This window comes from Sminthopsis crassicaudata, chromosome 3 (genome assembly GCF_048593235.1).
Source record: "Sminthopsis crassicaudata isolate SCR6 chromosome 3, ASM4859323v1, whole genome shotgun sequence".
NCBI classification, from domain to species: Eukaryota; Metazoa; Chordata; class Mammalia; order Dasyuromorphia; family Dasyuridae; genus Sminthopsis; species Sminthopsis crassicaudata.
The window spans coordinates 36,773,634-36,917,812 of NC_133619.1; the positions used below are offsets into that span (position 1 = coordinate 36,773,634).

The window sequence follows — 144,179 nt, forward strand, 5'->3', positions numbered from 1 at the left end:
CATGGTGCCTGGCACTGGCCTAAGTTTGAGAATTGTATGTGTGCAGGTTTCAAGGTAGAACCGTATTCCCCTTTCTACCCAGTGCTCCTATGTTAGCTTTGGGACAGGATTTGGAAAAGGAACACACACACTTTAGCTCTGGGCTTTGTTTTAGCTTTTGGATTTTGGCTTGGTTGAGGGGGAAGTCAGCAGGAAGCCCATCCCAGTTTTCTCTAGGCAGGCAGCGGATGCTACTGAAACACCTCCTATGGGGACAGTCTCCTAAGTATTCTTAGGAGGCACTTAGGAAACTCCATTAACCAATGTCTTCAAAGGCAGTTGGCTAACAGCTGAGGAATTTTCTTCCGGAAACAGGCCTCCTTCAAGCTGAGATGCAGGAGATAGGGCTGGCCCAAAGCAAGATTGTGAAGTTGTTAAAATTTTTCTTTGAAGACATTTCCCTTCTTGTGGATGCCCCCCTCTGAAGCCAGGTTGCCACTATTCTGACACTGCCTCCGCCTTTCTCTTCTTAGCATCCGTCCTCCAGTCCAGCCCGTGGTACTCATCCTCCCGAGCATGCCCCAGAGGGCACCTGAGAGGCCCAGGTAATTGAAGACCAAAGTCACTTAAATAATAAGTGGCAGATCCAGGATTCAAGCCCAAGCCCAAAGAGGATGGCCCTTTCTAGAACATGCTGCCCTTCAATGGAAAAACCTGGAAGGATTTTCCCCCATCATTTCAACATTTTATTGTATGCATTTTAATTAATATTGATATGTTTTAACATTACATTTATTTCCAAATACCCTCCCCAGAGAGCTATCTCACAAAGAATAAAAAAGAATAGATAAGAAAGAAGTTCAGGAAAAGAAATCAACACATAAATGAAGTCTACCAGAAATATACTATTTCGCCATTCATAGATCTGTCACCTCTGCAAAGGAGGGAAGAAGGTACCTTTCTCATATCTTTAGGCTCAGTTTGACTACCCTATAGATATAGTATTCGACTCAGAATTTCTTCTCAAAGATGCAGTCATCCCTGAATGTATTTATTTATTTTTTTTTGCTAAGTTTAAGTGACTTGCCTAGGGTTACACAGGAGGAAGTGTTAAGTGTCTATAGCCAAATTTGAACTCAGATCCTCCTGACTTCAGGTCTGGTGCTCTAGCCACTACTACACCTAGCTACCCATATCCCTGAATTTTTTACTCAGAATTATTGTTATCTAGACATTTGGTAAATCCAGCACTTAAGACTTCAGACAGTTTACAACACAACCTAGTACACAAGATTTTTCACCCTAACTAACAATATGGGGGAAACAAAGTCATAGACACACAGAAAAGGCTACTTCAGAGAACCAGGCTATTCAACCATATTGGATCAGTTCAAAGAACTCTAATTTGAATCTTTTGCTTTCCCTTTTCCCAAAGCAATTAGCACTACAGTAACAGTATAAGGACAATGGCTCACAGTCTCCCCATTCTCATATGCCACTTCCACCCCTCCTCTAGGACTATTTGACAGATTTGATTCCTTTTTTGCTCCTATAATTCACTTGACTTAATCCTTTAATTGTGCTAGCAATGGAGGTCAAGAACTGGACTCTGGACCTTGGAAAGATTAGTAAGGGTAAGGGTCCATAACTGAGGGAGCCAGGATATTAAAAGAGTGTGGAATAGAGTGTGATTCAAGTCACAGGACCTAAGTTTGAATCCCGACTCTGTCACTTACTAATTATATAATTTTGGCCAAGTCACTTAGTTTCCTCATCTGTGTGCTAACAGAGTTGGACTATATGGCTTCCAGTTCCATATCTGTAATAGTTTGACCCAGGCAGAGACTTGGGCATAGGAGAATCAGGCAGAGATCTGGTTACTGCAATAAGAACACAAGATAAGAGATGGACCACAATATGACAATTCAAGAAGCATCGATTGCCTACCATATTCTAGGCGTTCCATAAAAAACAAAATAGTTTTTGCCCTCAAAGAGCCTCATTCTGATGAAGAAGCTGCAACTGTCATGGTTGTCAGACGTCAATTGTTTGGATCTTTGGCATACAATCTTGAAGAATGGTAGAAATTTTCTTTTTTCCTCCTATCACAAATGTGTGTGTGTATGTGTGGATGTGTAAAGCACATTTCTCCACGTTCCAAACTTCACTCTAAGTCTATCAGTTCTTTATCATCATAAGTTCTGTGGTTTGTCTTGGGTGATTGTGTTGATCAGAGTAAAGACAGAGATATTCAAACAGGGCCAGGACTTGCCACCACTTGTCTCTTCCTCTGAGGTATATTTCTCTTAAGAGGATGAAGAGGTTGGTCTATTTCTGGGCTCTAATGGATGGAGAGGTAGGGAGTTTCAAAAACAAATTATTTTTACTTGCCTCTAATAAAGCCATCAGGTTCTAGATTCTAGTTTTCTGGTATAGTTGAAAAATATTTCTTTCACAAGAAGAGGTACAAATTTAAAAATAAATCCTGACTTTGCCACTATTAGTCTCTTCCTCTGTACATCAAAGAAAAGGACAAGAGCAAATGGAATAATTCTTTTATATTATCAATAGAAAGAGATGACTAAGTGGTATAGTGGATAGAATACTGAACTTGAGTTTGAATCCTGTTTAAGACACTTACTATGCGACTTTAGATAAGTCATTTCAATTCTCTTGGGTTTATTTTTGTCACCTATAAATTTAATGAGTAAACATTTATCAAGCACCTTCTATGTGCTAAGTACTGTGCTAAGTTCTGGGGACTCACAAAAAAGACAAAAAGTCCTTGACCTTAAGGGACGTAAAGCATAATGGGAGTGACAACACATAAATAAATATGTACAAAGCAATCTAGATACAGGATAATTAGGAAATAAGTAACAGAGAGAAGATACTGAATTAAGAGGGTTTGGAGAAGGCGGGATTTTAGTTGGGACTTAAAGGAAGCCAGGGAAGTCAAAAGTCAGAGCAGAGAATGAGCATTCCAGGTGGGGGACAACTTATAAACAAGAGATGGAGTGCCTTGCACATGGAACAGCCAGGAGGAGCCTGGACTCAGTAGTCTCTAAGTCCCTTTTAGCTCTATACCAATAATCTGTAATCTATAAAATAATTGATAATAAAAATAAAATAACCTATAATTTCTAAAAGAAGGCATCTTGATGTCAGGTGTATGTCAGAAGAGCAGCCTCACCAATGTTGGAGCTGGGATGATGCTCTTGTAAGCCATTGCCCCCATTGTAGCTACTTAGCTAGTTGCTAATATCAGGGATTCCTCTACTGCTGATTATCTGATCTGGCTGGTTTTCTCATTTTAGCTAAGGGAGGTCCAGACCATCTACATTCATTTTTATACCTAGGTTGAGCATATCAAGAGTGGTTGCTCTAAGGAATTTCTACAGTGTCTGGGATCCCTACCTGAATTGAATTTTTACATGCATTTGTATAACTCCTTTTGAAACAGACATTCAGGACTGGTTAAAAAAAGAAAAGAAAAAAGGAAAAAAAAAGAGAAAGAGATATGGCCTTTCTATGTTCCTGGTAGAATAAAGACTCAGATAGAGACTTACTCATCTATGTTTTTCTCTGAGTATTAGGGAACTATGATTATGATTTTCTGTTCTCTTCCCTCTAATATATCACTACCTGTTCTCCCTGACCTTAGCACATAGTAAGCACTTAATAAATGTTTATTGATTATTGATTGATTTGGAAATATCTAAAACAAAAATATCCCCTCATTGGGGAGGCTAGGTGGTGCAGTGGATAGAGCACCAGCCCTGAAATCAGTAGGACCTGAGTTCAAATTTGACCTCAGACACTTAACACTTCCTAGCTGTGTGACCCTGGGCAAGTCACTTAACCCCAATTGTCTCAGAAAAAAAAAGGCAAAAAAAAAAAAAAAACATTCATTTTGTCATGCAAATGACTGGTATTAGGTTAACATGTATGTTCCTACATGTAACATTCCTATTCCTGCAATTATGGGCAGAAAGCTGGGCCAGGAAATAGGGAACTTTGTTGGAGACCTTCAAGTTATACATTGTATACAGCCACCTATTCATAAGGCCAACACTGATGGCAATCAGTACCCAGGGAACAACTAATGTCCTGTTTGTTACTCACCATCCTCTAAAATAATCACAATCATTAGAAGCATGGTGCAGTGGGCAGAGCTAGCCTAGTGGTCAAGTAGATATGAGTTCAAATTCTACCTCTAATCCTTAGTGATTGATAACCCTTGACAAGCCCTTTCATTCCTGAGTAATCTGACGACTTCTAAAGACCCCTAGTCTTTAAAAGCAGCTGCTTGGGTAAGAGGTTTAAATGCTGTGGTCTACCAAGGGAACTTCTGATTGTCCCTCATGCATGGTACACCATCCCCAGATTCTGCCTTTGCAAAGCTATCATTCCACCTGGAATATTTGTCTCTTCACACACACATCACTTCCCTTTTGTTTTTACTGGTTTCCTTCAAGACTCAGCTTAAAGCTAATGTTCCAGAGGAGGCCTTTCTTTGTTTCTAGCTACTAATGCCTTTTCAGATGACTTCTATCTTTTCTGTATATATCTTGTATGTACCTCGTTATTTGTAAGTTGAATCTTCTGTAGAATGTAAGGGGGCATTTTCCTTTTTCTTTCTATTTCCAGTGGTTACACGTTGCCTGGCACATCATAAGTGCTGAATTACTATCAATAGATAACTGATTAGTTGACTAAAACATTTAATCAGAACAAAAATGAATTTATGCACATTTTGAATGACTATAGCCTCATTTCTCCTTTCCCCCAGAGAAATGGGGAAAACGATCTTCTTTAAGGATGGTGCTGAGTGTGGGACAGTCTTGCTTTTGCTTAAAAACTGATACCTGTGGGCATCTCCTGTTTGTTTTTATTTTTTACCCTAATTGCCAGCCTGGCTGCAGTTATCTTAGTGATCTCTTGCTTATCTCTCTACTCTTGTAGTCTTGAAAGTCAGGAGGGACTACTGTGCTTCCTCATTTTCATCATCCTCATGGTGGAGTCATAGGAACTGAAGTCCTTGAAAACCTACTGAGGTCCTGGGAGTGAGCATACTGTGACAAAGGCATGATGGGAAATGTAGTCCTTTCCTGGACAAATATGTCACATTTAATTCAAATCTATAACCACTTAAGAGAAGTCAACATTGATACCTCAATGAAAGTCCTTTCCCAATGGACTTAGAAGCACAGGAGTCATTTTGATTTGTGAGGGAAGATGATGAGATGAATCAAAGGGGAGATTTATAAATGATCTTCTTGGTTTTCTCTCCAAATACTACTGTCATAGCTGTGAAATATCCTTATTTGAATTTGGTGTGTCACTGTTGATACAAATAGTAGTGCTCAATCCTGACAGCAAAGAACAAAAGTAAGTTACTTTGCAACAGAATAAAATGATTGTTTCTATAACTTACAATGCAAGTCTGTATCCAAGGGGGCTGAGCAACTACACAACAATAATAACAGTATATGTGTTATTTTGGATATATTAGAGTAGAAAGTGACTGGGAATCAGAAGATCTGGTTTTAAATCTTAACTCTGATATTGATTGGCTATTAGAATCTGGACAAGTCACTTCCCCTCTATAAAATGAGACATTCTGGCTCTAAAGACTAGGAATTGGCCTTTGAGTCCAAATAGCTAATGATGATTCACATTCTTGAGATCCACAGATGTCTTTGATTTTTTCTTTGTGGTTGATATGGAATAATGGACATTATTAGAAATGCTTTAATGAAAAAATCACCAGACAGAGTGGTAGTCATAGATATGAGCTTCCTTATGCTCTATTTAGCTGGAATCTGAAGCTGATAAGAATCTCAATTAGATTTAGCAAACATTTAGTAAATACCCCCGATGTAGACAAGGTGGTGAGGTCATCTGATGGATAGAGACCTGGACCTAGAGTTAATAAATCTGGGATCAAATCCAACCTCAGATACTTACTAGTTGCATGATCCTGAGTAATTCACTAAAATTTTGTCTGCTTCCTTTTCCCCAAGTATAAAATAAAGAAAATAATATCTACTTTCCATAAATAAATGTTTCAAAAATGCTTTGCAAACCTTAAAGCAATATAGAAATATTAGCTGTCATTATTATTATTATTATACTAGTTTTGGGGATATAAAGTTCTTTTATAAACAGTTATTGCTTGATTTACACAGTGACTTAATAAAATATTTCATCTAGTAATTAAACTTGTGCTTACAAAGGAAGAGATTAGTAGTGGAATATTAGAGCCTTAGACTTAGTCTGAAGGATGGGGGAGGGGGGAGATGAGGTATCCCCAGGACCCTAGATCTAGAGCTGGAAGGGACCTTTTAAGTAATTAAGTATGACATTCTAATTTTATAGATTAAGAAACTGAGATCCAGGAAAATTAAGTGACTTGGCCAGGAAAGTCAGATTACATGTGGGAAATAGTTTATAGACAAGTTTGAGACCAACAGGAATTGTTTGAAAGGAAGTAATGTAAAATCAGATTGGGGAGGTCAAAGGGCACAAGATAATTTTTACCTGACTAGTTTTTCATGAAGTTGATCATGAACGCCTCTGTTTAGCAATTCTTCCTTTTAAAGTTCTGGTGCTTACAATAAATATAATGTTTTCTGACCCTCCACATTCTTCTTCCAAATGAATATTTCTTATTAAAGAGATTTTCTATATGTTGTTATTGTAACATGACTACCATACTCAGAGTGAGTTTGAGTCACACATTTATTTATTTATTTAGTAAATATTTTTAAAGAACTTACTTTGCTGTGTTGGGTACTGAAAGAAACACAAAGTTTAGATAACACTGCTTCTCTTAGAGTTTATTGTCTAGAAGAAAAATAAGTGTCAAATTATTTTGGAAATATTCTGTTTTCCAGAGCTGAAGCCTAGCAATGCCCTGGGTTTAGCATAACAACAATCCTTTGCGCTCTGGATGATATCACCCTTTAGCAATATGTATTGCTTGGACCAGCACCAGGGGTTCACTGAGAGATTTAATTCCCCTTATTTCCCAGGGCTGTCTCTGTTCCTTATCACTGACAGGCACTGCACTTTTGTTCCCATCATAGCGCTCTGGTTTTGAGTTCCACAGGGTGACCATGACTCCCAAGACTTGAGACAATATTGTTCCCCTCAGAGCCCAAGGGGACAGTAATTTAAGACCTAAACATTATTATGTTATAATCCAGCCCAAATTCTGTTACAGAACTGCCTTTGATTCAACATGTTAAGCCTTCTTTCTACAGGGTAAACAGCTGCCTTCAGGTATCATTTTCCTCACTCTGAAATTTATTAAATTTCTGTTTCTGTCTGACTCTCCTGTTTCTAGCTGGTTTTGTGCAGCTCTGGTCACCCACATGTTAGAGCCCAGTTCTGGTCCGGTTGATATAAGACACTGACATAGGTAATATAACATGCCATGCTACATGACAAGTAGATTCATTTTTAAAAATCTAGGTGAGGGGGTACCTAGGTGGCAGCTAGGCAGCTCAGTGGAGAGAGCACCAGCCCTGAAATCAGGAGGACCTGAGTTCAAATCTTATTTCAGATACTTAACACTTCCTAGCTGTGTAACCCTGGATAAGTCACTTGACCCTAATTGCCTCATAAAAAAAAAAAAAAAATCTAGGTGAGGCCTTCTAAAAAGATTTTCCTTTTTGTTATGAATGTGACAATATCAACAAACATGAGTATTTCCATATACAAAGAGGAACCAAAAAAGGGGATCACATATGAAACTACAAGCGTCTACTACATGCACAGCTTGGGCTTTTGAAATATTTTAAACATTAACGTGGTGGTTCCCATTCTTAAGTCAGCAAACATTTATTAGGCATTTACCATGTGTCAGGCATTGTGCCAAACTCTGGAATAACAACAAAGACTCAAAAACAGTCTCCGTTGTCAAGGACCTCACAGACTAATGGGGGAAGACAGCATGTAAATCAAGACAGCATACAATCAAGATTCAAATGAGATAAATTGGAGATGAAATTGGAAGGCAGGCAACAAGATTAAGGATGACTGGGAAAGGCTTTTTGAAAGAAGCCAGAGACTCCAGAGAAGCCAGGGAAAGGAGAGTTCCAGGAAGGGGTGATACCCAGTGAAAATGCTTGGAGTCTGCTTGTGGGATATCATGTAGGAGAAACAGGCAGGAGGGAATGACTATTCTAATTCTTTGAGATCCTTCCCAATGATTGAGGGCAAACTTTATATTTCTATGGGCTCTGAACTTGTAGAAGTGGGATGGAGGTTATACATTTGAACTGTTATCTCAAAAGGCAACAGATGATGAAAGTGACTGAAAGACAGAGAGAAGGAAGAAGAGCACAATCATAGATATTATGGATACTGGCTGACAGAACCATGACCTACCTCTTTTAAGCCTCCTTTAAAGCAGCTGAATTAGTAGAAATTTTGGGCTGTACTAAGGGTACTATTGGGTATGGGCCCGATAGCTTATTTAGCTGACCTTACTAGGATATGGTATAATGGGAGCACAAAGGGTTTTGAGTTCTTTAATATAGGTTCGAGTCCTATTATCCTAGAAATAAGGGGGCTTGCACCCCTATTTTTCATCCTATCAAGATAATTCTTTTGTCAGACATATTTCTATATTTGTGAGGGAATACATGAGAGGGTAATGAATGGGTAAAATTTTAATAACTGGCTTTTGGGGCTGGGGGAATATAGGCATTATACACTTTTAAGTTTCATATACATTATTACATTTTCCCCATTATTTTCTTAATTTTAGACAATCAACAAGATAATAAATCAAACCCTGTTTTGCAGTGCTTGCTGACTTCAGAGGTATAAATACTCACACTGAAAATTGAATGATCATCTCTTGTGATCTCATTCAAACTGGCTCCAGTTCATGCCTGGTTGTACTCCAAGAAGCAACCAAATCATATAGGTAGCCATTTCCGCATTGCGTAGGGATAATCACAGCCTGAGGACTGATGTGATAGAAACATCTTGATCTTTTGAAAGAGTATTCTAGTTCACAATTTATTTTTAAAAAATTATTATTATGTATAAGAAAATGAAATTGATGTTATTTCATAATTATTCCAAAGGTAGCCAGCATCCAGGCAGGTCTCTGACTTCTGGCTCCTTATTCCTCCATTTAAATACTTCTCCCTTGGGTTGGTGCAGAGATCTAGATTAGTGTTGATAGTTCAAGCTGTGGCTGTCATTTCCAGGATAAAGGGCAACAATTCATCTACTAATGACACCGTCCCGGAACCTGGGCCTGTGGTTGCCCAATGACTCTCCCTGTATTTGCAAGGGATCATGACACAGATCCCTGCTTGAATATTAGAGATTCTTTAGCACCTCATAGGTATGGCTTCACATAGACTAGAAAGCTAAGGACTTGGATTTGAGTGAGGGAGAATTGTGCAAAGTCATTGGTCTCACATTCTCTAGAACCATCTAGGTCCAGTGGCCAGATATAGATAAGGATAATGGGAGATGGTCCCCAAGGCAGTGGATAAGAAAAGAGGCAAAGAATGGTCTATTTTATCTAAAAAAATCAATCTGGGAGGATAAGATCCTCTGGGTTTTTGGTCAAACAGAAATAATAGCTGTTTATATTCACTCTGAGTTAATCAGGGCTCAAACAAAAATGGATGGGTCTGGGCTGCGATTTGTTGTTGAACAATCAATGAAAACTAAAGTGATTTGAGTTTAAGGCATGGTCCCTAAGAAAGAAATCCAAGAGGTAAACCCCAAGATATCTTTTGAGGTTTCTGTGATCAAAATTTACATTCTTTTGGACAGAATACTATCAAAATTGTTTTAGGGTTGATGAGTTCACACTATAGATCTGCCAGATACATGCAGCTTATCTTAGAAGGCTGAAAAACTTCAATTATTTGTTTATTTTTTAACATTCTTTTAAAAAACAAAACAAAACAAAAAAAACCCCCTTCAAAACCTTTTGATTTTCAAATCTTCTCCATCCCTCTCTTACCCTTTGAGAAAGAAATCAATCTGGTGTAAATTATACACAAGAAATCATGTAACACATATTAGCCATGTTGAAAAAAGAAAAAAAAAGCAAGAAACATAAAGAAAATGAAAAGCATATGCTTCAGTCTGGACTCAGAGTTTATCAGTTCTTTTTCTAGAGATGGATAACATTTGACATCATGGATCTTTTGGAATTTTCTTGGATCATTGTGTTAATCAGAGTAGCTAAGGCTTTCACAGTTTCACCTTTGTTAACAATATTTCTATTATTGTGTACAATGTTCTTCTAATTATGCTCAATTCATTCTGTATCAGTTCATATAAATGTTCCTAGGTCTTTTTGAAACCATTGTTTGTCATTCCTTATCTATCACATCCATAAGCCATAACTCATTCAGCCATTCCCCAATTGATGGGGATCCCAATATCCCATTCTTTGCCACTATAAAAAGAGCTGCTGCTATAAATATTCTTATACATAGAGGTCCTTTTCCTTTTTCTTTGATCTTTTTGAGAGGGAGACATTTTTTCAAGGTTGAAAAAAATTAATTTTATTTAAAAAATTTAAACCAAGAATTGACATCAGGGATAGAAAAAGAAAGTGCAGCCCATAAGTCATATAAGGCCTGGGAAATCATTTGGTCTGGCCCTGCCGAGGCAACCACAGGCAATGATGAGCTGAAAGCTAACTTCCCACTGCTTGATATTAGTTGATAATTTTGAATGACTTGCAAATGATGTTATAAATATCCAAATAGCCTTTAGCAGAAAAAATTATGTTTAGTAAAAATAACTTTAAATAATAATGATTATAATAATGATTAGCGGGCCTAGCTAGCCTTGGAGTCAGGAGGACCTAAATTCAAGGCTGGTCCCTGATTCATACTAGCTTTATGATGATGGGCACACCACTTCCATTCTCCAAACAATTCACAAAGACGATGATGTTACAGATGAGTTGCTGTCTTGTAACAGAGTGGAAATTTCCATAGCTGGAGTTCCCCATACCAGAGAAGATACATTTTTTACTTTACTTTCCTACGTGGCACATCTCACTCACATGACTGTGACAGAGAAAGCTATTCCCGGTATATGAATGCTTCACCACTGTCCTAGTTATTATTATTATTTTTATTATAGCTTTTTATTGACAAAACATATGTATGAGTAATTTTTCAGCCTTGACTCTTGAAAAAACTTCTGTTCCAACTTTTCCCCTCTTTCCCTCCATCCCCTCCCCTAGATGGCAGGTAGTCCCATACATGTTAAATATGTTAGAGTATATGCTAAATATAATATATGTATGCATATTTATTTATTTTTTTTTGTTAATTTTTAAAATAGTTTTTATTTACCAGATATATGCATGGATAATTTTACATTGACAATTAACAAACCTTTTGTTCTAATTTTTCCCCTCCTTCCCCCCCGCCCAGATGGCAGGTTGACCAATACATGTTACATATATTAAAGTATAAATTAAATACAACATATGTATGTATACATATTTATACAGTTATCTTGCTGCACAAGAAAAATCGGATTTAGAAAGAAGGTAAAAATAACCTGGGAAGAAAAACAAAAATGCAAGCAAACAATAACAGAAAAAGTGTAAATGCTATGTTACCACTGTCCTATTTTAATGAAAAGAAGGGTTGTAGAGCTCTACCTCATTATAACTGATCCAAATAAATCAATGGAAAACCTTAGTTTTCAGATAAGAAAGAAACATCTAGTGCTAGTATTCTGTTTGTGATTATTTTGTTTGCTTCTATCTCTGTGGTTCTTTTAAACTGATCAATCTTCAGGAAAATGGGGCACATGCATATTAACTCATGGTCTTTCATAGTGTGACTCTCATATTCTTCCCCACCCCTCCTCTTCACTGTATCACCATCCTTGTTTAGACCCTCTTCATCAGGAGTACTTCAGTTGCCTCCTAATTGTTCTTTCAGTCTCAAGTCTCTCCCCATTTCGGTCCTTTCCCCATACAGCTGCCAAAGTGGCTTATCTAAAGCATAGAACTGACCACAGCACTTCTCTGCTCAGGTTACTTCAGTGACTTCCTATTTCACTCTAACTGATCTTTATGAACTGATTTCACATGACCACTTCTGTCTCAACTCACTTGCTACCTTTTCACCAGAAGCTGTGCCCACCTAGTGACATCCCCAATCTGAGGTCTGCTCTTTTGATTGCCTAGTCCCCCTCACTTGACTGCCAGGTAGACTCACTCTAATGCTGCTCCACCTTCTCACAGTAGCACCCTGTGCCTTTCTACTCCCCTCATCACTTTCTAGCTTTCCTTAATGTTTGGTCTTCCCCTAATAGAATCTAATTTTCTTGCTAAGATGGACCATTTTGTTTCCTTATTTTTGTGTCCCCATTGTTTAGTGCTTGGCACACAGTAAATGCTTTCTCTGTCTCTGTTTTTTTCTTTATCTTTCCTTTTTTTCTGTCTCTCTTTCCTGCACTCTCTTCTCTTTCCCTTTCCTTCTCTCTCTCTCTGTCTACCTCCCTCCAGTTTTCCACTAGCTTACTTCCTGTTCCCAGTACATGACATTCCACTCATCTCCTACTTCTATACCTTTGCATAGGCTATCTCCCATGCTTGATATGCTTTTCCTCCATGTCTTAGAACCTTTATTTCCTTTCAAGGCTCAATTCAAGTGTCACTTCTTACAAGGAGCTTTTCTTGATCATTTTTGTTGTAAGTGGCCCCATGGCTTCAAATTACTTTGAATCTATTTTGTGTAATTGTGTATTTACCTACCTTGGTACATAGTGTGGTTTTCCCCCCAGTAGACTAAATGCTGTCTGAAGTCAGGGACTACCTTGTTTATGTCTTTGTAACTCCAGCACCAAGGATAGTGCCTAGTGCACAATAAGCCCTAAGTGAAGATTTACTGAAGCCTTCCCATCCCCCCCAAATAGTTCTATTCAAATGGATCTATTTGGTAAAGCATAAAGCCATTTACATGATTTTTCTTGATAATGCTCAATGCTGTATTCTTCCCAGCAAGAAATCCAATCTCTCTAAGTGTAACCGGATGAGTTCTGTGTCTTTTCCTCTTGGCTCCAGCTGGCTGCCAGCTCAGTGTGATGATTGATTACCCTTGGCATTTGGACCTTGTTTACATTAATGGCAGTTTCCAAATTGAATCACAGAAAAGCTTTCCTTATTTCAACTATGAACTTGTTGGAACTGTCAGAGGGAGCCAGACAGTGAAGTCAGTGGTCCATTATTGAGACTGATCTGGTCTCCTAGTTGAAATGCTGCATAGCTTGCTAGAAGGATAGTGATGGTGCTGGTACTCAGGCAGATCCCAAGTGTTGGAACCTAGCAACTCAGTGAGGCAGTTAAAAAAAAAAGACTATACATATATATATATATATAGTGTGTGTGTGTGTGCGTGCGTGTGTAAAAGCAACTTTCATTGCTTGAATTTGCAGGGGATTTTTGGAAAGGCAAAATCTTATTATAATTATTCATTTTTATAAATTTGACTATTTCTCACTTTTCTATTTAGACTGAAATATGTAATAGAAACCCAAAAACCACATCCCCCCAACAACCTTAAAGTCAGTAATTAGAACAAGATTTGGGACTACAAACTGAAATAAAATCCAATACTCTGACATTTCCTGGGGTTTCTATCTGGGATAGAGAGACTGTGTGATATGGTTGATGAGGTACTGAACTTGTCAGGGAGGCCAGATACTAGATGTGTGGTTCTGGGTGAATGAATTGAATTGTGAAAGTTGTCTCACAAGATGGAGACAGTATTCTAAAGACTGAGTGAAGGTCAGCTGTGCCCCAGCATTGTGTCCTGCTTTCTAGAGCCCCCACACTGGGGTGATTAAATTATCCCTTCCTAGTGGAGAAGTGATGAGATAGAACTCCTGAGGATGGTAGAAAAATGGAGTGAGTTTATTTCAAGGCTTTCCATTTTTGATAATGTAACAAAAACAACATTGCTCACGTGGGACCACATAAACAACTTGCGTAGTTTGTACGTAGTTTGCCACCTGGTATCACTTTTCCACCTGCTATCACTCTGCTTCAATATCAACATAGGTTGTCACTGGCTCCTGGCTTCTCAGAAAAGCAGAGAACCCTTGGGGAGATGGGTAGACGAACCAGACGTTGTTAGCAGGTTCCCTCTGGGCTGAAGGGTCTTATACCTTACTCAGAGTTTTCCCACTGACTGTGACCCTATACACCCCAGGGGCCAGGTTTCTTTCTCCAAAAATCATGTAGTTTACAAGGAGTAGGACCTTTTTTTTGGTGAGACTAAGATGGGGCCACCTTGGCATTGAAACTCCCATATAAGGTATAAGGTAATTTAGTAATGCTAAAGATGTGGTTGGGTTGACAGTTTTTCCTCATTTATGACTTACCATGTGAGGTCATTTGTCCTGGCTAATCAGGGCAAAGATCCAACCTATAAGGAGTGTTAGCTCAGACCCCTATATAATTCTTGTCTGTTAACTGGACCTTGCTTCTCCTTGCCTGACTGCTTGTGGGAAAGGGAAACGCCCTTTCTTGAGATCTTAATAAAACTCCTTTCTGATTTTGCCTTGAGAAATCTTAATTTATTTGATTTATTTGCCACACATGGGCAGGTTCAACTGGTAGTTCTCTCATCTGTCAAATCAAGGGGTTGGGCTCCATGGCCTCAAAGTCACATTCAGGCTCTAAATCTCTGACTCATGATACATTAGGAAGTTAGAAAATGAAATGTTGAGAACTATCTATCAAGAGGAAATCACCATGAACATCAACTATTTTCTTTGGATAGAATAAACTTTATAGGTTTGTATTACTTTGTCTTACTCAATCCTTCCCATTCATAATATTCCAGTTCCTGCTTTTACACAAACCTGGAACGCCCTTCCTTTTCACTTAAAACTCAGAATTCCTGACTTCCTTTTAAGTCCAACTCAGGTATTCCCTCCCATAACAAGAACTTTTATGACCCTTCTTCTACCATCAGTTTTTAGTGCTATCTCTTTTGTGAATATATTTTGCATTTACTAATTTTTGAACTTATTGTATCTCCCTCAGTAGCATATAAGCTTCTTGAAGGTAGAAAATATTTTGGGGTTTTCTCTGTGCTCCCAATGTCCCAAAGGCACAGTGCCTACTGTATAACTGTTTGTTTAATTGAATTGAATTTATCATGTCATTTTATAGAGAAATAGAAGGAAATAAATATCAGATCAATAAGAAGTTAAAATAAATGAATATTTCACAGGTCACCATTAATGACAAGCTTTAGGGTCATTAGTTAGTTATTCCCCATTACTGTTGAACAAATTCCTTCTTACCAAACCTCTCTAGCAAGTCTACTATTCCATTGCAAATAATCTCATTAGAGTCAAACATTTTATATAGTAAATGTAGGAAAGCCCTAAGAGTGCACTTTTATACAGGCTGACATGTTACAAATCACAGCAAGCTGAATTTCTTGGTTGTAATTTAATTACTTTTGCTGTTTTTTAATGGCATAATACACCTCGCTCAGTCAGAGTATTTAAGCTCCATAATGCGTCAAAAAGCAAGCTGACCAGAAATTATAGGCAAATTTTCCAAATAAGAATAGCATGCCAATCAGAAGATTATGTATATATTTATCAAATGATCCAGAGAAAGCTCTTACCTTAGAAGCAAATCTCTCCTAGGATGGATTTACTGCAATTGCAATTTATGGCTATCTTTTTCTTTCTTTTTTATTTTTGGTTGTCAGATCGTAGTTTTCTCTGGGCGAACCAGCCTCGCTCTGAAGGGAGAAGGCTCAACCCAAGCTTCTCCCTATACTTGCTTGTCTGCAGTGGTACAGCTGGCTGGAGATGAAGTCTGAAACACGCCCTCTAAACCAACTTTTCCTTCCAGATAAAAAACTGCTAGGGGAACCTGAAATAATTGAAATATTTAGGACTTTTTTCCCTTTCAAATTCCTGCAAGGCAGACCTTCTCATTTTAATTTGCATTTGCCTCAGTTTCCTTAGCAGTAAAATGGGGATAAAAATAAAATCTCCCAAAATAGCAACCTCCTAAGGTTTTGTAAGGATGAAATGAGATAATATTTGTAAAGTGTTTAGAACAGTAGCTGGCATATACAAGGCAGTATATAAATGTCAGTTATTATCACCATCACTACCACCACCACCACCACCACCATCATCATCATCATCATCATCATCATCATCATCATCATCATCATCATCATCATCTGTTCCTGAGTTATATTTTTTCCCATACATTTTGATTAGAAAAAAAAAAAGGGCAAATGATCAGGAAACATGGTAGATCTCAATAATCATACAATCTCTGATCTGTACCATTAGTATGACGAATATTCTAACATTCCCTACTCCTGGAAAGCTCTTTCTCTTTATATCTGATTTCTTAGAATTCCTCCCTTCAAATCTTAGTTTAAATAGTGCTTCTCAGAAGGGTCGTCTTTCCTAATTCTCCTAGTCTCTCCTTTTCCCACTTATTTGTATTTATATTGTATATATTTTATATTTATGAATTTATGTACAAGTTGTTTCCCCCAAGTGAAATATAAGTTCCTTCAGGTCAAGAATCTTTTTTTTTTTTTTTTTTTTAATATCACCAGCACCTGGCTTAAAACAGAGTATAAGAATAGGTCTTTAAATGTTTGTGGTAGCCCTCTTTGTAGTGGCCAGAAACTGGAAACTACATGGATGTCCATCAATTGGAGATTGGTTGGGTAAATTATGGTGTATGAATGTTATGGAATATTATTGTTCTGTAAGAAATGACCAGCAGGATGATTTCAGAAAGGCCTGGAGAGACTTACATGGACTGGTGCTGAGTGAAATGAGCAGGACCAGGAGATCATTATACACTTCAACAACGATACTATATGATGATCAATTCTGATGGATGAGGCCCTCTTCAACAATGAGATGAACCAAATCAGTTCCATCCAGAGAAAAGAACCAGCTACACTCAGAGAAAGAACTCTGGGAGATGACTATGAACCACTACATAGAATTCCCAATCTCTCTATTTTTGTCTGCCTACATTTTTTTATTTCCTTCACAGGCTGGTTGTATACTATTTCAAAGACTGATTCATTTTGTACAGCAAAATAACAGTTTGGATATGTATACATATATTTTATTTAACTTTTATTTTAACATATTTAACATGTACTGGTCTACCTGCCATCTGGGGGAGGGAGTGGGAGGAGGGAAAAGTTGGAACAAAAGATTTTGCAGTTTTCAACGGTGGAAAATTACCTGTGCATAAAATTTTTGTAAAAATTAATTAATTAATTAAAAGGATAGGTCTTTAATAAATGCTTTTTAAATTGAATAAATAAAATCAGAAAGTAGGTTTTGTCAGTGTGATCTGCACATCCAAAGTCATCATTTAGATGTTCTATGACCATAGATAAGTATGTGTCAGATAAGGTTTCCTGCTTTCTTAAACTTGGGGTTGGATCACTAGTGGGTCTGGTATAGAACTTCCCTCTGAAGCTCTAACTTCTGCAAAGTACTCTCTGGATAATTAAACTTGAGTCCTTGAGGGCCACGCCCTCATTTCTTCGATTAAATCATTACTTTAAAATTTGTATCATGCATTTGCTTTTACCAAGTCATCTAAAGACAATCAAGGCAAGAAAAAATTAATTCTACATAAAATTCTTGTCAGCTGAGGATCCAGTGACTGGTCAAAGTACTAAACTTTCAGCTACAAGTCCACGTGCTAGTGACCCAGCAACCTGTGTGTTAATTACCTATCACCTTTATCTTTTTTGTAGGGTATCGTTATGGCTGTTGACAAACATAAACCTAGGTTATTATAAGTCTGCAGAGAGATCTCTTTATCTTAGATCTCTTTCCAATCCAGTCCATCCTCAGCTCAGCCAGAATGATTTTCCAAAAGCAAGGTCTCACTCTGCCACACACACCCTCCCTTTCCTCCCTTCAACAAACCCCCATGACTCCCTAGCCCCAAAATCCAATATAAAGTCTTCTAGTTGGTTCTCAAAGTTCTACATGAACTTGGTCCCTTCTTACTTTCAAAGTCTTCTTAGACCTTACTTCCCTTCTATATTCTCCATTCCTCAGTAACACTTCCCGTTCTAGGACATGATTCTCCTCTTCCAACTCTGAGCATTGTGAGGGGCCGTATTTCATATCTGGAACTCTCTCCCTCCTCATCTCTTCCCCCGGCTTCCACCAAATCTCAGCTAACGTCCCATTTTTTGGAACAATGTCCTTGATCTTCCTCTCTGTTGCCTGTTCTCAAGCATGCTATCTATAGGTTGTTTGTTCAGGATTGAACAAACTCTCTTCCTCTTCAGACTGTGGGCAGCTCAGATCAGTCTTTTGTCTTTGTATCCCGGAGCTTAACACAGTGTTTCGTAAACAGTGGGTGTTTAATAACTGACTTGAGTTTTCCCTGGAAAGTGGAGCATTCTTGGCACCTGACGGCCATCTCTGCTGGTAGCATTCATGTAGAACTGGACTGTTGACTGCCCATATTTGAAAATGAGCTCCATCTCAGGCTCAAAAACCTTGCTAGAGCATTCTGTTTCAAAACCAAGAATTCCAATGAATGCATAGAATAAGTCCTATTACGAGTCAGCCCTCTGCTGGCAAATGCAATGATTTCAGGATGCTATTGCTTTCCTGATATAGAACTGCTCCCAGGCTTTGGGGGGGGGGGGTCAGTTCTGCAGGTAGCACTCCTGGTGCTGGGAGAGGCACGTGGCCATCTCCGGGAAGCTGCTCAGAGCTCTTGTCTTTTTCTCTGCCTTTTCCCATTCCTCCCTCATGGATTTGTCTGTAGACGGCCTCTTGGTACATGTCATATTTAACATAGACGTTGCGTCCCTTCTAATGATTTAAATTTCCGTAATTCAGGGATTTCCTTTTTGTCTCAGCGCTTGATGCATAGTCGGTGTTTGGTAAATATTCCCTGCTGTTAGAATAAGGATCCCTCATTTTTTGTGACGTTGCCGCGTTTCTCTCTGCACCCATAAAGTCGCCTCTCTTTCTATAGTTGGCCACCTGCCCCAAACGGAGGGGCTTCAGAATTTTCTAGTCCCCAGCCCGGGCGGCAGCTCGGGAAGCCAGGCTAACTTCCCCAGAAGCACGCCGGCACGTGCCGTGGCAGTAGCTTCGGTTCTAGGAGCATCCAGCAAGTGCCCCATAGGTGCCGTCCAGTGTGATGCGTACTGGAAGGACGGGAACAGGCCCCGAGTGCCGGAGCTGACTTTGGAGAGCCCCAAGGCTACCCTCTGTTTACCGGGAGTGCCCCTGCTCAGTGCCCACTTGAGGTGGGTGCAGACGAAGTGGGGACTGGGGTAGCGGGAGCAGGGGAAGATGCCCTCGCCACCGGCTCGGGCGTGCTCTCTAAGATCACAGCGCCGGCACAGGAAGGGATCTTAGTGAGTCCTGGGTGCAACCGGCTCATTTTACAGATGGGGAAACTGAGGCCCTCGGACAGAGGGAGCACATATCTGAAGTGGGTGACGGTGGCCAGGCCAGGAGCGGCATTGCCTGCGAGCTGCACAGGTGCAGAATGAATCTAGAAGCAAATAATAGGGAGGAAGCTCCGGAAGCTGCAGGATTCAAGAGGCTCCCTCCTGGGGCCCGGTGCAGACCGTCTGTGTGACGTCAGGAGAATCCCTTATTCTTTAGGCTTCAGAAGGAAGGGGGTGGGGCCTGCTGACTTGGGCGGTCTCTGGAGCTCCCGCTGCCGGCAAGCCCCTCCTCTCCCCTTCAGGTCCCGCCCCGGTCTCGTATGCCCCGCCCCATCACGCTGCAACCCAACTCGGCCTCTCCTCCGCCCCCTTCCGCCGCTTGGCTTTCTTCCCGCCTCCCGGGGAAGTTCTATTGGTCGGCGGCTGCGGGCGGGGGCAAGGTCTCTCTCGGATTGGCGAGCGTGGAGGCCTGGCCGCTCCACATTGGTTCGCGGCGCGGCGGCAGCATTCTTGGATGCGCTCCAGGCCGGACGGCGCTTTGTTGCCTCAGGGGGCAGCCGGGGGGCGGGCGGCGGTTGTTAGAGCCCAGGAGTCGCCGGGGCCGGGCAGGCCGGGGCGGGGAGCCGCTTAAGTGCGGCAACGGCGGTGGCGGCGGCGGCGGCAGTAGAAGCAGCAGCAGTAGTAACAGCAGCAGCAGCAGCAGCAGCAGCCGCCGCAGCAGCCGCCGCAGCCGCAGTAGCCTCCGCAGCAGCCTCAGCAGCAGCAGCAGCCATGAGCGGCGGCGTCTATGGAGGAGGTGAGCGCGGGCGCGGGCCGCGCGGGCCCGGGACAGAGCCGGGCCCGAGAGCCCCGCGTGGGGGGCCCAGAGCGGGCATCCCGCGCTCGGGAGCCGCACTGGGAAGCGAGAAAGGGGGAGCCCCGAAGCTCCCGCCGGAAGGCCTGCAGAGAAGGCGCCGGAGCCCAGGGTGCGACCGTCCGCGTCCCCGCACCCAGCGCGGGTCCCCAGGTTGCTGGGACTGCGAGAGGGGAGCCCGGCGGCACTCTGCGGCGGACTTGGGAGAGGGTGGCGACCCCCCTGGCCGGAGAGCCCCTCTCCCCCCCCCACCCCCGCCGAAGGCTGCAGTGGTTTGTGCTTAGAGAGGGCACTTCGGCCGGGGTGGGGACCGAGTGGCCCCGAGGAGTCCCATCCCACTCCTCACCCCCGCGGGGCAGCTCTGGAAAGAACTCCGAGCCTTCTCTCTGCTTTCGCTGCAACCCTATCCCCGAGGGAGGCCGGCTGGGGAAGGGTCTTCGAGGGTCGTGGCGCCCAGCCTCGCTCCCGGCTTGGCCCGGAGCTGACCTTTCTGTCTGATGGGCTCCGCCGCCTTTTGTCAGAGTCTGGGAGCGCTGCCGCGGCGCTCGGGGACTAATGAGCCCGGGGCTGAGCTCCCCGATCCTCGTCCTCTCCGTCCCAGGAGCAGGCAGAGTCCCGGCATTTCGGGAAGTTTCGGGGGCACCCTCCAGAACTCGGTCTACGGGTCTATCTCATGACCTTGAGCAAAACCCCCAAAATAACAAACCCCCCACAAACGACCTCTTTTTAACCGACCTCTCCTTGAAATGTAGCATTTTCTTGATTGTAATTTATAACCACCAGCAGCCTTCTGGGAAAGGGTCTGCAATACTCTGCCACGAAAGGGCTGAGACCCAGCAGTGGAACCTCTTGCTAAGTCTGGAGAGCTCCAAGGCTGCTTCTAGCATCTTGCCCAGATTACAGCCCCTGAGCTTGCGGGCGAGGGGAGTTGCTTCTTGAGGACTGACTGGTCCCTCTCAGAAATTGTTTGTGTTTGGGGTACAGTGGCACCAGCTGGGGAGGCAGTGGATTCGGGAGATTTGGAATAAGGTCACAAGTTTGTATAAGGATGGTATTTAAGGTGTTTCTTGAGGGAAATGGGGCTGCAAGAGAAGACTTTTTTTTTTTTTAAGTATATTTAAATGGATAGACACTGACACTTCCTAACTGTGGCAAGTCATTTAATCCCAATTGCCTCAGCAAAAAAAAAAAAAAAAAAAAAAAAGTGTATTGAGTGTTTACTAATTAAAATTTTTTTGGATTAAAAGATAAATTTCTATATGTGATTATTTCAAAATCACTGTTACTTTGAAGTAATTAGAGGAAGCTATCTAGCGGGAACATATGCAAGGCATTATTTTAATTAAAGAAACATGAATTACATGTATCTGGCTATTTTTCAAATCTTTAAGCACTTTACATAGGTCTAGTATATCCAGTGAAAAACATTTTCCCAGAGTACCCATTGCTACTGTGTCAGTAACAACCTCTCCACTCCCTACTCCCCACCCCAAACACTTCTTTGTGTATTTTTAGATAATCTACTAAAGATATTTTAGAGGAGATTATCATCATGGGGGCATAGTGGATAGAGTGCCAGGCCTGGGGTCAGGAAGATGGGAGTTTAAAATCTAACTTCAGACACTAACTAGCTGTGTGATCTTGAGCAAGTCACTTAACCCTTAGTTTCCTTATCTGTAAAATGAGCTAGAGAAGGAAATGGCAAGCCACTTCTGCCAAGAAAACCCTGAAAAGGGTCATGATGAATTGGACATGACTAAACAGCAACAACAAACCATATTCTGAATACAGTCTGATAGCTAAGAGCCCAAATATCCAGTCAGATTCCAAATTTTGTCATCTTGCATCTGTCCCCTTCTTTCTACTCACTTGACCAACATTCTGTTTTGGGTTCTTTTAAACCTTGGTATATACTCCTTCTTATAAACCTCTAACTAGCCTCCTAAGTGAGCTCCCTGCGGTGGGTTTCTTCTCACTCCCATCACCACAGCTGCCAAAATGATTTTCCTGAAGTACAGATCACTATAAATTACACTATACTACTTGGTAAATTACAGTGGTTCTCTATTACCTCCAGGATCAGATATAATGTTCTTTTTGGCTTTCAATTCCTGTACAACCTGGCCTTTTCAACTGATGCATCTTCCCCCTTCCTGCATACTATACATTTCAGCCTAAGTAACATTCCTGTTCCTCACACAGGCTACTTCATCTGCCGTCTCCAAGCCTTAGTACTGGTAGTCCCCTATGTCTGGAATGCAGTCCCTTCAGCACCACTTTCTGCATAGAGTCATAATTCACTTGCAGCTACTAATAGTGCCTTTTCTCTCCATATTTATTTCTTAAATAAACTTAGGAAGCTACATGTCTCCTCCAATAGAATTTAAAGTTCCTTTCAGAGTAGCGACTGTTTTGTCTTTGTAACCTTGGAACTGGGAAAATATTTGACAATTTTATTTTGGTGTAGACCTATTATTTTATTGTGTAGTGAATTCCTAATAAGGATATTCTTTCTCCCCAGCCAGATCTACCTTCTGTGTAGTAACTCCTCTTGGTGAGTTGCTTGAGGTTCTGAGGGGTTAATAAAGTTCCCCTGACAGTTATATGCCAGTGCATATTTGAAGGCAGAGGTGGATCAGGTCTTCCTCACTTCAAGACTGGCCTAGCCACTGTTGTCACAAGCACTGCCTTTTATTTGGTGATTTAAAAAAAAAAAAAAAGTATTGGTAATTGTTAGGCTAAGCTAGTTTATACAAAACTGGTTTATATGAAATCTGAATTTGACTTGTAATCAGCATAAAAGCACTTTGTATATTTTTTTCTTACAATGAGATTTCATTTTAATGATGTAGCCTCTATTTGGGGTCAGCCTTAATAGTTGGATCATTAAAGCAAATTGACTTTTCTGGTGTATATTCTAGATAGTATTTTACTCTGTTATTTATTTCTAAAATTTTAGTCACAAATAAGTTTGTACATAACTGGTTTCAATTTATGTGTCACTCATCAGGATTCTCATATCACTTCTAATGGTGAAAAGATTTGATGTTCAGGTTCTGTTCTTAGAGCTGTATCATCAAATTGGAAAATTAATTTGTACAAAAATCTTCATTTTCATTATTGCTAAATCTGTAAAAATTGGATATAGATTTTCTTTTTAAAGCTATTAGTCCTCATGAAGCCAAAGTCATTATAACTGATTGTCAGAAGACAGTTGAATTACAAGGAAACAATCTGGTACCCAGGATTTAAATGACTTGGCAAGAGTTAGTACCCATTCAAGTTAATCCTCTTTTACCGTCCAGATCTAGAGCCTGAAAAAAATAAGATCACTATTTAAGATGACCTACAGGCATTAAAGATCTTAATGATAGCTATTATTGGTATTAGTTTGTATCACACTATGGTCACAAAACACTTGAATATAAATAATAATAATAGCATTTATGTAGCACTTTAAAATTTGCTTTGCAAACCTTATGAAAATTTTTACATGTTAACCTTACTACAGTGGAGGGAAGTTGATGCTTGTCTCCATTTTACTGATTAGGAAATTGAGACCCAGACAAAGGCTTAGGTGACTTGCCCAGTGTTTCACCTAGTAAATGTTTTAGGCAGACTGAAATTAGGCCTTATTGATTCCACATCCACCACTCTTTTACTATGCTACTAAGTGATAACACATTCTCCTAACAATGAATGAATTTATATTTTATCTGAGAAGCAATGAGAATCACTGAAACTGATATAGAATGTTGTGGTCAAATCTCTGCATAAGGAAATCGCTTGCATGTAGGGGGAAATTTGAAGGAAGGAAACTAATTAGGTGATGTGATGATCATAGAGGAGAAAGCTAATTAGGGCCTGAACTAAAGTAGTGTGTGTATATATATATATATATATATATATATATATATATATATATATATATATATGTGAGAGTGTATTGAGTCTGGGAAGCTAGATAAATATACACTTCCCTCATTTTTAGGATTGTTAAGACTTAAAGTGTCAAAAAGGGGAAGGTGGATCTTGGCTGTAATGTACACATGGGGCAGGAATGAAAATTATTAGGAATTTTTTTTTTAAATTTTCAAAATGCAAAGATAGTTTTCAACATTCATCCTTGAAAAACCTTGTCTTCCAAATTTTTCCCCCCTTTCTTCTCTCACCCCTTCCCCTAAACAGCAAGTAATCCAATGTATGTTAAATGTGTGCAGTTCTTCTATATGCATTTCCACATTTATCATGCTGCACAAGAAAAATTAGATCAAAAAGGAAAAAAATGAGAAAAAAAAACAAAAAGCAAACAAACAACAATACAAAAGTGAAAATATTATGTTGTGATCCACATTCAGTTCTCAAGTCCTCTCAGGGTGCAGATGGCTCTCTCCATCACAAGTCTATTGGAATTGGCCTGAATCACTTCATTGTTGAAAAAAGCCAAATACATCAGTTGATCTTGTTGCTGTGTACAATGTTCCTTTGGTTCTACTCACTTCACTTAGCATCAGTTCATGTAAGTCTTATCAGGTCTTTCTGAAATAATCCTGCTGATTGTTTCTTATGGAACAATAATAAAGAATGAAAATTATGTTTGTAGGGATAAGATAAAAACTAACTAGAATATATAATAGATGTCCATGAAGGAGTGATAGAAGAGAAATCTAAGGAGATAAAATGGGCCAGAATGAGGAAGCCTTGAATGTAATGTGAACTTAACTCCATGGGTCATTAATCATTGCAGGTTTCCCATCCAAAGAGGAAAATGTTGAAGATGACTTTGTAAGGCTAGTAATACCGGTGTTAGGAGATGAACTGGACTAAGGCTAAACAGGAAATATGAGACTAAATTAGGTGGAGTTAGGCCTGGACATTAGGTTTTTGGAAGTCAATTGATGTAATATTTATACAAAACACCTTGATCTTTCATTAAAATCCTGTTATAATGGTAGTCCTGGCTGATCACTCCTAAAGGGTTGGATTTTGTGTTTGGGCCTTTTTTCCACAAAGATCTATCAGTTCATTTTAAAGGGATACAGCACTAGGATGACCATATGATGACCAATACTTCAGTCATAGATCCTCCTGAAAAGCATCTAAATGGTAGAGAATTTGTGATCTGCGTTAGTGGAAGAAGACTTTTCTTAGGAAAATCACAGACTTTAAGATAAGAAGTTATCCCAGTATTGTAGTGTATCTGTTATCAGTAAGCATTATTTTCTTTTTTAAAAATGAGGAATTAGGCTCAGTAATTAATTGACTTGTGTGAAACCACACAGCTACATGGCAAAACTGAGTCACTTTACCTCAGCTTTTCTAATTCTGATCTCATGCTTTTTTCATTTGACTATGCAGTCTCTCTACCAAATAAACTGTGCCAGTGAACATTGATGTTTTAATGGGAACAAAGTGTTTTGACTTACTGAGTTTCCTGGTTAAACCCCCTCCTTCTCTTCTTCCCCTTCCCCCCCCCCCCCAAGCTAAAGATTAGCTGGAAATAGAAGGCTTCTAGAAGACTGATCCTTGGGAATTTTTAGAATTAGGGAATCGAAACATCTGCCTGTAAGGAGGACTTCCCCCCCCAAAAAAAAAAAAAAAAAAAAAAAAAAAGCTAAAGAGGCAAGAGGAAAACCAAGAAAAGGAAGCCAAAGGAAAAGTTTCAGGGGATTTGTCAGGATTATAAAGTAAGCAAATGAGTCAAGAGTATCAGTTGAGAAATTGTTTCTTAAGTGTAATAATATTGAGAAGATAAATATGAAGACTGATTGCTTTTGGCAGCTAGGTGGCACAGTGGAAATAGACAGTAGTTTTGGAGTCAGGGAGTTCATAATCAGCCTCATGACACTTAATAGACACTCAATCTTTAGTTGCCTTAGTTTCTTCTTTGGCAAAATGGTGATAATAATAGCATCTATCTCCCAGGGTTGTTCTGAGGATCAAATGAGATAATACTTGTTAAATATTTAACATAGTGCTATATAAATGTTTCTTCTTATTAGCTTTTATTGAATGACTAAATTAGTTACCAGTTAGCTACTTTTTGATTTAATTATAATTAGGATATGTTTTAAAATACAGTTGGAAGCTTTCACATATGGGCTTATATATAAAGTTTCCGAAACAAAATTCATGTATTGGTTCATATAATAGTTTCATTTAAATTATTCCATTTTCATTATTTTTCACAGGGTGGTGTGTATATCTGTGTATACACACACGCACATTCATAATTATATGGATTACTTTGATTCTGCTTTATATGGAATACTTTTGTTCTGGATACTTAGTAACTTTTTGTCAAATGTCTTTTCAGGACAGCCATTTTTTCTGATATTTCAAAGTAGGACCAAGGAGAGCTTAATTCTTTGATTTCAAGTGCTAAATTAAGTCTACTTTTCATGTAATTTAGAGTTCCACATGCATTCTACTATCAATGTAATTCAATACTTTGTATTTAATTCAAGTTTTTACTTAAAATGGATTTTTTTCTTTTAAACACAGGTTTAAACACTCTAATATTAAAATGATAGTATTCACTGGCTGCCTACTTATGATCTTTTTTTTTTTTTATCCTTCCAGATGAAGTTGGGGCTCTTGTTTTTGACATTGGCTCTTATACAGTGAGAGCTGGCTATGCTGGTGAGGACTGTCCAAAGGTAAGTATAACTAGTGTGGGTTGTAGATTGTGCAAAAAAAAAAAAAAAATCACTATAGTTTTAAATACATTCAGTAAGTTTTTTTTGTGTGTGTGTGTGTGTGTGTGTGTGTGTGTGTGTGTGTGTGTGTGTGTGTGTGTGTGTATGTGTGTGTATAGCAATATAGAAACAGGACTATGTAGTACAAAAGAAAACTTATTCATTCAGCAAGAATTTATTAATGTTCCTATATGCCCAGGCCTTTTTCAAGTGCTGAGGATCAAAAGACAAAGATGAAACAGTCCTTTTCCTTAAGAAACTTATATTCTACTGGGGGAAAATAGCATGTACACAATTTTTTTTTTTTTTTTTTTCCCTGAGGCTGGGATTAAGTGACTTGCCCAGGGTCACACAGCTAGGAAGTGTGTCTGAGCCAGATTTGAACTGGGGTCCTCCTGAATTCAAGGCTGGTGCTCTATCCACTGCGCCACCTAACTGCCCCCACAAATAATTTTCAAAAGTAACTTCTGGGGGAGAGCAGTTGAATTTGTGGGCATCAGGACAGGTAGAAGATGACAACTGGGCTGACCTTTGAATTGGGATTCCAAGAAGCCAGGTGACAAGTGGTAGGGTATTCCAGGTTTGGAGGACAGACTAGAAAGGTGTGGGGATGGGATAAAGAGGACTATTTACAAGGATCCTCAAGTAAGGCCAGTTTGGCCCAAAGCTCATGAGTATCTTATACATTTGCATAGTATTTGCTACATATTAGGTACTCAATAGATACTTGGCAATTGGCTACAATTAAATGATAGCTGGTTTTTAAACTCAGTGGTATAAAATTCAAATATAGAGGGATTCCCAAGGGCTATGTATTGATTTGAAAATGATACATTATAAAATTGCCTGTGTTTAGTCTTTTTTTAAATTTACTTTGTTAAGCATTTCCCATTGACATTTTGATTTGGTTCAGATAGCATTTGCAGTTTGACACCTCTGATTCAGCTAATCTTTTTTTTTGGTGGAGGCATTTGGGGTTAAGTGACTTGCCCAGGGTCACACAGCTGTGTAGTGTTAAGTCAGAGGCCAGATTTGAACTCAGGTCCTCCTGACTTCAAAACTCATGTTCTATCCACTGTGCTTCAGTGCCCCCTACTGCTTCAGCTAATCTTAATAATAGTTGACATTTATATATCAACTTAGGGTTTAAAGCATTTTGCTAGTGTGATCACTCAGTGATCACAGGGACCTTGTGAGGTAAGTACTGTAGGCATTATTCTAATTTTATGGATAAGGAAACAGGTTCAGAGTGGTTAAGAATTATTTGCCCATGATCTCATAACTCATAATCATTGGAGGAAAAATATAAAGCTGCATCTCTCTTGATTCTAAGTTTAGCACTCCTTCCCATTAAAGAAAGTAAATAAGCCTACACATGAGGCTGGAAGGCCTTTATATGTCAAGTAGAGTTTATATTTCATCCTAGAGGCAGCAATAAAAGGAATTGCTGGAGCTTCTTGAGCAGTGCATTGTCAAAGTTAGATAAATCAGTTTGGTATCTTTGTGAAGGTTGGATTAGAGAAAGGGAGAGCTTTGAGTCAGGGAGGCTAGAGAGGAGGCTATTACAATAGTATGAGAGAAAGGTGATGAAGTTCTGAACTAGGATAGCATGTGTATAGAAAGAAAGTGATGAATATGAGAAGCATTAAGGAAATGGAATTCATTTGTTTGTTTGGTTTTTTTGCCTGATTTTATATGGAGGAATAAGAGAGATGAAAGAATTGATGATGCCAGAAAGGTTGTGAACCTAAGGAGGATGGTTATAGCTTCAACAGAAATATGGATATTAGAAAGAAAGAAGAGTTTTGAACATGTGGAATTTTGAGATACTTTTGGTACCCTAAAATTGGTGATTGGTGATTGGCTCAGGAGTACCACTGGGGCTGGATATATATCTTTTGAGAGTAATATGTTTAGAATAGATCCTTGAAACCATGGGATCTAAAAGAGAATATGCATACAGAAGAAGGCAGGACAGAATCTGGGGGACGAGGGGAGATGGAATGGAGGGATAGACACCCATGGTTATGGTATGGGTGATGGGAAAAAAAAATATTGTTGTAACTTGTCTCCTTTTCTTGTTTCTCTATTTTGCAGGTTGATTTTCCCACCGCTATTGGTGTGGTACTTGAAAGGGATGATGGAAGCACATTGATGGAGGTAGATGGAGATAAAGGCAAACAAGGAGGTCCCACATACTACATAGATACCAATGCATTGCGTGTTCCAAGAGAAAATATGGAGGCAATATCACCTTTAAAAAATGGAATGAGTATGTTACTTTTTTTTTCTGGACTAATGACCAGTATACTATATGGCATATCTCTTGCATGTAAAATAATTTTTCTTCTTAATTAAAAAAAAAAAAATCTCTATTATGTTTTACTTTGCTGGTTAACTTGGATTTGTCAAGAAAGTTGCCAAATTTTTCCTTAAAAGATCCAGGTTTCTTTTTATTCACTGTGTGAAAATCTTCAAATCACATGAATTTTCCTTTGTTCAAAACAAAGCAAAACATAACATGTTAAATATGAAAAGAAGGAATTGCAGTGAGAGAGTTCACACAGAATATCCAGAATGTCTCTCCAGATTTTGTTTGGGATTTGGTTTAATATTTCTGCCTACATTTCACTGATGGGGAAACTGAGCAATGGAAATAAAATTATAAGGGTGTAAAGAAACCAAAACCATCTCTTGAAACTCTCATTCCCTGCTATTAGTGTATTTAAGATACTGAGACTGTCACATCTTCCAATATGTAGCTAGATGAAATTAAATGTCAGAAATGCTGTCTACTGTAATTGTCGTCTCCCCCAGGGCAAAACTAACTGCCTGAATTTACCTAATGAGCATCTTCTTGACTGTATGTGTCAGGTTCAACTATTCTTTTATTTAATACCTTCTTGGAAGATTCTGTTTCCTTTTCTTGGCTAGGAATAGGTACCAGGATTCTGGAAACTTTAAGGTTCCATAGCATTTTCATCTTTCCCACAGGTTTCCTTTTTAAAAAAAAGTTTCCTTTATATATTTTTTCTCCTATTATAGTAATAGTCCAGTTTACATATTTTCTTCTTTGTTCTTTCTATTAGACCAAGCGCAATAGTTCAACAAGTTATTGACAGAGAAGTCCCATCTTCTATAGCCTATATTTACAACCCCCAGCCTCTCTACTGAGAGGAGGGGAGAGTATGTTCTCTAGGACATTGGTCCTTCCAATGTAGCCTTTGAAGTTCTACTGTTTTGCTATTTTATGTCTGTGTGGTAATTGGGGGGGGGGGCGGGAAGAGAGAAAGAGAGGAGGGCATAGAGAGGAACGATTTCATCTTTCTAAGAGGTTTTAATGACCATACCAATATTTATAATAGTGAAGGGGTCGTGGGGATCAGGACATCTGGATTTAGGTACCAGTTTTGGCAGTTCATCCTGTGGCTGAGTGTGAGTCACTTTTACCCCTTGGATCTCAGTTTTCTTATTTGAAAAATATGGGGCTTCTAATATCCCTTCTAGCTGGAAACTCTTGGTTCTATGCAGTTCCCTAATTTTTGTTTGTTCTCTAATTCTTTCTTGGTTTATTTTGTCTTCTTAGCTTGATTGGAAGATCCTTGAGGGAATAGTCTTTATTCTTTTATTCATTGGAATAGTATTTGCTACAGATTTGACATTTGGTAGATATCTAGCATTTGATTAGCAATTAATGCTTAGCTTAGTGGTGTAAAACTCAAATAAAAAAGGACCCCGAGAACTACATGTTGATTTAAAAAGCTACAAATTTCACTCTCTATATTGTATTTTTGTTTAATTTCTTAAACATTTTCCAGTGATATTTTAATCTGGTTCAGGCAGCACTCAAGGTTTGACACCTCTGCTTAGCTCAGAATAAAAGCACTTTCCTAACATGTGATTTGATGATCACAGTTGTGAGCTTATAGCATTATTGATATAATTATTCTACAGATGAGGATAGTGAGCTTCAGAAAAGTTGTGTCTTTCTTTACCCAGAGTGATCTTTAGAGGAAGAATGTAAACCTGGAGTGCTGTCGATTCTGATGCTCTTCCCATTTTGCTGGATTGCTTCTTTAGAGCCACTTAGTATAAGATATCAGTAAAGACTTTTCGTTGTGGGAAACCACCCACATACCCTGTCAGGCATTTATTGAGCTATGTTCTGTTTTTCTATACTGCAAATGGAAGGACCAAAAAAGACTATGTCCGGAAAATGAAGTCTTTTAAAATGTTTTACTATGAAGTGAGAGTATCTGAATTGCTGTTGAAGTCTTCTGGGTTTGTGGTTTGGTGATAAATCATTGGAACGCATTTTAAAATATATGGCATATTTGTTTTTAAACTGTTAACTTTGTTATTTTAGTTGAAGACTGGGACAGCTTCCAAGCTATTTTGGATCACACTTACAAGATGCATATCAAATCAGAAGCTGGCTTACACCCTGTTCTAATGTCAGAAGCACCGGTGAGTTAAAGCAGATCTTATATTTCTGATTTCTCTTTAACAATTATTTTATCTATCTCAGAAACATTTGAGGAGTTATATTTTTCCCTGGTTCAGATTTGAGAGGGCATCTAAATTGGTACTTTAAAGGTAGGGAGTTAAAATACACATTCACATTCTTCCCCCTTTTCATTAGCAACTTAAAGTTTAATTGAACTTTCTGAAGGGGGAGAAGCACTTGACTTTTAAAGAAAGGATGATTTCATTTAAAATTTTCAGATGGCTCCTTTTTTTTTTTTTTAAAGCAAAATTCAACATGGGATTAACTAAATGATGAAATAACATAAATTGAGATTTACTTCTTTCCATCAGATCTAGATAAGAAATGGAAAGAAAACAACAAATGTACAATTGTAAAAAATCCAGTTATAATTTTGGACTTTTGTGTTATGTCTTATAGAAATTCATAGTCAATTTGATGCTGAATTTGAAAACAAAAAAGTTGAAGTTTAATCTGTTTTAATAGCTCTTTAAAATGTGATTAATTTGGAATAATTCAGTGAATTGACATGGAGTAATTCACATAGAGATGTTATTTGTGCAAATGATCATAAGTTATCCCACCTGTGTAGTTCACTGATTTCATTTGGTTGGAATCTCATGCTTATCATTTTTTTCTTCAAAGGTTCAATTAACATTTGTATTCATTTTTGGTACTTTTCATACTTCAGTATATTAATTTCTTTTATATATACCAAAGTCTGCTTACTGTTACTTTGATGAGAATCATATGTTGAACTAGAAATTGAGATTGTCTGCTGTTGAGAATATGATTCATTCAATGGAGGAATTAGAAAGAATAAAGATTATAAATTGTGAAAATAGTTTCGTGTGATTTTTTTTTTTTTTTCCATGACTGCTATACAATAAACGGAGAATTTGGAAATTTTTAATTGCATATTTTAGGGTTAATTATAGACTCTTTTGAAACACTTTTAATTCATTTAAAAATATCTACAAGAAGTCTGATTTTTTTTTTTAATTCAAACGATTTGTTTTTATTTTTAAGAATTCATAGCAAGAGATCAAGTAAATTGAAACCTAGTTTTATGATAAGCTTTAATTGTCAAACTAGCAATGGTATTTGATTATATAAATCTTGGGTATTGATTACTTTGCTTTTATGGTACTAAGTCTTGAGTTTATTATGTTTTTAAAATTATGAACTAGAGTCACATAAGTATTGTTTTTTCTCCTCCATTCCCTTTTTTCCTCCAATTTCCAAGTGGAATACCAGAGCAAAAAGAGAGAAACTGACAGAGTTGATGTTTGAACACTACAACATCCCTGCATTCTTCCTTTGTAAAACTGCAGTTCTTACAGCGTATCCTTAAAGTATTAGTACTTGATTTGGGTTTATTTTTTTTTTTTCATAAGCAATATATAAATTTGTGCTCATTAAAAGTATCACAACTGGAATTGAGGCATTGATTAGCTATTTCTTATTCATAGGTTCATTTTACAGTTTGCAGATTGTCTTGTTCTCTTTTTGCCTTTTTAATATTTTAGTTGTCATTAGCATTGCTGTCCTACAAGGTGAGAAGAGAAAAAGAAAGCTTACATTGAAATACTTAATTTGGCTGTCCATAGCATTCATATACCATAATTTATTCAGCTATTCTCCAATTGATGGGCATCCACTCAGTTTCCAGTTTCATGCTACTACAAAGAGGGCTGCCACAAATATTTTTGCACATGTACCACAGAAAATTTGACTATAAATGCCTTTAAGGAACTCAATGAAAATATTTACTGAATATTAATTGTACCCAAAGCATTCTGCTTGGCTCTGTGGAGGATGAAGATAAATGTAAAATTTCCCTGTTCTCACTAGTCTAGTTAAGAAGATATATGAATATGTAAAATATATGAAAAGTTAGGTATTAAATGATTTAAACAATAGTTTAAGATAATATAAGAAGTTTATGATTAATTTTTAATTGGATAGGCTTTAATTGCTTTAGAGTTTAGAGCAATAAGAGATGACTTTAGACTATAGAGAGGAGGGTGGTATAGCATTTTAGTTCTATCTTGAAGGATAGGTAGAGAGGATAAGTAGGTGGACCCATCATGAGTGAAAATAATGCAGTTTACACTCATAGCACTTCATAGTTTAGAAGGGACTTTATGTATATTGTCTTCATTGTTTTAAAGTAGCCTCATGGGATAGCAAAACAAGTATATAGTAAATGCCTACAGTGTACCAGTCATTATATTAAGTGCTGGTATTGCAAAGAAAGGCAGAAATACTCCCTGCCTTCAAGGAACTCACTTTTATGGTAGAGACATGTAATTACAAGAGACCTACAGAGTAGATGGAAAGTATATTAAAAATTAATATATTTTGATGCGAAAGCTTTTCAGATAATAAAAATTATTAAGATGACGGCTGTTAGGGAGATGAAGGAACATTTCATGCTGTGTAGGCGTCTGGGTATATCATTTGTCAAACAACAATAAAAAAAACTTGGCTCAGTTTCATTTAAAAAAAAACAACAACACTTCATAAATGTTGTTAAAGAAATTTTTGTCATATTGAACAGGATTATAGCTATCTTGAAATCATCTCCTTAACTCTTTAAACTAGATTTGCCAATGGTCGTTCCACAGGGCTAATTTTGGATAGTGGAGCCACTCATACTACTGCCATTCCAGTCCATGATGGATATGTTCTTCAACAAGGTAAATGTCCCACAATAACACATATGCACGTGAATTATTTAGAAACAAAAATCATTAGGAGTTATCTTAGACATTTTCAAGGGGAAAAATGCTTTTTGTTTAAATGTTTGATAAAAAACTGCTCTTTAGAATATTAAATAGTTAAAATTTATATGCTCAGAAATTGAGAGCTCGATAATATCATGCTTGTGACTTTATTATTGTGTTTCATTTGGAGTTGGGTGACCTATTTTCCTCCTGTCCCAGAGAACTTAATTAGGAATTAATGGCTTTTGGGCATTCCTTTTTTTTTCTGCAGGCATTGTGAAGTCACCTCTTGCTGGAGACTTCATTACCATGCAATGTAGAGAACTATTCCAAGAAATGAATGTAGAATTGATCCCTCCATACATGATTGCATCAAAGGTGAGGAATATTTGGATTGATCAGGGATTTGTCTTGCCAGTCTCCCATGACCATTCACCCAGGTATAAATCTTTGAATTAATTCCACTCTTTTGGTACCTCAGGAGGCAGTTCGTGAAGGATCCCCAGCAAATTGGAAGAGAAAAGAAAAGTTGCCACAAGTTACAAGGTCTTGGCACAATTATATGTGTAATGTAAGTAGCTCCTTTTCTCCTGTTCTCAAGGTCTGTAGTGTATTCTTTAGTGGGATATGGGAAATAAGATGTTAAAATGCCTAATGTTATAACTGTAACTGCTCTGAGATTGGAAGGGTACTTCTGACCCCCTGAACTTCTAGTGTCTCCCTTCCCCCTAAAAATGTCCTTGTTTATGTAAAATATAGACTTATAATAGGTACTTCTCTCCCCTACTAGACTGGAAGGTTCTTAAAGGCAGCAACTGTTTTTGTATCTCGAGTCGAGTGTCTAACGTATAGAATAAATATATAGATTAAATGCTGAATAAATGTTTGCTGATTGATTGTAAGATGGTAACATCTTCCTTCCTTAGGATTTAAAAGGTGTTCGTTATTTTAGTGAAATTTTATAAATAAAGTGGATTAGCTTGTTTGAGTGGATTTGATTCTTACCAAATAGTTTACAAAAGAGTAGCTGTTTGTTCTGAGATTATGACAGATTTTTCTTTTGGGAGGCAGGAACAAATGCTGAAAATGATTGTATTTCTGGGATATTTATCAAGCATAGTTACAGTCCCCTGTGAACTGCTTGGCTCCAGTGGCCATCGGCAGCATTTCCAAACCTGAGTGCTTAGTGCAAGTACAGGTGGAGCAATTCAAAGACGGTTCCTTACTGCTTCCATCAAAATCAAGGCCTGGAAGAGACCTTATTTATATGTAATACAGTCCTCACATTTCATAGATGGAAATCAGGCCCAAAGAATAGCGGCTTTTACTCAAGATGCCTTGGCCTAGCATGTGCCCAAATTGATTGGGTCACATACAAAGGACTTGAATAAGCTAGTATGAATTGTAAGCATGGAACTATTAAAAGTTTTGAGGATTAGAACTGATCATTCCAGAAATATGCCCTCTTTTTTTTTTTTTTTTTTTACATCTTAGAATTAAAGGTAAAGATATAAAAATTTCCTGGAGGGAGCAAAATGGTCAGAGAAAATGACAACACCAAAACTTCTTTTTAACAACCCCTTTTATTTGACATCTATAAAAAGTTTCACCTTTTATGCTGATGTGAAAAATTTAGTAAGTTGTGCGATTACATATATGTGTAAAATGTGTGGTATATATATATATATATATATATATATTCAAATAACCAAATCCAATTCTGGAGATATTCTTTATTATAAACATTTTATCATGTTTACTTCCTAGGTAAAAAAAAGGTTACCTTCTTAATTTTGTTTTGTGCCTGTATAATTTCATAGAAATGATTTGATTTGTGTTTGGTCTAGTGCTGCCAACCCTACCTACTCAATATATCAGTAAAAGTGGCTGGATTAGAACAGCTCTATATTCTCTTGATCTATGTAGGTAATGAACTGATACATATGAAGAAAGGAAAGAGCTTCTTAGAGAGAAAGATCTTATGAATACATATGAATTCCCCAATAATCCAACCCAGAAGAGACGACTTATTTTAAAAAGTAAACCTTAGGAGTGGGGTGAGGAGGGATAATTATTAATTGTTGTGGCAGATCTTTTTTCTTTAGGGGAAAAAAGAAAGTAAAATTAGGCCTTCTCTTTCCATTGTTCTTCTCATGCCTTTACTGTTTGTTTGCTTTCTGCTACTTTCCTACAAGGCTGAGGGTTTGGGTGGATGGCATGCTTAGTGTGAGCCACAGTGTGGCTTAGCAACCAAAAAAGCTAATGCTGCTTTGAGAGGTGCAGCAGCCAGAATGACGGAGGGCACAGTTGTCTGCATGCTACCCTACTCACATCATATCTAAATTATTTTGTTCAGACCTGGTTTGGAGAGGGCATTGTCCAGAGGGAGGCAGTCAAGGGCCCAGAAACAGTACAGTCAGAGAATGTGTGGAAGGATGTAAGCCAGGAGAAAAGGAAGGTTGCAAGAGATAGGATAGCTGTCTTCTACTCTGAAGGAGAGGTACTAGATTTGCTGTTTTGCTTTGTCTTAGGGGGCAGATCTATGAGCCAAACCCTTTATAAGGAAATATTTCCTGATAGGAGCTGTCAAACATGGAATGAGATGATTGGTGGGTTTCTTTTCTGGGAAGTAAGAGATTGGATGACTGTATTTGAAAAGGGTAAGAAGAGACTTCTGAATAGGTAGAAGTTGGATAGATGGCCTCTGCAGTTATGTCAATGTTGAGATTCTGAAAGTTCCATTGTTCCATAAGAATCTACTTAGCTAGCTTTTAGCTAAATAACTTTAAGGTTTCCTAAATTGTTTTTCATTATCTGGTACAACTATCTTGTGTATCGCAGGCACTTTGTGTTTGTTGAAATCTTGATTCTTTCAGAAGGAATTCTTTATTCAACAAGTATTTATCTAATAACTCCTCTGCAAGATCTATTATTAAAGATTTTATATTCATGGCATTTGGAGTGCTTAAAAATAATTTTATGCCTCGAAATTTATCCAACATATGCATTAGATTTTGTATCATTATGACAATTTCTTTCAAATAACATAAAATTAAATAAAAGTAAAAATTTGTTTTTAAAAAATCCTAATTGTTTTCAAAATTCTTTTTCCCTAGTGTGTGATCCAAGATTTTCAAGCTTCAGTGCTCCAAGTATCAGATTCAACTTATGATGAACAGTATGTTCTCTTTTTCTGTCTGTAAATCTTGTGATTTAACTTGAACTTTTATACTCACTTTTTGGAGACTATATTAGTCTGGTGATTCACTTGGCTATTTAAAAACAAATTTCTACTATAGAGATATTTAATGATTTTAGAAGTGGGTAGATTCATTCATTTATTTATTTATTTTGGCTGAGGCAGTTGTGGTTAAGTGACTTGCCCAGGGTCACACAGCTAGGAAGTGTTAAGTGTCTGAGATCCAGATTTGAATTCAGGCCCTCCTGACTTCAGGGCTCTATCCACTGCGCCACCTAGCCATCCTGATTTTGTTTTTGAAGTAAATTGTAGCTTATGTTTGAGTATAAATATGAATCAATGTACCAGTTTAAGGCCAGTGAATACATTGTTATCTAATATTGCTGAATATTCTATTTTCTTAAAGCACCAATAAATTTATTGCACTGCTAATTTTCTTTTTGTCCTTAAATATTTTCAGTAGTTTCTCTGTTGCTTTTCCTTTGTAAATCTTCCTGAATTTTTTTCCCTCAGAGTGGCTGCACAGATGCCAACAGTTCATTATGAATTTCCCAATGGTTACAACTGTGACTTTGGTGCTGAGCGACTCAAGATTCCTGAAGGATTATTTGATCCTTCTAATGTGAAGGTAATGATGGAGGTGGCAGGGAAAGTCTTGTATAACGATGGCAGTTTAATTCTTCTGCTTTAATGAGTTGTAAAGACTAAAAAGAAGCTTATTTTTAATGAGGCTTATTGTGTACTTAGTAAAGTATGAGGTGTTGACCAATGACTACTCATTTTATTGCAGGGTCTATCAGGCAACACAATGTTGGGAGTCAGTCATGTTGTTACCACAAGTGTTGGGATGTGTGACATTGACATCAGACCAGTAAGTGTTAACCTGTATGTACTAAATATTTTAAAGTATGTAACTGACACATGTACACTTTATAGTGATGATTTCTGTATTTGACAATTCTGCTTATAATTTTACCTGAGTACAAAACACAAATGTTTTTCAGGATCATTTTATGTTTTGATCTTTGTGTCTTAGATTTTGTATTGTTCATCCCAAATTATTATAGTCCTATGTTCAAATCATTCAATTCAACAAACATTTACTAAGTGCCTATAACATGGCAGGCACTCTGCTAAGCTTATGTTCTATCTCAGTCTTCACAAAGCCCTGGTCTGGTGCCTCATTATAATATGGAAGTGTGATCCTAGGTTCTTAAAAGCTGGCCCAGGAGAGTTGGAAGCATTGGCAAATTATACCATGCTATAAAAAAAAACCTTTGTTTATGGTCCTGGTAAAAGATAAAATCTGTTGCTTATGGCCAAACCCAGCTGAGTATAGAGATCCATAATGGGCGGGGGGGGGGGGGGGGGGGGGGCGGGGAGGGAGGGGGGAGTAGTATCAGTTCTAAGAGGAATCCTTCCTCTTATCAAGTGGTGAAGATGACAGAATGCCAAGAATATCACTATTTTTATACTGACTACATGATATTGTTTAGTCATTTCTCATTCTTTGTGACCCAATTTGGGGGTTTTCTTGACAAAGATATTGGAGTGGTTTGCTAATTTTTCCCTCAAGCTTATTTTACAGATGAGGAAACTGAGGCAAATAGGATCGGGTGACTTGAAATCACTTAACTGTTACCCTGCTAAATATTAGGCCTCTTCTTTGACCAGTAAACTGATATCCTTTTGGAAGAATCACCTAATTATGGTCATTCTTGTACTCAATAAATCAGTGAGGATTTATTAAGTACTTTCTTTGTGGTAAGCACTTGGGATACAAAGGTAAAATTAAATTATTTACATACAGTGAGCATTTTTTGCTGGGGAAAAAAAAACAGGAATAACTAAATAAGTACAAAATATACAAAGTAATTTTGAGGAGGGGAAGTCCATTGTTAGAAGGGGAGGGGGCAGAAAAGATATTGCAGAAGAGGTAGCACTTGATCTAAGTCAGGGAAGAAACTTGGTATTCTAAAAAGTGGAGGCAAAGATGGGGAGGGCATTCCCAGTATGGTAGGCAGCCTGTATGGAGATGGAGACAAAATATTGAACATAAATATTAGGATAGCAATAAGTCTTGACTGGAATTTAAAAGTTTGTTACCCTCCACCTAGTTTAGCTGGTTTACTGAGACAGTTTATAGTGTGGTCATTGTTTTACAGCTTCTTGGAGCTATCGGTGAGAAGTTACATCAGTGGTGGCTGAGCAGTTTCTCACCAGAGACACTAGTCCTCCTTCACTCCATAAATCCCCTTGAACAAAGCCATGGAAGCCAGGAGATGGTTATGAGGAAAGAGAATATTCTTTGAAAATGCCTGGAATCTGGAAATGGAGTGTCTTGTGAAAGGCATAGTAAGGAGGCCAGGATCCTTGAATCATCCAGTAGGGGGAGTAAGGTGGGGAAAAACTGGAAAGATAGGTGCCATGTTGGGAAGAGTGCTTTCTGTGATCACCACTTTGTTTTCATTAATCAACCAGGAATGAAAGCCAAGCTTATGAGTTTACTCATTTATTCTTCTCTGCCTTTTCTTTACCCTTTCCTCTTCTGTTTAAAGAAAAAAACATCAGAATGATTTACTTTGTCTAGTCCTGTGGCATCTGTCCATGATATTTCTAAGGTCATCTGTAATTAGTTGTAACGGCATCCGCCAATTCTTTCAGGAGCAGAGGTTGTAGTTAATTTGAGCCAAAGTATCTTCTATGCAGCTAAGGATTCTGCTGCTTAGCTTTATCCAATATCAATTACCTAACAGACATTTTTGATTTGGTCTTTTAAAATCCATTCTTGGTAGTGACAGAGCTAAGTAGCTGTCAAAACTATCTGATTTACCCTGCTTAGGTGAGACTTTTTTCAATTTTTTCTTTGATCTTCCTTCTGTCCCAGTGCACTTTAGTAGCCTCAGCTCAAAGTGAGCTTGTATCCTGTTCTTGTGGAACTTTTGTGTTCGTCCTGTGGCCTTTCTTGCTCTCACTTCCATACAAGTCTTACAATGTTAACTGACAGATGAGTTAGTTTAGAATGAATTGTTTTTGTGTTTTGCACTTTACCTCTTTTCTAAAATTGTCTTGATTTGTGGGAGTCTATCAATTCTTTTTGAAAGATATTGGATGTGTATTATGTGTATGTGTATTCTCATAAATTTCAAGTAGGATTGGTCAAAAGGCAAGGATTACAAAAGGCAAGCTTAAACAAATGATTTTTAGTACAGACATTTTCATAGATGGGATTAAAAAGGGCATCGAATACAAGTTCTGGTTTTTATTGATGACAGAAAAAATTAAGCCCAATTGAGCTAAAATAGCTTTAAATGTTCTCTTCCAATAGTATATTATGTTATATTTATGTGTATGTTAAGGATTCCCAGGGACTCCCCTTTGTTTTGCCCCAAATAATGGCAGACTTGTGCCTCCAGCAATTGGATTCTCTAGTGCAAGTATTTTATGGGCCCCCTTGGGGAAAAGTGGTACAGTGGAAGATAGATTAATTTGAACTCTGATCAATCTGATCAATCCTCCTCGCCCAGTTTTCTTGTTTGTAAGGTCCTTTCTAGCTCAATCTATGTGATCTAGCTGTGAATTCCCTGAAGGCAGCAACTGGTTTATGAATCTTATCCATAGTCTCTAATGAACAGTTCTTTGCACATGATATATATTTAACCATAGCTGTTAAATAAAGGTCTGAGTGAAAAAAGTATTCTTTTATCAAAGGTTGCTGAACATTTTTTTTCCCCTGAGGCAATTGGGGTTAAGTGACTTGCCCAGGATCACACAGCTAGGAAGTGTTGGAGGCTAGATTTGAACTTGGCTCCTTCTGACTTCTGACTTCAGGGCTGATGCTCGATACACTGCACCACCTAGCTGCCCTGTAATTTTTTCTTGGATTGTTCTCCTTATTTATTTGTTTATTTATTTATTTTTTTAGTTTTTTTCCTCAATTTTTCTCATTTGATTTTTTTTTAAAGTAATAGCTTTTCATTTTCAAAATTTAGATAGTTTTGCACATGTGAGCCCTTTTCCCTTTTTTATGATTTTTTTGGGATATAGGCCCAGTAGCTTCATTGCTGGGTCTAAAGTTATGCACATTTCCAAATTGCTCTCCAGAATGATTGGATAAATTCACAACTCCAATGTATTAGTGTCCCAGTTTTCCCACATCCTCACCAACAGCCATCATTATCTTTTCCTGGTCATCTTAACAGTTTGAGAGATGTGTAGTGTTGCCTTAATTTGCATTTCTCTGATTAATAGTGATTTAAAACATTTTTTCTTTTTCTTTTCCTTCCTTTCTCCTCCCCTCCCCCAAGGCATGTGGGGTTAAGTGACTTAACTTAAGGATCACACAGCTAGAAAGTGTAAGTGTTAGGAGGACTCAGGTCCTCCTGACTTCAGGGCTGTGCCATCTACCTTCCCCTAGAACATTTTTTCATATACTAGTGATGGTTTTAATTTCTTCATTTGAAAATCGTCTTCATATCCTTTGACTACTTATTAATTGGAGAATGACTTGAATTTTTAAAAATTTGAATCAGTTCTCCATATATTTTAGAAATGAGGCCTTTATCCAGAACCCTTCTGGATTTATCTCATTTGATTTTTAGGGCCTTTTTTGAATTACATAAATTCTTTTTGGGCAGAGAACCATTTAATCTTATTCTTTGGGGAAGTAAAAGTTGCTGTAGCTGGCTTGAAGGCTACTTCCCAATCAATCTAAGCCCAGGACTCCTCCTGGTTACTGTTTTTGCATTCTTAAGTTTGCCCTGAGGCTGCTTTGTCTTTTTTGGGGAGGGAAATCTGGAGAGATTGGAATTTTCTGATCAAGTACTCTGCCATCTTCAAAGAATCCTTTTCCAATTATTTGCATTTCATCTGTAAACTACTAGCTCATATCTATTGACCACTTGCCTATTGGGAATGAATCTTGTTTTTAAATTTTTTTTTTTTTTAAATATTTTTGTTCTTCATTTCTTGAATCACACAACTTTATTGGGGATATTTAAATCAAAATTGGTTTTTTTTCTCTGACTTGTTTTTAGTATCTTCATTTAAGTTCCTATTTAAATAAAATTTTAAAATTAAAAACATGTACAGTAGTAACTTGGTACTTCTCTGCTTCCAAAATAGTTGAATATGGTATTCATTTTGATGATGCTTCAGCACCAGACACTTGCTTGGCCCTTGTGGCACTTGATTGTTGTCTCAGTTGAACAGAAGGGAGATGAGGTTGGCCTAGCATAATACCACTTTTCCCCTTTCACCATTGCTGCTATTGCCTCCTCTCCAGTTAATGCAGCAGGGGGTGTACAGGAAGCTGGTGGTGGTTTGTTTCTGAAAGTGAGATAGAAGGTGTGGAGCTGTCACTGGCTTCTTTCTCTGCAGATAAAAGCCCCATTTGCCCCTTTGGGGAATTGGGTGGGGAAGCTGCAGACTAGAGATATACTCCTTATGGGAAAAATTCACTTTCACCATATGCCATACCTTTTGAAACCAATTAACAACTAATACTGAGGTAGCACTTCATTTTTGTGTGTGTGTGTGTGTATTCTCTTCTATTATTATAAGCATCTATCCCTTGTTTGGTTATGAGTTTTATCCTAAAAGATTAGAAAAATTATTTCCATATCTACATGTTTGAAGTTGATACACACATACAACACACACACACATATTGAACCAAGTGGTTTTAAAGTCAAATAGAAACAGATCCTTACAGCCAAGTATTGATTTTGAAGACTACACATTACCATTATCTTTGTTGTATTTTTAGTTTGTTAAACATTTTCCAATTACATTTTAATCTGGTTCAGGCTTTATTTGGAAGTAGGTCTTGAGTTTGATAGCTCTAGTGTAAATTTGTGATTTTAATCTAATTATATCTAATTACTTTTCTACTTTTCATAGTGGTTCTAGTTAAATTGGAAATATTTCCCCTCCTGGTTTGTATTTCTGATTTATTTATGCTATTTATTGTTCAGTTACTTCAGGGTCTTGCTTTATTCAGTTGATTTCTCTAATCTCGTTTGATTTTTGGCTGCATTCATTCTTTTTTCCATTGTGCCTACTCTTTTTTCAAGGTTCAGGTGCTTCAGGTTTTTAAGAACAATTTTTTGTTACCAATTTAGCTAATGTTTACTTTTACCTAAACTCTAGCCTATAAGAAATCACAGGTACCTCTTTTATTCATAGTTTATATTTAAATGCTTGGAAACGTTTTTGCTTATCTTTTTCTAGGGTCTTTATGGCAGTGTTATAGTGGCAGGAGGAAACACTCTGATACAGAGTTTCACTGATAGGTTGAATCGGGAACTATCTCAGAAGACGCCCCCGGTAAGTGGTTAGCTCTGAGCCACATGTTCAAAGTAAATTCTCATTCTTGGTTGATAAGTGTTGCAAAGTATATTCTCAAAATAGCTCAAAGTAGCTCTTAAACTCTTTGAGCTTTTCACTTGTTACACCAAGATAAAACAAATGGAAAATAGAAATAAAAGGGTGTGCTGAACATGAGTAACCTTACTATCATCATCATCATGTTTGACACACTATTGGCTTTCTGTAGAAACTATGTTTAGATGCACTACCTGTAACAATTAACCGTTCTATACAAGTTGATGAGGAAAAAAAAAAAAAAAAAGGCAGTGTGCATAATAAAGGGTTGGGTATGATTGCCCTCAACATTTACTAGCTGTGCGAATCCCAACTACTCTTTACCCTTATGTGCTTCAGGTTGCTGCTTTTGCAGGTATCACCTGCTAAATCCTTTCTGGATTGCAACTTACACACACACACACACACACACACATACTAAGGATCCTATATAGTTATACTGCATCAATAGAGAGGCTATTACTATATGCATTTAGAGTAGCCATATTTTTATCAGTTTTAGTTAAATGGTAGCAAGAGAGGGAAGGACAAGACAATGGATATGTAACATACTTGAATCCTTTTATATTCATTGGAACATAAAGAAACCTTAAAGATAAAAGCCTTTTATTCAACAACAGCTAAAGCCTATTGCCTCAAAAGAAAGATGAAGAAAATTAGAAAGTCCCAGAGACTTGCTCAGGTTAGCTTTAGTTAAGCAGTAGAGCCCAACAGTTGAGAGAAATTGTAATTTTGAGGTTGGCATAAGGAATGTGTTGGGACAGTATTTAATTCTTCAAATATATGAAAAAATCTTATCACATGTATGACTCATTCATCCCATGTATGCAATATTTAGAAGCCAGTGTTTGACTGACTATTAATCCTGTAAATTTTTGCTCCTCAAAAGTTTAGCCTATAGGCAATATTTGAACCATAAGGAAAATATACTGTTTAAAATATCTCAATAGACTAGAGATCTTTTCTATTTGAGGAGTTTAAATTCCCTGAGTTGTTTGTTTTAACTTATTGATGCTTCTTCTCTCTTCTTTCTTCCCCCAAAATCTTTTATTTTTAGAGCATGAGATTGAAGCTGATTGCAAATAACACAACGGTGGAACGGCGATTTAGTTCATGGATTGGTGGTTCAATTTTAGCCTCTCTGGTTGGTATATAAGATACTTTACATATTTAAAAGTACAATTAAATCTTAGTGATTAAAATGAATTTAAATAACTATAGAGTTTATAAATTCATTGATTATACCATTTTAGGCCCCAGAATAAGAACTCTATATTATGGAGCAAAATAGAAGGAAGGCCAGCCCCTCATTAGTGATTACTTAGATTGGCTCCTTTTCTTAAATAAGTCAACTTCTAGGTATTATCATGGAGCCTTATACATCTATTAAGTTTGAATGATTTCCCTTAGGAAATTTCTGAATGTGTACTCCTGGTCATGCTACCTATAAATGTCAGGCTAGTAGCTCATTGTAGCTTTATTTTCTTTTGATTTGATATTAATTCTGGCTGAGCCAAATCTTAAAAAAGGCTAAAATTAGTAAAAGGGTGATCTTAAAGATCTCTTTAAAAAGACAGTTTGTTAACATACTTAAATGTTTTGCTTGCTGAAGTTCTACTTTCTTAGAGGCTTAAACCCTTACCTTTAAAAAAAAGAAATCCTTCTTTAAACTCTTCTTGTTCATATTAATTATCTTTGGTTTCATTTAGAATCCTCCTTACATTTTAAACAATTCTCTTCCTATCTTTTATCAACTCCTTTGTATCCAACTTGTTAATGAGTGAGCAGGAAAATTGGATACACTAATAATCACCTAAACTTTTGCATATCACACTCTTGTTATAAAAGTAATTAGATTCCTTCTTTTTCTAGTTTTTGTATTACCACTATTCTTTAGGTCTCTGCCATTCATTGCTTTAGCTTTGTGCAGCAGTACATGGTAATAACATGTACTGCTATCTTGCTAGTGACTTGACTTTCTGACTGTTTGGGTAAAGGTATTAGCAATTTCACGTGTCATTACATCAAAAAGCCTACAGTAAAAGCAATGGGATAAGGTAGATGCATAGAAACTTGTCCTGCCCCATATTTTTCTTGCTAGTGCTTGGTCATTTCCAAGTTAGTTTAAAGTCAGTAGAAGGGACTAGATGAAATTTTAAAATTAGAATCTGATAAAAAGAAATTAGTAAATAATAGGTAATAGTTACTAATAGGTTTTTCTTTTTCTCCATTTCACAGGGTACCTTTCAACAGATGTGGATTTCCAAACAAGAATACGAAGAAGGAGGAAAACAATGTGTAGAAAGGAAATGCCCTTGAAGTCAGTTCTGGAAAAACTGTGGCCTTCCCTATGATCCCTTATGTTTCATAGCTTTAGTATACTCAGGAACAAAAATGAACGTCTTTTGTAGAATGTTTATACATTTTTGCATACTTCAATTTCCACTTAACAAATTTTAAAGCCTTCAAACTGGCCATATAACTTAAAATGAGTTTTTGCCTTCCTTGTAAAGCAATAACTCCTATAATAAGCATTTTATAATTTTTGTATAAATATCTATTTTCTCTAAACACTTTCGTTTAGCAAACTGTTTTCAGCCCTCTGATAAGCAAACTGATTAATATCTATTTTCTCTACTTTTCATTTAGTAAACTGTTTTCAACCCTTTGAGATAAACATACTGATTCCCAAATGACTGGTAGAGTTGATTTTTACTGACTAGTAAAACTTACTGCCTATATACCTTTACCTCATACTTGCAAAATTAAATAATAAAGATTTCTATCCACTCTAAGAAAGAACTTTTTGGTTATGTTAATCAACAAAACTGTGTTGACTTGTTGCTTTTAGACTATCCTTTAATCCTGGCTAGATTAAATCACCTTAAATTAAAATTCCATCCATCCTGCTGGCAATGTAAAAGTCTTTTAGAAATTAGAATAAAATTTAAGTTTTAGTTGTGAACACTGGGGCAGAATTGTGAACACTTGGCAGAATTGGGAAGAAAAAGTCAAACTTCATAAAATTGAAATAATTTTTAATAAACAAACACTTACCACGAGTTTACCAATATTTACCAGGCCAGTCTTAAATTACAACTTTAATGAAAACTTCAGTTTTACTGAGGTGAAATAGTACAAGAAAAATTTGAGTCCTTTGTGTTCTTGGTTAAAATTCAATTTGTCAAGTAGACATGTGTGGAAATTTTCTTTGAAGCATTTTCTGTTTCTTTCTCTGCAAACTTTTCTTCTTTGCTTCGGAACGTAAGTATTTCTCAAGCCTCAGTCTAGAATAAAAAGAGCAGCAATCGATGAAGCACAAGTAATGCCTTTTTTCTTCATAGCTAACACTCCTCATGACTTGATCCCACATATACCAATGTACAAGTGTTGCCCAATATCAGGAATATTTTAAGTGTAAATGAATTTGAGTTAGTAAAATGAGATACACTGATTTTTTTCATACACTTATTACTGTGACAACTGCCAAGTAGAAATGTGGTAAGTAAGTACTGGACTTTAAACCACAAATCCAGTCTTGACCTGGTCTGGAAAAATAATTCATTTTTGAATTTCCCACTAAGAATTCAATTTGGTGTATTTTTTAGATTTGATTTTTGGAGTTGGAATGGAGTGAGGGGGTTAAGGAGAATCTGCCATACTTATAGCTACTCTCCAAATCCACTTTTAAAGGATGAAGATGGAAAAAAAAAAAAAAAAATGAAGATGTCACCAATGAGTATTTTTTCAGGGTAGCATAGACTCCAAAAACAATTCCAAGAAAGCTCCAGAAGACCCGCAATCAATTTGGACAAATCAGCATGGACCATAAGTAGAGGAGCCATAAGCCTGATTTGAGATGTATTGCCACTGACATAAAATAGGGAAAACAAGGAGCTGGCTTGGTGGTGAAGACACTGGTAATGTTAACTGTACATAAAATATCTTCCCAAGGATGGCTAGGTGGTGGTGGTGTGCTAGACCTGGAGTCAGGAAGACTTTCAGAATTCAAACCCAGACTTGAGACTCTCATTGGCTGTGTGACCCTGGGCAAATGACTTTAATGTCTCAGTTTACATACATGCATGTATTTTTGCCAAGAAAACCTCAATGTGATCAAGAAGCGATGACTAAAAATGGGGAAGAGACAGACTTGTCATAGGCAGTGAGGAGGCTGGGTAGTGCTCGAGGGAAAATAAAAGATTCAAGTTAAGATTGAATGTTTGTCAGTTGTCCATTCATATGACTGATGTGGGAGGGTAAAGAATCCGGGATGTTTCCAAGACAAGCTGTAAACTTGAATGACTGCAATCTACCCTACCAAACTTCTTTGAACAAATCATTTCTTGTAACAGTTTTCCAGATTTATTTAACACAATTTCTCGAATCCTTGACTTGACTGCCTTTGCCCAAGCTGTACCACCTAAAATGCTTTTTCTTTTCCTCCTTAGAACATGTAGCTCCATGGAAGCTCAGCTCAAGTACCTTATATATGACATGTTTCCCATTTATCAGTCCCACCCCATTAAAATGTATTTTGTGATTACTCGTTTGTGCACATATTCTTTCTCTCCAACAGAAACGTAACCTGCATTTACAGGAATTATTTTCATCTAACAATGCCTGGCACACAGGAAGACCTTGATAAATGCTCTGAATTGAATCAGAATACCCAGGTTCATTGTAGACTCATTTCCCATGCCATTTCTGCTAGGAAGCCATGCTAGGTCCCTTCCCCCTCCCAGTGTTAGCACTCTCTCTTCCCTCCAAGTATGATACATACACTTATTTTTACATGCTTCAACCTCACAGTAGAATTTTGACTCCTTAGGGTGTTGGAATGCTCATTTGGCTTTTCTTTCTACATTCCTATCACCTTAGACAGTGCTTTGCATATAGGATTAAACTTATTTCTGATATTTCACAAGATACTTCCTAGGAAGTCTCAAAGTTAGATCCTTACCATTTTGTCCTATGGTTTACAGAAAGTGTTCATTCGAAAACCATTGTACTCTTACCTGACAAAGTGTTCTACGTAGGGCATTGTATAAAACTTCTTCTTGTTGTATCTTTTGTTTAGGTACCAAGGTATGGGCCACTGCTTGTACTTATACCTATGAATAAAACATAAATGGCATCATCTTTTGGAACATTTCCATTTGTTTACCCTTCTTTATGCTAAGTGTAAATTTACTTAAATGACATTCAGTTCTTGACTTGAAACTTTAGGATGTTAATTCTTTGCTTTTAAGATATGGTAAGGGATAATTGGTTACAAGGTATTGCTCTAAAATCCAAAGTGATTCAAGACAGGATGGTCCATGATTTCCTCTATGGAAGCCCTTTTCCCACCAATGTGGGTGTGTCATTATCTTTGGCCCCTATTGTGGTCTCAGGTAAAGGACCACTCTGAATTCAACATAATTCTCAGACTACCCACAAGGGATAACTTGCCAGAGTGTGTATCTAAAAGGTTCACCTCAATAGCACAATGAAAGATCAGAGCTTTAGGGAAGAAAATACCACTATAAAAGACTAATTTCTGATTCCACTCCAATTTCTGTTCTAAGAATCATCTGACAAACTGTAATGGAGGCTGTTAGAGATACAAAAGGGAGAGACAAGTCAACGTATATAAATTTGACCTACTTAAGTTGACAAGCTTTTGAGCGTAATTGTAGCAAACTGCAAACACTGTGTGGCTTTGGGTATATGAGCACCAAGAAATAGTCTGCAATCTCAAGTCAGCAGGGATCACGTGGAAGTGGCCATGAGGGCTCTAAAATGGGATGATTACATATATTGATCTTTTCTAGAGAAAGAATCTTGCAGAGACAAAGAATTATATTACAAACTGAAAAATTACATGACAAACTGATTTTTCAGCTCCTGTAGTACTAAAAAGCCTTAAGACTGGGATATTGCTACTTTTATTTTCTGAAAGTATGAGAGATTTGACATTTGTGAGTGAGTACAATAATAGCATAGTGCCCAGTACATATGGAAACATGAGGAACATCCTTACCCTTGCCTTAGGAGATGAGAATATAACCTATGTACCTACCAGATGATACGTCCAAAAATGTCTTTTCTCCAAGCACCTGGTCTTGCCTTTTCTTGACCTGTCTGAAGAAGTCTCAAAGCAGTATCTCTTTCCTCAATAACTTTATCCAAAGCATCCATGGACTCTGACACCTAATAAGAAAAGAGCAACAGGTAACAATTTTCTGCTACAGAATTCCAAATAATGAGTCAAGGCAATCCTACGGTGATACTTTGTGTCAACAAATACTCTAATCTGTTAAACATCTAGATTTTCATTATTAGGTCCATTTTAAAATAATGTTATGACAGTATGTGGTTATATTTGTAAGAAACTTCATTAACTCAGGCTATAATTCATTATTATGAGATACTATTATGTATTATAACTAAGTTTCTCTACCAACAGCATCAATGTAAACCTGTCATTATTCTGATCAATTAAAACTTCCTAATAAATGTAGCAGCATTTAATATACTTTTAAAGTTTCTGAACCTCTTGTTTTTACTTGTAAAATTAATTAAAGGATTGGATAAACTTTTTTAGCACCAATGATGTATTCTACTTTTTGTAAATATAAGTTGTTCATACACAATTTTTGGGAAATAAAAAATGGAAAAGTTGATAGATTTTATATTTAATAGAAATAAACGTAAGCTAAGGAAGTATCCAACAAGTATATACAGACCCATGCATCTTGTGGGCACATTTAATACACGCCTGCTGACCAACTTCAGTTACATTAATGCAACCTGACAATCAGAAGGAACAAGACCAGGTTCAAGACTTCTAATTTTGCAGTTTTCTGGTCTCAAATTCATGAAACTAGCTCTTGAATTTTCCATACCAATAACAGGAGGATTAAATGGGGAACTACAGAAAGGATACAATACAATTAAAAAAAAAAATTTCCTTCCTTTCAGGTCCTCTGTTTAGTTTCTTGGGAATAAAGAAAACTGGCAGAAAAACTAGCAAATGCTAGTTATGTTGCTTACTCTGGGTTATCAGGTAAGTCACTTAACTCTGCCTCAGCCTACTAGCCAATAAAAAAGAGAAGGTTGGACCTTTTAGGTCCTTTCCAGTTCTTGAAACCATGCACATATGTTTAATCTCTAGGCAACACATATTTTATAAAATAGGGATCAATTCCTAAGACATTTCAAAAAGGGAAAAATACCAAAAGGAGAAAGATTATATGTGTTGCTTTTACTTCTCCTTGTACACACACACAAAGACTAAAAAGACAAGAACAATGACAACTTTCTAATATTTATGAAATTCTCATGTACACTGAGAAAAACATGAAAAAGGATTAGGAATATTTTTAAAAATTATTTTTATTTTTAATACATATTGCTTTATGAATCATGTTGGGAGAGAAAAATCAGGGGAAAAACCATAGGGGGAGAAAAACAGAAAAAAGTAATATAGCATATGTTGACTTATATTTAATCTTCATAGTTCTCTCTCTGAATGCAGATGGCATTTTCTGTCCAAAGTCTATTGTGATTTCTTTGGATCACTAAATCATGAGGAGAACCAAGTCTTCATAGCTGATCATCGCACATCCTTGCAGTTATTGTGTACAAGGTATTCGTGGTTCTGCTTGTTTTGCTCAGCATCAGTTCATTAAATCTTTCCCAGGCCTTTCTACAATGAACAGCTTTTTCATCGTTTTTTATAGAACATTATTTCATCACCTTCACATACTGTAACTTATTCAGTCATTCCTGAATTGATGGGCATTTATTCATTTTGCGAATTCTATGCTGCCACAAACACTTCTAGACATGTGGGTCCTTTTCCCTCCTTTCTAATTTCCTTGGGATACAAACCCAGGAATGGCATTGTGGGGTCAAAGAGTATGTATGCACAGTGTTATAGCCCATTGGGCATAAGGAAAGATTTTTTTGGGAGGCAAACACAAAGATTCCTTTCTGATGGCAAAGTATCCTAAATGTTCTCATAGACAGATGATAATGTACTTATTGTATTAAGTCTCAGGACATGATGAACCCTTCCTCAGTGAAATGCATGCTATTATATAAACTTCATTTAGCTATTCACTGGAAAAACAAAACTGACCAAAATTCTTTTATAAGAAAACTTATAAATGTTAAAGAAGAATGACTGAAGATTACAGTGTCACTTTACAAAAAAGTAAAATGCATTTGAGGAAAAAACAAACCTATGGAAAATTTAGCCTGAAACCGAATTAAACTATCTTGTCTCCCAGAGTATCTGTAGATGCTTATATAAATCTGGAAGTCATCTGCAAAAAGGTGACATTTAATACCATGGAGTTCCCTCATCAGGTCACTAGGATAGACAACAGAGAGTGAAAAGAAAAGGACAAAAGTAAGGAATGAGGGCACATCTATAAGCAAGAAATGGGTTAAGGATAATGATCCTGTCAAGAATAAAGAGCTACCAAGAGAAATTGGAGAAGAATCAGGAAAAAATAAACCCAACAGAAAAAGGAGGAGAAAAGGCCATCCATTTGGGCATTTAAGAGATTAATAGAAATCTTGGGGAAAATATTTTCAATTAAATGATATGAGAAGGTAGACTACAAGGGGATAAGGGAATTATGGGAGGGAGGGAAATACATGAAGACTAATACTCTCCTCCTTTGGGTGTCCACTTTAATAGACATTTTTCATTTAAACATTAAGGTGGTATTTACAAAGAGTTCTTTAACTCACAAGATACTCTCAAATCAGTGCATTTCAATCTTGTTGGTCTTAGGAGCCTTTTATGAGCTTAAAAATTACAGAGGACTCCCTCAAAGAATTTTTGTTTATGGGGGTTATCTACTAATAACTTACCATGTTAGAAATTAAAATGTCTTAGTAATTTATATGAAAAACTTCATCCTGATGGATTTCTTGAGTTTTGAGGAAATGTATTTCAACTTGTCAGCAGGAGTTAGAATTTTCAAGCTTTAATGATTTAAATTTGCACTTAGACTTTTGGGACACCCTTTATTGAGAATTATAAAATTACATTTCTTGGAAAAATTCTCTGTAACTAAGAATTTTCACTGAGTGAAGATGACTTTTTCTAGAAGTAAGACCAATAATGCATAACTCTACCTTCTCTTAATTTCTTCCACAGACACCAGGTCCCCTTTTCATAGAGTAGGAAGAGAAAAAAGTAACTAAAAGAAGGAAGTAGCATCCGACCTAAAGTAAGAAGACTAAATGTAGCCTTGCTGACTGCTATGGCTATGAATAGGTCAATAAGCAATTGAGCCAAACAACCAAAAAACTGCCACTGGCTTCTTCAGTTTTCATGCCAACCCCATATGATTCCACTTCCCCAAAGTCCTACCTTGTCTAATCGATCTGGACTCGGCATTGGCAGTCTCTGTCTTTTGGCCTCCTGCTCTAAGGTGAGAAGCATATTTCTTTCTTTCAGTAGGATATACCTAAATCAAAGAATGTAATAGCTTGTAACTTACCGTGTTTATGAAAGCAGTGATATCTAACAACTGAATTATTGTTCTGCACACAAATATTTCTTAAGTCCTCTTAATGCTGACTACCAATGCAGGAAAGAAATTTAATTTCATTTAAAAAAAATTTATTACTGTATGCAGGATTTTGTGCTCTGTACAACAAAACTATGTTCTTATCTGCTCTTTCATTCAGCAAGAACTTATTTAGCTTCTATTACATAGAAAATTGTAGGGATTATAGATATGCAAGACAACACATTTATTTCCCAAATCCTGTACCTGATTGAAGAGAAAAAAGTATTACTATAAGTAACTATACTAGAAGTGTAACTATAAGTAACATAAGGCAGTGTTTGATAAATGATATAGCAGCAGTACAGATACTAAATGTTATAGGAATTTGAAAGAAGTGTTCATTTCTGACTGAGGTAAATAAAGGCTTCTTGGAGAAGGGATGATTCAATTTTGGATCTAAAGGATGGGGTAAAGATGGCAAAGCATGTGAAGTAGAGGAAACAGCATGAGCAAAGATACAGAAACTTTTTCAGAGAAATTTGAGCAGACCAATCTGCTTAGATAAAAGTCATGTAAAGAAAGTGTTTGGAGAAAGGGTTAGAAAATCCAATAGGGACTGAATTGTAGAAAGCCTCAAATAGCAGGTTAAGATGAGGAGGGAAAGCAAATGACTAATTTTAGGCTTGTTGAGTCTGAGTATGCCCCAAACTGAGAAAGAATGTATATAGTGACACTGCTTTGTTGATACGATAACTCTTTACAAAGAATAATCCTATATTCTGGGCCCTTCATAGTTCTTTTACCTGCCCAATAAATTATCTCTTAGTAGCTTTTACTTTCTCTATTTTCAAATTGTAGGTAAATATTGTGAATTAAATTCCACCTAAATTTTCAAACCACCAAGAAAAATACAGCCTATAAAAGAACTCAAAACCTATAGGTAAAAGGGTGGAAATGAAGTTGTGTTCATGAAACCAATTTTATTCCTATTTCTTTCAGTTTATTTATTATTCATGACCAAACTATAGTAAAACTTATGAAGCTCTACAATTTGCTGTTATGACCTCAAATCCATAATAAAAGATCATGGTTCATTCCCCATCCCCAGGAAATCTTTGTTTTATAAATCTGGAACTTCCACCCTAAGTATGTAATAACAGGGGAATTTACTAGATTGTCTTCATTAAAGAAACTCCAGCTGGAAAAAAGATCTCCATTATTCAATGATATCTAATAATTTTATATTGAGTAAGATGATATCAAAGGTCACTTCCAGCTCTAAGATTCCATTTGCTTCAAATAATTAGGTGTAAATATATGGCAGAAATCCTAAATACAAGGACATTACCAAGCATATTCATGAATGAAAAAGCAGGAATGGTCATGTGACAAGAACCAGGCCTACCCACTGGATAACTCATGTGTGCCACTGGTATTCACACAGAATCAAGAGAAATCAAGGACTACCTCCAGTATATGAATCCTGTATTATTATTAGGAAGATCTACATTAGTAACTCATACCTACTTGGACATATGGATTTTGATTATGTGATTGGTTCTACTTTTAGAGACCAGTCTGCCTGTCTAGACTCAATAGGGTTCATTACCAGAAGCTTGGTCACTACAGGATGAACTCTTTCAAAAACAGCCAACTTTGTTAAGGAATAAGGTGGCAAGGTTGCAATCCACATTAGTGGGAGAGTATTACAATGATGAAATCAAAGCACTTAAGTAAATATGCCTACCAAAGTTTATGTAAATCTTCATTACTCTTATTCCTTAATTGTTCACAGGTCCATGCAGCGCCTGTTAAAATGAAGATGAAATATGTATTTTTAGAAGCCAAAATATTTAAAGACTTTCTTTTATTTTCAACTTTCCATTATTTCTGCAATAACATGAGGACATTAACAGCTGGAGGTGGTCAGGAAAGGCAATGTGTAGAAGATACAGGATGAGAGAGAGGAAGGAGTCTTCTAAATCAGAGGTATCAAACACCTCATCACAAATTCAGTCCAAACCAAATTAAAATGTTATCTGGGAAATATCAAAATAAATAAAAACACAGTAAATCACATATAATATTGTATTTAAAAACTAGGTCAATATAAGGCTCTTTATCTTTTTTTTTTTTTTTTTTTCCTGAGGCTGGGGTTAAACATGACTTGCCCAGGGTCACACAGCTAGGAAGTGTTAAGTGTCTGAGACCACATTTGAACTCGGGTTCTCCTGAATTCAAGGCTGGTGCTCTATTCACTTCGCCACCTAGCCCAAGGCTCTTTATCTTTATGTACATTTAGTTATTCCCTCTTCCTATTTGAGTTCGACACCACAGAGGTTAATTTTTTGCCAGAGCTACCAACAAAGAGCAAAACTGACAGTTATATCTCTCTTTTAATTTATTCTGGGAGAAGACTCTAGTGACACTAAAACAGGAAAAAGGAAGCAAATCAGACACAAACTGGATCAAGAGCCTTGAATAATGAGAAATCATCTATTGGTATTTCTTTCTAACCAAGAAGTACTGAACCTTTTATTATGTGACATCTCTGTCATCTCCCTGGTGTTTGGGCTCCCTCCGCTGGCACCACAATCTATCCTGGATTTTTTATCCTCTAGGATTCTTGTCTCTATCCTTCCTACTTAGTGATATCTCAAATCCTATGTGCTGGAGGCCTTTTTCTGACTCTTAGAATTTCCACGAACGGTGTAAATGCTACTATTTAGTGCCCTTTCGGGCACTTATTTAGCTTCTATTACATAGAAAATTGTAGGGATTATAGATATGCAAGACAACACATTTATTTCCCAAATCCTGTATCTGATTGAAGAGAAAAAAGTATTACTATAAGTAACTATACTAGAAGTGTAACTATAAGTAACATAAGGCAGTGTTTGATAAATGATATAGCCTATCTGTTATCCTCTGATTTCCTTGACTAATATGACTTTTTGTTTATATCCTTGATATCTTTTATACTATTTCCCCCTTGACAAATCATTGCAGGCAACTGCTGCTCTTTAAATGACTTTACAGTAAGATCTGGGTCACCTGCCCTTCTGATTCTTTGAAGATATAGAACCCTATGATTTGCAATGATAGCAACAAAAGTACACTATCAGTGTTTAAAAGATAGAATTTCGTGCTAAGGAGCAGTTTGGGATTATCAAAAAGCACTGAGCAATTTTTCTGAAGTGTCCATTTTCCTCCTCTAATTCAATTTCAATCCTTATTTACTTGGTAGCTGAAGACTGATATTGAGGGAGTAACTTGATAGGCTATTCAATTGCACACCACATACTGGAGAAGATGCCATTCTACTACAGTCATTTGTCTCTATGTATGAATTATTAGCCCCAATCTTTTTAACTCATAAATTATCTAGGAGACCTATATAGTGCTCCAAGGCTTAATGTCATAATCAGCATGTAAAGTCTATATTCAAATATAAAAAACTTCAATTTCTACATATTTATTTAACACACATGATGAGCACGGCACTGTTCTAGGGATACAAAAACAAAATATATTGTTCCCGTTATCCACGGAGCTTATATTGCTGCCAGGGAAATACAACATGTACAAGTACACTGTAAGTTGAGAGGGCAAGAACTTAGAATGCAAATATCTTACCAGATTTGACTGTTTCTTCTCCCCAGTTTTTTGGGTCATCAAAAAATTCTTCTAGTCCTTTCCTTGACAAAGTAGTATGAATAAATCTATATTGGTGGTGGGGTGTGATGTTGGCTATACTCCTGTTTAACACACTGAAAGTTAACCTGCAAAGGAGCATCAAGAAAAGCAAAAGATATGCTCTCAAGGGAGTGACAGCAAACAAACAACTTTATATGACACATACATGGCAAATTATAGATAACCTCTGAGGGAATGCAATAGGATAAAGGAAGATTGGAAGAGTTTTTTGAACAAGGTATGATTTTAGCTAAGACTTGAAGAAGGCCAGAAAATCTTGAAGGCAGAGGTGAGGAAGGAGGAATTTCTAGATATGGAAGATCAAGTATGAAAATAAAACTACCTGAGGAGAAGTTCTGAATGTGAAGAATAGTAGGAAGGCTAGTGTTCTAGACTAGAATGCAGAGTACCTGGGAGGTTGGAAAACAGTACTAAGGTGTAAGAAAACTGGAAAAGTAGGAGGAGGCCAGGTCCTAAAGGGCTGTAAAAGCCCTTTAAATAATACATTAACATAATAACAATAATATAAAAAAGGTTTTATATTTGATCTTTATGTCAGATCTTACTGTATATTAGTTTGTTGAGTGGGGAGTTGGCTTAGTCTGCCCTGTACTTTAGGAAGATCAATTTGACAGCTGAATAAAGGAAGAAAATTGGGACCCTGGGATATTGCAATATTTTTGCACAGGCATGAGTAAACGGGGCCTTCACCAGAGTGTGGTAGCATTAAAGAAGGGGCTCCCTAGGAGAGATGTCTAAGACAGAAATAACAGGCCTTGGTGACTAATAGGATATGGGGGAAGAGACGTCAGGGTGACATCTAGGTTTTAAGCCTGGGTGATGAGGAACATGGTGGTACCTTTCTCAGGAACCAAGATGTTAAGGAAGAGGGGAGGGGAGAGAATTTCCATTAGGACATGCTCAAAGTTCTACAGGACATCCACTCGGAGATGTCTCCCGGAGTGGGAGGTGCAAGACTAAAGCTGGGAGAGCAGATCTCAGTAGAGAGAAAAGCCGAAACCATGGAAACTGATGCCACTGTGAGTGGCAGATTGCGAAGATCCACTCAAGTAGAAGGTCACTGAATGTCAAAGGCTGTAAGGCCCGGGAAAAAGCCACGTGATCCGGCAGTTCAGTCATTTTGGAGCGAGCAGTCAGGTTTGAACCACTTTCTCAGTGACTCCGCGCCAAGTACTGCTGCAGTGGCGGACATTGGAGTAGGGCCTGGGGCCCGGGGCATGTCCATGCTTAGCAAGGAGCAAGCCACCAACAGGCGCAACTGACGCAGGTGAGAAGCTCCTAATGGCAGAGCCCACCCCTCGCCCTGGAAGTGCTGGCCGGCTGCTTCCGGAGAGCCTCCTCGGAGCCGGGGGTCGGGCCCCCTCTTCCTAGGACACCGGGCCGAGACTGCTCCCGCGGGACTGTGGCCCCGGAGGACTGCCGGGATCCCCATCCTGCAGATGAAAAGGCTGCAGCCCGGAGGAGCCCACGGTCTCCCTAACCAGACCACCTACCCCGGTCTGGCGGTGGGAGCCAGCGAGGTCCTCAGCATTCCCGGGGTCTTCAGGGCGGCCGCAAAGCCCCGGCAGAGAGAAGCTAGCCCTCGGACAGCCATGTTCAGCCGCCGGGCCACACACCGCGCTTCCGCCGACTGGGCGCATCTCTTCCGGTTCCTGCGCCCCGCCCCCTTCAGAGCTGCGCAGGGCCACTGGGATTGTTGAGTCGGCCGCAGGCAGCAGTCTCTTATTGGCCAGGATCTCTTTCGGTGTCCGTAGCAGGCGCCCAGTGCACGCTGAAGTCGTTTGCCCGGTCTCGCTATGGCCGTCACCGGCCTCAGCCTCTCATTGGGCGGACGAACCGCAGGGACCTCTCATTGGTTGCAAGACGCGTCTCGGCCTCCGTACCTGTTCCTGGCCTCGGCGTCCTGAAAGAAAGCCGGGAGCAGCCATGGCGGCGATGAGCCTCTTGCTGCGGGCTTCAGCCTCTGCGGCGACGGGAGCCGCTCTGGCTCTGACCCGCCGTGGGCTGGGACCGCAGTTGCGCCTCGGCGGCTTGCTGACCCGGAGCGTCCCGGGCGCGGGCGCCGTCGGTAGGTGCCGGGCGGCGCGTGAAGGGCCCCGCGATGACCTTGGCCAGGCCCTGGGGAGGGAGAAAGGGAGGGAGGAGCGCGGAGAGGCCGGAGTCTCCTTGGGTCAGCCCGTTCCCCGTGCTGCCGCGGGACTCCGACCTGTAACCAATAATGAGAACAAGCAGCTAACTTTCTAGAGCCGTGCGAGCGGTGCAAAGCCTAATGGATCCGTCACACCCGTGGAGGCGGCTGCCACTCACCCCCATCTTACAAGTGGGGAAACGGAGGCCGGCGCCGCACAGCTGGGACGCCCCTTCTGACAACCCCGGCCCTGCCTTCCTTCCTCCTTGTTACGTTTTGTTTGCTTTGGCAGAACGTAGACAACAGTTTCTCTAAGGTGTCAGGAATTAGAACCCTTGGGGAGGCAATGATAGGGTTCTTGAGTCAAATCAAATCATCATCGAGCCAGAGTCGAACCTTCTCATTTTGTTGTTATGCAGTCGTTTCCAGCTCTTTGTGACCCCATTTGGGGTTTCCTTGACAACGCAGTGCAGCCAGCTGCCGATTCTGTCTGCTGCTCGTTTTACAGAAGAGGAAACTGAGGCAGCGGGGTGAGGGACTTGCTCAGGGTCACCTGGTTAGGGAATGTCCGAGGGGGATTCCTGGCTTCTCTGGGCCGCTCATAGCCGTAGCGTTCAAGAAGCCTGCGCACCATCACATAGGCAGTGAGCATTGGACCCGGATTGGCCCCTGACTGTGGCCGGAGCCAGGGAAGACCAGAGACGCTTGAGCTGGGAATTAAAGTGAAGCGCAATTGACAAACCCAGATCCTTCACTTGCAATTCCAGTGTTCCTGCGGGCTACCTCTTTATCAGTAATTTACTACGTTAAAAGTTTCTTGTAGATCTCTTCTTGTTCATATCACGTGTACCTTACTAAGAATTGGCAGGGAGTTACCAAATATATTTAAGCACTACAGTAAGAGTGATAAGCTGAGAACTTAATAGACAAGGCCAAAAGCAAGTGGACCAGAATTCTGATCAAGGTAAAAAAGCAAGTTAAAGTCAGACAAATAGATGTGTGGGCACTTATGTTATCTGCTGCCAGCTCGTTGCTGAAGGTCATCCTAACGCCTCTGAATGGGAAGTCGGTGTTTGTTTTTGTTTGGGGGGAGAAGAGATTCTAGATCTATATGGATGGATGTCAGATAATAATCTCCCTCCCAACAATGACCCTTTCTGCCCTCCTCCTCAGGTCCTTTGTTCACATGGTGACCCAGGACCATCCATAGTCGCAGTACTTACAGGAATGTGCAGATGCAAAAGATGTTATCAAAGAGAGTTGTGTATAACCAGAAAGGAGGGCATGTAGTAAAAACATGGAAGAGAGAACCAGGGTACAACCTCGTTGGCTCAGTGGTAGCTACAAAGTAGGAAGAAATCTAGAGAAAAGTTCCCACCTCATTGGGTGAACAGATACTAAAAGGTTATAGGTGAGATGAAGGAAAGGGTGGAGATGAGCTGTATTCTGTACCATGGAAGAGAATCCCTGAATTCACAGTGTCTCAAATGGCACAGACCCATAGAATGCTACCCGCAATTCCCTATTTGTCCCTTTCCCCCGCCCTGAGTCTTCCTGGAGGCCAGGAAATGGTGTATTATCATATTTGGGATTTGAGATTTGGGAAGGACACCCAGATTGCCAACATTTGGACATTAGAAATATCTGGAAATGGGGAGATCCGGTGAAAATAGTCTTTGGTTTCTGTGTTTTGGAATACAGGGAGGAGAGAAGAGCGGTATCAGACAAGTGGAGGTGGTTGGGGCAGATAGAGGAGCAAGAATCCAGGAGACTTCCAGATCAGGGCAGGGACTAGCTGTTCCTGGCAATGGGCTAACTATAGGAAAAGCAATCTCCAAAGAGAGTAGGTTCCCTCTCCCTCTCCACTTCCCCTTTCTCCCCCCTCAAAAAAAGAAAGAAAATATAGCTTTAAGGCCATTCCCAAAAGAAAGGCCAGAAGTGTCTAATGGGTGTTATAATATGTTCAACTAAGTAATTAGTTCACTAGCCTAAGTTCTCCAGCCCAAGGGTCAAAGCCTGAATGTCTAAGACTGGACTTGACCTTAGTCTTTCTGCCTTCCAGCAGGTCATCACTCCATTAACACATTTCATTAATGCTGATTGCTTATTTTCTTGTTTCTAGCCCCAGTCCGACATGGAAGCCATGGGAAGAGAATGTTCATCATCAAACCTTCTGAATTCTATGACAAAAGATTTTTGAAGTTGTTGGTAAGTTTATTTCTGCTAATTTTTTTCCCCACATGAATGTTAAAACTTAGTGCCTGATTTAAATAAATAAGTGCTTTATTTCTCTTAGAATATGAGTTTTTTTCTTGCCTTAAAAGATCCAGAAGCACTGAACTGAGACTCTGAGACTGTCCCTTCCCTCTCATGATTCAATAATTAGTACCTCCATTTAAAAAAGAACTCTTGTGAAACCCTCACTATGAAATAATATAAAATAAAATGTTATATTCATACCTGCCAGAATAACTCAGTGTATGACTGTTTATTTATTCAACTATCTTAGTGCATCTAAGGCAGGATGTTGTTTATAGAGATTTTATTCCCTTTTCAAGAATACACCTATTGTGAGAAGTGAAGTCACACCAATTATCAGTAAAACCAAAAAGAAATAGGCATTCCAATTGAGCATGGTCTAGTGTAAAGAGAGTTGGATTGGAAGTATGAAACCTAGATTGGAGCCATAGCTCCTTTCAGTGTAACCTTGAACCAATCTCTGTTGGTTTTCTCACACAGTATTGTAAGGAAAGTTTTGTACACCATAGAACATTATTTAGTTGTGAGCTTTTGCTAATCGAAATGAAAGATCACATTTAAATTTCAGTTAAACTTTCAAATGATCTCTTGTTTTCCAAGATTGTGGCATTTTAAAATATAGTATGTGTACTTCCTATTTTAAGAGAAACAATAGAAACAATATACTAAGAAATGGATTTAAAAGCTGATAAATTGGTCAGTGATGATTTGGATTATAAATATATCACTTGTTATAATGATCTTTATTATTATGTATAAGAAAGATTCTTGTCAGGTTTTTCTTAAATAAGGAAGCAACTTACTGCATGTGGCAGCAAGGGTGGTACAGTGGATAGAGCACAGGGTCTGGAGTCAGGAAGACCTGAATTCAGACATTAGCTATTTGGACAGAAACACTGAACCTTATTTGCCTCAGTTTCCTCATCTGTGAAGTGAGTAAGGGAAGGGAATGGCAAAACCTCTCCAGTATCTCTGCCAAGAAAACCCTAAATGAAGTGTCATAGTGTGTTGGATACAGTGAAATGAATGAACAACAAATTTAATGCATATGTGATAGGATTTGATTTCTGCAATTTTATTTACAAAACTTTATAACTAGTTCAGAGAATTTTATTATGAGACTTAATGCAAGATGATGAAAACTCTGTACATTATTGCTCTTGAGCATCTAGGAGGCCTGGATGGGCTGTCATAGGTAAATTGGAGGGAAGCCGAACCCTGAGGAATCACCAGATTATTGGAGTGTTCACTTTTCAAGTTTAGGAATGCAGTGATTTTATAGAGTGAGATAAACTGATTGTTACTCTTATCACTAACTCAGAAAAATATCATGCCAGTTGAAAGGGTGCTTCCTATGTGCTTAATTCAGGGTCATTTTCAAGGGATATTGTGGAGCCTTTGAGAGCTAATTGATGGTTAAGACCCTTGATCCTCTGCTATTGCTAAGAATCTAATAATTGACCATCTTTTCCCTTATGTCTTACCAAAAGCCTGATTGCCCTCAGTCATCTCTTATCAGGATTCAATTCTTTTTATTATCTTCTTGATAATCATAACTATAGTCATAGTAAGATTTATACATAGACTGCTTCCAGGCCCAATTGTAGACTGGTTGTTGGGGAACCAGCTTTGTTCAGTGGATAAGGGCTCTAATACAGAACTGAGACTGCCACAATCTGAATTCTTTTGACCCTAGCTGTCTCTGAAAGACCTTCTGAAGCATAGAGGATTAAATAAAAGATTGCTTAATCCTCCTCTGTACATTTTAAAAGTGAGTCTTAAAAACATATTTAATGTGCTTGTATAAAAGATTTTAATGAGAGTAAAAATAATGAACCTATCAAAAATATTAGCAATTTCAAACACTGTATATGGTTTGAAAAGATAGAGGAGTAAAGGGGACAAAAATTATTTGCTCAGTTTTTACATTGAGTCAACCTCATAACTTGCTCCCTGCTTCCATTGTCCTAGCAGCTTCCCTTGATCCTTGATTTTTGTTGTTATTGAAGGTCACTCTAAAGCCAGTGAATAGAAAGCTTAGTATTTGTTTTTGTGGGGGGAGAAGAGAGTCTAGATCTGTATGGATAGATGTCAGATAATAAATGTTGGTCTAGAAATTCATTATGTGATACATTTTCCTTTTTTATCTTGCAGAGATTTTATTTATTGTTAACTGGGATTCCAGTAGCAGTTGGTATAACATACGTGAATATATTTGTTGGTAAGCTTTAAAAATATTTATATGTGAATGTCACAGTAGTGTTTAGTATAATAGTTTGAGCTTACACTTGGGAATTAGATGTAAACAATTAACTCTCTGCTGCCTGTATTAATGTAAAGGCAGCAGTGGTATAATGCAAGAATTTGTAATCAGAACCTGGATTCAAATCCCATCTCTGCCATTCACTATCTAACTGGCCTTGGGCAAGTAAATAATTTAAACTTTTTGGGTTCTCTTTATTTATTTATTTTTTTAAAAAAAAGATAACTTGCATTATAAATAAATTGGGAGTAAATGAAAAGGAGATTGATCAGATTTACTGCTCATTGTTTCCTATTTAGTATCAAATGCTTTCTTAAATGAATAATTTTTGGGTGATTTAACAGCCATAGCTAGATAGGAAAAGGCAACCTAATCACAAAATTTCTCCAAACTTTTTTTTTTTTTCCGCTGAGGTTAAGTGACTTTTCCAGGGTCACACAGCCTAGGAAGTATTAAGTGTCTGAGACAAGATTTGAACTCGGGTCCTGAATTCAGGGCTGATGCTTTATCCACTGCGCCACCTAGCTGCCCCCTCTTCATCAAACTTAATGAGATCTATTGAAGGCTGTTGTTTCTGAACTTCTGAAATGTGGAGATAGGGAGGCTGTAGCCCACTGTGGTGGGTCTTTAGGTCTGCATTTCCAGTCCATAGGCAATAGTTCCCTAGCCAGCTGTTCACTCTGTTATATAAGCTCACTGGGAGGTAGCCCTTCAAATGATGTTGGGCATAAAAAAAGGTCCTGTTTCTGACCAAGGGGGTCAAGGTCTGTGCTTGATAAGGGAGGCAAAATGTGGTGCCTGTAACTTGTTGCCAGTTGTTTGCTTGGGGTCCTTAAGCATTGTAATTGAGGAGAAGAGGAGGTTGGAGGTGCAGGACCGGCAAAGTCCAGTGAGGAGAGTGGGAGGTGGGAGAGAAGACTCCCTGGCTCTGGAGCTTGTTCTGAAATTTTTTTAGTCCTTTTCTTGAAGAGCAGTGGTTCCCTATTGCACACAGATGGTCAAGAGCTCATAAGGGTTTCAGTGCAAAGAAGAGAACAGAGACTGTTAAGTTGTCCTCAGCCTAAATTTGTGGCCTCACTTCCAATTCTCGCTGAGCCATATCTGGACTAAAGCCCGATGTTGGTGCTGGGCCACGGTCCTGCAGGCTTTTCATTCGGCACTTTGCCTACTGAGATATCTGCAATCTGTGAGTTGGATCAGCCGACAGGCCCTGGGATGGCCCTTTCCAGTCCCAGATTCTTTTTTTTTTTTTCTTCTTCTTTTTTTTTTTTTGTAATAGCTTTTTATTTTCAAAATATATACAGATAGTTTTTTTACATCTACCCTTGCAAAAGCCTTGTGTTCCAAATTTTTCTCCCTCTTCCCACAACCCCTTACCCCAGATAGCAAGTAATCCAATATAGGTTAAACATGTACAGTTAAAAAAAAGAATCTTTTAAGTGCAGCAAGGTATAGAAGTCAACTGAATCCTGCCCTGCCTTGGGGAGGAAGGAGAGGAGAGATCCTAGTCAACTCTTTTTGATTTGCAGAAAAGTGTCAGATCTACATTGGCAGATGAAGGGCATTACCTCTCTACCTACAACACTCGAAGCAAAAGAAATTTAAAAAGAAAAAATTCTCGGAGTCTACACTGAGAAATTCTCACTTTGGAGGAGTTTTCTCATCTTCTATAACACTGGCACCCCTCCAGGGCTTTACATTTTCTTCTTCTTCTTCTTTTTTTTTTTAAATAGCCTTTTACTTTTCAAGATACATGCAAAGGTAGTTTTCAACATCTATTTGTGCAAAACTTTGTGTTCCAAAATTTTTCTCTCCTTTTCCCCCCACCCCCCCCAAACAGTAAGTAATCCAATACAGGTCAAACATGTGCAGTTCTTGTAAACATATTTCCCCATTTACCATGCTGCACAAGAAAAAAACATAAAAAGGAGGGGGGGAAAAGGATGAGAAAAAGTGTTTTACATTTTCTAAAGAATTTCATTCAGAACATGCTGGGGAAATAGGAAGTACAAATGTTAACTTCATTTTAAAACAGGGAAGTTAAGATTCATAAAAGTAAAATGACTAGTAGGATCATCAGCTAAAAAGTACCAAAGACAGAATTTGAACTCAGGTCTCTCAAACCTAACTCTGACCTTATTAGCACTACCAATCCTCCATAAATGTTGAAAAAAAGGTATTAGGATAAGCTCATAGATAGAAATAATAGCATGGGTAATTTTTCACCATTGACAACTGCAAAACCTTTTGTCCTAACTTTTCCCCTCCTTCCCCCCATCCCCTTCCCCAGATGGCAGGTAGACCAATACATGTTAAATATGTTAAAGTATAAGTTAAATACAATATATGTACACATGTCCAAACAGTTGTTTTGCTGTACAAAAAGAATCGGACTTTGATCCACAGTTAGCCTGTGAAGGAAATCAAAAATGTAGGCAGACAAAAATAGAGGGATTGGGAATTCTATGTAGTGGTTCATAGTCATCTCCCAGAGTTCGTTCTCTGGGTGTAGCTGGTTCAGTTCATTCCAGTCCCAGATTCTTAGGGGAGTCAGGAAGACTTAAGTTTGAATCTTATCTTCAAGACTTCCCTAGTTATGTAACCCTAAGCCAATCAGGTATTGGAACTCTGTTTGCCTCAGTTTCCTCACGTAAAATGAGGATAATAATGGCATCTGTCCCCCAGGAATGTTGAGGGTTAAAGCTATTATTTCTATATATACTTTAATATTACTACTATATGATGATCAATTCTGATGGACATGGCCTTCAGCAATGAGAAGATCCAAATCAGTTCCCAATGAACAGAGCCAGCTACACCCAGAGAAAGAACACTAGGAAATGAGTCTGGACCACAACATAGCATTTACATTCTTTCTGTTAGTTTGCTTGCATTTTTGTTTTTTCTTCTCAGGTTATTTTTACCTTCTTTCTAAATCTGATCTTTCTTGTGCAGCAAGATAACTGTATAAATATGTATACATACATTGTATTTAACACATGCTTTAATATATATAACATGTATTGGACTATCTGCCATCTAGGGGAGGGGTAGAAGGAAGGAGGGGAAAAGTTGAAACAGAAGTTTTTGCAAAGGTCAATACTGAAAAATTACCCATGCATATGTTTTGTATATAAAAATCTATAATTTTAAAAAGTGTAAAAAAATTTTTTTTAAAAGCTATTATTTCTATCTATGAGCTTATCCTAATACCTTTTTTTCAACATTTATGGAGGATTGGTAGTGCTAATAAGGTCAGAGTTAGGTTTGAGAGACCTGAGTTCAAATTCTGTCTTTGGTACTTTTTAGCTGATGATCCTACTAGTCATTTTACTTTTATGAATCTTAGCTTCCCTGTTCTAAAATGAAGTTAATATTTGTACTTCCTATTTCCCCAGCATGTTCTGAATGAAATTCTTTAGAAAATGTAAAACACTTTTTCTCATCCTTTTCCCCCCCTCCTTTTTATCTGTTTTTTTCTTGTGCAGCATGGTAAATGGGGAAATATGTTTACAAGAACTGCACATGTTTGACCTGTATTGGATTACTTACTGTTTAGGGGGGGGGTGGGGGGAAAAGGAGAGAAAAATTTTGGAACACAAAGTTTTGCACAAATAGATGTTGAAAACTACCCTTGCATGTATCTTGAAAAGTAAAAGGCTATTTAAAAAAAGAAGAAGAAGAAGAAGAAAATGTAAAGCCCTGGAGGGGTGCCAGTGTTATAGAAGATGAGAAAACTCCTCCAAAGTGAGAATTTCTCAGTGTAGACTCCGAGAATCTTTTCTTTTTAAATTTCTTTTGCTTCGAGTGTTGTAGGTAGAGGTAATGCCCTTCATCTGCCAATGTAGATCTGACACTTTTCTGCAAATCAGAAAGAGTTGACTAGGATCTCTCCTCTCCTTCCTCCCCAAGGCAGGGCAGGATTCAGTTGACTTCTATACCTTGCTGCACTTAAACGATTCTTTTTTTAATTGTACATGTTTAACCTATATTGGATTACTTGCTATCTGGGGTAAGGGCTGGGAGGAAGAGGGAGAAAAATTTGGAACCCAAGGCTTTTGCAAGGGTAGATGTAAAAAACTATCTGTATGTATTTTGAAAATAAAAAGCTATTACAAAAAAAAATTCTTATTTTACATTTCAAAAACATGTCTTTTGGGGAATTTGGGTGCTGTTAACCCTTCTGTGCCAGCAGAGCCACCTGCCCTTTTGGGACAAGTAACCCCCCAATTTTGAACTGACTTGTGGATTGTCCAAATTTTGTAGGCATGGAAAATAAATATGTCTGTGGGTGCTTGTGATGGCACCCCCCCCCCGCCCCCCACATCCACGAGGAACTCTTATAGTCAGTTGTGCAGGCATTTATTCCATACCTGATACACATAGACCAGTTCTAAATTCTAGGGCAGATGAAGTTTAGTAAGTTGTATTCTTGACTTCATGGCAGGGAGAGGACACATGCTCCTGTAACAACAATACAGCAAAAACTCAAAATACTTTAAAGGGAGTTATCAGGAGAGGCAGTAAGTTACAGGTGATATTTGACGATTGTAGTGATTCCAGAGGAGGAGAGAGCCCGGCCTGGGACAGTGAAAGCACGTAAGGGAGGTGGACATCTTTGGATGGGCAGGAAGAAGCTCGGGTCCAGTCTGGCTGAGGCTCTGTGTGTGGGTAGAAAGAACAGCATGGCTCCAGGTGTCAGGAGGGCAGGCCCAGGGAGGCTCAGCTCTGTGCGTAGCTGGAAGGGGCCCCTGAAAGTCATGGCAACAGGTCTCTGCCCCGGAGAGATGAATGCACTGATAGTTGGGAGAGAAGGTACAGGCAGAAAGGAAAACCGGTCAGAGTTCAAGTGGCCTAGAGGGTGTAGGAGGACTTGAGATGGGCACAGAATTTTCAGAATGCTGATGCTGTAGTGTGCAAAGGGAGGGAAAAGTAAGAGAAAACCCAAGAGTTTCAAACTTGGGAAAAGACAGAAGGAAGGGGAGAGGGGCTGCTGAGCTGGTGCATCAGAATCAAAGATTTCCTCCTGCAGCAGCAACGGCAGGCCTAAGAAGCAGCAAAATGGCGGCTCCTCCACAGGGTTAAGTGAATGCACGAGGACACTCAGATTGACAAATGCACATGGCAGAGAGAGAAGGCTGATCTTGTAGTCTGGAGGGCCTCGTTTGGATTCTGATGAAGACACTGGCTAAGTGAACACTGGCAACCTATTCATCTCCCCGAGCCTCAGTTTTCTCATTTCTAAAATGGGCATAAGGAGGCAGGAGGGGGAAGTTTAACTGATTGTTAAGGTTCCTTCCAGCTCAGAATCTAGGATCTAGTGATCTGTGATTCTGTGGTGTTTTCCATCTTGTAAACCAGAAATGCTATACAAGGCCTCCCTAAGGGCATGACTGCCAGACATGCTGCCCTGGTGTCCACAGGACACTGAAGAAGGGCAGAGAATGGCCTGCTGCACCTGGGAGAGATGCCCTTGGAAAATTTGGGGAAGAAAAAAAGGAAAGTGGCACAGGATGCAGAGGGAGACCTCAATGAAGAGATCATGGAGCTGTCACCTGTGGAAAGAACACCCTTTCCCCATTCCAGAGCTGATAATTCAGTAAACACCACACATTTGTGGGAAATTTTGTTGAGATGCTTTGTCTCATTTCATAAATGCTAAAAAGGAAATAATAAATACATCTCCCATTAATGATTTCTCTTCAGACTGAAATGTGTCAAAAATTTCAGACTTATTCTTTAGATACAAAGTAAAAGGAAAGTCTGGCTCTTGAGGATGCAAGCTGATTCTTACTTTAAATGATGAGGAAATAATATTGAATATCTGGTGATTGTGTTAATAATCTCCATTGTCTCTTACTAGGTGAAGCTGAGTTAGCAGAAATCCCAGCAGGTTACGTTCCTGAACACTGGGAGTACTTCAAGGTTGGTATAGGACACTAAATTTCAGCTGTTTATTTAAATTTCAGAGTTATTTCAGCTGCTTTTTGAGCTATGAACAGTGATATTATAGGGCCAGTTTATCAGTCTTCATTCTAATTGGCAAATGTTCATGCACACAAGGATATTCCTTCTGAAGGATCTAAAACCTTGAGTAGTTTCTCTGGCCTATTTGATAAAATTTAAACTTCTCACTCTTGCTTTTAATGAACTTAATGAACTAGCCTTCCTTTCCTCTTCTTCCATTTTTCTCCTCCTCATAATATCCTAGAGTATTTTACTCATATGACAAATGACCTATATTACACTTAATAATGCATATATTATGTCTTATCCTAGTAGAATAGAAAGATGGGGGGGGTGGCTTCTTTAGAGCAGGGTTTCTTAATCTTTTTTATGTTATGAATCCTTTGGTACCTAGTAAAACCTATGGAACCCTTCTGAATGTTTTGTTGCCTACATTAATAATTGAAGGAAATGCCAAATTTGAATTAGGCATTTGTGAAAATAGATTCCCCCCCCCCATTCCCAGTTAACTTACCCCATCTTAAGAGCCCCAGTGCCTTAGAAGTAGACATTTTGTCATTTAGAATATACACCCATGTACATAAACACACATAATATAACAACTCAAACATGCTAGGTAGATAGTTTTATAAAAGACAGATACACATTTAGTATTATGTTCCAGAAACTTGGCTAAAATGCTTAATAAGTGTTGAGTTGTGCTAAATTTTTATTTAGATATTGATGAAATGAATAAGATGATGTAAATAGTGTTATAGTTTCATTCTTGTTTGTTTATTGACTTTTATATATTTAAGTATGTATGTTTCCATTTTTTTATAGTTAATCTATTGATATTTATTTATATGTGTATTTTTATTTAAAATATTTCTTATCAACTGCTATAAAATCCAGAATATTGTGTTCCCATTTCAAAATCACAAGAATTTAAAGGTGATATAAAAACCCCATTACCTTTGAATGACTAAATAGATATTAAGGTGTAACATCAAGGTACTTTTCTTCATCACTGAACACTTCCTCACAATTGAAATGACTTGTACACACTAAAATATTCATAGCAATACTTTCTTCTGAAAGCAGAATATTGATTGGCTAAACTGCTTGTTATAGTTAAAGGTAATAGCATGTTACTGGCCTGTAAGAAATGAGGGCTGCAAAGAATATAGGTTCACTTGAGGAGTGTTCTGTGAGAAAACATTGTACATCATGGCAACAACAGGGAAAGAACCAACAGCAAACATCACCCCAGATGCTGTGTTCTTACAGTGGTCAAAGCTGCCCTTGGAGGAGAAATTCATCAATATACTTTGCCCCTCCTTCTTTCTAGAAGTACTAGGACACTTTGTGGAGGATGTAGTGTTGGAGTCCAGCTCCTGTAGTGAATTAAGGGTGTGTTTATATGCGAGAGAGTCTCATATAAACTCTTCGAAAAATTTATTGATCAGAGAAACAAATATATATACCTCAAATGCTCATAGACTTGATATAAAGTGTACTCTTTGAAGTTCCTATAGTTTTCTCTAACAAACAAGATCTACTGAGATGTAAATGATTAAGCCCAGGATCTTGGTTAATTAGACAGAGATGCAAATAGTTGAGGCACACATCAGGGTAAAGTTTATCATACCATTGTCTCAAGTATTTTTTTTCCCCAAATGCCTTTAATCTTTATTGTGGGCTGTTTTTTCTGTCCTAAATTCAAAGGTTTGCCTTTAATCCAAAAAGTAGTGTTTGTATTTTGCTTCAGTCACTAGATTATTAATTTATTATATTGACAAGCAGTCTCTGACTATTTCAATAAGAAAAGGAAGTTTTGGTGAGCCAAGTTACTGTAAGATTTAAGACCTGGAATGGATTCTTACCTCTTGGCTACATTGTGGGACTTCTTTGTACCTTTTAGGGTTTGATTGATGTGTGGGGTGGTTGAATCTTTTTCTTCTCTCATATCTCATTAGAGATGGCTTTCTGAGGAGAAAAAGGGAGAGATATTTAGGGAAGAAATAAGGTCATTTAAAAAACAAAAGATACTAATACAAATTTTAAAAGTTAATTCCAGAATTTGCCAATTGAGGTTTAACACATTAAGATAATTGTTTTGCTGTTTTACAAAGGTTCAGGAGGAGCTGAAAGAGCTTTGGGATTTGATTTATAAAAACTAAAAATTATAGTTTTTAAAATTGTTTTTATATGCATTATAGGGCCTTCTACCTAATAGAATCAAATGGTTATTTTCTTAGTCAAAATGAGTTATACTGAAGAAAAGATAATTTAATAGTAATAATCCTTTATAAAGCTAAAATTTCTTGTCTTTGCTCATTCTTTGTTGCTAATTTGCTAATAATTATTTTGAATGTGAAATGGAGTGGATGACAGAATTAAGAAATTGATGTGAACCATTGTTTCTCCTAGCACCCTATAACCAGGTGGATTGCTCGTTATGTTTATGAACCTCCTGAAAAGAATTATGAAAGAACCATGGCAATCCTTCATTTGGAATCTGACAAGGCTGATCTGAGGTAAACAGTGGAGGCTTCTGGATTGGGGGGAGAAGGGGATGCCGATTCTGTGCTTGTCTCAGCATGCTGCTCACATACAAAAAGAACAGGCCTGGGTGATTAAGGGCTGGGGGAAGACTGTTTGATGATAAGGCCATTAGACTTCAAAAGTCTGCTTGCAGCTGGGGCCCTCAGATCATTCGATGGATCTGGGTGTAACAGATTCTGGGCATGGGGAGGAGAAAGTAGGATCTGTTCAAAGGCTAGTCTTCATTATATTCTGACCTTGCTGGTTTATATACAACTGATCAATGATTAAAGGATGAAAATAATAAAGAAGAACTCCTTCTGCAAATCCATCCCCATCACCTCTCACCATGCCCAAGGGCGCATATGCCTGGCACTTCCCTGGGGCTAGAACATAGCCCTTTGGAACTCCCCATACCATCCCTGCACATGATCTCAGGGTAAAAGGGTCATAGGGGGATCCTTAAGCTTTCCCTGAGCTTAGGGCCTGAGCAAGGCCAGGAATACCTGAAATCTAGATGGTGTGTGGGGAATAAGAAGGGAGGATAAAAGCAACAGACACTCCTAAGACAAAGAACAGGTCCCTAATTAGGCATGGGGGATGATGAGGGAGAGTCACAGGATGAGTGGGCAGGGGTGATCTGCACTATTGAGCAGTACCAGTTTGTTTTATGATTGAATAGCTTTAATGTTTATTCTTATAAGAATTGGAAGGAAAGAATATGGCCATTTCAGAGATGACTGAGAGCCTGTACAGAGGATTCAGAAATTGAAATTCTTTGTAAAGGGAGATAGAAAGTGAAATCAGCTGTACAAGGACAGAGCACAGAAAATACTATCTTGATACCACTTGGTAGGCTTTTAATATTGCCTTCCTTTTTTTTTTTTTTGGTCAAGGCAACTGAGGTTATGTGAGTGGCCCAGACACAGCTGGGAAGTGTGTTTGGGACCAGATTTGAACTCAGGTTCTTCTGACTCCAGGGCTGGCCCTTTATCCATTGCACCATCTAGCTGCCCCCAAGTTCAATGTTGGAAAGATGGTGTGATTGCTGAAAAGATCCATTCCATCTTGAGCTTCAGAACATAATGTAAACTTGAGGGAAGAAACTCTTTGTTTCTTTGAATCATCTGAATTATTACGGGGTGTTTGGAACAAAGAAAGGAATGGCTCTGTTGTCCACTAGTGGAACTCTGTCTAGAATGTTGGGTTCAGTCCCATAGGACAGAGTCTCTGAGATAGCAGTCTGGAGCAGTTCTGTAGGACTGTACCTTAGGAGGATGAAACTGCCTGGCCAGGAGTCCACAGGCGTCCAGTTGAAAGTCTACATTTTGTGGGAGAAAAATTAAGGGCAAACATCCTTCTTGTTTTAATAAAATATTTGAAGAGCCATTAGCTCGAAGGGAAACAGATTTAGAGGACAGAACAAGAAGGGGAAGGGAGGCACATTTAAGTCTTTTAAGGTTTGCAAGATATTTGATCTTACTGTCTTTGATCCTCACAGCTCCCTTGTGAGATGAGTGATCTCCCTTTAACCAGTGAGGAAAGTGAGACTTGAATAGCTTAAAGGACATCTCCAGGCTTACATGTTAAATATCTGAAGTGGGTATCGAACTCAGGTCTCCTTGATTCCAAGTCCAGTACTCCACACTGAAAAGTAGAATATGCTTCCTTTTAAGGCACTGTCCTATCATAAAGCCTGGATGACCATTGGAGGAAGTATAGAGTGGGATTTGTATTTGTACTTTGGGTTATTTTCCAGTTCTGGGATTCTGTAGAGCCATCATAGGGGAATGGAAAGAGCGCTGTACTAGGAGTCAGGAGACCTGTATTCCAGTTCTGTCTTTGACATTCGCAGCAACACTTTGATAACATTGATATTATTTGATAACTTTGATATTATTAAATAATAATTTTGCAGTCCACATATTTAACTATGCAATCCCCTATGAAGTTGCAATCCACAGTTTTAAGAATTTTTGTAGAGTATGGGGGGAAAAATAGGGCTTAAAAATGACCCTTATTTTTTTAGTAAAAGCAAGGGAAGGTGTAGTACAAAGAAAATGGGAGTAAGGTGGGGGAATAAGGAAAAAGGAGCAAAGATAATGTTTACAATTGATATTTTGTCTCAATCAGGATGCTCCAGATAGGGAGTTAGTTTAGGCATGGGATGACCTGATTAAGAAGAAAGGTGACTTTCCTTCTTTGGCTTGGATAGGAAGATTGAAAGCAAGTGTGACACCATGGAGATGGCCATTATACCAGTGAAACAATTACTTAAAGGTGGTATTTTGTAGGAATAGAGGAAGGAATGGGTTAAGGAGATTGTGTGAACATAAGAGCATAAAGGCATAGTGGCATTGATTACCTGAATGGGCAGAAGAGACATTTGAATATACTTTCAGATTTTATGTGTAGAATGATTTACATTTGTAAACCATTGGTGCTTGAAATTTAATTTAAGGATTTTCTTTCTTACAGGTTGAAGTATCGGGAAACAGAAAGACTTATGCGAGGAAGAGGGGATGGACCCTGGTTTTATTACCCAACTGTTGATAAAGAACTTATTGATCGAGAACATAAAGCAGTACCTGACCATTAAACGATTGATTCTACACATCTGATGTGGGGGTTAAGTGAAGAAATGTGTACTGTATTGTAGTTCTCTGAATAAAATAGCCATTTCCCTTTTGATCTTGTAGTAGTTCTCAATATAGTTTGAGAGAATTGCTTTTGTTTTGAAGGGATGATTTTCTTTTTTATGAAGGTCATGAAGATGGCAGTTAAAATTAGATGAAATCAGTTTGTGAACTTCTAAAAAATAATATTGTTTGGAAGTAGATCTTACAATATACCCAATCAATGAAAGTGGTAGACAGGAAGTATAATTGTATCAAAAGTGACTTGTGTACCTTAGCATGTAGAATACAGTCATCTCAGTTCTTCATTGATACCCTGTTTCAGTTGGCATTGACATTTTTAGTCTGGATTATGTAAAAAATTAAACCTTAATTAATCAGAAAAATTACTTAATTAAGCAAGTCTTCTGGAACTTGACATGTTTTCTTTTTATAACAAAGAAATTCTTTGCATCTCTTTAAAGAATGTGAGTTTTTCAAATATCTTAACTGTTGACATCAAATAAAAATCCTTACTGGTAAATATTGGAAAAAATTGATATCAAGAATAACTTAAGGTTAAGAGTTTTAAATGATAAAAATTATAAAATATAAAAGACAGGAAGTATTTGTTAAATTGAAATGCCAAGAGTAAACATAAAGTTTTTAAAATATTTGAACATCTTAAAATTTTCTTTAAATATAATTTGAATAGGCTCTTTGTAGAGGACAAAATTATTTGTAAAAAGTGAAGATCTGAATATTTTTGGTAAATGTTTCTTAAAAATAGAAGTAATATTGTATTGACTAAGACCAAAAAGTATCCTACTTATTTGTTAGACTCTTGACCCAGTTAATGCCTGCTAAGTACCATATTGAATGGAAATAGAAATCAAATTTAGTTACCATGTTTTCCTTATAAACATAAAAAGCCAAAGTAATTTAATTCCTGTTAACAATAAGGTAATATGGCAGGAGTCGGGGAGGGCATCTGGAAGTATTTTTTCTAGTTATCCAAAATAAAAGCAAAAAAATCTTTACATCATTCAGCAAGTTTTTTTTTTTTTTTTTTTAAAGAGTTTTGTTCCAGGCATTTTGTTAGGTATGAGGATTATACAGACAAAAATGAGACAGTTGATGCCATCAAGGAATTTCATCTTGACAATTGCCCAGTGCAGATGTGCTTTCCACCAAAATTGAGATGGATCTGCATCCCATCCATTTGGATGCTCTCTCTGTACATAGTGCGTGCTGTCCATACAGCCCATCCATACCTGTGTGACTTCATTCATTGGGTAGGTTTATCTGTGACTCAACGTGCCAGAGGCTCTTTGGATTTCTCCTGACCTTTAGACGATACAAATGGCTTGTTCCAAACTTCTCACCTGCATCTTCGGTCGCCATGGACACACCATCGGGCCTGGTTTTTTCCTATGAAATGTTGTCCCAAGACAGCTATGACTGCCCCTCTTAGGAGATCCTTCTCCCTTTGGCTTAAAGCCTGCCTTCTCCCATCACATTACCCCTTCATTGCCTTCTCAGATGCTCTCTTCAGAGACTTGTGTCCATTGCATACAACACTGGCTGGACTAATTAATGCCTACAAAAGGTGGGCCTTTTTTTTTTTTTTTTTTGGGGGGGGCTGGGGTTAAGTGACTTGCCCAGGGTCGCACAGCGAAGTGTTAAGTGTCTGAGACCAGATTTGAACTCGGGTCCTCCTGAATTCAGGGCTGGTGTTCTATCCACTGTGCCACCTAGCTGCCCCTGGGTGGGCCCTTCTAAGGGGTGTGGGGATTATTTAAGGAGCTCTTTGATTTTCTGAAGGCAATCCTCCTCTATCTCTGGGACTGCCGCGTGACAAACTACTGTTATTCCAGCTGGATGTTGGAACCATCCCAGCACTAGACATCCTGACCCACAGACCGAATGGTAGGAGGTTCTGCAATGCCCTGGAGCTTCAAGCAGCCAGCACAATGTCGTCCGAAGGGAATCTCTCCTTGACCTTGACTTTCTTCCATGAATGTGGCCCCAGCTGCTAGCTAGTACCTTCTCTGAGGTTACCTTCCATCTGCTCTGTGTATCCATGTATATACACGATGTCTTTCCTATCAGAATGTAAGCTCCTTGAGGGCAGGGCTTGTTAGTGCTTTGCTGGCACAGTCCCTGGCACGTAGTAAGTTTTATAAATTTTTGTCCAGTGATTGATTTTATATTTGAACTGATGTTTACCATCAGGATGCGTTTGCAAAGTTGTTCCTCTTTTACGAATCCTTGGATGGTCGCTAGGTGGCGCAGTGGATTGACTGCTGGATCCAGAGTGGAAGACATGTCCAGAAGCAGAGTTGAACTTGTAGTTGGGTGGCCTTGGGTGTAGCCCTTCAACTTTGTCGCTTCAGTTTTCGCATCTGTAAAATGAGGATAACAATAGCATCTGCCTCTCAGGGTTTGTGTGTTTGTAAAGTGCTGTGTAAATGCTAGCCACTTATGTATGGATTGGGAGAACCCTTGTGTGGAAGCTTTAAGGCAGGCTTTACTGAATCAAAAACTATTTTAATCGACAGCAGAGTCTTATATTCTCTTAAATTTCAGTCAGTTGTGCAGTGGTAAAGGTGTGATCCATTGCAGAATGATATTTGCAAAATTCTGTTTCCTAAAACACAAGTATGTTCAAATGTTAAATGTGATGGTTTACCGTAAGCCAAAAAGAAGTGGCTTTGGAAATGTTTTGTCTTTTTAGAGTAATATTTAATTATATGAAAATGCGGGCTGTTTGAGATGACACCCAAAGCAGCAATCACCCTTTGTGTCCGCTGACTTTGCCTTTGAAGGAATTTCAAACCTTGTGAGTAGTCCCAGAATGCACAGGGCTGCGTGGTGAAACAGTACCAGAACCGGAAGTTGTGGATGGGACATCTCATGCATATGGGAATGCCTTCTGGGTCTTAAACTGGTCATCTTTAGTCAGGGCCAGACATCTATCTTTTCTCATAAAGTGGCTCCTTCTACCTGATAATAAACATAGGCAGGAGCTATCCGTTACCTACTTTTGTTCCCTCCTTTCCAGTCCAAAGATCATTCTCCTTGGCAGAGAAAACAAAATTCCATTGGCTTCCTCTGTCAATAACTGATACAGGAGTTACTTTATATTCATTTTATGTATAATCTTTATATACATATACTTACGTTCTGTCTACCCCACTGGAGGGTAAACTTGAGGGCAGGGAATATTTCATCTTTGCTTTTGTATCTCTAGGGTTTAGCACAGGAAGGGGCATATAGTGAGTATTTAATAAAGGCTGATTGATCCATTAAGTTTATTATTCTTTGGTAACATTGTCATCCAACAAGCATACTGGTCCTATATTCTCTCAATATAGCAAAACTCTTTTTGTTATCATAATCATGTCTGTATAGACCTTCCTTTCTCCTTTTCTGTAGTAATTACTGATTTTAATTACTGATTTTTCAATTACACAAGTTCAACTTCCTTTTTAGTGACTTGTATTTACACTGTTATCACGTATGTTCTGATTCCATTCATTCCCCTCCATATGTTTGCTTCTCCATCATTTATTGTTATATAATTATATTTATGATATTTATTACCATGATTTCTTTGGCCATTCCTCAGTCACTAGATGCCCTGCTTCCCTTTCTCTGCTACTACAAAGAATACTTCTCTGAACATTTTGGTCTACTTTGAGTCTTTCTTTGTTGTCTTTGTGGTCTTGTCCAGTGTCAGGTCTTACAGAGCTTCAGGACTTACGACAGGATGTGATTGCCACACATTTAGATTCCATCATTGCCCTTGCTTTCATTTTCTATACATGTCTATTTTTGCTTGCCCCAAACAAAAGATATTTAATCAAATAGCATAGCAAATGAAGGAACACCAAAGATTCTCCCCCATGCAGCAATGAGAGCACAATGCAGAGAGCCCAAAATGGGAAGCATGATGGACCACACATATGTAGGGAAAATGGTAGTCTTGGAGAACTCTGAGCTCCGTGGACCTCTGTCCTTGGGGTTTGCCAGGTTCTTCTCCAGTGGCAAACAGGTTAAATGATGTGCCTAAGGTCATACACTAGGAAATTTATGAGGCTGGATTTGAACTCAGGTTTTTCTGATTCCAGGCCCAATGCTCTATCCACTGCATTACCTAGTGGTTGCACATGTTAATTTTTTTTTTTTTTTTGGTCAGGGAGTTCCTTTGCACATGGCTCTCTAGGAAATGTCCTCTTTTCCTTTCTTGCCACAACTTTTTTCCTTTGGTCTTCATATACATTTTCATTCTTGAGAAGGTCTATCCTTTCTGGCTGACTTCTATGGAGTTTTTGCTATAGGGTTCTATTTAGTTCTCTGAACTCTGTGAAATCTACTCTTCAATAATGTATGACAGATCTAGGCCCAGTTTTTTCTCCCTCAAGGTTTTTTTTATCATTTCCACCAACAGCCGGTTCCTCTTTATTGGTAAAAATTGAATTTCCCCTTGTTCATTCATTCCTCTTACCTTTGAAGAAAGTATCAAAATGAGTCAACCAATCCATAAGGAATTATTAAATGCTTATATAGTGCCAGGTGCTATGCTAAGCTCAGTTTCCTCAACTATAAAGTAGAGCTAATAAGAGCATCTACTTTAAAGGGTTGTTATGAGGATTGAATAAAGTAATTATTTGCAAAGCCCTTAAGCTCAGTGTCTGGCTTGTGGTAGATAGACACTGTAAGTGTACACATATACTTTGTCTATTGTGCTTTGCAGATAATTGTGCTTTTTACAAGTAGAAAGTTTGTGGCAACCCTGCCACGTGCAAGTCTATTGGTGCCGTTTTTCTAACATCATGTGTTTATTATCTCACATTTTGGTAATTCTCACACTATTTCAAACTTTTTCATCATTATTATATCTGTCATGGTGATCTGTAATCAGTGAATTTTTATATTACTATTGTAACTGTTATGTTGCTGATATAAGATTGTGAACTTAATTGGTAAATGTGTGTATTCTGATTGCTCTACCACCAGTTACTCCCATATCTCTCCCCACTCTTCCTATTCCCTGAAATACAATAGTATTTAAATCAGACCAATTAATATCCCTAGAATGACCTGTAAGTGTTCAAATGAAACTAAGAGTCTACCCATGGGGGCAAATTTCATTGCTGTTTTTTCTTAAGAAATTGCCCCAGCCATCCTAGCCTTCAGCAGTCTTCACCACCTTGATCATTCGACGGCCATCAACACTGAGGCAATACTCCACCAGCAAACAATTCAAATTTCTGAAGGCTCATCCAGATGACAGCTAGCATGTTTTAGCAATAAAATAAATTAAAGCCTGTATATTTTACAGACACAATGCTGTTGCACCCCATGGAGTACAATATAGTGTAAACATAACTTTCATTTGCACTGGGAAATTTGTGTCTGACTCACTTTGTTGCTGTATTCAGTTTATTGTAGTGGTCTGGAACTGAACTTGGAATATCTCTTCTGGGGGATCTTGAAATGCTTATTTGTGCAGTCTCCCCATCCCTCCCAATAAGCATTGGAGATACAAAGAAGAAACTAGTCCCTGCCCTCAAGGAGCTCACCTTCTCCTGGAGGAGACAACATGCAAAAGCATGATAAATACAGTGGAAATGGAAGTAATCTCTTGGAAAGTGGGGCTTGAGCTGAACTTTGAAGAAGTCATGTGACAGAAGTGAGGATAGAGAGCTGTTGAAAAGGCACAGAATTCTACCAAATATTTAAAATACAATCTCAATATTATATAAACTCTTTGGAAAAGTAGTCAAAGAAGGACCTCAACTAAATTCTTTTTATAACACAAATATGTACTCTGATACCTAATTAGGAAGAGCAAAAACAGAGGAAGAAAACTAAAGACCAGTCTCTCTAATGAATATTGATGCAAAAATTTTAAATAAAACACTAGCAAGGAGATTTTAGCAATGTATCATCATAAAGATCATACGAAATGACCAAATGGGATTTACACCAGAAATGTATGGCTGATTTAATATTAGGAAAATATAATCATTTCAATATCTAAATCAACAAAAATCACGATTATCTCAAAACAGAAAAAAGCTTTTGATGAAATACAACATATATTTTTATTAAAAAACATAGAAATATGTGAAACTATCTTTACAGTGATAAGCTGTACCTATAAAACCATCAATAAATCTTATCTGTAATGGAGATAAACTAACCCTAAGAAGCCTCTCCAATAAGGTCAAAAATGAAGCAAGGATGCCCATTATCACCTCCATTATTGAATATTGTTTTAGAAATAATAAGACAAGAAAAAGAAATTAAAGGAAGTAGAATAGGCAATGGGGAAACAACTCACTTCACAGATGATATGATGGTATACTTAAGAGAATTCTAGGACTAGTTATGTAGTTGAAATAACTAACAACTTTAGCAAAGTTGCAGAATAATTTTTTAAATTATGTAGGAAATTTTTTAAAAGTAAGTTTCTCTGATAAAGGCTTCATTTCTTAAATATATTAAAAGGTTGACAAGTGGTCAAAGGATATGAATAGGCAGGACTTAAAAGCCAAGTGAAGGATTTTATATAGGATCCTGGGGTAATAGAGAGCCTCTGGAGATTACTGTGCAGGGGTGACGTAGACACACACTTTAGGAAGATCACTTTGGTAACTGATGGACTGGAGCAGAGAGAGATTTGAAGCAAGGAGACCCTCCAGCAGGCTATTGCAATAGTCCAGGTCAGAGAGCACCTGCCCAGAGTGGAAGCTGTGTGAATGAAGCTAACCCTACTTTCAGTAGAGTGGGAACCTCAGCCATTGTCTAGATGATAAAGTTCCCCACATCAGTACTGCATTGTGCCTGTGTACCAAGTTTGTGATGCGTTTCCTGAACTCAGCACTTTATTCTTTATGTCCAGGTGGACCGTAGTACAATCTGACCACAATATTGCTGCTTTTCCTGTTCCTCTTGATCTTACCCCCAATTCTCCGTACACTGCTTCTCCACTCTGGTTCATAGATTTCCTCACGTGAGCCTTTTTTGTTCATGTATGATGCTTCTCTTGCCTCCCTGATTACCTATCTTGTTTGAACAAAATATGGCCCTATTCTAGCCATTCTATCAAGTCTCACTGATACCTATAAGGTCCAAATGGTCACTTTACATCAAGTGCTTCTTCTTACTCAGTTCCCATTTTTTGTTCATGTTTATGCAGACACAGAGGCCCAGGTGTCCTTACATATTCTTTTAATATATTTTGTCTCCATTTTACTTTGGGTGGCTCTACAGCTGTAGTTTTTCCTCTATGACAGTATTCATCATGCTGTCATGATTGATACGGCGTAGCCCCCTTTAAGATCTACAACTTCCTTTGGGACTGACCTTTGATTTATAAGATCTCGTCAAAACCCCAAGGGGAAGAGATCAGTATCTGAGCCACTTTGGGCTTGTACCCAGCTCCACCACCGGATCTGAGCTGGCTTGGGTTTTCAGCCCCCATTCTAATGATCTGGTCGGATAACCCAACCCCCAACTATCTGCTCAGGTTTCCCCAAAATAGTTTCTTCCTTATCTGAAAAGCCCGCCTAGAATTTGGCCACTGCCCTAGGCTTCTTGAAGCAGATAAAAGAGCCGAGGTGGAATCATCCCTTGTCAGAGAGTTGAAAGATGCCAGCAAAGATGCTTTGCATCAGAGATTCTCTATCCCGCCACTTTCGGCGTGTATCTTCCTCTATCTAATGCCTTTTACTAACCAGATTTTAACCTTGCTTCCAAACCTTGCAATAAATCTTGTTTTTACCCATCTAGGTTTTCAGGCCTGTAAATTCATTTACAGGGGACTCTCGCCGCCACTAGACCTGATTTAACTTTATATCCTTGCGCCAAATCCTAAGGGGGTTGCAGGGGAGCTCCATGTGACTCCCTGTATCCCAATCCTGCCACGAGACCTCACTTAATCCTATTGAGGTATATACCTCATTATTAGGTATTTACCTCAATTACTTGGTTCCCTGTTACCTCATCAATGATGGCTGGATTAAAAATGGCAATTTTCTTTTCTGTTTCTTTTTTAGTTTGAATCCTTTAGATTCATTTTGCAAGATTCCAGGCTCAATGGAGAGAAGGTATATTATAAATCTGTGGATCAGCCCCAAAGGCCCAGATGCTATATTCTCTTCACTGTCTTAAGATGGAATTCATAGTTTGGGTTTTGTAGAAATGAGCTTATTTTACCTTTTCCCCAGGGCAAGTATACAGTTTTCTTCTCCCTTGCCACCCCTTTCCTTTTCCCAGGGAACTCTTTAGTTTTTACAGGTACCTTCTGCAAAGTGAATATTTTTATTCTGAAACAGTGCTAAAACTCCAAGTTTGAGGTCACAGATTTGGCTGAATTCTTCCAACTTGTGGACCATAAAACTATCTATCCTGTCACTCAGCATTTGGGGCAATAATCTCTGACGGTATCCCATAGGATTTTTTTTTTTTCTTGCTTTGTTCAAATGTTATTATGTGGGATGGCTCTTTGGGAGAGGTTGGGAGAGGGGTATATTGGGGAATAGAAATAATATGTTTTTAAAATAAATTTATTAGTACTTTTTATGACAAAATAGATGAATAATATTTACTTTTAAAACATAACAAAACTAGCTTACATTTATATAACACATTATCATTTAGGAAAGATCTGATTTTTTTGTAGGCTATTTTGTTGACAGGGCCTGCTATGTTTCTAGTAGCCAAAAACCTGGGGGGCTAATTTGGCCATTGGAGCTATTAGTTCAGGCCTGCAATAAACTGCCTCTTCTGCTGATAGGGCTCTGTCTCTTATTATCCCTATGACCTTCCTCCCTCTAGGCTCCAGTTTTCTTATCTGTGAAATTGGGGGGGGGTAGGGCTAGGCACCTCACAGGGCCAACTCTCTCATTTTACAGAGAAGGAAATGGAAGCCTGGGGAAATTACATGATTTGTTCAGATCCACCCCTTCTATAGACAGGGAAAGGGTCAGATCACTGGGTCGAATGGACTAATTTAAAGGAGAAATGGTTATTGAGGAATATGAGCAGTAAAATATCTTGGAAGTTTTTAGCAGAGAACAAGGATCTGTACTTCTCATCCCTTCTTCTGGTCCTGGGAAGAAGTATCTGAAATTCTGAGTTTTGTGGGTTTGCAGATAGAGTTATAAAAAAAGAAAATGGCAAATTGTAATCTTTGTTAGAAAGGGAGGTAGGTAAAGGGTGAAGAGCTTAGTACATCCTGTTGTTCAAGTCAAAATCTGGTTTTTCTGGAGGGTGATTGGGACTCCTTATTCTTTTCAAGCAAAGAGAGAGAAAATAGTCCAGTATCTTGGAAGTTGAGTTTGGCATTAGCTCCCCCTTAGCCATTTCCCCCTGACCCTTTCCAGTCCAAAGATTATTTGCCCTGGCAGAAAAAAACAAACAAAATTTCATCAGCTGTTTCCTCCAAGCTTAGCTGATATATTAGTTACTTGATAACTAAGTCACTATAGATGGGCACTCAGAGTACTTAGAGGGACTGAAAAGTTGCTAGGATACTTAATGTGCCGAAAGAAGTCATTTAAATGTAAATGGTTACTAAGCAAGTTTAGTTCATCCTACTGATGTTCAGTGTCGTTTTTAATAAAACATTTAATTAAAAAATAAAATGAGAGGGTGGAACTCGAAGGCCTCAAGATCCCTGTTAGTTCTAAATTGATGATCCTACAACCCCCAATCACAGAGTGATTTCATTTCTTCTGTTTGAAGACCTCATAAGGGGAAACCCACTAGATCTGATTCTTATTTCTTATGTAACCTTGTCTACCACAGCTAGAGGATGCAGTGGGTAGAGTGTGGGCTTGGAGTCAGGAGGACTCGAATCTGGCCTCAGATACTTATTAGCTATATGACTCTGGCCAGGTCACTTCTGTTGCCTCAGTTTTCTCATCTGTAAAATGAGCTGGAGAAGGAAATGGCAAAACACTTCAATATCTGTAATATGATGGGATTAGACTCTGATCTATTAAAATCCTCTCTGGCTCAGAATTCTTTGATCCAACAATTTTAGTTCATTATACATCAAGTGCTTTGTAAATGATAATGTGCTGCATAAATGTGAGCTAGTTTCATATTTTAAGAGTAAATTTTATTAACATATTTTATCATAAAGTAAAATCTACTGATAAATTTATTTTAAAAACATATTACTTACATTCTCTAATATATCCCTCTCCCCAACATCTCCCAAAGAACCATTACACATAATAACATTTGCACAAAACAAGAAAAAAAACACCAAATCCTGTGGAACTTAAAAAAGGAAAACATACTATATCAAACATGTTTTTAAAAAGTCTAATATTCTATGCAATATTCCATACTCTTGGTCCACACTCTTATTGCAAAGGGGTAGAAGGAAGCATCTTTTCATATCTAGTTTTTTGGGTCAAACTTGATTATCATTTCATACAAATCAGTCGTTAACATTTTGGGCTGCTCTTTACCTTTCCACTGTAGTATTTATTATGTTCAGTCGTTCTCTTTTATTTCCCTTTCTATCAGTTCATATAGCTTTGGATTCTTCTTTGCATTCATAACATTTATTGCTTCTTACAAGAGTATATATTCTGTATTCCATTCAGGTACAATGACTTGTTTAGTCAGTGGTGCTGTCCAGAAGGAGGATTACCTGATTCTAATGCCCAACATCTTTTAATTTTTTCTTTTTTTATAAAAGCTTTTTAATTTTCAAAAAAACAAGCAGAGATAATTTTCAATATTCACCCTTGCAAACACCCTCGTGTTCCAGATTTTTCTCCTTCCCTCTTCATTTCCCCCCTTCCCCAGACAGAAAGTAATCCAATATAGGTTAAAAATGTGCAATTCTTCTAAACATATTTCCATATTTATCATGCTGCATAAGAAAAATCAGATCAAAAAGGAAAAAAAAAATAAGAGAAAGAAGCAAGCAAACAAAAACAAAAAAGTCCACTGTCTTTTTCAAGTCAGAAATAATTGGATTAAAGAAAGAATACCCATATCACTTTGGACCAGAATAGAATGATATGATGGAAAATACTCTCCACTTGGAGGCAGAAGAGCTGGGTTCAGATTCTGCCACAGTTGTGTCTTTTAGTCAAATCCTTACCCCTTCCAGGCTAGAGACTTCACCTACTCATTTTGCAGATGAGAAGAGATTAGGGGAGAGACAGGATTTCAATTCCAATACTCTGATTTCCAAATCTAGTACTCTTTCTCTTTTGTCCCAGGATTTCACTAAGAGCTTCCTCTGATAAGGATCCCATTAACTTCCCCTTCTTTGTTATTTTACACCCCAAATTAAAAGTTAAGGTGAAACCTTCAATGCAGATCCCATAATAACACAACCACCCTGTATTTGTCATTTATAGTTTCCATAGATCAGTGGGTTGTGTTTAATCGCCCTTAAAACATTTTAAAGAGGTAAGGTAAAGGAAGGAATATATATTTGTGAAATGCCTACTGTATTCCAGGCATTGTGCTGAACCCATTGCTATTATTATCTTGTTTGATCTGGGCATTAACTCTACAAGTTAGGTACTATTCTTATCTCCATTTTACAGTTGAGGAAACTGAGGCAGACAGGATTACACAGCTATTAAGTGTCAGGATTTGAACTCTGGTTTTCCTGACTCTAGGCCCAGTGTTCTGTGCCACCAAGAAAAAGGAAGAATTATTTTTTGGGGTGGGATAGAGTGGAAATGTGGAGCAGTGCTATTAAGGAATCAGTTCGAAGATCACTGAAATGTGAATTTTATTTCTCAAATTCTAGACCACTGACATCTTGGATTTCTCCTGAAAATGAAGAGTCCTCACAAATTAGCCCAGGGACTAGGCCAGTTCTTTAACAACTAATTCCTGTTCTTCTGACAATCCCATTACTCCATTCTTAGTCCTCTCAGCTGCTCACTTCCCTCCTGAGCTAAAAAAGGGAACAAATAGAGCTCCACATGTTTTAGAGCTCCTTAAAGTTAACATCTGCTTCATTTATGTGCCCGACACAAAAAAGGCATTTAACAAATGTTTGTTGATTCACAGTATCAGATGCAGATCTAGAAGAGTCCTTAGAAGTCAATGAATCCAATTTTCTCATTTCACAGATAAGTAAACTGGGGCACAGAGAGTGACTTGTTCAAGGTCACACAGTATGTGTGTGAGGTGGATTTTGAAACCAGATATTCCTGACTCCAAGACCAGTTCTTTATCCACTATGCTATTTTGCCTCTTCATTGACTGCTCATCATAGGCTTGACTGCAGGGCCATTAATTTTTCAATTGTTGTTTTCCAGGTTATAGAGGGGTATGTCTTGTGTCATTGGAGAAAGAATTCACACACTTTCAAATTCTCTTATCCTGGAAATTATAGGGAAAATTTGAAGTCATTCATTTCTATTTGCTTGGTGAAATTCTTGTTTTTCATATCTCCACATTTATAGAAATAACTCAATTGAGTAAACAAGCAACAAGTAAAACTGTGTGCCAGAGACTGAACTCAGTGCTGGGTATAATAAATGAAAAGGAAACAGTTGGTGTCCTCATAAAGCTAATGTTCTATCAAAGGAAACAACATGTGTCTGTCTGTCTGTATATATACATAAATATCATATGCATACATATGTGTATATGTAAGGGTAGGATGATTGAATAAACCATTCTAGTCATCCATCCCTCTCCACTAAAATAAGTGATACACTGCTTATGGAAGTATTTCATCTCAATCTTAGGTTTTAGGGAAAGTTTAAAAAGTTTTTAAAAGCTATTAGAAGAAATGAAATGATGCCAGACAGGAAGTCTATTCCAAGGTTGGAGAGATTTTGTTTTATCCACCATATCTTGTGTAAAGCAACACATTAGTTGGAATCTGGGAATAGAGTGAATGTCAAGCCAGGAGAAAGAACGATCCAATAAATCCCTAAGAGGAAAGGAGAGAAGGAGAGAAAGGGAAAGAAGGAGAAATATAAATATATATATAGTTATACATAAATATTACTATATATATTTATACATAAATATAACTATATATAAAACTATATATAATTATATATATGTATATATATATACATACATACACACACACACACACACACACACATATATATATATAAAGTATTGATTTCATTGAGCAGTGTCCCACCTTCCCGTTGATATCCTAATGACATCCTTACATCAGCTGATGGCAATCTCTGTCCTGGAAGCTACAGACACGGACCTACAGCTTTACAAAACAACAACAACAACAACCTAGTAAAGAAATTATAACATGTCTCAGGAGAGCTTTCTGAGCACAACCCAAAATGGGATACAAGGATTTCCGTTATCAAGGAACTGTAAATCACCTCTTTGCCACTTGTGCTTTCTAAGCTTGAGCCTCATATGAAAATATACCTGTTTTTTCTTGTATTATCTTGAAATCCCCTTCCCTGTTCACTAAGCTGATCAATGCAGCCATCATAAGGGGCCCATGCTGCTTCTCCAAGTGGCAGGTTTGTACTTTGACAGAGTCCAGGTTTGTCCGCTAATCCAAAGGATTGATTATAACCTCAGGAGTTACTGGTCCAGTCCCAGGCTAATGGGAGAGCTATTTTGGGGTGAGCCAGTCTTTTAACACCTCTCAAATGGACGTGCCTACTTCAAGAGCCAGTCCTAACAACTTAATCCTCTGAGAAAATCTAGTCTTAGCCCCTGTAAATCCTCCATCCTTTCCACTGTCCTGAAACACTGGGCAGATAAATGAAATAGGTTTGTGATCCTCAAGACTGTCACATTCATGCTGTTGCTGCTGGGATAGCAGACTTTCCCATATTCAGCTGTCAGTGGGGGAATCCCTCTGAAACATTGCCCTCTCTGTCTCCGTGGATGGATGTCTAGGCTCTAACAGCTGGACTGTGTCAAACACCAAATGGGTGCTGCTCTGGCTTCCGGATAAGGAAGAGGAATTCGCCCCCCCCCCCCCCCCCTGTGGCCCAGTGAGGAGGTCTCCGAAGCCTGGTCTTGAAACCTGATGGCCCAAAGCTGATTGCCAGCTAGCATTTATGTCCTTCACTTAGCCACCAAATGCAGGCCCTTCCCTATTGCCACATCTTGCTCAGTAAACTCCAGTGACTTTCTCTTGCCTCCAGGATCAAATACAAAATCCCCTTTCAGAGTTCAAAGCTCTTCATTATCCAACTCCCTCTACCCTTTTACTGTTCTTAAGACAACCCCCCATTCCCACCCAGCTAAAGTCCCACCTTCTACAGGAAGCCCCTGTTAATCTTAAAGCCTTCCCTCTGCTGACTATTTCCTATTTATCCTGCCTATAACTGATTTGTACATAGCGATTTGCAAGCTGTCTCACCAATTGTATCATGAGTTTCTTGTGGACAGTTTCTTATGGATCTTTTGTCTTTTTATGCATTTCTAGTGTTTACATAGTGCCTTAGTATAATAGGTGTTTTATTAACTGACTGAAAGATTCCAAGTTTGCAAATTGATTTTCACATATCTGATTTGATCAGCAAAACAATCCTGTAGGAGAGTGCTATTCTATATTATCCCCATTTTACAGATGAGGGGACTGAGGCAGAAAAACTCGTGGTCACACAATTAAGCAAGTGACTTAGGCAGAATTTGAGTGAAGTTCTTCCTGGTTCTTCTACTCTACCCACTAGGTCACCCAGATAATTCCATTATACAGGTAGACAAGAATCCAGGGAAGGGCAGAAGCAGGAATCTTCATTGACCACAGAGAGACTAGACTTGCCTGGCTTAGCCCCAGAAGGCAGATTTTACAGTATTGAATAGAAATTGTAAAGGTGCAAATTTTCATTGAAGGTCAGGAAAAAGATCCTAATTCTATGATCATACTCAAAAATAGGATGAACTGGGACAGCTAGGTGGTACAGTGGATAGAGCACCAGCCCTGAAGTCAGGAGAACCTGAGTTCAAACTTCCTGACTATGTGACCTTGGACAAGTCACTTAACCCCAATTGCCTTTGCAAAAAAAAAAAAAAAAATAGAATGAACTATCATGGGAAGTAGTGACTTCCCTCTCCCAGGAGCTTCAAGCAAGGTCTGGATGATTGATAAATCATTGGTTGGGGATGTGGTAACCTTTTGTTCAATTTGGGCTAAATGGCCATTCAAGCAAAGTCTCTTCCAACTCGGAAATCCTGTAATTCTGTGACTCAGTGGCCCTGAGACAAGAGTACTCACTTTACTGTTAGTAGGATCAAAGGCTCACAGATTCAGGGCTTCGAGAAGCCTGAGGGGTCATTTGGTCCAAATCCCACATTTTACTAAAGAGGAAACTGATGCCTAGGAAAGTTAAGCAATTTGCTTAAGGTCACACTGAGCAGAATAGACATTCGAATCCAGGTCCTCTGACCTCTGTCATTTACTCCCTGGGTAACCTGGGAGGTAGGTTTCTCACCCTATCAAGTCCTGGGATTTTCTTGTCTGTAAACTGAAGAAGCTGAACTAGGTGACTTGCAAACGTCCTTCCCTTCTATCATGATTCTCTCATGTTTCCACTTTTGCTTGTTCTTTTTCAATAACCCCGGGGGCCCCGATCTTATCCAGGATGTGAGTGCATCTGAAGCAAGTACTGTGGAGGACTAAGGACTCGGTTAGACATCAAAGACCCCAAGGCCATTCCTGTGCTGTGGGCTGTCATTCTGACTTTTGACCTGCCACTGGACTTTAAGACTGGAGGAGAAAATAAGGCTGTGATTTTGTGTAACTCTACCTCACTTAAATTCAATTCACTCACAAGTCAAGACATCACTCCACGATGTTCTAGATCCTCCTGGAAAACAAAAGACATTTTTGTTATGTACTGCCACACCAAGTCCCAGGATCACTTCTATACCTTTCTGAGCCATGGAGAAGAATCTAATTGGAGGTTCTGCCTCAGCAACTAATCTCCAGCTTCTACAAACTTCCCTTTTATCATTTCTATTCTTGATGTTACCAGTCTCTGGGCCTGTCTTGCTTTTCCTGATAGCAACCACATACAGCCACTCTATCTCCTCCTGTCTCCTGCTCCTCTTGAAACAGTAGCATCTGTATACATGAAGGGGATTCAGTTCCCTGACAGCCAAGGATTCATCAGCTCCTGCTTGAGGGTGTGCTGAAAGATGTCCTCTCTGTCCACTCAGAAGAGAAGGCATAGGCTGTGAGCTTCAGAAAGAGAATGGTACTTTGAAGCTGTCATTTCTTAATGTTTTTTCTAGACATGCATTATATAAAATCCAAATCTACATAATTCCAAAGGGGATGTGGATGACTTTTTATTAAAAACTCAACTGGTAGAATGTTGAGAAAGTGGAGACCATATCAGTTTTCATCTTTGTAAATCAAAAACCTGACACCTATTGTTTGAAATATGCTCAATAAATGATTATTAAAATTGAGTTAGAACCTTCGTAAAAGCCTGTAGTTTAGTTTATGCTTCTTTTTTCTTCTTTTTTTCCCATTCAAAAAATATTTATTTAGTTTCTACCATGTGGGAGGAACTGTGTTAGGTACTCAAACTACAAAGACAAAAAACAAGGCAGTCTCCACACTCAAATGGCTTATTTTCTTTTTCTTTTCTTTTTCTTTTTTTAACATTCTGCTGAGTTTTCTTTTTTTAGTTAAAAGTTTTTATTTTCAAAATATATACATGGATAATTTTTGTCATTCACTCTTACAAAACCCTGTGTTCTAATTTTTTCCCTTCCTAGCAAGAAGATCATATACTGATTAATTTTGATGGACATTCTTTTTTTTTCAACAGTGAGGTGATTCAGGCCAATTCCAATAGATTTGTGATAAAGAGAGCCATCTGCATCCAGAAAGAGGCATGTGGGGACTGAATGTGAATCACAACATAGTATTTTAACCTTTTTTTTTTTTTGTTTGTTTGCTTGCTTTTTTTCCCCTTTCTCATTTTCCCCCTTTTGATCTGTTTTTTCTTGGGCAGCATGACAATGTAGAAATAAGTATAAAAAAATTGTACCTATTTTGGATTGCTTGTTGTCTAAGAGAGGAGGGTGGGAGGAAGGGAGAGAGAAAAATTTGGAACATAGTTTTGCAAGGGTGAGTGTTGAAAACTATCTTTGCATGTATTTTGAAAATAAAAAGCTATTATAAAAAAGCTATATAAAAAGTAGAAACGATATGACTTTCTTGGGTATGTTACAGTGGGAATGTTCTTTTGTGTTTGTCAAAGACCCCCTTGGTATTCTAAGGACCCCTTCTCAGAAGACTATTTTGAAATAAATTAAATAAAACATGTAGATTTTAAAGAAAATTAATTAATTTTGAAATACAGGTCTCAGTTTTTTAAAGTTCACAAACCCAAGTTAAGATTTCCCCTTCCTTAAAGATAATCAGTAGAACTCTAGTATAAAAGTTCATAAGATCATAGATCTGAAGCTGACAGGGACCTTGGAGGCCATCCAGTGTAATCCACTTATTTTACAAATGAGGAAACCCAAAGTGACTCCTAGGGTCAGACAGCTGGTAAGCATCAGAGATGGGATCTGATCATGGATTCTCTGACCTTAGAGCCAGTGCTCCTTCTTCAATACCATTTGAAAACCCAATTGTTCCTCAATCCCTTTCAATCTGGTTTCCCTTCCCATGGTTATTGTTCAGTTGTTCAAGTCATATCCAATTGTATATGATCCCATGGACAAAGTAAATAAATTAATAAATCTAAGTAAGCTGAAGTTCTCCCTCTGGGAGGCCCATCTTCAACAGGACTTCTGTCCCAAGGAGCTAGGTTGATGGCTTCAGTGTTTTGCAATTTTGGTGCTAAAATTTCCTGTGCACTCCATAACTATAAAAAGTTTCCTATATCATTATAGGATTCTATCTGTAAATGACTTAGTGTATCTGCTTTTCCATAGTACTTGCTGGGTAAGCACCCCGTTTGCAATAACCCAGAAGTTTTGATCTTCTAGACTTGTGGAGCTCTTCATTTATCAGGGGACTCCAAAGGAAGTCTTTGCCCTCATCTTAAGACCAATCCACCATTAATTAGCATTGTGCTAATGTAGAACATGCTTGAATCTACTTTGTGTCAGCTGGTCAGTCTCCATCCCAGCTATGATCCATTTCTATCCAAATGGGGAAAAAAAATCTGTTGGGCTACCATACGTTATGGCAGCCTAAAAGGCAAATAGGATCTTAACATCATAGTATATCATCCCTGCCCTGGTATGACCTCCTGTATTCTTGTGTTCTATTCTGAATATTACAATTTATTTGTAATTAATTAATTATTTAATTAAATTAATTAATTTTTACAAAAATTTTATGCATAGGTAATTTTCCATCATTGACAATTGCAAAATCTTTTGTTTCAACTTTTCCCCTCCTTCCCCCCCCCCATCCCCTCTCCCAGATGGCAGATTGACCAATACATGTTAAATATGTTAAAATATAAATTAAATACAATATATGTATACATTTCCAAACAGTTGTTTTGCTGTACAAAAAGAATCAGACTTTGAAACAGTGTACAATTAGCCTGTGAAGGAAATAAAAAATGTAAGCAGACAAAAATAGAGGGATTGGGAATTCTATGTAGTGGTTCACAGTCATCTCCCAGAGTTCTTTCACTGGGTGTCGCTGGTTCAGTTCATTACTGCTCTATTGGAACTGATTTGGTTCATCTCATTGTTAGAGAGGGCCTCGTCCATCAGATTTGATGAATATTATAATTTAGAAGGACATGGATAAATTGTATGGAAAACAGACTCAGAAAAATGAAGATCAATGGAAGGAAATGGGGAAATTAATCCTGGAGAAGAGAAGGCTCCCAGGGTGATATGAGAATTGTCTTCAAGGATATGAAGGGCCATCGCATGGGAGATGGATTCAACCTATCCTGTCTTGGGAGGCTTTGGGTTCTCTTTCTATGGATGTCTTCAAGCAGATTCAGATTGGAAGTCTCTTTTAACTTTCAAAGTCTGAGATTCTAGAATCCTTCTCAAATTGGCAGTGGAAGTCAACATATCCTAGTACCTGCTCTGACTCATAGCTGCTTCCTTGTAAGATGGTTTAGGATCATAGAATCCTTAGAGATCATCTAGTCCAGTCCCCTCATTTTGCAGATGAAGAGGCTTAAAGAAGCTAAAAGCTTTGATCAAGATTAGGATTTGACTAAAGCAGGATATGAACTCAGCTCCTATGGTACCAAGTTCCATATGCTTTCTACTACATTCTATAGCCAACCATTGTTTCTTGTATCCAATTCATTTTATGAAGCTTTATAGGTTCATAAATTTAAGGTTGGAAAGTACCTCACACCCATCTTGTCCACTCCTCTCATTTGACACTTGAAGAAACTGGACCCAGAGAGGGAATTTGCCTGAGATCACACAGGCCACATGTGTTGGAGGCAGGATTTTAACCTAGACTCAGTAGCCGGTACTCTTACCATGGGAGCACACTGCCTCATTTCTGAGCTAACCACCTGGAATGTCCTTCGCTGGGCAACATTCCTGGGGGCTCCTGGGTGGCATTTGCAAATAAACCCTGTCATCCCGAAAAAATTCATTGTGTAAGCAGTTCTGCATCAAATCTGAATTCTGATTTCTTTTTCAATCCAGCTGCTGCAATCTTGCTTCCAAGTCCATCACAGCTTTGATGTAACAGCTTTTAAATCACCCTACTATCGCAAACTGTCTCAATAAATACAATTTTGAAGGATATGATAGTGAGGAAAATTGTCATGAGATGGATTTGCTCTCAATTAGAGCAAATTCCAAGAATTGCACCCTGCCCCATAAGCTCATTTTCTTCCCTTTGCCAAAGTTTGACCATAAGGTCCCCATCCTTCACAGCCTGGTTTCTTGCTATAATTATACATTTCTGTTTCACCATCCTGACCCTTACTCTGGAATGGTGAGAAAGCCACTCTTTGGAAAAAGTCTTCTCTACTCCCTTCTGGGACATGAAGGGAGGGAGCAGGGAGTGGTCTGTCTTTCCTACTTGGAATGCAACTCAGGTTTCTAGCCAAGTCTGTAGTATTTTGCATGAGATTCTCCTAATTGGTGGAAAAATCCTGATGTGATGTTGCATGCCTGCAAAGGGACAGAGTTAGCGTGAGTGCTTTAGAGAGGAAAGACGTTCCTCAGTCTTTCTTAGAGTCATGGTTTCAGACTTTCTGCAGGACCAGCTACAGGATGGAAAGAAAAAAAAAAAGACTCCCTTGTAGGGAAAGCTGGCTTCTCAATATGTCCCCAATATCCAAATTGCTTCCTTAGAGATTTCATGGACTTTCCTTTGGAGGAGATTGAAATTTCTTAGATAATTGACCTCTTCTATATTTTCTGGCATATTCTGTTCTTTGTAACTTCTCCAGTATCTGTTTGCTACTTGCTTGCCTACATGAGTTCACTTTCTATTTACTATCTATCTATCTATCTATCTATTTCTTTTTTTTTTTTTTTTTTTTTTTTTGCTGAGGCAATTGGGGTTTAAGTGACTTGCCCAGGGTCACACAGGTAGAATGTGTTAAGTGTCTGAGGTCAGATTTGAACTCAGGTCCTCCTGACTTCAGGGCTGGTACTCTATCCACTATACCAACTGGCTGCCCCTCTATTCACTGTTTATGATGATCTTTTGTATAACTTACATTTGAGTGAAGGAGTCAAATTGGCATAAGAACTATGTTCCATTCCACCCACTTCAGGAATATAATAAAGAAAAGCTTATGGGTTTTTGTTCTGAACCAATTGTGACCCTGAACCACTAATATTTTTTTTATTATAACTTTTTATTGACAGAACATATGCCTGGGTAATTTTTTTTTTTTTACAACATTATCCCTTGCACTCACTTCTGTTCTGACTTTTCCCTTCCCTCCCTTCATCCTCTGCCCTAGATGGCAGGCAGTCTTATATATGTTAAATATGTTATAGTATATTCTAGATACAATATATGTGTGCAGAACTGAACAGTTCTCTTGTTGCACAAGGAGAATTGGATTCAGGAGTTAAAAATAATCTGGGAAGAAAAACAAAAAATGCAAACAGTTTACACTCATTTCCCAGTGTTCCTTCTCTGGGTGTAGCTGATTCTGTCCATCAATTGGAACTGGATTAGCTCTTCTCTATGTTGAAGGTATCCACTTCCATCAGAATACATCCTCATACAGTATCGTTGTTGAAGTGTATAATGATCTCCTGGTTATCACTAATATTTTACGGAGACAGAAAGATATAATTCTAATCCAATATTTTTCTCTCAGAGGAGATGAGAGCAGTTAGCCTTTTGGCCCATTCTCCTTTACTCCTCAAGGTAGAAATTCTAGTTTCCTTAGAAGACAAGTGGGCAAAGTTCCATCATTATCTCTCAATGCCTTGATTAGAGCCTTTGGTCTACAAATTTAGACAGCCTGTATGAACACGTACACCTTCCATGGACAACATACACCTTACAATACCAGAGTTGGAGGATTCATCTGAAGCTGAATACTAGCAGATTATCATGCTTAAGAATCTCAGATCCTTTATTGAGTGATATTTCCTTTACTTTCACAAAGGACGGAAATTGGATACTTCTTTTTTAAGAAAAAAGGGCCAGAGTGCTCTTAGAAATGCCTGGCAATGTGGGGGTAACATGGTGATGATGCCCTCTCTCCCCTCTCTGATCAGTGGCCAATTCTTGCCTCTTTGATATCCTTCACAACTGTCTCTATTCACTCACAAGACTAATCATTTCTCTGATCCATTTCCTTGAAGCTTATAGAATTATCTTCCTCAAGCATAGTTTTGATCATGTCACTCCCTTGGACAAGAGTATTCACTGGTTCTTGATTGACTCTAGGATCAGAAATAAGTGCCTTTGTTCAGCATTTAAAGCCATCAACAATCTGGCTGCAGTCATGTCACATTTCTCCCCTTTACATATGGCTTATTTGCTATTCCTCCTAAATGAAATCCCACTTCCTGGATTTCTGAGGTTCCCAAAGCTGGAAATATTCTCCTCCCCATGTCCCCTTCACATCTGCCTCTTGGAATTCTAAACCTCTTCCAGTTCTGAGTTTAGATATCATGTCTGGAGCAGTTGGTTCCTAATCCTCCCAGTTCTTAGGGCTTCTCCCGTTTTGCCCCTAGATAATTTATGTTTGTTTGGTATTTAATTGTCTAACTTAATGGTGTATCTTGCCCATAAGAAAATAAACTCTGTTGTGGCAGCCCTCTTTGTAGTGGCCAGAAACTGGAAATTGAATGGATGCCCATCAATTGGAGAACAGCTGAATAAATTGTGGTATATGAATGTTATAGGATATTATTGTTCTGTAAGAAATGACCAGCAGGATGATTTCAGAAAGGCCTAGAGAGACTTACAGAGAGATTTACATGAACTGATGCTGAGTGAAGTGAGCAGAACCAGGAGATCATTATGTACTTCAACAACAATACTGTATGATGATCAATTCTTTAATGACGTGTCCCTCTTCAACAATGAGAGGATCCAAATCAGTTCCATTTGTTCAATAATGAATAGAACCAACTACACCCAGTGAATGAATCCTGGGAAATGAGTGTGAACCACTACATAGCATTCCCAATCCCTCTATTTTTGTTTGCTAGCATTTTTGATTTCCTTCTCAGGTTAATTATACCTTATTTCAAAGTCCGATTCTTCTAGTGTAGCAAAATAACTGTATGGATATGTATACATATATGATATTTAACATATACTTTAACATATTTAACATATTGATTTACCTGCCATCTAGGAAAGGGGGTGGGGGGAAGGAGGGGAAAAGTTGGAACAGAAGGTTTTGCAATTATCAATGCTGAAAAATTACCCATGCATATATCTGGTAAATAAAAAGCTATAATAATAAAAAATTAAAATTAAAATTAAAAAAGAATATAAACTCTGTGACTCTAAAAATGATTCCTTTTCTTATCCATTATAGAATCTGTTATTTAGTAGGTGCTTAATAAAGTGTCATTATTATGTTTGTTGAATGAATAAATGAATGACCTTTACCTCTCCAACCTTGTTACCTTCTAAAGGTAAATGGGTCTTCCTGTTTCTGTGATGTAGCAATGCTTACTAAGAGGGACAGTAAAACTTCAATTCTATGGAGAACATATGGAAGTTCTTGGCTCCCTAGGCCCAATCATTACCTTATGCCCATTATTATGGCTATCCCAGGGGACACCTTAAGGTTAGGAGTTTAAGGTATCTATTGGGTCTATGGACCTATGGAAAGTGCTGAACGGGAGAAAAGTAAATTATATGAGTACTGGGGGGCAAAGGTCTTTTGACTCCACTGTGCCATTTCTGTCCCCTAATGTAGCAAAAGAAGCTAGTACTGAGGTTTTCCCAACTAGGATCTCAATACAGTTCTGGGAAGCAAGTTGAAGCATAATGATTCTTCTTAAAATGGAAAAAAAAATAATTCTCCAGCTTGCTCATAGAGAAATCCAAATGAATCTCTGAATTTCTGCTTTATAGACCTTTTGAATCAACTCTACAATTCAAAATCTGAAAAGAATGGGGGTGGGGTGCGGGAAGCAAGTCTACACTGGATTGGTGCTGAGGGAAGTTGTTTCCTATCAGGGAATAAGATGGGATTGACTCACGTAGGAGCTTTGTCAGAGAAAGAGCCGCTGGGGAAATGGAAGCACTGCCATCTGGTTTAACTTTTCCTGTTAACTAGATGCTAAGCTTAATTGTTTCTCTGCTGCTGAAAGAATGAAAGAACTGTCAAAATATAAATATGACAAATTAAAAAAAATGCATCCTCTTTTAAAATCATCATTTAGAAATATTGTACCCTTTAAATTTAGTGCCTGAGGGCAGAACCCCAGGCACTCCCTCCTAGTTACAGCTCTGCAACATTTTTGGTATTAGTCAGAATCATTATTATCTGTGCCATAGTCTTCATTCTGCCTTCCACCAAAGTTCCTAAACTATCATGGATGCAAAAGCTATATGCTTTTGTTGGGGTGATTTACTCATTCAATATTTAGTGCCTATTGCATGCACAATCCTGTAGAAACAGCAATCATTTGTCAATCATTAAGAATTTTTAAAATGCTTACCATGTGCTAATAGATTTTTAAATGTCTCATTTGATCTTTATACCTTGACAAAGGTTAAATTACTTGCCTAGAGTCCTCCTCAGTATGATTTGAACTCAGGTTCTCCTGATTTCAGCCCTAGCTCACTATCCACTGAGTCACCTAGCTACTCCCCCTTCCTGGAATGACAGAACTTGTTAGACTCTAGCAATAGGGAGTTTCCCCAGTCCTTTAAATCAGAAGTTCCCCTGTTCATCATTGCTCCATATATAAATGTAAATTATTATGATTAGGGATAGGGCCTAGATCCGTGATTTCATTGGCATAGGGAATTCAAAGATAATTAAATTATACCTCCAGTGCAGGTCTGTGCCTTCTCTGCCAACTCTTAAAAGAGTTGCCTAGGACACCAAGAGATCAAGTGAACACAGAGCCAGTAAGTGTGAGAAGTGGGATTTAAACCTGGCTCCAAAGCTCTTTCTGTTTTGCGCCCCCCCCAACTTTCTAATTTTCTTGGACCTTTCCTTTGGACATAGTATTTTCCAATAACGCTGGCTTACTTTATGTACATTTAATGCTCTATTCTCTTTATTTTTTGTGTTAGTTGTGACTCATACCAGGGATGCTCTTGCCTCCTCAACTTCCCTGGCTTCTTTCAAACTGTTCAAATCCCAGCCTCCCCACCTGCTAATGCCTTCTCCTCTCAAAGTATCCTTTTTCTACTCTGTAGATACCTTGTATCCTACTCCTCCCCCATAGAGCAACATTTTAAAAAAATGAAAACAAAATCCCTCAATACATGCTTATATAGTTTGTCAAAACCAAATTTACCATATTGGCCATATCTGAAAATGTATGTCTCTTTATGATTTTAGGTCCATCAACTGTCTGGCACGAGGTGAATGTTATATTTTATCTTATTCTTTTGGACTCCTAGTTTATCATTGTGTTGATAAGCGTTCTAACACTTTCAAAGTTATGTTTCTCTATGATATTTTCCCAAACATTTCTTCATGAATTCTTCTGATCACTTCACTCTGCATCAGTTCATTGAAGTCTCCCCAGAGTCTTTTGAAACTGCTCATTTTGTCATCTCTAATGGCAAAATTATATTCTTTTATATTCATATACCATAATTTGTTTAGCCACATCCTTAGTTTTCAGTTTTTGGTTACCATTAAAAGAACTGCTATAAATATATATTTTTTGGTCCACATAGGCCCTTTCCTTCTTTCTTTGATTTCTTTGTGATATAGGCCTAGTAGTGATTTAACAGGGTCAAGGGAGTATACAGTTTGCTGTCTTTGCAGGCAAATTACAAATTGCTTTTCAGAATAGCTGAACTAGTTCAGTATCACCAACAATGCACTTGTATATTTCTCTGATGAACTTTTCTATCATTTCTATCATTTGTTTTTTTGACCAATTAGTTCTTTAGAATTATGTTATTCTTCAATTTATTTAAATTCTCTTTTTAATCATATTTATCTTTAATGTAGCCTTATCTGAAATCATGATTGCTATTCTCTGCTTTTTTTCTAGTTCAGCTGAAGCATAATAGGTTTTGTTCCAGTCCCTTACTTTCTTGCTGTGTGAATCTGTGTTTCAAGTATGTTTTTTATAAACAAAATATTGTCATTCTGTTTTCTAATTCATTCTGTTATCTTCTGCCATTTTATAGGTGAATTCATCCCATTCACATTCATATTTATGATTAGTAATTGTGCATTTCCCTTTATCCTGTCCTCTGGTCTTTTTTTTCCCCCTTCTCTTTTACAAAAAAGAAAGTGGAAAAGAAGAGTCAATTTTCTTGACAACTGTAATGTTATAAATGAAACAGCTTGTATCCTCTCTAGCGGACTTTTTTTTTTTTTAATACTTTATTCTGTGCTCTTGATTCCAGGCACTTATTCTTCCTTCCTTTTTTCTTTTAATTCCCTCTTCATGATCATCTTTCTGACAGTTGAGTTTTTTCTGCTTATAATAACTTCTTTACTGATCATGCCTTCTCTGTTAAACCACTCCCTAACTGTCTCTTGTCCCTCTTTTTAAAAATTTCCTTTTTTCACTTTAACATATTTATATATTGAGGTCTTTTTCTTTCTCTGTAATTGTGTTCATTCTTCCTTTATCTGGTTTAGATGAAAATGGCTTTGAAGGTAAGCACATTCCTCCCAGTATTTGCTAATATATTTTTCATTTTATGGTATTATGCAATAGTGATTTCCCTTGCCTTCTTCCTATTTTCCCCAGTATAGTTCCCCTATCACTCATATTTTTATTTACTTTTAAGACTATTAAAATAGAACAAAACCACCTTCAGCCCCTTATCATTTTTTAACCTTTCTCTAATTAGGGTTCTGAGAAGATGTTTGTGTCTTATCTTTCTATTAACACATAAACAATCCATCACCACATATTCCTTTTTAATTAAACAAATAAGTGAGCCTTTCTATATTTCAGATTTTTTTTTCATCAGACATGCTTGGAAATTCTCTATTCCAGGAACCAGCAAACTATAGCCCATACAAATCTGGCTCACTGTCTGCTTTTCTACAGCCTCCAAGCCAAGAGTGTATTTTTTTTGTTAACACTTTAAAGCACAGATTTATTATATTTAAAAAGGTAAAATATAAAAATGTAAAAATCATTTTATTTTGAAGGCTGAACAAAAACAGATAGTGGATTGGATTTGGCCCTTTGGTTGTAATTTTCGTACCCTACTTCTATACCATTAATGATCTATTTATCTTCTGTAGGATTATACTTAGTTTTCCAGGATAGGTTATCTTTTGTCTTAAGTTTTTATGGTATCACAATTTTGAATTATTCTCTCCTTTAAGGTAGCAGTTGCTAAATCTCATGTGAGCTTTACTGTGATTCTTGGGACTTGAAATCCTTTTTTTAAAATAACTACTTTGACTTAGTAGCTCAGGATTTTGGCTATGATGGGAGTTTTAATCTAGGGGCTTCTTTCCAGAAGTAGTCAGCAGATTCTGGTTTCACTTTATGCACTGGTTCCTAATAGTTCTGGCAATTTCCAGTTATAATTTCTTAAAATACCATATAAAGTAGATTTCAAAAAAAATCTTTTTCTTAAGCTAATTCTCTCTCCTTTATTTATTTTCTAGGTTGTTTTAATAAAAAATTCTTTCAATAATTATTTAATAATTTTTTTTTTTGATAAAACTTTTTTTTTGATAAAAAAGTTCTTTCAAGCTTTTGAGCTATTACCTGTTGTCTTACTAATTCATTGTTTTCTGTTTGGCCCATTCTAATGTACAGGGAATCAGTTCTTAGGTGAAGTTTTTAACCATTTATTCTAAGATGTTAATTTTTCTTGCTTTTCTTTCTTCCCTACACTTTTTCACTTTGCATCTCTATCAGTTCTCCCAAATACTCTTGCGGTACCCATGGTCAGGACATTTTTTCCCTTCAGTCTTAAATTTATTGTGAGGACAATCCTCCTTGAAGTCTATCCCCCCAGATATTAGGATTGTTGACTAAACTGAAAAGAATGCCATAGGGAAATCCATTTGTAAAACATTTATCAGCACATCTTTTTCATCTCCTTTAGTTTTATGAAAAAATATATATCTTTTTAAAAATATTGTATTTATTTCTATTGTTTTTCTATTTCTAATTTTCTTCCTATAGCCTTTTCCTACCCTGTGGTCTTGGAGGGCCATTCCATATGAAAAAAGGAATATATTTTAAAAGAAAAGAAAATAAAGAAGAAAAAATTCCAGCAAAATGGATCAATCCACAGAAAATATTTTGAAAATATGTGCAATAATTCATTCCCAGGGATCTCCTACTTCTCTAATGGAGTTGTTAAGGGGAGATATTTTCTCATATCTCTCCTTTGGGCCACGCCAAACTTGCTCATTTCTAAATGGGTCTGTTCAACTAAAAGTTTCTCCCAAACACATGCCAACTGAGTCACTCATAATGGGGCAGGGAGGTGGGCAGTGGTTAGAGTTCTAGATGAGAAACTGGTAAGATCTGAGTTCAAATTTTACTTTAGGCATTCAGTATGTGACAACTTACTTAATCTCTCCCATCTAGCCTAAGTCCCTCATTTTACAAATGAAATAACTGAGGTCCATGGGTATGAAATGATTTACTCAATGATTAAGGGGAATAAATAAATAGTTAACATTTATATAGGGCTTTAAGGTTTATTAAGTTATTTTATATGTTATTCCATTTAGTACTCATATTGATCTTGTTAAATAGGTACCATTATTATACCCATTTTACAGATAAGGTAACTGAATGAGGGTTAAATGTCTTACTCAGGGTCACCTAGCTAATAAGTTTCAGAATTTGAACTCATATCTCCCAGTCCAATTCTTTATTCACTACTACTTAAGGGACTCTCATATACTTGCATACTTATATTATAGATATAAAGGGTTTATGCCAGTGAGATACTAGCAAAGGCTAAAAAACTTTGAGACTCTGGAAAGACAAAAGGAAAAGCTTTTAGACTCCAAAGTGAAATTTCTTATCATATGCCATAACTTGGTCAACAATCCTCCAGCTGATGGGCATTCCAACAATTTCCAATTCTTTGCCACTATAATCCTTATCCCAGAAAGGGTGAGGGATGTGAATACCATAATTGCACATAAAGAGACTATGCCTTCAGGGGACCAATGCCATCCATATCTTTGTACCAATTACTCATCAGAATATTCATTTTTAAACTTAAGTTATATATTTTTTCAATCTATGAACATTTCTATTCTCTTCCAGCTCCTTCCTCCCTTTCTTTGAAGAAAAACAAAACTCCTATCAAAAACTTGTTAAGCAAAATAAATTTCCACATCTGCCATATCCTTCCCAAATATTTCAACCCATATCCTGGTTCCATCTGTAAAGATGTAAATGAAATGAGTTCTCTGGAATGGTGATTAGTTATTGCATTGATCAGTTTTTAAAATTGGATGTTTTTATACTATTATTGAATTGTATAAATTGTTCTCTTGGTTCTGCTCACTTCACTCTGCATAGGTTAATATAAATCTCCCCAGATTTCTCTAGAACTTTATTCTTACAATACCTAAGTATTATGTCACATTTCTATGCCATAACTTGGTCAACTATTCTCCAGTGATGGGTACTCCCTTAGTTTTCATTTCTTTCCACTCCCAAAGAGCTATTATAAATATTTTTATATATGTTGGGCTATATATATTCTCTTTCTTTGATCTCTTTGGAATATAGATCAAATTATGTTATCCCTGTGCCAAAGGGCTTGTTTTAATTACTTCTTGGACATAGTTCCAAATTGCCTTCCAGAATCACTCTACCAGTTCACAGCTCCACTAACAATGCATTAATGCATTTTCCCCCCCATAGCTCCTCCTTCAGCATTTGTCATTTCCTATTTTGGTCAAGTTTTCGAATCTAATGAGTATGAGGTGAAACCCGATTTATTTTAAAGTGCATTTCTTTAATTATTAGTATTTTAGAGCATTTCCCCCATGTTGCTATCGATAGGTTGGATTTTTTCCTCTGAAAACTGCCTTTTTAAAATCTTTGTCAATTTTTCAATTTGTGGAATGGTTCTTGTTCTCAAAAATTCAATTCACTTTTCTAAATATGTCTGAGAAATAAGACCTTTAGAGGGAAAAGGACCCACATATGCAAAAATATTTGTGGCAGCCCTTTTTGTAGTGTCAAGAAACTGGAAACTGAGTGGATGTCCATAAGTTGGAGAATGGCTGAATAAATTATAGTATATGGATGTTATGAAATATTATTGTTCTATTAAAAAAAGATCAGTAGGATGATTTCAGAAAGGCCTGGAGAAACTTACAGGAACTGATGCTGAGTGAAATGAGTGAAACCAGGAGATCATTGTACACAGCAACATACATTATATGATGATCAATTCTGTTATATGTGTCTCTTCTCAGGTAATGAGATGATTCAGGTTATTTCCAATAATCTTGTGATGATGAACACCATCTATACCCAGAGAGAGAACTATGGGAATTGAGTGTGGATCACAACATAGTATTTTCATTTCTTTTGTTGTTGTTTGCTTGAATTTTATTTTTTTCCCTTTTTGATCTAATTTTTCTTGTGCAGCAAAATAATTGTATAAATACATATGCTATATTGGATTTACATATATTTTTACCATGTTTAACATATATTAGATTACTTGCCATCTAGGAGAGGGGGTGGGAGGAAGGGGGGGGAATGGAAATACCAGGTTTTGCAAAGGTTACTGTTGAAAAATTATCCTTGCATATGCTTTGAAAATTAAAAGCTTCAATTAAAAAGAAATAAAACCTTTAGCAGAGAGATTGGCTGCAAAGGTTTCTCTCCCATTCACTTACATAAGTAAGATTTGGTACATAAGCTAGATTTGGTACAATTTACTTCTGCTTCCCTGCCTTTCTCTTTCTCTCATTGGAAATCCAAAACACAAATTCTTATATTTTTTTTCAAACCCTTTCTAATTTGAATTATTTTCCTTAATAAACCCTTAATCTGCCTCTTTCTTCTCCCCTTTCCCTTCTCTTTGTCTGTTGAATAAAACATTTCTGTCCCCAACTATGTGTGGATATTTTTCACTCCTTTAAATAGTTCAAGAGAAAGTGCTTGATCCCCCCTTCCTCTTTATATCTTTAAGCACTCAGATCATATAAAATAATTTCTCCTATTCCTTTCTCTCCTTCCCATTTGATTTTTGTTTTTTAAAGATCATCAAAGCATAACAAAACAACTCTCAGGCCTTCTATCTAGTGAAACTCTCTCTATGAGGCTTGATGATAAAACTTTGAGGCCATTCAAGTATCATCTTTCCCATATTAGTGCGTTATGCTTGTTTAATTGTCTCTATCTTTTTACATTTTCTTAACTGCTATTTTTGAGCTTCAAAATTTCTACAAAGCTTTAGTCTTTTCATCTGGAATGTTTAAAAGTTTTCTATTTCATTAAAAATCCTTTCCCTTCACTCCCTCCCCTCTCCCCAGTTTTGCTGGATAGATTTTTCTTGTTTATAAGCCAATTTTTTTTTTGCCTTCAGTCTATCATATTCTAAGCTCTCCACTCCTTTATAATGGTGGCTATTAAATTGTGTGTGATCCTCACTGTTGGCCTCAGTTCTTGCTTATTATATATATATATATATATATATATATATATATATATTTTTTTTTTTTTTTTTTTTTTTTTTTTTTAATCTGGAAGCTCTGGATTTTGGCTCTGCTGTTTTTGGTAATTTTCAGTTTGAGGTTTATTTCGGGAAGTGATCTGTTAATATCATTATTTCTTTTTAAATTTTTCCTTTAGTGCTTTCATTTCATTTATAAAAACATTTCGGTTTTTTTTTTTTTTTTTTATAAAACAGATCTTGTTTCATCTCCATATGACATTCTTGTTAAACTTGTATCCAAGCTGCATTCTTCTTTAAATTTTTTCTTGTAGCTTTTTTGGAGTCATTCTCTTCTTCTGGATTTGTGTCTTAATTCTGTTTCTCACCATAACAACTCTTTGTGGTGGGACTAATTTTTTTCTTTGCTTATTTCTTACAACATTCTTCCTGACATTGTCAAGGCCAGGCTCTGTGTACTTCTGGAGGTAATGTCTGGATTGAGTTTTTGAATACTGTATTATTCTAGGATTCAGGGATAGTTCAGGTTGTAGATCTATAAGCTTTCAATGCTCCCAAAGTGATTTGATCCAAGTCTGACCACTACCCTTCTGGTTTGAACTCTGCAAGCTCTGGACCTTGATTTGGGTCTGAGCAACATACTTGTGGGCTTGCCCCTGGCTGGAGTTCCAGTAGATTGCTGCTGAACTCAGTCACCTGGAAAACTTTATAGATTCAATCATAAAATTATAGGCTTCCCTTTGGTATGGTTATTTGACTGCAGGATTTACATTTGGTTGCAAGCTGGAAATAACATGCTGCTCCTTTCCTGGGGTCAAAGACACATAGTTATTCTTGGATATGAATTTGCACCTTGCTCAGTCTTTAGCTTATGGCCCAAGATGACTCCTTGTTTTGGATCATCATCCCCTCTTCAGTCCTCCCTGGATCTGTGATCTGGAACTGGAAAGTGAGCAACAGAGCAGCCCACAAGAACACTTGTTTCTGAAGGCTTCATAAGGTCAGGTGGCTCTGGATGGATCTAGGACTTACTCTTTTTCCTGTGTACAATCTTGGTCTTTTAGTCCCTGAACTGGAATGCTTGGTGCAGCTTTTTCTAGTTAGACTCCATCTCTAGTGTTCATAGATCTCTCTGTTGATCTGTGCTGGAAAAATGATTCATTGAGATCTTTTGGGGAGATTTCCCTATTAAGACTTTGATTCATTTAATAGATCCTAGGGGGAGAGCTAAACTACTTCTTCCCCTTGTACTATCAACTTGACTCTGTGGAATTAAGATTAAAAATAGGGTTAATGGTATGGAAAATGAAACTAAACCTAGGCACTTAGAGAGTCAAAGGAAAACATATTCTTCCGTTCATTACTAAGGTAAGGATCATTTCCATAGCTGAAAGAGCTTTGTAGGACTCAGTCAAAAAGACATGCCTGTATTCTGAGAATCATTTGAGGGACTGAATACACTGCCCGATTTAGAGGATCCTTGTGAAGAGGCTGAACACCCACCAAGTGCCCTGATTAACCCAGCCCTACAGCAGACCAACCCTTCCCCTGATTAACCCAGCTTAATAGCAGATAGACCCTTCCAAGTGAGACACTGCATCCAAACAGGAGCGGCCTAGCTGAGGTCCTTGGTGCATCAGAGATGCTCTATCTAGCAAGAAAACCACTCTTCAAAGAGCTGTCCAAGCTGAACAACAGGAGAGAAACTCAAAGGAAGTTTTCTCTGGAGAGTAAAGGGAAGTCTTGGGATTCTGGAGCTGTGAGGGGCGTTGGTCACCTATGTCTGATTCCACTCAGCTTAAGTTCCCTTTCCAGGCATCTGGGTGTGTTTGTGTCCCCTGATGACTAGGGGAAATGCTTATAAGTGCTGTCCTCTCTATGCTATTAGAGTAAATGCTTTTTACATGTAAAAACAATTTGTAATCTTCCTTTTTAAAACTGAGTCCCAACTTTTCTTCCTTCCTTCTTCCCCTACCCCCCAATGCAAACCAATATAGTTTATACTTTAGAATAAATGATTTTGCTGAAGACCTGACTCTACTGGCTAACTGAGGTACCCTCCCTGCCACTCCTCCCTCCCACAATGCTTTTGCCTCTAGGGGGATAGCAACCCACAGAGTTACCCTTAAAGCTCTGGGAGTAGCAAAGACTCCGCTTCAGAGGACCTAAGATAGTGCTGATAGGAGTGAGCCCTAGGACGAGGGGAGTGTCATGGGGGAGTGGCCCGAAGTGAGAAGTCACTACAACTCTGAGATTGAATTTTCTCTTCTGTAAAATGAGGAAAATCTCAGTGGGGGTAATTACGTCCCCTTTCTCCCCTCCCCCAGGATTGCGATGAGGAGAGAGTGAGGTCACACATGTAAGGAGTCCCACATCTACCCCCTTCAGAAGGCATCCCTAGTAATCCCGTCCCGGATGGCAGGCCCTCTTTTGGATAGAAGACCCTTAGATCCAGAAGAGAAATGACTTGCCCACCTTCATTCAGCTAATGAGGGGCAGAACCAGGATTCAAACTCTGGGCCTCAGAAGCCTAGATCCAGGGTTCCCTCAGGCTGTCTCTCCACTGACCCTTTCCAAGTCCCCCAAAGTCTGTGACTCTTTGGGCGCCATCCTCCCCTCCGCGCTTTTAGACGCTCTCCTAGGTAACGTAGGAGAGTGGAGTAAGTGCACAGCCTGTAAAAAGAGGGTGTGGGACGGGTGAGCGCTGAGCTCCGGGCCAGCTCCAGCCTGTGCTTCTAAGTCACTTTCCCCTCTCTAGGCCTCATCTCCCCCTTCTGTAAAATGAGGCAAGGGAGGGGAATGGGACTAAGTGACCTCTTAAATCTCTTCCAGCTCTTATTCTCGGAAAGAAGGGGACGACAAGCCCGTGATTTCTCTCGGGCTAGTGCTGTCATAAGAGAAAGGGGCGCGATTCTGAGAGCCCCCACCCCGTGGCCTCTTCTTTCTCCGACTCCTTCTCCCCCGGCCCCCCTTCGCCCTTCTCTCCTTGGGTTCCCTCTCCTTTCTGGGGCTGACTCTCCCTGGCGTCCCTCGTCCTCCGCCCCTCCGCCCCTTTCCTCTGGGCTCGGGGAGCAGATGCGCCCCCTCCCCTTCTCTTGTCTCCCCCCTCCCCTCCCCTTTTCTCCTCTCCCCTGCCCTCCCCATCTCTGCCCCTCCTGCCGCTGCCGCCGCGGCCGCTGCAGCTGGTGATGCGATTCGCCATTGGATTAAAAATAGCCTGGTCCCCCTCCCTGCTCTCCCGCGCCCCGCCCCGCCCGGGCTCTGGCCGCCTCGCGCCGCCCGCCTGCCCCCGTCTGCTCGGCCGCCCGGGCCCTGCAGCCCCGCTGCCCTGCCTCTGCCTCTGCTAGCGCCCGTGCCGGTGCCCCAGCGGCCGCCTCTTCCTCGTCCTCGTCGTCCTCCTCCCGCGCCCGGCCCCCGCGCCCGCCCTCCCTCCGGCCCTCCCGCGCGCGCGGAAGCATGCAGCGGGCCGCCCTGTTCGGCAGCCCCGGCGGCGGCCCCGGGGGCGGCAGCGGCCCGGGCCCGGGTCCCGGCCCCGGAAAGATGGCTGCAGGAGACCTCGGGGAGCTACTGGTCCCTTACATGCCCACCATCCGCGTCCCCAGGTCCGGAGATCGCGTCTACAAGGCGGAGTGCGCTTTCTCCTACGACTCCCCGGTGAGTGCCGGTCAGACGCGGGCCGGGAGGTGGGGGGCGGTGGACGCGGGGTGGGGTGGAGTGTGGTGGAGGGGTTCTGCCCGAGTGAGCCATCGATCCGGCAGCAAGCCCCAGCTTCGAGGACCACCCTCCCCTCCCCCGCTCCCATTCCTCTCGGGGATGGGGCACAGTAGTGCAGCCACCGAGCGCGTCCACTTTGGGGAGCTTTGGAACTGAGCACCCGCCCCTCCAAGCCCCCAAACCATGGGCTGCCGGAGCCCGGAGCTGCGGCCGGGACCTCTCCTCCCGAGTTCGCAAGCCTAGCGCCCTTGCTCGGCTGGCTTTCCACTGTAAGGTTCGGGGCCCCTTCACCCACCTCCCATTCCGGCCCCGAGCCCATGAACCCTGCCAAGTGCACAGTCTGGCCCCCGCCCCCAGGGCTGCGGGGAGTGGAGAGCGCCCGGCCACACAACCAGCACCTTCTTTTTCTGGGACTGCCGATTCTCTTTAGGCTTTCCTAGTCTCTTCAGAGTTGCGAGTTCTGTGATTTTTGGTACTTCCCCCCACCCCTTGCTTCCTTTCTGAATGACAGGAAAAAACAGCGCTTTAGCACTAATGCTCATAGGCTTTCGAGTGCATCACGATTACTTTTCTTCTACTAAACTTCCTTCCCCTCCTTCCCCCCTTCCTTCCCCCCAACGTGAGGTTTGGGGCTTAAAACATACCAAGACAAAATTTGAAAAACTTTAAGCCAAATCTTGGCTTCAGTGACTGGGAGAGGAAGTCAAGGGTAGATTACAGTTGTCAGGGCCAAGCACGAGCGGTTGGCTGGTGCCTTGCAGATTTCCATGGGTTTTTTGTGCGTGTGTGAAATTAAAAAAACAAACAAAACCAACCGTGTGTCCCCCTGTGAGGAGGCAGAAAGCACTTCCCCAGTCACTCAGCTGTGTGGCGTTTAGCATGACTTTTTGAGGGCTGGTTATTTTTACCCACACCCTTTGGAGCTCATATGTCATCCAGCAGGTCTCCCTCTGACTGCAGAGGGAGTTGTATTGGGGAGGGGGGGCGGCTGAATCTCTCCATCCTCCACTCAGCAACAAAGCCAGAATAACCTTTGTCATACGGCCATCGGAAAGGCGGCGGAGCAGCTTGTGGGACGCTTACCATTCTGCTAGCCTCTTTTTGGTTTCGGAGTACTTTTTTGCTCCCTGGCTAAGTAGGGACATTCATGGGGTCACAGCTTAATGATCTTGTAATCTAAGCCTGCTATTTTGCAAATGAGGAAAATGAGACCGGAACTAGTTTTTATGGATCGTGACAATTCGTGAACTCTTTTATGACTTTTTGAGCTAGATCACAGGATTGTTGTGGTTGATTATAGGGACTGTCTTTTGCCTTTCTTTGTATCGCCAGGGATTAGTATAGTGCTTGACACAGTAGGTGTTTAATAATTGTTTTTCCGCTAATGAATTAATGAGCTGGAAAGGACCTAAGAAACCGTTTAGTCCAGACTTTGTCAAGTTACAAGACAGGAATTTGAGGCCTAGAGAGGTTAGATGACACGTTTGCAAGGGGGCAGAACCAAGCTTCCTCCTGAATAATCTGATTTGAAATCACGGTTCCCTTTCCATCCATCTAAATTGCTCTTTTTCTTTTAAACTTGAGAAGTCTTTATGGGACTTTCTAGGACCATCCCTTGAAAATTTGAGAGTGGTTCTTTCTTAATCCTCTGGACTCTATTGACCATGAGGCCACAGCCAAGAATGCCATTAGAATTTCCTACTATCAGCAACATAAACTAACAGATTTTGTATCCTTTGATTCTTCACCCTGGTTCCTAAAACGGTTGAGATGGCAGATGATGTCTATTACTCAAAGCAATTGACATGTTATAGAGCAGTAGTAGTCCTCAAACTTTTTAAATATAGTAAAAACAAAAACTCACACTCTGTCACCGTTCCTCAGCCCATTTGCCATAACCCAGTGGGGTGTATAAACGTCCTCAGCAGGCGGGCATCCTGGCCTGCAGCCCGTAGTTTGAGAACCCCTGTTATAGAGTATTGAAAAGATACTTGGAGGTGCAGCTAAGTGGTGCAGTGGATAGAGCCAGCCTTGAAGTCTGGAGGACCTGAGTTCAAATTTGACCTCAGACACTTAACACTTTCTAGTATGTGACCCTGGGCAAGTCACTTAACCCCAATTGCCTTAGCAAAAATAAATAAATAAATAAATAAATAATTAAAAAAAAATAAAAAAAAAATAAAAAATACTTGGAAACAGCCAAGGGGTGGTGGTGGTGGTGCTGGATTTGCAGTCAAAGTTCTGGGTTCTAATCCCAGCGCTGCTGCTTATTACCCAAGTAGTCTTGGGCAAATGACTTTATTGGGGATTTAATTTTCTTCTTGTTAAAATGGAGAATTTGGATTAGAGCTGTTCTGTATAATCCAGTTTCTCTATTTAATGTAGAATAGGAAGCTCACAGATGAGTGTTTCTTACAATAAAAGAGTTAGTTAACAACATTTATTTATTAAACTCCTATTTTTGTGCTACTACGGTGCTGAGTGCTCAGAAGACAAATAAAGGCAAAAACTCAGGATGTTCTCTGAAGTACCTGACAGCCTAATGGGAGTGATAATAATAATAATAATAATAAAAAGATGTACACACAATATATATTCAGCATAAATAGAGATTATTTTAGAGGGAAGGCAGTAACATTAAAGAGGGAATGGGGAAGGCTTCTTGAAGAGGGTTGGGATTTAGTTGAGACTTCAGGGAATCCAGGAGAGAGGAAGGGAAGTTGAAGAGGAAGGGAAAGATGGAAAGAGGAAGGGAGGGAAAGGAGAAGGAAGAAGAGAGAGAGAGAAAGAGGGAGGAAACAGCCAGTGAAAATGATCAAGAGCTGGAATATTGTTTATAAGGAGGTCAATATCACTAGATTGAAGAGACAAGGAAAATGGATAAAAAGAAGTCTGGAAAGGTAGAAATGGACAAGTTTATAAAAGGCTTGAAAAGCCAAAGGTTTTAGATTTGATTCTGTAGATGACCAGGAAACTACTGAAGTTTCTTGACTAACAGGGTGACATGGTTAGACTTGAGCTTTAGGGAGATCAGATTGATAAGTAAATGGAGGGAGACTAGGCAGGAGGCAATGAGTAGGGGGGACCTGCACTCAGGTAGTCGGGTGTCAGAGGAGAAAAGGGAAAAATGGAGAAGAGATGTTACAGAATTGTTTAGAATGATACAAGGTGGCAAACAGCTTGTCTTGGAAATAGGCATTTTAGTGTCCGTTCTGATCTGGGTAAAGAGAATGTTTTGAAGAGAAAAGCATGTTCAATTCAAACCAACAATTATCTTTTCAGTACCTACTATTTGCAGGACTATCAGCACTATGGTGCTGAGGATATAGAGACATAAAAATCAGTCCCTGCTCTCTGGGGTAGAGTGGAACATGTACACAGATAAGTAATTACAATTTATATAGAAAGTAATTGCCCAGGTTGGATGACAGCGAGAGAGGGACAGCAATTGAGAGTATCAAGAAAGTTCTCCTTAGGAAAGAGCATCTAAAGGGAGCTAGGGATCAAAGCAATGAAGTAAGAAGGATATAATGCATTAGCTCAGAGAACAACTTAGCTTCAAGGATGGCACAGTGGAGAGAGCTTCAGACTTGGAGTCAGGAAAATTTTAGTTCAAATCAGCATAAATCAGAGGGCAGCTAGATGGTGCAGTGGATAGAGCACCAGTCTTGAAGTTAGGAGGACCTGAGTTCAAATCTGGCCTCAGACACTTAACACTTCCTAGCTGTGTGACCCTGGGCAAGTCACTTAACCCCAATTGTCGCAGGGAAAAAAAAAAAGCAAAACAAAACATAAGTCACTTACCTGTTCTCAAGCTCAGTTTCATCAACTATAAAATGGATCTAAAAATAGAACTGAAGCCAAAGGATTGTTGTGGGGATTACATGACATATATGTGCAAATGCTTGACAAATGGTAAAGTGTTATATAAATGCTAGCTATTATTATTAATGTAAGCTTGGAGACCAACGTAGCAATACTAGTAATAATAGCTAACATTTATGTAGTGCCTACTCTGGGCCAGGCTTTTTACCAAGCTTTTTACAATCATTATCTCATTTGATCCTTACATTATTCCTATAAATGTGGTGCTATTATTACCTTTATTTAAAGATAAAGAAACTGAGGCAGGATGGTTAAATGACTTGGTTAGGGTCATACAGCTAGTAAAGTAGTAGAATTGAGATTTGAATTAACTACTTCTGATTCCAAATAAAATGATCGTGCCAATGACCCACATTCTCTTACACTTCCCAGGGAGGGCTCTTTGACAAGGGTGATGAATCAACATATTTTGTTCATATGCATGTTAGAGAAGGAGAAAAAGGGGGAAGATTTTTGTGTGTGTGTATGTGTGTGTGTTAAAGAAAGGGAGGATTGATGGAGAAGTTAGAGAACTGGCTTTTGTTATTGTTCAGTCACTCTTTATGACTCTCTGGACCCTAGAATGCCAATACCGTCCCATGGGATTTTCTTGGCAAAGGTACTAAAGTGATTTGCCATTTCCCCATTTAATGGATAACACAAACAGAAGTTAAGTTACTTCTCCAGGATCACAAAGCTAGTAAATGTCCAAGGTCAGATTTGAACTGGCCTTAGAATTAGACAGATCTGAATTCGCCTCTGATACTAGTGACTGTAGAACTCAGGACAAGTGACTTAAGTTCTCACTGCCCCAAGATATTCTTCTGATTCCAAATTGTAGAGCAACTCCTAGACCTACATTGGTGGAACAAGGTTCCTGACTGGGAATTCCCTGTAAATCCCAGTTCACTTCAAAAAGATGAAAGAAGAAAGTTCCATAGTCTCTAATGTAATGTAATCCAAGGTATTTGATAAGGTGTTTTTGGAGAAAAACAACTTTTTATGAGACTCTTCAACTCTAGAGAACTATTTGGAATCACATTTTTCATAAAATTTTCTTGCTCTGAAATGGATTTTTTTGGAGGTTTAGATAATAAAGTTTAGAGGTTGGGGGATATTAAACATGATCTGACTCAACTTTCTCATTTTTATTGCTGAGGAAACGTAAGCCCAGAGAGACAGTCAGCATGCTTATAAATTTCTGGGATTCACACCATGGTTTTCTGACTTTCCATGTCCTCCTGGTACCTTAGAGAATGTGAGGCTGCCACTTTGGACTGGCCTTCCATCTTCTCAAAGAACTCTCTCTTATATCAGATCATTTTGTGATGTCTTAAATAAGAGCCCAGCTAATCTGTTTAAGTGCCACAAAGATCAATAATCTTCATTGCCATATTAAGCCATGTTCCACCCCTGTTGAATTAACCCTGTTCATTTTTAAGCTCTGCAACTTTGGGATGAAAAATTTATTTTATTGAAGCATGTGTGTGTTTTATCTTCAAAGAAGATAAGGTGTATACAGCTGTTTGTGCTTTCAGATATCACTTTCAACTTTATGAGCCAATGGGGAGACTTGTGACATGCTACTATTATTACTACTACTACTGCTATTGCTACTATTGCTACTGTTGCTACTATTTATAGAAAACTTTAATATTTGCTAAGTGCTTTACACATATCTCATTTTATCCCCACAACAATTCTGGCAGATAGATGCTATCATTATCCTCATTTTCCAAATGTGGAAACTGAGACATAGAGAATTTAAGATTTCCTGATCCAAATCCAAGGCTTAATTTTCTGTGCTACCTGAAAACCATCAATAAAATTGTCTGAATGTCCCTGATACTGGGAGAGGTTGGGACATCATCTTGATCTTTGATCATTATTAAATGAGGGTCCTCCCTACCAAACTTGATTATTCTGCTTGCCTGTAGTTATCCCTTTTCAAACTAGGACATGATTCCCCCCTTTCCTAATCTTCTAAATGTTTTCCCTCCTCATTTAAACATTTACCGAAATTCCACCTCTTTTCCTAAATCAGAGAGCTGATCACCTCCTTAACCCTGTTCTTGGTGGACATAGGTTGCTGATATTCTCTCACCCATAATTCCACAAGCATAATCACAGAGTTGGAAAAGGACCTCAATTCTTGTCTTAACAAGGGTATGGGTAGCTGACTCTGGAGATAGACAAGCTTCTAATCTCATGAAGTTTGTCAGTCAGCCAGCAGACTTTTATTAAGCACCTCCTATGTCACAAAAATGGTCCCTGTTTTCTGGGACAGTCTAAAGGGCTGGCAATCTTTAAATAACTATATACATACAAGATCTAACCAGAGCAGACAGAGATAATCTCAGAAAGGTAGGAAAGGACCAGATTATGAATAGCTTTAAAAACCAAACAGAAACTTTATATTTGTTCTTGAAGGTGACAGAGAGCTATTGGAGTTGCTTGAATAGAGGGATGATGTGGTCAGCCCTGCACTTTGGCAGCTGAGTGGAGGTTGGAGGCAGGGAGATGAACCAAGAAGCCATTGTAAGTAAGGTGATGAAGCCCTTGTACCAGAGTGGTGGATCTGTGAGTGTTCAGAATGTGGAGGATACAAGAGATATTGGGAACGTAGAAATGACAAGATTTGGCAACAGATTGGATATGTGAGGTGGATGTTGATCCCTAATCCTTAAAGGTGACTCACTCTTGATTTATATTCAGTGTGTAGGGTAGCAATTAGTAGTTTATACTTGCACAATGAGGTGTGAGCTATAGTAGATGAAGAGCTTGAACTCAGGAATCCTAAAGTCACACATTTAGGCTAGAAGAGACTTTAAAAGTGATTAAGTCCAACCACACCATTTCCCTTCACAGCTACCAAAAGGTGGTTCATTTATCCATAGAAGAGGAAAGATAATTAGAGCAGGGTGAAGATATTTATTCAGGGTGTAGTTGATTCATGTGAGCAAAGGTTTCTTGTCCTGATGTTGGTCTATGTTCTGGAGCCTGAGAACAAAGCTCTACTGTCCAGAATGCCAATCCCCTCTTGTAATTCCTTTAAGGTGAATACATCTGTTTCTGCTTTCAGATAGCACTCTTCCCCTTACAGACGAAGAAGGTGAGACTGAGTAGATGAAATTATTTGGGTCACACAAGTAAACTACCAGTTGTTGTTTTAAGTCCTATCACTTTTGGGGTTTTCTTGGCAAAGAAGCTGGAATGGTATGCCATTTCCTTCTCTAACTCATTTAAAATTCAAGAAAATATTATAAATTAAAAAATTAAAACATTATTATATATAAAATATTTATTAAATATCATTTATTAATATCAAAACAATAAAATATTAAAACATATATAATATAAAATATTATAAAAATATATTTGAGTTTCAAGTTCTATTTTTCCCTCCCTCCCTGAGACAGTAAGCAATCAGAGATAGATTTTCTATGTGCAATTATGTAAAACACCTCCATGTTTGTCATTTTGTACAAGAAGACTCAAATAAAAGAAAAACAATAAATGAAAGTGAAAAATAGTATGCCTCAGTTTGTATTCAATCAATTCTGTGGAGGTGGATGGTATGCTTCATCATTAGAACTTTGGGATCACTATTGCTAAGAATAGCTAAATCATTCACAGTTCTTCATCAAACAGTAGTTCTGTTACTCTACAATGTTCTCCTGCCTATGTTCACTTCACTATGCATGTTTGTGTAAGTCTTTCCAAGCTTTTCTGAAAGTAATCCTACTTCTCATTTCTTACAACATAATAATACTCCATTCCAATCATATATCACAGCTTGTTTAGACTTACCCCAGTGGATGGCATCCCTTTGACTTTCAAATCTTAGCCACCACAAAAAGAGCTGTTATAAATTTTTTTGTACAAATAAGTTCTTCCCCCCCTTTTTTTGGATGCTTATGGGATATAGACTTAGCAGTGGTATTTCTGTGGTATTTCATTTAAATGATCCAATTTATTAGCACACAATTGAGCAAAATAGCTCCTAATAATTGTCTTAATTTCTTCTTCATCAGTAGTATCATTTTTGATATTAGTAATTTGTTTTTCTTCTTTCCTTTTTAAAATCAAATTAACCAATGGTTTATCTATTTTATTTGTTTTATTTTTTCACAAAATCAGTTTCTACATTTATTCAATACTTTTTTCTTTTTAAAAACTTTTTAAATTTATTTTTTCTGGTTATACATGTATATTAACTTTATGTGATACATATTTCTTTATGAATCATGTTGAAAGAGAAAAATCAGAACAAAGAGGGAAAAAACACAGAAGAGAAAAAAAACAGAAAAAAGAAGTGAACATAGCATTTAGTCTCCATAGTTCTCTCTTTTGGAAACAGATGGTGTTTTCTATCCAAAGTTTATTGAGATTGCCTTCTATCACTGAATCACTGAAAAGAACCAAGGCTTTCATTGTTGGTCATCATTGCACAATCTTTGTTACAGTGTACAACATATTTCTGGTTCTGTGAGTTTCACTCAACATCAGTTCATGTAAATCTTTCCAGGTCTTTCTAAAACCAGCTTGTTCACCATTTTTTAGAGAACAATAATATTCCATTACCTTTATATACCACAATTTATTCAGCCATTCCCCAATTGATGGATATCTAATACATTCCCAATTCTTTGTTACCACAAAAAAGACCTGCTACAAACATTTTTACAAACGTGGATCCTTTTCTTGAGGTACAGACCCAGTATTGACATTGTTGGATCAAAGGATATTTACAGTTTATAATATATATATATATATATATATATATATATATATATATATATATTTATATGAAAAAGTTGAAATAGAATATTGAGATGAATTCATATGTTAGTTCTAGGGCTCATTAGGAATGTTGGCCCCATTTCTCTTGTTCTTTCACACTGGGAGAAATCACTTCCAGATAGAAACCGACCTGGATTTCTCCGGTCTGAACTCAGATCACATAGGACTTTAATCGTTGAACAAACGAACCATTAATAGCGGCTGCACCATTTGGATGTCCTGATCCAACATCGAGGTTGTAAACCCTAATTTTCGATATGGGCTCTCAAATAGGATTGCGCTGTTATCCCTGGGGCACAGTTCCAAATTGTTCTCCAGAATGGTTGGGTCATTTCACAACTCCACCAACAATGCATTTTGTACATCTTCTCCAACATTTATAATTATCTTTTCCTGTCATCTTAGCCAGTCTGAAGGTGTGAGGTGGTACCTCAGAGTTGATTAATTTGCATTTCTGTTATCAAAAGTGATTTAGAGCATTTTTTCATATGACCATAGATGGCTTTAATTTAATCATGTGAAAATTGTTCATATCCTTTGACTACTTATCAATTGGATGATGGTTTTTATTCTTATAAATTTGATATAGTAATTTATATATTTTAGAAATGAGACCTTTATCAGAAACACTGGCTGTAAAAAATTTCCCCCCAGCTTTTTGTTTTCCTTTTAATCTTGTTTCTGTTGTTTTTGTAGGTATAATTCAATGTAATCAAAGTTGTCCATTTTGCATTTCATAATGTTCTCTAGTTCTTTGCTCCCTTCTCCAAAGATCTGATAGGTAAATTATCTCTTGCTCTCCTAATTTGCTTATGGTATCACTTATGGTATTTTGGTATGGGGTGTGAAATATAGGTCCATGCCAAGTTTCTGATGTAATATTTTCCAGTTTTCCCAGCAATATATGTGATATAGAAAGTTCTTATCTCAGAAGCTGGAGTTTGGGGATTTATCAAATACTAGATTACTTTAGTCATTGATTATTGATTAGATTGTCAGACTTGCTGGCATACAGTGGGGCAAATTAACTCATTATTATTTTAATTTCTTTTTCATTATTGGTAAGTTTACCCTTTTCATTTTTGATGCTGGTAATTTGGTTCCTTTCTTCCTTTTTCTAATCAAATTAACAAAAAGTTTATCTTATTTTTTCATAAACCAACTCTTAGTTTTATTAATTAGATCAATAGTTTTCTTAGTTTCAATTTTATTAATCTCCTTTAATTTTCAGAATTTCTAATTTGGTATTTAATTGAGGGTTTTAATTTGTTCTTTTCCTAGCTTTTTTTAGTTGCATTCTCAATTCACTGATGTTCTCTTTATTTTATTCACGCAACTCTTTAGAGATAAAAAAATTTCCCCTAAGAATTGCTTTGGCTACCTCTCATAGGTTTTGGTATCAATTCTTTTCTTACTTTCAATCTTATTAATTTTTCTTTTGATTTTTGGTATTTCCTATATGGCATTAAATTTTTTTATTCTTTTAGTTACACATTCAAATTCATTGATTCATTCTTTCTCCATTTTATTGATGTAAGCAATTACATATATGAATTTGAATATGAATCCCTTAAATATCTCTTTGGCTGCATCCCATAAATCTTGGTATCAATATTGTCTCATTTTGTTATTTTCTTTGATGAAATTATTGATTGTTTCTATAATTTGTTCCTTGACCCACTTGCTTTTAAGTATTAGAATATTTAATTTCCAATTAGCTTTAACCTCTCTATTATCCATTTTTGAAATATAATTTTTATTGCACTATGATCTAAAAAGTATGCCTTTGCTATTTCTGTTTTTTTTAATTTGTGAGATTTTTGTGTCTTAATACATGATCAGTTTTTGTCTAGTTGTCTAGTTGTACTACTGACAAAAAGATATATTCCTTTTTGTTGCCATTCAATTTTCCCCAGAGTGCTATCATATCTAACTTTTTCAGAATTTTATTCACCTCCTTAATTTTTTTCTTGTTTATTTTTTGATTAGATAAGATACGATAGATTAGATAAACAAGATATAGTTTCTTTCTTTATCTCTTTTAATTAAATCTAGTTTTGCTTCTGCTTTGTCTGAGATTATGATTGCTACCCCTGCTTTCTTTGCTTCATTCTGAAACATAATAGATTTTGCTCCAGCCTGTTCCCTTTATTGTGTATCTTTTTGCTTCAAATATATTTCTTGTAAAAGACATATTGTAGGGTTTTGGTTTTTAATCCATTTTGCTATCTACTTTCCTCTTTTGGGTGACTCCATCTCATTCACATTTATAATTATGATAACTGTGTTTTTCTCTCCATGCTATTTTTTGCTTATTTATCCTCCTCTCTAACCCCCCCTTTTCCTTCTCAAAGTGTTTTGCTTTTGATCACTACCTTCTCCAATGTATCTTCTCTTTTTATTAGTTCCTTCTCTCCCTTCCATTATCTCCATCCCTTTTTAATTCCAAATAGGCTTAGATAGATTTCTATATCCAAATGAGTGTGCATGTTATTCCCTCTTTGAGACAGTTTTGATAAGAGTGACTTTAAGTTTTGCCTGCCACTCCCCATCTTTCTCCCCAAAATCTTCCCCTCCATTATAATAGCTTCTTCATCCCTCTTTTATGTGGCATACTTTACCCCATTCAGTCCCTCCCTTCTTCTTCCAATGCAATTTTTCTCTTACTATTTATTTATTTATTTATTTTTGAGGGTATTATTCCATCAAAGTCACATTATATCCATACCTTATGTCTAGATTACTTCTAATTGCTCTTATAGTAATAAAGTTGAGTTACATATATTATCTTGCCATACTGAAATACAAAGTTTAACCTTATTGAATTTGTGTTTTTTCTTTCTTATTTCTTTTTTACCTTTTTATGTTTTCTTTGAGTCTTGGGTTTTTAATTCATTTTTGGTCTTTTGATTAGAAATGCTTGAAAGTTCTCTATTTCCCTTGAAAGATTATGTTCATGTTTGCTGCATAGGTAATTCTTTGTTGTAACCCTAGCTCCTTTGCCCTCCAGTATGTCATGTTACAAGTACTCTGGTTCTTTAGTGTGGAAGCTTCCAAAGTCCAGTTCATTTTTACAAATGAGGAAACTGAGGCAAACATGGTTAAATGATTTGCCCAAGTCACACCTCTAGTCACACAGGTCACACAAAGTCACACAACCAGTAAGTCTCTAAAACTATATTTGAACTCAGGAAGATGAATCTTCCTGACTTCAGGACCATTTCACTATCTACGGAGACACTTAGCTGCCAGGATTCAAGCTCATTTCTGTCTGACTCCAGGTCCAAGGCTCTATTTATTATACCAATGTGTTGCATTTGAAGAATGTCCTTAGGACCCGCAAAGAAAAGTTATGTAGATTGTAAAAAGCTGGAAAGTACATTAAGAATCAATACTTCAGACCTCCCACTCCACTCCTTAATTTTTTTTTTCTTTTTACCAATGAGGAAACTGAGGTTTCTGGTGGTCACTTATCCTAGGTCAGATAGGGAAGAAGTGGTCAGTGGAGATGGGATCAGGTCCAGCAGCCCTAACCTCTCATTTTGTGGGATCGTCTCTCCTTTGAAGAGAATCTAATAAGAAAATAAATTATAGGAACATTCTGTATTCCTTGTTGGCACTTCAAAAAACGGATGGCTTGATTAGCGTGGGCTCTGTTTCTCTTGGGAAGAAAGAGGTCCTCGTGAACTGCTCTGGCTGAAAGAATTCATGTCTGGGTGGTTAACCTTCTGGTAGTGAGCCTTCCACACTTGGCAGGACCAATCTTCAGATGATGGACTCAGAGCTTATTGTTGGATTTGATAATAATATTAATACTTATAATGGCCAGCACTTTTTATAAATATTCTCTCATTTGATCCTCCCAGCAGCCTCGGGAGGTAGGTACTATTATCATTCCTATTTTACAGAGGCTGAAATGGAGGCAAACCTGCCTGCAGTCACTTAAAGTCCGAGGCTGTATTTGAACTTAGGTCCTTCTCATCCTTTAAAGCAACCATAATGCAGTGGATCCTAGCTTTTTAGGATTTTTGATACCCAACTATTACTTGATTTCAAGATTCACTTTCCCTTTTCTCAAAATCAAAAATGTTGATAGATCTAGGATTTCCTTAACGTAGGTATCTGTTCAACTGTGCAGATTATAACACATTCATGTTTGCCATTTCTGGGTAGTTCTCTAGTAAATCCTCCTCTTGGAGTGCCCTCTCTCCTGTTGAAACTCACCCTGCTAGATTGATATTATTTAGATATCAGTAATGCACAAGCTGTTGTATACTCTTCTCTCATTTTGTGGCTGTCCCATCACTTCTTATGCTTTTACATTTTCTCTTGATATGCCTTTTTTGATGTACAAATTAAAATATCTGTGTAAGTACACACATATGTTTATATAGTCAATTTAAAGTGGATTAACATTAATTTGGGGAATTCTGTGGTTCTTTTTAAGCTAATTGAGAATATTGTGAGCTTTGGAACTTCCCATACAAATATCACTTGGTGCAGGTAGAGATAGTGCCGTATGGGAATGAGATGAAAAAATAAGGTGATTAGCTGGAAAAAAAGAAGAATCAGAGGATATATGATAGTTGTGATCAAATATTTGAAAAATTGACACATTAGAGAGGGATTTAACTTCTTATATGGTCCTGGGGGAAGAATGAGAACAATGGGTAGGTTGCTAAGAAGCAAATTGAGTCTGGATATGGTTTGAGCTGTTCAGAGGGGGACTTTTTTATCTTGGAGATCTTCAAGGTAAAGGCCAAGACCACGTTTTGGATGTGTTTTAGAGGGAATTTTTATTCAGGTAGGATAAGAAAGGATAGGCTCCAAGGTTTCCTACAATTCTGTGACTTGTTGGTTCTGGGCACATCATTTAGAAAGGACATTGATAAGCTGGACAAGACTGCTTGGAATGGTCTGGGAATAATGACATGACAATCTGTTATAGAAATTTGGAATGTTCATCTAGAAAGGAGAATTTAAAGGCACACGACAGCTTTCTTGTGAAAAAGGGATTTGCTTTTTTCCTTTTGGTTTCAGAGGATATAGATGTTGAAGTTTACAGTTGATATCAGGAAAAAAAATCCTAATCATATGATAATTCCTTACCCATCAGACTGGAATGGCCTGCCTTAGTGAATTTTTCATCATTGGAGTCTTAAAGCAAAGTTGGGATGAATACCTGTTAAGAATACTGTAGGGAGGATTCATAATTGGATGAAATGGATGAATCCTCCAACTCTTGAGATTCTGGGACATCAGAAAGTTGAGGTGATAGGCTTCTTTTTTCTGGAAAAATTACTTGGGGAGAGAGTAAGTCTTGCTTTATCTTTGGTTCTAATAATAATGATAACTACAATAGATAATATGTCTATAGCACTTTAGATTTGCAAGCTATCTTATAGACATTATCATCCTTGATCCTTGTGACCACTCAGTGAAGTAGGCACTGTTATCTTCATTTTACATATGGAAAACTGAGGCAGAAAGAGGTTAAGTGACTTGTTCAGTGTCACTTAGCAAATAAGTTTAACTCAGATCTTTTGAGAGGTCCTCTACTGCCTGTCCTTCTGTTGCTTTTTTATTCAATGACCAGCATTATTTTTTTCTGGCAATTCTACTTTCAGTTGCTTCCTTTATACTTCAGCACAAATGATTATTATTTTTTCTCAATTATATTTAGATTTTCTAATTACATGTAATTACATGTAATTCTTCTACATCCGTTTTTGTAAGTTTTTTGAACTGCCAATTTTTCTCTCTTCTTCCTTCCTCCCCCCTTCTTTCCTTCTTCCCTCTCTTCCTTCCCCTCTCCCCAAGACAGCAATCAATTTGATATAAGTTATACTTGTACAATAATTTTAAATATACTTCCATATTAGTCACATTGCAAAAGAAAATAAAAACAACAAAAGTGGAAAAAACGCAAGAAAGAAAAAGCAAACAAACAACAAAAATGAAAAATAATATGCTTCGATCTGCATTCAGTCTCCTTAGTTTTCCCTCTGGGTGCAGATGACATTTTCCATCCCGAGTCTTTTGAAATTGTCTTGAATCACTCTATTGCTGAGAAGAGCTAAGCCTATCATAGTTGATCATCACATAATTTTATTGCTACGTATAGTATTCTCCTGGTTCTGTTTACTTCACTTGGTATCAGTTCATATATGTCTTTCCAAGCTTTTCTGAAGTCAGCCTGCTCACGATTTTTATGATATTCCATTACATTCATATACCATAGTGCATTCAGCCATTCCTCAACTGATGGATATTCCCTCAATTTCCAATTGAGGACACCTTAAAAACAGCTGCTACAACAATTTTTGCACATGTGGGACCTTTCCCCTCTTTTATGCTCTCTTTGGAATATAGACTCAGTAGCAGTGCAAATGATTATAAAGCTGTTTGCCTTTTTGTTTGAGCAGTGTCAAAGGTAAAAAGGTATCGGCTTGGAATTTTTAAATAGAAAAGATAGTCCTTTCCCTTTAGCTTTACTGAGAAGAAAGTCAACTTCTAAGTAACTACTGGCATCTGTGTGATCAGCTACTGGACAGATATTAAGCAAGGATGGGGGAAACTTTTGTTTTTCTTAAAATTATAAACTACTAGAGAAGGGAAAAAATAATAAAAGTAGCAAAGCAAGGGGTGTTTCTAGATTATTAGATAATTATTAATAACACTTGAGATATACTGTAGTATAAATTTTGAGTCCTACTTGTTTCTCAATTCATTTAAAGAATCCTCTTCATTAATCTCATTAAAAAATAAAATTGGTCTTTCCCTCCCTCTACAGAAGGAGAGAAAATACCAGTGTACTTTTAAAAGAAAAGTATAGGCAGTTTCTGTCCTTAAAATGGGGCTATGTTTCCAAAGTTCACTTGATAATCTCACAAACTATGAGACCAAAAAAATCAGGTAATTTTTGGCTTAGAGCGTTTGCCTAAGGTCACAAGGTCAACTGATTAAATTTGGAACTGGAAATCCTGTTAGAAGTCATTTAGACCAGAGGTGTCCACTGTGGCCTTCAACACTTCTGAGTGGGGTGCCAGATTAGAATGTGATTGGGAAAATTAAAAAAAAAGTAAAAATATAATAGATTATATATATATATATATATATAACATTAATATGTGGTTTTCTAAGGCAGTTTGTGGTTTTCAGGGATTATGTATGATTTTAGTGGCTCCTGTTTCTATTTGTTTGACATCACTGATGTCGGCCACTTCCCTCATTTTATGCATGTGGAAATCTAAAGGGGGAAGTGACTTGTTTAAGATTACTCAAGCAGCAACGAGTGATTCAGTTCTAGGTTCTTTAACTTTAAAGCTTTTTCATTTTTCCTTAAAAGTCTTCAGGAGAAGCCTAGAGGATCCTTGTGAGATATGTTGGTTGTATATGTCCACATATATGTTGGACTAAATGGTCACCGAGGTATCCTCCAGCTCTGAGATTCTCTTTTCATCTTATTGAACAACTAGGTATGGTCTTTAAAGAAATAGGGAAGCTGCCTTTGATTGTGTTGTTTGAATGCATGAATGAAAATAGTTAGGGTTTATAATGTGCTAAGTATACAAATAGAAGTCATTCCTTTATTTTAAGGGCCTCTCACTTTAGTTGGGAGAGGAAGCACACATAAGAGAAGTGAGTTGCACGATGGATGACAAGGACCCAGGAGTCTTTGTAGCACATTTGGAAGTCAAATGGTCAAAAAGGGGTTATATTTGATAACTTTCAACGTTAACAAACATATTACTTTTGGGTTGCTGGCTGCTTCTCATGTTTGACATCCTATGAAGTCTGGGTGGGCTAAGGAGGGGTGAATGCATATTCACAGATTTTTGTCTGAGATATATTTTTAAATATATTTTAAATATACAATATAATGTATTTTAAAATAAAATATATATATTTAAAAAGTAAATTGGGACATTCTATAGTTTTTAGAGCTTAACATAGCATGTTGTCTAGAAGCACTTTGTTATTCACAGTTTATTCACCTGTGTGAGAATGTTCAGGGCATACTTGTGTGACTTTGGGCATCTTCCTCTTGCTGGGCCTAGTTTACTCTCAGTGGGATAGTGGATAACTTGTCAGAAAGACCTTCAACTCAAAACTTGTCCTACCAATATTAGTCATTTAACCTCTCTCTACTTCCGTTTCCCTATCTGTAAAATGGGGAGACTAATAGTATCTACCACTCAGAGTTATTGTAAGAATCAAATGATATAATCTATGTAAAATGATGCGAAACCTGAAAGTGCTACATAAATGTTAGCTATTATTATCATGAATATGTTAATATATTAACTATAATAATAATAGTTATGGTTAGCATAGCATAATATATTAACTGGATCAAATAATATAAAAATGTATCTAAACTATGTATCTAATATATCTAAATGTATCAAAAATGCTGTGTAAACCTAAAAGTGCTACATAAATGTTAGTTATTATTATGGTGAATATGTTAGTTTTAATAATTATAGTTATAGTTAGCATAGCATAATATATTAACTATCAATATTATATTAGTGAAAGCTACTAAGGTCCTTTCCAGCTTTAAATCCAAGAGAGCTACCTTTTCAGAATTATACTTTTCAACAATATAAATATTTTCCTGGCTGGTCTGCTTTTTTGTCAATGACATAATAAAAATATAAATGAGAATATCTTTTCTTGGTGTATTTTCTCCCAAATAAGCTTTAAATATGTAGGCTTTGAGAGGTAACATAAGCCATGAATTCAAATCCAGCTTCAGATGCTTACTAGCCATGTGATCCTGGGCAAGATTCTTAACTGTTGTGTTCCCCAGACAGCTCTCTAAGGCTGTAAGATGCAGAACTGATGTTTTTTGTTGGTAGAAAAATTCCTCATTGTCAGTTCTCTGTCACAATGAAATTACAGGTTTTATAAAAAAGGAGCTAAACTAAATTGTTACATGATCATTGAACATTTATTAAACACCAACTTTATGGTAGGCACTATGCTAAGCACAAAGAAAGCCAAGAAACAATCTGCTCTTGACATGGCATGGTAGGGGTCTGGGATGTGTCTGTATGAGAGGGGGTAGACACAATAGACAAACAAGCTACATATAGCATAAACTGGGATTGTCTCGGAGGGAAGGCACTAGATAGAGACAATCTAAGTGGGAACTTTAGATTATAACTCAGCTTCTGTTCTTCATGACTATGTTTAGTTGGCAGGGTGTATGTAGAGTGATATCTATTTTTAGGGGGAAGAATAACAATGGCAAGAATTTAATGAATTTGCACATGTCTGGAGATTAGGAAGGTTGGCCAAACTTCAGAATGTCATGGATCAAATGAGATAATGTATGTAGGGTTCCTTGCCAGCTCCAAAGCCCTTTATAGACATCAGTCATTTTCGTCACCATCATTATTCCTCCTACTCCTATTCCTACTATTAGCAGCTAACATTTTTATATCAATTACTATGTGCTGGGCACTATACTAAGCATTTTATAATTATATTTCACTGGATTGTTATAACAAACCTGGGAGATAGGTACTATTACTATTCTGATTCTTTTTTTTTTTTTGTTATTATTCTGTTATATTGGATTCTTTGTAACCCCATTTGAAATTTTCTTGGCAAAGACTGAGTGATTTGCCATTTCCTTCTTCAGTTTATTAGATTATGACAGCTCAGACTCATACAGCTAGTAGGTATCAGAGGATGGATTTGAATTCAGGTTTTCCTGACATTCTATCCACTATCCACCATCTAAGAGAGCTTAGGCAGGCTTTGAAGATACCTTGAAAGATGATAGGTTTGGGGTAGATTAAGAGAATCATAAAGTAATAGAATTTTACTATAGGGTCAGAAGCAGTCATGTAGGAGAGTGACCAGGAATGCTCTAATTTCAAATTCTAGCCCTGACACTTACCAGCTATGTTACTTTTGTTTAAATCTTTTTATCTTTACAAGCCTCAAATTTTTTCTTGTGCAAAAAGGGGGTAACAAATACATTATGTAATTGTGAGAATCAAATGAGGTAATAGATCTAAAGCACTTTTCAAGCTTCAAAATACTTTACAATACTTTAAATATAATACAATACTTTAAAATGATTTAAAAATTTAAAAAATACTTTAATATACTATAATAATATATATTAATATATTTAATATATAAAATACTTTAAAATACTATACAAATGAGCCACCACTCCCATTATCTGTAAAAGGACTCCTGCTACAGCATATCTGAACAAGTGGTCATCCATCTGTGGTCTGTCTGTTGGCTGGTCTGTCATTTTTGTCAATAGCACCAAAGGGATGTGTGTGTGTGTGTGTGTATGTGTGTGTGTGTGTGTATGAGAGAAAGAGAAAGGAAGAAAAAAAGAGAGAGAAAGAAAGAAAAAGAGAGAGACAGAGATAGAGGGATGGCACCAGGCTTGGAATCAAATTCCAGGTGACAAAACAGATAAACAAAGAAGTAGAGATTGTTGGGGTATTGCGTGGGCATTAGGGGACATTAGGGTGATTTACTCAATTGAAATTAAGGTTTTTTCCCTAATGTTTTATGGGAAATAAAATTGGGTGAGTAATTGTCATCAGGTTGTGTAGGACCTTGAAAGCTCTTAACTAGTTTTTGTACCTTAAACATCCCTTCCCTTGCAGCTGCTAAATGGATTTTCCCAAAGTCCAGGTCTGATTTTGCTGTTCCTTTACCCAGTAAATTCCAATACTACCCAATTGGCTCTAGGATGAAACATAAACTTTCCTTTAGCTTTTAAAGTCCTTCACTTAAGAGCCCAATCCACCCTTCCAACCTCATTGCAATCATTACTTTCCTTCCTGAGGTCTGTGATCCTGAAAAACTAGTCTCTTCACATATGTTGCTCTATTTTCCATCCCTTTGTACATGGTCCTCCTTATTCTCCCAATTGTAAACACCTTCCCTCTTAAACTATCTCATAGTTAGCAGCTTTGCTTCTATTCTTATATTTGTTATCTGTGTTCCTATATATGTACATGTTGTCCCCCCATGGGAATGCAAGACCCTTTGTGAGTAGGGCCTGATGCATTTTTTGTATCTTCAGTACTTAGCACAGAGCACAACACATGGTAGGTATTTGATAAATAATCTTGAACAGTGACTACAATATTTTAAATGAAAAAAAAGCTCAACAAAACAAACCTGTCAAAACTGAATACTATGAAATTATAATGATCAAGCTTAGCTCCAAAGAAGAAATATGAGAAGGCATTTCCTTCCTGTTTTTATAAAGAAGGGTTAGGGAACACTACAGGTAATGTTAGTTTTTTTTTTTTTTTTTTTTTGGGGGGGGGGAATGTATTCTCTATGCTGAACTGTTCCTTTTTGTTCCCTTTTTGTTCTTTATTATAAGGGATTGTTCTTTGGGAAGGTAATGAAAGTGTAGGGGATATAAAATAAATAATGCAAATGAGACAGGTTAAAGATTGATTAATTCCTATTTCTTAGTCATGCATTAACCATAAGTTTTCTTCTCTCATACCCCAATCTCCAAAAAAGAAAAAAAAGGTGCAAAGATTGTTATTAAACAAATTGTAGTTTTCTAAATCAAGTTAAATAAACAAAAGAATAAATAATAATAATAATATTTCTTTCTATATTTTCAAAAGTAGCACTGGAAGATCATAAAGTGACTTCTTTGGCAAGAGAAAAGAGAAGAGGAGAAATAGTCATGAATGATCTCCACTTGTCTTTCCTCATTTTTCTCAATTAGTTTATATGACATCTTGGCCTGCTGAAGAATTTGATTTTGGCATGACATCCAGAGACTCTAAATCAGGTTTTGGTCCAGGAGTGTAAGTCTTGAGCAAAGAACAGCAATTAAGTTTGGGGTTTATATTCAGAGTCCTAGATGTAGTTGGGTGATGATGGAAAGTTCTCAGGATTGACTTGGGATATGAGAGGAAGCCTTTTGGTTTTCCAGGAATATCTATTTATTTTTAATGGAATACCTGAGTCTTTGGCCAGGAGTGGCATTTTCTGAATTACTTCACAGCATTTTTTTTGACTATCATATTGAGAATTCCGCCTGTGATAACTTATTGGACTGTGCAGATAATCCTGAATTCTCTCAGGCTGAACAACTAGAGGTCAAGCCCTAAATGGACCTTTCAAACTGGAAAAGCTTCAAATCCTCTCCCTTCTGATAACATAATCCAATGTTGTGCCAGGGAGAGCTCATTACATGGAGTGACCATTTGGGATGTTTCTTTGTGTTTGTGACAGTGATTCTACTCTACTTAAGTTCAAAGAGGTTGGAATCTACATTGATAGATAACCCTAATGAAGTCTCAGATTCCTGAAACATTGAAACATCTTTGGAACATATCCAAGAGTTTCTTCTTGGAAAAAAAGTTCTGTACCAATGAATAATTTTTTTTGAAAGGGAATTAGTATTTTGAAAGGAGTGCGTACTAATTTCCTTTCTGTCTTTATAACCTTAGTGCCCATCATAGTACGTTGCACATAGTAGGCATTTTATAAATGTCGCTTGGATTAGATGGGATAGATTTCCATGTATTTGAAACTTTTTTTTGATTTTGAATTACTCATTTTTGGCCTTCATCTTTAATATTGTTTTAGCTTCTAGGTTGCTTTTAAAAAATTTTCAGGATTGGAGCAGCTAAATGGATTAAAAAAACTGTCTTTGAAGTCAGGAGGACCTGCATTCAAATCCAGCTTACCTGTGTGTGTGTGTGACCTTGGGCAAATCACTTAACCCCAATTACCTCAGCAAAAAAAATTCAGGATTGTAAAAAAAAAGTTAAACCACAAGGATATGATTAGTAAATATTTATATTATATATGTAATATAATATTATGTATATACTTGTAATACCTATTACGTGCCTGGTACTATGCTAAGCACTGGGGATACAAAAAAGAAACAAAGACAGTCCCTATCCTTAAGGAGTTTACAATTTAATGGGAAAGACAACATGTAAACAAGTATATACAATATAAATTATATGCAGAATAAAAAGGAAGTAAGAGAGGGAAGGCACTAAAGGTGGTGCTGGTAAGAAAGTGAGGAGTCCAGAATGTCTCTTAGTTTGGGCGTCTGAGAGACTTGGGGAATGGTGTTGCTCTCTGCGGTAATAGGGAAAGTAATTTGAGGGTATGGAGTAGGGAAAAGATATTGAGTTCTGATTTGTACATAGTTTAAGATGTCTACTGCATGTCCAGTTTGAGATGTCTGAAAGGCAGCTGAAGATATGAGACTGGAGGTTAGCAGTGGAATTGGGGCAGGAAAGGAAGATTTGAAAAGCTGGTAATTAAATCCATAGAAGCTGACAAGATCTCCAGGTGAAGTAGAGTAGTAAAAGAGAAGAGGTCCCAGGTTAGAAAGCCATGATTTGGAAGAGGATGCAGCAAAATAGAGAAGGAATAGCAAGATATGAAGAGAATCTGAAGGGAGCCATGACTTCACAACTTAGAAGACAGTTTTCAGAAGATGGTGATCAGTTGTGTTGATGGCTTCTAGGAAGTCAAGGAGAATGATGATTAGGTTGTGTGGAACAGTAGTGACAACAAAACCAGAGATTCTCAGAGTAAGAAAAGCAAAAAGGGGTTTATTACAATCTCCCAAGAAAGGGCATCTCCATTCTGACAAGGGGTTTGTCAATAAAGAAGTACAAATGACAAATGCAGGATTATATAGATCCTAACCAGAAGCCCCCACCCTCCCTCTGATCTTTTCTCCCATTCTAATTTACCCAGAGACTAAATGTGGACCCCAGAACACACTTTACCTTATTAAATATATAAAGCTAATGAAAAGGGGTTGGGGAGAGAGGAAGTATTTGTTTATGGAAGCAACATTATGAGAAGTCTTCATTCAGTTTATCCCATACAAAGTGATTGATTTGGCAACCATAAGATCATTAGAGAATGAGAGGAGAGAAGGGGAAGCACCTCTTGTAGATGACCTTTTCAAGACATTTAATTACAAGGGGCAGAAGAGATCTAGAATGATTAGTCATTTATTTGATCAGAGTTTGGGCATCTTTCACTGTTATTTTTCTTTATATTATTGTGGTCTTGTTGGAAATTAAATGTTCTATTGGTTCTGCTTACTTCACCTTGCATCCCTTCACACAAACCTTCCTGAGTTTTTCTAATGCTTCCTAGTTATTGTTTCTTCTGCCGCATTTCGTTTCCATTAATACAACAACTCGTTCAGTCATTCATTCTCCGATCGATAAGTACCCACTTGGCTTCCAGTTCTTTGTTACCAAAAAAAGAACAGCTATAAATATTTTCATACAAATATCTTTTCCTGTGTCTTTGATGTCCTTGGGATATGTGCCCAGTTGTGGTGTCTCTGGGTCAAAAGGCTGCACTTACTTACATACATTTGGGAAATGAAAATAAAGCACTTGTCTCTCCCTGGAGTTATATGACATATCATCTCCCCTTTCCTTTCTTAGTTACTTTGCTTACAGGATAAGGAAGTTAAAATGAACTCATTGATGAGTTTGGGCAGAGGTGATGGGAGTCTTCGCTTTTTAAATTATACATGGTGACTTGAAGGTAATCCTTGAAAAAAAAAGAATAGAAAGTCATGGAGGCCATCCTCCTCTGTCTCCTGTTCTAGTCAGAGGAGAGTTCATGAACAGATAGGATGAAGGCAGGGTCAATGGAAAGGACCCTAGCATTGTGTTTAGGAGATATTGACATTTTTAAAGCTTTTTTACTGACTCGATTATGACTGGCCAATTCCTTTAAACTCTGGATGACTGAAACTTCCCATTTGAAAAGTGATGTATATTTTTCCTTTTTTAGCTCTGAAGATTTTTTTGGGTGATTTCTCTATAGAGTCTTACATCTCCATTGAGGCCAGCCTTATTGTGTAGTCCTGCAAAGGAACATTCATTCATGTGCTCTCCTTACCTTGTTATATATATAATATTTTAAAAGCACTTAGCTTGGTACACATAGGTGTTTAAAAATGTTTCTTCCCTTCCTCTTTCCTATCACATATATATGTTTCCCCTGAAAGATTGTACAGATTGTAAGCTACTTGAAGGTGGGAACTATTAGCACCTAGCACAGTGTCTGACATGTAGTAATTAATTAATGCTTATTGTATCATTGATTAATTCATCCATTATGCAACATAATATGCAGCTTATTATGTAGATGGTAGCAGCCATGGCATAGTGTAGGAGTTTTTAATTTTGAGGAAGTTAGTATACCCATTTTACAGTTGAAGAAAGTGAAAGAGGAAATAATAACAATAATAAGGTTTAATGCTTTTTTAGGGTCACACAAAGACCAAGCTTAAAGCTGGATTTGAACTCAAGGCTTCCTGATTTTAGACCTGGTGCTTTGTCCACTTTGCCACCTAGTTAAACAAGTATTTGGGAGAAAATAGTTCTGTTTTGGAAAAGTCACTTTTGACATGCCTATAAGAACGTTGTATTGGAGATGTCCATCAGTTGGTGTTGAAGGACTGGTGTTGTGTCCTTTCTAAACTTTTGTTAGTTCCATTTAAATCTTTTTAAAAGATTTGTTTTGGGGTTGGGTGGAGTGAGAGGAATGAGAACCTTGGGCTGTGTGTAAGAAGCTTAAATTTGGGTCTGTTATTACTATCTGTAACATGAGAATGTTCTACTTGATCATAATTTAGAATTTGGCCTTCTGAGGTAATATAATCCAATTTCTTTATTTTTAAAGCAAATCCAAGGTCACAAGATGATATTTCAGCTCCATTTCCACACTGTCTCCCAGTTACTTTTGAGGTTAAATAGTCCAATTGATCCATTTCACAGATGAGGAAATTGAGGCTAGGAGGTTGCTGTTCAAAATCCCACAATTTTAAGAGTGGCTAAGAGGAAACCAGAGTCAATGTCACTAGGTGACATTTATCCTAGAGGCAGATAAAGATTTTTGACAAGGTGTTCCAGAAGTTCAACCCTGTGTTTCAGAAAGATTAGTTGGAAGATGTAGAGGCAGGGAAACCAGTTAGAGGACTGTTGTACAATATGGGTTTTGAAGAAAGGTTTGATGCTTAAAACTGAGGGGTTTATAGAATTTTTTGTCCTTCAGGCTAAACTAACCAACTTAACTTTAAGTCATAATAAGAAAGAGTGCTGGGCTGCTGCTTTGAGTACAATGATAATGGAGTGCTTACAAATCTAGCCTCAGATATTTAATAGCTGTGTGACCCCGGGAAGACTTAACTTCTGTCTACTTAGTTTTCTCAGTTGAAAAATGGGGATAATAATTGTATTTACCTCCCAGGATTGTAGTTGGAGAAGGAAATGGCAAGTCCAGCATCTCTGCCTAAAACCTCTCAAATGGGATCATGAAGAATCAGATATGACTGGAATGACTGAATACAACCAACTCAGAGTTGCTTTAAACATTGCAATAAGTGCTTAGCATAGTGTAGTAAGTACCACATAAGTGCTTATTTCCTTCTCATTCCCCTAAAAGAGAAAAAAATGTTATAAAATACTTTATACCTTCTATATTTCCTTTCTCCTCCTTTTTTCCCCCAAGACATGGGCAGTGGCTTTGTATTCAAGAAGATCTGAGTTCAAAACTTTACTGTGACATTTCTTTCTTTTTTTAATGACAGATTTTTGTTTTTCCAAATACATGCAAAGATAGTTTTCAGCATCCATTTTTGCAAAACCTTGTGTTCCAAATTTTTCTCAAATTTTCTCCCTTCCTCCTTCTCCCTACTAAATAGTAAACAATCCAATATAGATTAAACAAATTTGACTGTGATATTTCTTAGTCTCTTGTGCTCCTAACTCATTTAAAGTTTCAGATAAGTTATTACATTGCCTCTGTGGAGGCTTTTTTCATATTCCAGTGAAATTTGAAGTCAGAACCCAAAAGAAAGTGACCTTGTTGTCTTGGGGTACAAGAAGGGCAGAGCTGGGTCAATATCTGCATCTTACTGATGCTGGGGCTTTCCACGTCATGTTTCTCTTTGCAAAGATGTCTTTACCTTGACAGCTGTTGCCTAGCAACAGGGTTTCCTCTGTGTGTGATACTCACTCCTTCATTCCCTTTCCCCTCCTTGCCCTTTGCTTGGAGTCTGGTCTCTAGGAACACAGAACCATAAACAGTTCTCCAAACACCTAGTGGTTGACAATGCCGTATGTTATTATTTAAAGGGAATGCTCTCTTGTTGCATTTTAACAGGATGTGATCTTGACCTTTATAGTCCTTCAGTAGCAAACTGGCTTGTTAAAAATGACAAATATACTCACTCTGTAAAAGTAGGAGCTTATCCATGTCCAGGTCCCTGCTGCATGTTTAGATCTCTAGTTAGAGATTGTGTGGTGGAAAGAGTACAGGACCTGGAACTGGCAGAAACTTGGGTTCTGTGCCTAACACTGACATTTTTATTGTCACACTCATGACCCTGAGACTTTCTCAGCCTCAGTTTCCTCATCTGCAAAGTGACTATAATATTTCCCAGTGCTCACCTAATTGTATTATTGTAGGGATCCAATCCAACAGACATTTATTAGGTGCTTACTAAGTGTAAGGCATGCACGAAAAAATGAAAAATAATCTCTGCCCTCAATGATCTCACATTTTGTTGGGGAACATAATCTGTAAATAGGCATATATATATATATATATATACAGGATAATGTGAAGAGAAAGTGGCTTGATTGAAAAGGAACTTGGAAATCATTTAATCCTTCACCTTGAGGACTAGAGAGTTGGAGTGACATGTCCAAGATAAAGCTGAGATTTGAATCTTATTTTAAATTCATTTTTTATTTTATTTTAAGCTCCAAAGTCTCTCCTTCCTCTAATCCCCATGAGAAAGCAAAAAAAAAGAAATTTTTTAAAAACCACATGTAATAAAGTAGATCATATTCCCAAATTTATCATGTCTAAAAAATTTATCCCTCACCTTCACAGAGCCCATCATCTCTTTGTCTCATCATGAGTCCTCTGGAATTGTGCTTGGTCATTGTGTTGATCAGATCTCCTAAGTTTTAAAAAATTGTTTGTCAGGGGCAGCTAGTTGGTGTAGTGAATAGAGAACCAACCCTGAAGTCAGGGGGACCTGAGTTCAAATCTGGCATCAGACACAACACTTCCTGGCCCTGTGACCCTGGGCAAGTCACTTAATCCCAATTGCTTCTGCAAAAAAAGTCATTACAATATCATTGATATTATATATATTGTTCTCGTGGTTCTGCCCACTTCACTCTGCATCAGTTCATATCAGTCTTCCAGGTTTTTCTGAAACCATCCCCTTCCTATTTTATAGCAATTTTAAAATATAATAACAGAATTATTCTATCACATTCATATATCTTGACCCATTCAACCATTTCCCAGTTGATGGGTACGTCCTCAGTTTCCTATTCTTTACCATCACAAAAAGAACTGCTACATATATTTTATACATTACATATAGTCCTCTTTCTTTGATCTTTTTGAGATATAGATTTAGTAATGTTATCCCTGGATCAGAGGGTATGCACAATTTAATACCTTGTGGAGGCTAGTTACAATTTGCTTTTCAGAATTTCTAGATCAATTCACTGCTTCACCAACAGCATATTAATGTACCAGCCATCCTACAGCCCTACCAGCATTTGTCATTTCCCCTTTTTTTCCCCCCCTTGGCCAACCAAATGGGTATGAGGTAGTAGTTCAAAGCTATTTTAATTTGCACTTCTTTAGTTAATAATGTTTTAGGACATTTAAAAAATTTTTGCTTTTGAGATCTTGGGTTTCTTCCTTTCTTCCCTCATATCTTTGACCATTTGTCAATGGGAGAATGGATCTTTTTAAGATTTGAATCGTTTCTCCGATTCCAATTTCCAATGCTTTTTTTTTTCAGCATTCCTAGTTGATGAGCTAACATCTATAAAAGGGAAATGTATGGCAGGGAGAGAAGATGGCCTTGTCACCTACTGAGGGTGACTGTTGGATTACTCAAGTATTTCACAGGTGTCCTGCTGATCTCAGGAGAAACTGAGGAAACTTCCAGCAAGTTGAGCTTCTCATAGGGTGGGTAGATTTCAGGTGGGCTATGACCTACATTCCAAAATATAAGTAAATGAATGAAAAAATATTTATTTAATACCTAATATGTGCCAAATCCCATGTTAAGTACTGGGATTACAGACAAGAAAAAAAAATCTTTGTTCTTAAGGATCTCATGTTCTAATAGAGAGAGACAATTTCTACAGGAGTTCCAGTTGTAGGGTAGACAAACAACCTGCATGATTTTTGGGGCCCAGTGGCAAACACATTGGTAATTCATCTTTAGTCAATCCCATTGATAAAACCATCACTCTTCAGAGAACAAAGACATTAGTAATGATGACTTTTTTTTTTTTCGTCAAAGGCTGCTGAGGAGCAGGAAATTGGACAGCTCCTGCATATCTTGTGTGTGTGTGTGTGTGTGTGTGTGTGTGTGTGTGTGTGTGTGTGTGTGTGTTTGTGATATTTGTTCCAGGATCACTCCCCTGCACTATTCCTGGGAAGTCTGAGCTTGAAGCAGGGCTGATTGTTTGGAGTGGGGAGAAGGAACACTGTTATTATATTTTTTGCTTTGTGTTTGTGTATGCAAAGTGTTTTACAAAACTTAGTCTTATATATATGAATGTCCATATATGTGTGTATGCATATACAAATATATATAATACAGTAAAAAACTATATATATGTATTTGTATGTATATATATATGTACATATATATATATATACATACACACAAAAAGGATTTATGATGTCACTGTTTTAGAAAACTTAGTCTTCTCACTTTACATATAAGTGAATATACACATATGTGTGTACACATACAAATATGTACATGCATACAATACATACATGTGTTGTGTATATATATATATATATATATACATATATATATATATATACATGCATGCACACACCCATATAGTAAGGATCTATGATGTCACTGAGTATGGATAGAGAGATCCCTTCTTTGGGATCAAGAAGACTTGGGGTTCATTTCCCATATCTGGTATATCCTAGCCATGTGACCCTGAGTCAGCTGTCTTTCACTTTACTGCCCACACACTAAGGGGCAGAACTGATGCTGAACTGCTTTGCTAGGTGCAAATTCCTTCTCTGTGCATTGCCATGCCAATGGAATCACTGGTCCACTTCCCACTTCTCCCCTTTACTAATTAAAGCTCATTCCGCTCAACCTTGATACCTTTTGGATATGCTCTTTTTCAGCCGAGTTTTGGATTACAACAAATATTAATATTAATGATAATAATATTAGCATCGTCATGACATTTTGGGCTATGGCGAGTCACATCACCTCCGATTTTGTTTTCTCGTCTTCAAAATAGGAATGATACTTGTAGTTGATGTGGGTAAAGGATTTTGTAAGCCTTAAAACATTGTATGATTGTTAGTTTCTGGGGCTGCCGCCACTACTCTCTAACCCTTGTTAGGTTGTGAAGAAATGACTTTGTAAAACTTCAAGTGTAGAAACATGAGCAGTCATTCAAGCATTTATGAAGGTTAAGTGCCTGATAAGGTGAAAGTTTGGGAGATTTAAAGACTAAAACAGAACAGTCCTGCCCTCAGAAAACTTACATTCTTTACTGGAGAGGAACAACTTGTATACAAATACAAGTAGAAATATGTCATGGTAATTTCTGGGGTTTCTGAACTAGCCTCTTGTCCAGGAAGATCTGAACTCAAAACCTGCCTCAGATACATACTTGCTGTGTGACAAAGACAAGTCACTTATTCTATCATAGAAGGTGTACTTGTTGTATGACAAAGGCAAGTCACCTGTCCTGTCACAGAAGGTGCTAACCTGCACTGAAGTTCTATCCAGAAGTTCCCTCTACAAATGAAACCCAGGTACTGTCATGATCCTTCTACTTACATATGAACATGTTGTTAGACTATAAGCCCTTTGAAAGAAGATGATAGAAAATTGAGCTTAGAATGAAGAAGACCTTAGTTAAAAACCTGCCTCAAACACTTATTAGTTGTGGATCCCTGGGCACTTACCCCTCCTCCCATTTGCCTCAGTTTCCTTTTCTGTAAATTGTAATAGCACCTATCTCTTAGGAATAGTGTGAGGATAAAATGAGATGATTTATAAAATATATATTTAAATTCTATCTAAATGCTAGTTATTATTATTAGGAATTATTTCCTTCTTTATATTTGTACCTCCAACACCCAGCATGGTACCTGGAGTACAGTAGGAGCTTAATAATTATTGATTGATTGTCCCCTCTTCTTGTTACATTGTTTTCTGCATTTATAGAACAACCTTAATCACAGCAGTGGATAAAATCCTGAGAATTTAAATTCTGGATTTATTTAATCTACATTATCTTCTCCCCTCTTTATTGAAATTTTCTTTTCTGATGGTAAGAAATGGAGTCATTGCTTTATCTGCTCATCTTTTAAAATAGCTCATAATAGTTTATTTTTTCCTCTCAAGAACTCTGTCTCTGCCAAGGAACATTATTTAAATTGTTTCCAATTACATCAAAATACATGTATTTTGAGGTTCCTGGAACCCATTAATATTCTAAGCACTTTATAATAAATATCTCTTTGAGGTAGTATGGTGGCTTAGTGGACAGAATGCCAGGCCTGGCATCAGGAAAACTTAAGTTAACATCTGACCTCAGACCCTTACTAGCTATGTGATTTTTGGACAATGGTGTTTGCCTCAGTTTCCTCTTCTGTAAAATGCAGATAATAACAGCACCTACCTCCCAAGATTGTTGTGAAGATCAAATGAAGTAACAATTATAATGCTCTTAGCACAATATTTGCCATATAGTAGGTCCTATGTAAATGCCTTTTTTTTTTTCCTGAAGCAATTGGGGTTAAGTGATTTGCCCAGGGTCAAACATCTAGGAAGTGTTAAATTTCTGAGACCAGATTAGAACTCAGGTCTTCCTGACTTCAGGGCTGGTACTCTATCCATTGCATCACCTAGCTGCCTCGGTCCTATGTAAATGTTAACCATTATTATCCTAAGTCTCTTTTCATGGCTTGGATCAGAAAAATGGACTTTTTGATTCAGTTACATATTTCTGTACTGTTCAATGAACCATTTCAGATGCGTAAAAGCCTTATTCCTTTGTTTGGCAATTAAAAACTTTCACAAATTGAGATAAATTTCCTTTTCTATTCTCTCCATGACTTGCCTTCACTTGTACTTTCTTCTTCCCAAGCTGTCTCTCACCTCTGTGTCCAGAATGTCCTCTATCTTCATCTGTCTCTTAGAAATTCCTGATCTCAGCTCAGCTCAATACTCCTTCCCAGAGGAAGCCTGTCTTGATGTTTCCTGGCTGCTTGTACCTTCCAGCACCCCATAACACACACACACACACACACACACACACACACACACACACACATGCTTTATACATTTTTATTTACTTATATATACAGATAGTCCCCACTAGAATGTAATAGTATTTCATCAAATTGAGCTTAAATAGTATTTTATTTTTCCAAATACATGCAAAAATAGCTTTCAACATTCACCTTTGTAAAATCTTGTGTTCCAATTTTTTCTCCCTCTCTCCCTTTTCCCCTACCTCTGGCCACAGACAGCAATTAACCCAATTAAACATGTGCAATTCTTCTAAACATATTTCCATATTTGTCATGCTGTGCAAGAAAAATCAGACCAAAAAGGAAAAAAAACACAAGAAATAAGAAGCAAATGCAACAACAACAACAAAAGTGAAAATATTATGCTTTGATCCACCACATTCAGTCTCCGTAGTCTTTTTTCTGGGTGCAGATGGCTCTCTCTATCACAAGTTTATTGGAATTGGCTTAAACCATCTCATTGTAAAAAAAAAGCCAAGTCCATCAGTTCCCCTACAACATTTATCATTATCTTTTCTTGTCATTTTAGCCAATCTGAGAGATCTGAATTGGGGCCTCACTTTAAAATTTGCTCCAGTCCCTGACATAGTAGATACTTGATAAAAGCTTGTTGACTGATATTTGTGATGCTGTGGAAGGCATGCTAATGGAGGTATTTTCTTTTGTAAGGGAGAGGGTACTAAAGCAATTCCCTATGTGTAATGTTCAGGGGCAAAGAAAGAAGTAGGTGAGAGAGCTGGCCTGGAAGGAAGACATAGGGTGGGGCCTAAACTCATTTCTAACAGAAGCATGAATAATGACAAAATGAATTCTGTAACAAAACAGTGTTTTTATTTGCATACTTGAACCTCTATGTGATCGTTATGAGTTATACCCTTTGCTTTAAGGAATCAGTTGCATTAAGAAAAGACTAGGCAGGGTTGTCTAAGCAAAACCAAAAAGATCTGGAGGCCTTAGTGGACTGCAGGCTCCACACAAGTCAACAGTTTTACCTGGCAGCCCCAAAAGTTAATAGGACCTGTAGTTTGCTGTAAGAGGAACATAACATGGGAAGTGTAATTCCTATTGTACACTGTTCTCCTCAGATCCCATTTGGATTACTGTGTTCATTGGTGTCACATTCTAGCAAGAACATTTGACAAGTCCTTGAAAGGGACTAGAGGGCATCTTGTAGAAATTGGAGTGACTTTCAGAGTGGAGAAGAGGCAGATGGTGGAAAAGTGAATAAAGCTCTGTACTTGGAGTCAGGAAGTTGTTCAATCCTATTCTAGTCTACATGGCCCCATTTGGGGTTTTCTGGCAAAGATACTGGAATAATTTGCCATTTCCTTCTCCATCCCATTTTACAGCTGATGATACTGAAACTGAGATGTAAAGAGATTCCCTCAGGGTTTTATATACATATACATGCATACATACATACATAAATAAATATACATACATACATAAATAAATATACATACATACATACATAAAAATATATATATATATATATATATATATATATATATATATATATATATATATATATATATATATATATATATATATATATATATATATATATATATATACAAAAGGCACATCCAGGATTTAATGTTAGCTCCAAAAGGCCAACGTAGGAGGATAGGATAGAAGTTGCCAAAATATTTGAGATATGAGACCTTTATCTGAGAGCCTGTCTATAAATATCCTCTTCCCCATTTTCTGCTTTCCTTCTGATATTGCTACATTGTTTGTACAAAACATTTTTTAAAATGTTATTAAAATGATTCATTGTATACCTCTTATCTCCCTATCTCTTATTTATTCACAAATTGTTCATCTATCCATATGTCTGATAAATAATATGTTTAAATTTTCTTGTAATATACAATAACAGAAATATTGTTTTAAGAACACCATTGAGCGACTAAGTCATTTTGACTATTATAAATACCCAGATTAATGGCAAATGACATATGAAAGAAGATGCTATCTTCATCCAGAGAAAGAACTGGTGAATAGAAATATATAGAATGATTTTACACACACATCACACTCACATTTGTGTCTAATTATATCTTTATTTAGGGTAGGGGGAGGGGAGGGAAGATAAAAGGAAAAAAGTTATATGATAAATTTATTATATATTAAAAGGAATTGCAAGTTGGTCATAATAGATTTGTAATTACATATAAAACTACAAATCTATTATGTCCAATTTGCTATTTTCTCCTATTCTTCTATGTTATGTAAACTCTTGTTTTATTTCTAAAGTTCAGAATAAAATAAATTAAAAAAGAAATTGCTAAAATGCAGATTTGATATCAAGAGAAGTTGTTTAGTGATTAGAACTTTCTAGAAGTGGGATGGGTTCTGCCTTAGGAGATAGTGGACTCCTGCTCATTGGAGGCTAGTTCATTGTTGATAAGGGATATTATCAGGAGGATTTGGTATGGATTTGATGATCATGGACCAAGAACTGGAAAGGCCTTGGTAGTTATCCAGTTCAACTGCTCCCCTCATTTTATAGATGAGAAAACAGGAGGTTAAGTGATTATCTCAAAATCACTGAAGTAACAAGCATAAGGGGAGATCTGAACCCCAGCCCTCTGGCACCAGAATTCATGCTTTTGCCACTGTAACAGGTATATGCTATTTTCTTGATAATGTTTTCTTCACTCTTCATTAGGGTTGTTGTAGGAAATCTCTATATTCATCATTCTTCATGGCACAGTTATATTCCATTACACCTGAATGCCATAATTTGTTAGGCCATTTGCCAACTTCAAAACAAACTTTTTGTTCCTAGCTTTTTGTCATCACAAAAACTCTATGAGTATTTTTGTACATCCTGGTCTTTTCTTGTGGTCAAGAGCTTGTGGGGATGTAGTTCCAAGACATGCAGAATCTCTGAGTTAAAGAGTATGAACAATGTAGTAACTTTTCTTGCATTAATTCCCATCATTTCCCAGAAGGGCTGAATCAGTTCCTCGCTTTGCTATCTTACATTCCTAAAATCCCTCCAACAGTAAGTTTTCCATTATATCTCGATGATATCTTAGGATGTTTATATCTTTTATCTGATTATTAATGATTCTGACCATTTTTAGGTTGTTATTTGATAGTTTGTATTTCTTATGAAACCTATTTCTTTATATTTTGACATTGACTCACCATTTCTTTTGATTTATTGTTGAAAGCTTGATTGATGCTTTTGATGTTATATTCTTTTTCCAGTATATTCATATGCCATTCATTGAACCATTACTCATAACACAGCAAGTCCAAACAACCCATATGATGACAATGCACTATATTTTGTATTTATGCTTCATGTACACACTACATAAAATAAATAGAAATATCAGTAATGAGAAAGCATGAATAATTCTATATTATTGTAAATATATGTTTATACTTATATTAATTTATAGTAATGATATTTGTAATATAGGAT

The 144,179-nt window shown here is 37.7% G+C and overlaps 4 protein-coding genes across 4 annotated transcripts in view; 3 read left to right on the top strand and 1 right to left on the bottom strand.

The window, feature by feature from the left end:
* Nucleotides 1–19,967: 19,967 nt before the first annotated feature.
* On the top strand, nt 19,968–46,599 carry ACTL6A (actin like 6A). The gene is made up of 14 exons (XM_074298255.1): nt 19,968–20,247; nt 26,887–26,963; nt 29,100–29,274; nt 31,369–31,469; nt 32,735–32,832; nt 34,096–34,190; nt 34,489–34,595; nt 34,699–34,788; nt 37,334–37,395; nt 37,930–38,044; nt 38,207–38,287; nt 43,648–43,743; nt 44,858–44,944; nt 46,039–46,599. Exons 1-14 carry the CDS (start codon nt 20,223–20,225, stop codon nt 46,117–46,119), a joined length of 1,290 nt encoding a protein of 429 aa, XP_074154356.1. The 5' UTR covers nt 19,968–20,222; the 3' UTR covers nt 46,120–46,599.
* Nucleotides 46,600–46,821: 222 nt separating this feature from the next.
* MRPL47 (mitochondrial ribosomal protein L47) lies at nt 46,822–58,807 on the bottom strand. The gene is made up of 7 exons (XM_074298256.1): nt 58,529–58,807; nt 56,955–57,100; nt 55,066–55,126; nt 53,177–53,273; nt 49,865–49,995; nt 48,819–48,914; nt 46,822–47,087 (listed from the first exon to the last, which is right to left on the bottom strand). Exons 1-7 carry the CDS (start codon nt 58,627–58,629, stop codon nt 46,985–46,987), a joined length of 735 nt encoding a protein of 244 aa, XP_074154357.1. The 5' UTR covers nt 58,630–58,807; the 3' UTR covers nt 46,822–46,984.
* An 85-nt stretch (nt 58,808–58,892) lies between these two features.
* On the top strand, nt 58,893–74,867 carry NDUFB5 (NADH:ubiquinone oxidoreductase subunit B5). The gene is made up of 6 exons (XM_074298257.1): nt 58,893–59,103; nt 61,286–61,371; nt 63,577–63,643; nt 69,549–69,610; nt 72,065–72,171; nt 74,657–74,867. Exons 1-6 carry the CDS (start codon nt 58,962–58,964, stop codon nt 74,775–74,777), a joined length of 585 nt encoding a protein of 194 aa, XP_074154358.1. The 5' UTR covers nt 58,893–58,961; the 3' UTR covers nt 74,778–74,867.
* A 34,402-nt stretch (nt 74,868–109,269) lies between these two features.
* USP13 (ubiquitin specific peptidase 13) overlaps nt 109,270–144,179 on the top strand; it is a 125,708-nt gene continuing 90,798 nt past the window's right edge. The window contains exon 1 of the mRNA XM_074298259.1: nt 109,270–109,636. Coding sequence (XP_074154360.1) covers nt 109,439–109,636 — 198 coding nt within the window. The 5' untranslated portion in view covers nt 109,270–109,438. The remainder of the gene's footprint in view (nt 109,637–144,179) is intronic.

Excerpts from the sequence above, each read along its gene's own strand:
- ACTL6A (XM_074298255.1), top strand. The coding sequence starts at position 20,223 with ATGAGCGGCGGCGTCTATGGAGGAG. Across the intron at positions 34,596-34,698 it reads CATACATGATTGCATCAAAG|GAGGCAGTTCGTGAAGGATC; the intron begins GTGAGGAATATT and ends TTGGTACCTCAG. Across the intron at positions 38,288-43,647 it reads GTGACATTGACATCAGACCA|GGTCTTTATGGCAGTGTTAT; the intron begins GTAAGTGTTAAC and ends ATCTTTTTCTAG.
- MRPL47 (XM_074298256.1), bottom strand. The coding sequence starts at position 58,629 with ATGGCTGTCCGAGGGCTAGCTTCTCTCTGCCGGGGCTTTGCGGCCGCC. Across the intron at positions 57,101-58,528 it reads GCTCCCACCGCCAGACCGGG|GTTAACTTTCAGTGTGTTAA; the intron begins GTAGGTGGTCTG and ends GCTCCTTTGCAG. Across the intron at positions 53,274-55,065 it reads GAAGATTTACATAAACTTTG|GTATATCCTACTGAAAGAAA; the intron begins GTAGGCATATTT and ends TCTTTGATTTAG.
- NDUFB5 (XM_074298257.1), top strand. The coding sequence starts at position 58,962 with ATGGCGGCGATGAGCCTCTTGCTGCGGGCTTCAGCCTCTGCGGCGACG. Across the intron at positions 61,372-63,576 it reads AAAGATTTTTGAAGTTGTTG|AGATTTTATTTATTGTTAAC; the intron begins GTAAGTTTATTT and ends TTTATCTTGCAG. Across the intron at positions 63,644-69,548 it reads ATACGTGAATATATTTGTTG|GTGAAGCTGAGTTAGCAGAA; the intron begins GTAAGCTTTAAA and ends GTCTCTTACTAG.